Genomic DNA, 144,179 nt, shown 5'->3' on the forward strand with positions numbered 1-144,179 from the left:
CAAATATCTTAAGTGTGTGTGTGTTTATATATATGTTCCACACATATACCACAAAACAAATTTATAACGTATATACACACAAGCACAAACACAAATGTACAGACATACATGCACAAATATCAGATAAAAATCAAATTAGAATGCAACTTGCTCAGCAATGGATAAATAAAATAAATAAAATATGATTACGCATAATACGTTCTAGTAAAACTAATAAACAATCCTCTATGTTCTACTTCCTCGCCAATATACACATAAACCATACCAGGTGTTATTTAGATGATGTGAGGCAAATCTGAAACTGCCTGCTGATTCTACTTTCTTTTTAATTGCACCTAGCCGCAATTTTGAAAGTGTCAGACTGTTGTCTTTTGCTGCAGTGTGACAACCAGCATGCCTGCTTTTCTAGGTACTGTAAATATGACATAATTAGAAGCTGCAGTCATATAGAGTGTATCGCTTACCTTTGAACATATCTGTTTGTAACTTGTTTGATGCTATCTTATCTATATACATTGACTTTATTTGTACATTTTATATATGATTGTATATTTTTGACTTTTTAATTAATTACATCCTGGTCTAGATCAAAAAAGGGCCATTAGAATGACTGTCATACCTTAGTAAGCAAATTCATATCAATCAATCAATAAATAAATAATACTTTGACAGCAGAATGATTTGAGCTGTGGCATCTGGCTTTGCATTTTGTGGTCTAGTGCTAAAGCAACATACCACTGCAAATGAGCTGTACGCCTCTGTCTGGAGGTATGAATTTGGGGGCAAGTTCAGACCTGAGCTGTGGCAGTTTAAAGAAAACGTCAGACTGAAGAAGACATACTACACACAAACACACACACACGCCCCTACACAAACACACCCAGACCTTCAACCACATACACACACACACACACACACACACACACACACACACACACACACACACACACACACACACACACACACACACACTCGCAAGACCACAAAGCACATACACAAACACACACACTCACAAAGAGTTTTCAATTAGACCAATAATCAGAGCTACGCGAGGTGTTCTAATTTCATCCTGCTCAGATTTTCCCACTGAGAACGGTAGGTGGAATGCAACTAATAGCCATCTGCATGTGCACACTTTCTTTTTAACTTGCACAGATCTTGTGCAGTATGGATGTCTGATAGTCTGGAATGGGGTTACTGTTTAAGTGTGATCAAACAACAGCTGAGGATAACTGCCATCATAAATCTATGCCTCAATTCACCCTTAGTATTGCCATTTTATTGACTATATACATATCAAATGCCTGATTCAGACCAAATAAAATAATAATAATGGTCACAGATGTATTTCAGCTTGTTTTACTCAAAAAACACTCCAACTCAGCCAATGCAAATCAATAACTGTTTAATTCTGCTTATGGACACAAATTATAGCCGCTTTATTGATTGTGTACACCTTAAATGTCTGACTGTAATTAAATAAATGAACAAATACATAATGAATGCAACCAGTAATGTATTTACACCTATTACCCTCAGGCATACTATGCACCCCCATGAGGTGTATACATATACATACACACACGCAAACATGCTTAATAATGAATGCGTATGCTTCAAGTATCTGATTGCAATCAAATGAAAGAATAAATAAATAATGTACACAGTAATATATTTCAAATTCATTTTTATTTTTTATTTATTTAGAATAATGATTAGAGACTTATATAATAGCCACAATTGTGTATTTCAATTCATTGCTATCAGTTACAAACAGTGTAACACATTGCAAACTGTTCGCTCACACAGCAACTGTGATCAAATAAATGACACAAAGTGCAAACCATTGCAACCTCACACTTACACAGTCACACATGTACAAACACAGACACATAAACACACAGACACACACTCACACAAAGATATGCCAGCCAGTTAGTGCCAGTTTGTTGCATATATTTTGGGTGCTTGTGATCAAATAAATACATAAAAAAGTCAATAAGTAAATAATGAGCATAGTAATGTATTTCAACTTCTCACTGTCAGATATATGCAGTACAATCCATTGCAAACCAACCTACTCATTAACACATGCGCACACACACACACACACACACACACACACACACACACACACACACACACACACACACACAGATAAGTCCACCACTTGCTGATACTTCATTGACTCTGCACACCTTAGCTGATTGTGAGTAAATAAATAATAACCATAATAATGTATTTCATATTGCTGGTGTCTGATGCATACTGTACAACCAATTGCAAATCTACCCCCTGCATGCACACACACATGCACACACACACACACACACACACACACACACACACACACACACACACACACACACACACACACACACACACACACATACAGATAAGTCCACCACTTGCTGATACTTCATTGACTCTGCACACCTTAGCTGATTGTGATTAAATAAATAATAACCATAATAATGTATTTCATATTGCTGGTGTCTGATGCATACTGTACAACCAATTGCAACTCTACCCCTGCATACACACACACACACACACACACACACACACACACACACACACACACACACACACACACACACACACACACGTCACTGATTACAGCCGCTTTGACACCTCAGATGTCTGATTGTAATCAAATAAATGAGATACACAGTGCAACCCATGCAACCCCTCACATGTGTCTACTACATAGAGTCATTTAACTACCCTTGTGTTCCTCAGATGTCTGATTGTGATCAAAATTAATGGATAAATAACTAATAAAAACAGAATGTGTTTTTGCTCAGTGGTGTCAGATGCACACAGTGCAGCCCAATGCAATGTGTGTTTGAGCATGTGCATACACAGACTCACACACACAAACACACACACACACACACACACACACACACACACACACACACACATACACACACAGAAATGTACCCACCAGTTACAACCACTTTACAACTTCAGTTTACTTCAGCTATGTGATTTGGATCAAATGAATAAATAAACAAATAGCCACAGCAATGTATTGAATGAATGCCTAAAATGTACATTGACAGAATTATGAAATAAAAAAATAATGTAACTCCATAGTAGTGACACCATTGGCAAGGATGCAAATAGAGATCTTAACAGACTAACAGACTGTTATTTACTTAAAACATTACTTCATAAAAAATGGTTTCCCCATATTGTGCTGCACCTTGCTTCCTCTAAGTAAAGAAATCTTTCACTTTTGATTCTCAGGCTGCATCTGGTACCACTTACCTGAGGTAGCCTGAACCAGTGAGAAGTAGCCACTTGCTGCTTTATTTTGCAGCCCTGCCAGACCCCAGTTAAACAATTCTTCCTTCCTAAATGGCAGTTGAATCTGTATTAAGGTGTAACCACCTTAATGTCTACTGGAGCTTACATATAGCAGAGTAAACCCATTTCTTTTTTTTTCTTTTTTTAACATAGATTGGAACTCCACATAGCTTAGTAATGTGCTTTACAGCATACACTCAGAGCTCTGGGACCCTGAAACTTTGCTGGGTGAACAAAATAATGGTTAACTGCCTGATGTGCAGTATAAACTTACCAAATTACTGCAGTATTCCAAAGGAAGAAAATCCCCATTGAAATGTTGCAGTATGTAACATTTATGTGCAAAGTCTGCACTGATGCCTATATAATATTTAAAATATATGAAACTCAGTACACTGTGTATTCCTCCCAATGTCCATGCTACTAGGGAAGACTGGCTTTCCTCAGTCTTTATTATTACGTTTTTCTCAGCAGGGCAATTTTCATACAGGTTATGGAGCATAGTTTTCCCCCAACAGTAAACCAGTAGGACATACTTTCAATCTCTTTATGATATGTGGCTGGAGTAGCCCCACATGCATCTCATCATTTCACTATTATGTCACTCATAATCACTATCATTCAGAGAAAACTCTAAACAAGTCTTATCTGCTCCCAGCAAGGAAGCTGAACTATCCCTTGAAAACGTTCTCTGGCCATACTTATTCAATATAAGAAGCATCAGCTACCCCAAAATCCATGGGTATGTAATTGGCATCAGCTCATTAGAACAGTGATGAAAACTCACCCCATGTATCCCAATACAAGCACCTCGTGGTTAGCACCGAAGCTTAGGTCTATATTAAGTCTATGATCTGTAATTCTACTACTTTCAGTAGTGTTAGGTTTGCTTCCTCAACCTGAAGTTGTCTATTTTATGAATCTGAGCAAGTCACTTAACCAAACAGTGCTCACATGTTGCCCCTGAAAAGTAACACTTGTGTCCAGTGGTCTTACCTTGTTAATGTTGTTGTTGTGTCTTTTGGCTTTTCCCGGTTAGGGGTCGCCACAGCGGAACTCTGGTCCACTAATGATTGGCAGTAGATTTTTACGTGCTGGCTTGCCAGGCCTAATGCACAACCTTCAATGAAGGAACGCCCATTCACGCATGTCGCCACACAGAAGATGCTCTAACTGAGAATCGAACGGGCAACGTCTAACTGTGAGGTGACAACGCTACCACAGCAAGACCACCGCAGTGGTCTTACCTTGTTAATAATTCAGAAAAAAAAATCAAGAGGTCAAACTCTCACCCTAATCTTAGGTAAGTGAAGGGGAAATTAGTCATTTTCTGTGAACCTCATTACTTACCTAAAGCCTTCAGCTTCTTACTTTCATGGCTTGTACAGGAGGCTTGGAGAATCTTTTCCATTTACCAGACCCTGAATAAAGAGGCCTTAGTAATTTGCATGTCCTATCATGCCTGTATTACTACACGATCCTGGTCTCACCCTGCTTTTAGTCTGGCCCCACTTCCTGGCCTCATCTGCCTATTATTTCCAATGCCAAGATTGGGAAAAGTATCTAAGACAATATTATCTGCTTCCCAAATCCCGTTGCTTCTTCTTCTTAATGTGCAAATCCTTCACCTGGTTGCCCATCTGATATACCTTCTTGCTATTCCCTGTTGTGAAATCCATGTTCTCCAGCCACACCATTATACCCCACAGTCCAAAAAATGCTGCTAAGACTCTTCTTTAGACTCAGAACTCATAGTCATTAAGTGCAAAAATAATGTTAGCATTGTTGGGTACATTGACATAATTTTCACCTTCTTCACATCCAACCATTTTTTTTAATTAAGAAAATGAATGCTGGTTATCTCGAATTGTGTTAAAACAATCATTAATTATTAATCACATCATATTTAGGTTTCTCTATATCTCATCAAATGCAAACCTGATGATGTGCCCTCTGGTCACATTTTCACTGATGTTGGACTCCTTTGGGAAATCCTTGCCACTGTGGTCCCTTTGTTTCCACAGATTCACATTTTCATCTCTTGGGTGTGAGTGCAAAGATAGTATATATGTAATTTTAATGGGTGAGAGGGTATTGCCCCCCTGCCACATGGGGGGATGCAAGGAGCTTACGTTTAATGTATTCATCAAACTGAATTCCCAACAATTTGTGCTTAATGAGTTGGTTCCTCACAATGTTGTAGCTCATTAAGTCATAGTAGACTGCTATATTTATTTTAAGTTATATTTTCATAGCTGTTTACAAGTATATCATTGTATTTCTTTGTTTACAGGCATGCCTCCATAAAGACTCTGGCTGACTATATTTGTAGACAACTGCAAGCTACGAGCAGTCATTGAATACCCAAATAACTTAGCCATCCTACAAGAAGGTTTGTCTCAAATAAATAACTGGTGCCAAAATCATGGACTTAAATTAAATGCCAAAAATGCGTATTGTATCCTTTGGGAAGTCATCTACCCCAGGAAACTACCACATTGACAATACACCCCTAAGAGTTGACCCAGTCATTTGGGATTTGGGAACTTATGTGGACAGTGACCTAACGTTTCACCAACATGTGTCTATTTTTGTAAGAAAGTCCATCTATATTGCATAGCTTAAAAACAAAAGGATTGTGTCTAGATCTAAGGATGGCATTGTCCCCATCTACTCAACTGTCATTACTCAAATCATTGAATATAATGCCTCCTTTGGCATGTATCTCTCCAGACAAATGCACAACTGGAACTCCCACAGAGGTACCTTACTAAAAGTATACAAGGTCTAAAGAATATGTCCTACATGGACTGACTCAAAATCTTGTCTTTATACTTAGTATCCTACAGACTGCTAAGAGTTGGCCTGTGTCTGGCATACAAGGCATCTTCCAACCTATTACTGATGAATTTACTGCATATCAGCAAGTCAAATGGCATCAAAAATACTTGGTCTAAGAATCTAAACCTCTTTGGCAACATCAATAGAACAGCTTGGAGGGACAGGTATATCTTACAGAGGATGCTGCTACTGTGAAACAGACTCCCCATCTAGGTCTATTTCATAGGATTGAAATTTCGGAACATTGATCCTCTGATCATCAAAGACCAGAGGATTGAAGTTCCAAATTATTGAACCTATAGAAAAAAATGTAAAACGTGCAAAAGTCTGATTTCACATTTTTGCAGCGGGGCAAAACCCTCTGCACCCCCCCCACACCCTCTGCTACTTAAATATACCATCTCTGAGATCACACTACAGTGAAGAGAATGGAAAAGTTCCCATTCTGCACTGTACAACGATCTCCATTTACAAGGTCTGATAATTAAGAACTTCAGTCCTCTGGTCTGCGATGATCAGAGGTTCAATGTTCAGGAATTTTGATCATATGAAGGAGATCCGCCCATACACATAAAACAAAGTTCATCCCGTCCATATTCTAATGCAACTTAGATCTATGGATGGGAAACAGAAAAGTCACCCCCGGAAATGCCCCGCTGGACTACTAATGGTCAGAGGCAGCACCTAAAGGCTTTATCCCATGCATGGGTCCCTTCAGATTATATATGGTACAATCTCAGTTATTCTCATTAGGAGTAATATATACTTATCAACCATGGTATGGGTAAGGCCAATCCATAATCAATTGGGATAGGTTATTTCAAGGACAAAAAGGTAAATTGGCTTGGGTTAGAATGGCCCACAAGGCCATTTACCTGTGAATCTATAAGGTATCAACTTTATTGAAACTGATTAATAAAACTATTGCTTTACATGACCTAGTCTTATTTATATATATATATATATATATATATATATATATATATATATATATATATATATATATATATATACACACACACACACACACACACACACACACACACACACACACACACACACTTATATATATACATACATATACATATACATACAAATATTTCAAGCACTAGCATTAATGCCCTTCTAGGTTGCCAATATACAAAAACACTTATTCCCATATTAAGTGTCCAGACTGTTCTTAAAAATATCTAAACTAGTACTTGCTTTAATGTAATTTGGAAGTCTGTTCCATGCATCAGCTACTCCGTCACAGTACTAATTCGTACACTTCTCATTCCTATAGAATCTTTTTTAATTTCTCCAAGTCTTTTTTTGGTTTCTAATACCATGACGGGAATGGACCCCATTCCTAAGTCAAAGTACGATTAAAGTTCATGAAAATAGTATTGTTTCAATCTTTTGATATCAGGCAGAAGTGCTCTTCATAGCATCCACAGTGTGCGCAGTAATGACTCCTCCTGCAATTTGTATGGAGTTACATGTATTGGTAAAATATCTAAATATGATTGTAGATTCTTTTTCATTAGACCCGTTGCTCATAATACTATTGGAACTGTCTGGGTATCTTTCTTCAACTTTGCTCTTGTTTCTGTCTGCAAATCCTGATATTCTATGATAGACACTGTAGTCACTGAGCATAGTGATTTCGATGATCAGTACTACTTTTATCTTCTTTCCATGGACCACTATATCTGGTTTTCTCACATCTATCTTTTGAACTGTTGGTAATGGGTGATCCCATGTGATGTAGACTTCATCATTTTCTATGATACTTTGTGGCTCATGTTTCCAGTGTTTTTCAGCCACTTCAATACCATAATGTTTTCACAATCCCCAGTGCAGCCATCTTGCCACATTATTATGGCTTTCAATATACAGTCCTTCTGCCATTATTATGACATAACCAGAAATTTAGTGTGCAACCTGCATTTTTCTGTTTCTCCCACATGTTTGGTGGACTTTGTAAACCAACAAGTACATTGCCCACTATCTTGGACAGCCATTATTAACCTTTCATCTTTTGGTTTGAATTTGCCTCTCCTTAACCATTCCTGCATTCGATCCTCATCAACATGACGTTCTATCAGGAGTTTTCTATACTTGAACTATATTTATGCATTCTCCACATTTCTTGCCTTCTAATCTGATCCTTCACCTTATATTCTTTCTTCCTTTTATTTTTGCCGCATTCAGTTGCTCCCTGATTTTCATCTACTTCTGGTTTGAATTCCATTCCCTCTTGATGCAGATATGCTTCTGCTAAACTAAGCAGGGAAGTCATCTTACACTTACTCTCCTCACGTTTCAAAACTTTCACTACTTTTGGGTCTTGTGAATACAGCACATATGTATGCAGTTCCATGATTGCAGATATACAATTGAAAACAATTTTGAGGAGGCCCATACCTCCTTCAGAACGGGGAATATATAATCTTGGTATCCACTGATTTTTATAAATCATTTGATGAGCATGAAGCATCCTTCTTGTTTTCCTATCTTATCTATCCAACACCTTTTGGGGCCAGTCAGTCACTCCAAAACTTTAAGTTAGGACAGGAAGAGCAAATTGGTTTACAGCTTAAATTTTGTTTGTAGATGTCAACACTGTTTTCTGGATTAATTTAAGTCTTTTAAAATATACCTTACTAAGTTTTATTCACATTTGTTCATATTTTATTGTTGATCCTTCATCAGTTCCCAAATATTTGTACACTCCCTCTTGCTCATGTTCTTTTATATAACATTCTTGTCCCAAACTGATGTTTTCTTGGTGCTGCAACTTTCCTGCTTTAAAGGTTGTTTTTGCAAATTTATCAAGACCAAATGAGATTCTTATATCATCTGAAAAAGTTTTGACTACTTGCAGTTGTGCTTTTAGTTCCTCATCTGTTGAGCTATACAGTTTTTAATCATAAACAAAGAGAAAATGAGAAGTCTTTGCACTTTGTTGCTTTCTGGGAGCCAAATTATAGTCATGACCTAATCTGTTAAGCAGAGAGCTTAATGGGTTAATGGCAAGGCAAAAGAGCAATGGTGATAGAGAATCACACTGGAATATCCCCTTTGGATGTTTATCCTGGAATAATAATTGGTCCTTTATCATGGCTTAACTGTAAAGTGTTTTGCCACTGTTTCATGGTCACTGTGATGCAATTTATCAGTGTAGGATGTATCTTATACATTTTAAAATCACTCTTTTATTAACAAATGTGGGATACCATCAAATGCTTTTTTGTAGTCAATCCATGCCATACTTAGATTCTTCCCCTTTTTACAGTTTTCCACTATGGCTTTATTTAGCAACAGATGATTCTTTTTTCCATATGACTTTCTTTTATTATCCTTTTGTTCTATTGCCATAATTGAGTTTTCTTCTTAATGACTATAAACTCTGTCAGCATCAGTTCTGGTGTACAGTTTATATGTCATTGGAAGGCAAATTATTGGTCTATAATATGTAGGATAACTTGCAGGTTCACTCTTAAGTAGGAGCATTGTTTTTCTGTTGTTAACCAAGCTGATGTCTGTTAGGGGTGTACATATGAATAGTTCTTACTCATGGCTAAATCTTTGTGCAAAGATGTTAATACTTTCAGCCAGACATTAGTACTGCATCTGGGCCTGGGGTTTTCAAGTAGAGGCTTTTCTTAACTTTTTTTTTAAATCTCTCTGGCAGTTACTTCAACCCACTTCATATCCTGCGCCTTTAAACTTCTTCTTCTTTCTTTTACTACTTCTATCCATTTATCATCTTTGTTATGTTCCACAGGATCGTCATAAATACTTCTCTAAAATGCATCTATTTCTTCTTTTTTATATGGTCTTTCAATTCCTTTTTGCCTTCTTTCCCAATTCTCTATAAAACATTTTTGGGGTCATCAATAAATTGCTTATTTTATACTTTTCCTTTATATTTATCTGCATATCATCTAAGTTTTTCTACCTGTGCTGAGATTTTTAGGTTGTTATTTGTGACATTGCATGATAGATCCTGATCTATTCTAATACTGTGTTTTGCTTTTATCACATCTATCTTTCTCAATATTTTTATTGATTTGTTCCCTCTTCTATACTCTTCTAACAGTGACATTTCTTGCCCTAATTGCTTTATAGTTTTCTCTGTTTGATGCTTCCAGAATGGTATTCGATTTTTCCTCTTCCTTTCCCTTAATACCCTGTGTTCTTGTGGTAGAGCTTTATCTATTATTAATTTAGCTGCACAGTAATATATCCTATTTACTTCTGTTATGTCACACAAATCTCTATGGACAGTCCTAAGTACTGTGTTCATTTGTTTTATCAAACTTCTGACTTTTTGAGTTTTATTGACTTTCTGCATCTATTTCTTTCATTGATCTTAACACGTCTATCTCTATTAAATCAAGAAACTCTTCTCTTAGCTCATTTTCTTCTAAACTGAGGGGACATTTTTTATTCTCCATTTCCTGTGAGTATTTTATAGAAAGTTCTATAGCATCGTCCTGTGGCACATACTCTTTAATTTCACTGTCTGTCATCCATTACTCTGTCATATGGGAACTCAATGGCCTACCACTCCTCAACATTGACTGCATCAGAGTTGCCACAGTTTCCTGTTCCTTCCCTTGCTCCCCAGCTTCAACTGAACATTTATACTGGTTTCCTGTGGAAGGCTGCAAAATATCTTCATATAGCAACTGAGCTATTGCTTCCCATTCCACTGGTTTCCCCTTAATTTAGATGTCCATTGCTCTATCCTGCTGTGATGCTTTCTGAATTAGATTTTCTACACTGAATCCTTCACATGGCAGGTGCTCCATAACCTCAGTTTTTATTTCTTTAACTTCTCCATTACTAATCTCCTTTCCTACTTTTCCTCTTCGTCTTCTTATTTTTTGTATTGTAAAGTTTTTCATATCCAGATTTCTTTGCCTGTATTTTTCTTCAAATATCTTTGGTGATGCTGTTTTTGTATTTATTCATTTTGCTTTCTCCTTTGAATAAATATTACACCATGTTAAATCTGTTTTTCTTTCCTATGTACATATTTCTTCTTCAGATGTCTCCATTCCATCATACTGTGCTGTAACCTGTATTAGACCTTCTACACAAAACCGTTCACTTTGCAAGCATTCCTTAACTTCAGTTTCTTTTTTTTAACTTCTACTTTACTAATCTTTTCTACAGTGCCTCTTTGTGAAATTATTTTTTTTGTGAAATTTTCCATATCTGGATGCCTTTGCCTGTATTTCTCCTTGAATATCTTTGGGGCTACCATTTTGTATTAATTAATTTGGCTTTCGACTTTGCATAAATATTGCACCATATCAAATTTCGCTTTCTTTCCCATGTCCATAATTCTTTTTTATACTTTTCAAAAAATATTATAGAATGTTTTACATAGGTTGTATGATGATTCTCTAGTAATTTTTGATAACCCCAAACATTCCCAGAGGTAGTTGTCTCAATACCCTGATTACCTGAATAAGATCTCCTCTTAGATATCTATAAGAGACACTGTACAAATTTAGATATTTTCGTCTTTCATAATAACTTACATTTTCACATCTGTGGATGCCCTTGATGTATTTCTGCTGTACTCTTTCCAGTTTATTCATGCTTGTTTTCTAATAGGGTTTCCATATTGTTATTCCATACTCAAGTTTGGGTCTATTGTAACTAATAAACAATGACTACATCAATTTTGATTTCCTAAACTTCATAAATCTTTTTATGTAACCTATAGTTCTATAACTATCATTAACCAATTGGTTGATGTTTTTAGAAAAACTCATAACTGGATCTATCCATATACCCAGGTCCTTAAATGAGTCTACAATTTCAATCATTGTGTGCTACATTAAATATTCACCTTTCAATTTATGTCTTCCAAATCTCATATGCTTATTTTTTGATGTATTTGTCAGCATATTATTCTCCTGTACCCAAATGGTCAATTTAGTTAAGTTATTTTGAAAACATGCCTTATCTGTAACACATGTAATCAGTTCACCCAATTGTCTGCGTATAGACTGCAGAACACCTCAGATGAAAAAGTTAGGGCTGAACGATGCAATCTAAACAAGTAAGGGCCTAGGAGAGAGCCCTGTGGGCCACTCTTACTGTACCCAAGCATTTCACCTCTCCAGTTGCTGTTTGATACCTGTTATGTCCTACTTGTAAGCCATGCAGCTATCCATCTTATCAAGTGTACATCAATACCTAGTTGTTCTAATTTTTTGATCAGTGTTTTCTGTATGACCATGTCAATTGCTGAAGTTACATCTATATAAATTAAATCACAGCACAATTTTTCATTCATAGCTGCTGTAGACATTATTCTATTGCTATAGACCATCATGTTACAGGTGGTAATAGATCTATTTTCAATATATGCATGCTGATATATGGTTTCAAGTCCCAACCTATCCAATTCTGACAATAACTTATCCAATATTACCTTTGCAATTATTTTTCCACAACATGAAAATAGACTTGAGTCTATATGACTCAGGGTTTGTCCTACTCCCCTTTCCCTTAAAGACAGGTTTAATAAGTGCATGTCTCCAATCTTGAAAAATCTCTCCATATTTATATGACCTAGTGAATAATAGATATAATGGTACCATGTGCTCTTTCTGAAGTTTTTTCAGGTCATTGTTACTAATTCTGTCTCCTCCCTGTGCTTTGTTTGTATCCAGTTTGTGCAGTTCTTTTTTCAATATAATCTAATTTGATTTCAGTATCTGAGGTTACCTGGATGTCATTACGACAACTTAGCACCCCTTTTGTGAAGCCAAACTATTTTGTATAAGATTTTATAAATATATCTTTAATCTGCTGTGTCTGAGAATACATTTTAGAATCTGCACACAGTTTATCAATTTGTATGTCTTTACTGCTTCCACATCTTATGTATCTATAAAAAGGTTTCCTATTATTCTCAATATCTTTATATAAATTTTCTTCAAATTTTTCTTGATCTTGTCTCATACTATGCTTAATCTGTTTGTCCAGCTTGTTTATTTCAATTTTTGAAGTTGTAGTTTGACCTCTCTTCCATTTCTTATAGTTTTTGTCTCTCACCTTATTCAGCTGTCTTGTTCTTACGGAAATATATCCCCTGACATTGTATGTCTAGATCCTGATGTTAAACATTTTTTTTTTTGCACACAAACAATTTCTCTTTCAAAACTTTTCATATTCTATTAGCAGTTGTTCCTCTGAATACCTCATGCCAATTAGTTTTATATAGTGACTGTTTTGCTTTCATATAATCTGTAATTAACCTTCTGTGCATTGGTTTAGATTTCAGTTTGGGAGAATTATCTAGCAACAAATTAGCCTTTATAACCCCATGATCACTGCACATCAATGGTGGTAAAACTTGACTTGAAGTAACAGAAATGTCTTTATGAATACAAACTATGGGCCAGATTCATTAAGGCTTGCATGGAGTCTAAGAGTAGAGCAAGACTCCAGCAAGCCAACATGTCTGCCGAGCGATCCAGGAACAGCCGGCAGGGGCATGCAAGAGAGCTCCTAAAACGACTCTTGCACGGACAGGGTTAGTTTATGCAAGTTACTTCAGTTTCTGCTGAAAGCTATGCAAACGAGGTAAATTTGCGATCCAGGAAACACTAAATTGTCCGAGCAAGATTAGTGTTATTTGTACAAATGTACTCGGTTGGCAACTGAGTACCATTCTACAAATAGCAAAACGGAGCTATGACAGCTCCAAATAAAGGATACATCCAGTTGAGGAAGCATGCCAATGGCTAACTATATGGCCATTGGCATTTTTATCCATTGCAAAATAATAAAAAAATAATTTTTTTTCCTCGATCTCCGATGTTTAAGCATAGCACAGCACTACGCAAACGTGTGGCGCTCTAAAAATCCTAAAAACAAAAAAATAAAAGCCACAAATAGGTATTTTATTCAAAATATTCATCTGCCATGCAGGTGAATGGCAGGCTGAAGACAACATGGCTGCTGAGTAGTGGTTGCTAAGGGGGGAAGCTCAGTCTGAGAGATGTAACCAAGCATTAGTAGGCAATCCTATGCAAATGAGTATAAGGATAGTGAATCCCAAATTTCCCTGCCATGTGAACCATGTCCCTAGAGTGTAAGAGTAGGATTAGGGGAGTAACAGAGAAGAAGATAGGTGACATCATGAGGAAGTATGTATCAAAAAGACTGTAAGCTTATTGGAGCAGAGTGGCATGTGTTTGCTATGAGGTACTCAGGACTGGAAGAGGCCTGTCTACAGTTGTCTAAACTGAAACCCAGAAACTGAAGGTGTATGCTGTGGCTATCACTGAAGTTTCTTGCAAAGCTGCTTACACTGTGTGCGAGTGTGCACATGCCTGTAAACCGGTCTAAGCCTGTGTGCGCGTGTGGGGATTTCACAGGCATCAGCATCCAGGGTACTGCACCAGTTCCTGAATGCCATGTCAGCACATGTCGGTGATCATGTATATTTTCCCAATTCCCATGAGGTATTGGCCAGCAACATGTGTCTCTTCCATCAAATAGCGGAATACCCTGAGGTAGTGGGTGCAATTGACTGCATGCACATACACATCAAAGCACCAGCCGGTGAGCGGGGTAGGGCCTACATCAACCGCAAGGGCTTCCACTCCATCAACTGCCAGGTCGTGTGCAATGCCCAGGGCATAATACTGAATGTGTGTGCTGGTTGCCCTGGAAGCCACCACGATTCCCATATCTGGCATCTGTCACAGCTGTACCAGACATCTGCCAACGGGGACATCCCTGACGGTCACTTAATGGGGGATGCTGGATATGCACTGGAGCCGTGGCTGATGACACCCATCAGAAATGCACACACACCTGAACAAGAACACCATAATGAGGCACACGCACAAACATGAAATGTAATAGAGTGTGTGTTTGGGATGCTCAAGTCATGGTTCCATTGCCTGGACACATCTGGTGGAGCCTTGCAGTACTCACCAACTACATGTACCCAAATTGCCATGGTATGTGTCATGCTACACAATATGATCCTGCGAAAACAGCTGCAGCAGGAACAGCATGGGGCAGGGCCAAACAGCCCCCCACCATTGCCAAGGCCTGAACAAGCACAGTGTGACTCGGAGGAGGAACAACCTGAGCCTGCCCCAGTAGGCAGAAGGAGGCGTGCCCAGTATGCCTTGGCCTTGGCAAAGAGGCAATGCATAGCACATACACTGGCTCAGTAGGAACCCTGGAAATGATACCTCCCTCTGACTCACACATAAATTAACAGGGATGCCTAACTTGACACTACCTGTTTCCAAACATGTATAGGGAGTGTAGTATGTGCATCCGACATAGGCCGCCCTGCAGCACCACCTGAGGCATGATTGCCATGTTTTAAGCAATATAAAGCAGTGCTAAGCAGCTTTTACCAATATCTAGTATATGTAAACAAAATTGCTCGTGCCAACTAGCGCAATGTCGGGCAATGTTGGGCAAGGTTGGCCAAAGTTGAGTAAAGTCAGTTAAACATGCTCATATCTGCATTACTGTTCCTTAAGCAGTCTGGTCTGCCCAGCATGGCAATAAAAAGCAATGACAGGGTTTGAACCCAGGATACTGTGCACTATAGTCACAGTACTGAACTACTAAGCCATGATAACATTTCAGTGGCACAGATACAGCAGGACAATTGTATACTAATGCAAACACAAAGAAATGCAGTATCATGCCCCTAAAGAGGCAAAAGGGTAACCTCCCCCACATGCCTATGCAGACCGAGAACATCAGGCTAGGAGGTGTGAGGTGTGTTGTGTAGGCTATGAAGTCACAGTGTAATATACGCGACATTGGATGCCAACATCTGTAGTACAGTAGTATGCCTCAAGCCACTATGATAGGCAACAGTACAGACTGAAATGGTGTCCTGTACATAGCAGTGCAGGCATAGCAAATGTGTATAAGTGTCAGGTGAAACCCACATCCTATGTACACCCACAGTAACAATCAGGTGTGCCCCCGGGTAGAAATGTACAAAGAATAGCTGTTCCCCCTGTATGTAGAAATGTTGGTAAGTCTATGCAAAGTGTCGCATGGAAGCCCTGCAGGCACATCATGATCCCTGTTGATCTATGACACAAAGGTGAGCCCTGCTGTAAAAATACAACTTGATTTTTCATACATATATAGTATAAGTGTCTATACTGGGCGTGCTCACACACGCCAACAAATGTAGTGGATTCCATTCAGCATCACACTGAAAGGTCATACTGGGCATGCTCACACAGGCTAAATACGGATGTGATAATTAGGGATCTATGGACAAATGTGGATAGTCATCTCTACTTCCAGAAACACATTCACAAAGTGGTTGGAAAATCATGCTATGTGTTCACACAAACTGCCAAAGTCTGTGCATGTAGGTCAAAGGAGGTTCCCACTACTCAGCAGTCATCAGACCTGTCAGAGAGTACCACAACACACTTGTGATGAATCCGACTAGGCACATTCAGCAGCTAGAAAGACCAATGAAGTACCTTAACAAGAGGATTACTGGCCTCAAATAATCGCCCCATGCAACAAGGCTGAATGTAACCCAATCTGTACTCTGTGGCATACTGTCTACTCAGGAGATCTCTGCCCAACAGACAGGTTCATGTCATAGTTACACTCATATTTCTTCTGAGTTACAGCTCAATGGCAGTAAATGTACAGAGCCAACTGATATTGCCAACATCCTGGCAGATAGGATCACTGTTAACTGTACCCCCCTCTCACCCATGAAAGAGCACATCTCTATAATAAAAAGTAAAATGTTTGGCGTTCGTCGAAAACAACAGAACTAAAAGAACCTTTATATGCCACGCCAAACGCTATGCGGTCATGAGATGCCGATAATTCCAAGCCAGTTCTTGTCTGAAAAACGATGTCTGCAATCCGTATGGTGTAAAATCCAAGATTTAATAAAAGACCAAATAATAACAAACAACAAGTTAAGCGCTTTCACCCTTTCCAACCACGGACTTCATCAGAACTAATATTTACTTAAGAAACAGTTGCAATTTAAATAGCTTCATTGGCGCCAAAAACATAACCATATTTAAAGCTACAGAGCCTAAATAAATGACACCGTACATATCAAAGACATTCTGTCATTTTGACCACTAAAAGCATCCTAACGTATGATAAATATCTAAAATATGTTAGGTACTCAAAAATGAATATACAATTGCTAATTAAGCATATTTAACAAAGGTTTTATAGAAATAAAATCATTGAGACCTGGGGGGGGGGGGTAGACGCATCTGTAAACAGTTGCCACCATAGTTCCTTATAAGATAACACACCTTTGTAATTTCCCCCTCTCGGGTCTATCTTAATATTATCCAAAATAGCAAATGTAAAATGATGATTATCCCCATACGGATTGCAGACATCGTTTTTCAGACAAGAACTGGCTTGGAATTATCAGCATCTCATGACTGCATAGCATTTGGCATGGCATCTAAAGGTTCTTTCACATCTCTATAATGGAAGACTGCAAAGTTGCTGTCATCATGGCTGCACAGGTAATAAACACTCTCCAAAGCCAGTATCACAGCAGCCATGGGACCAGATAACTTTCCAGGCTGTGTAGTATCTACTTCCCTGAAGTAAACATTAACATGGCAGGTCTGTGGCCGATGAATTTTCCAGAGGACTGCAAACCAGGAGCCATAATGGTAAACACAAAAGATGTGGACATCCTACAAAAGGGCCTCACTGGGACAGATGGCTGTTGTCAAAGCCATGGGCTCTAGCTCAATGCCAAAAGGTGCATTGTCATCCCCTATGTTAAAAACTCTGTAGCCAAGAACTACAACAGAGGTGGTAGTATACTTCACACTGAAAGTGTGACAAGAGACCTTGGGTCACAGGTGGACAGTGGATACAACTGTGATAATCACATTCCCACAGTAGTCAGGAAACCCTCCCATGTGTCACACCTCATCACAAAATGCATCTCATGCAGAATAGAAGAGGACAATGTTCCCCTCCATTCATCACTCACTAGAACTATAATAGAATACAACGCCACTGTTGCTATGTACCTCACAAGACAACTACAACAACTGGAAAGCCAGCAGCAATACCACACAAAGAGCATTAGCAGCCTGAAATACATGCCATACACAGACCATCTCAAAATGCTCCATACATACTCTCTTGCATATCGCCTACTCAGAGGTGTTCACTGCCTAACATACAAAGCTATGTCAAACACAGAGCTGTTGGATATGGTCCACGTAAAACACTCACAATCCCTCTGACCTTTGGACCCAAAACCACGAGTTCAATACAAAAGGAAGGGGTGTACCCATTTACCCTATGGATACCTACACCTTCAGGTTAGTGGCACAGCATGAGGTCTTGGAGACCATGCAAGTGCAACTAACATTGGCCAAAGCTGCCCATCAGATTGTAGCCTGCTACAGATCATGTACCTTGTCTCAGAAACCTCACTCAGTATTCTGGAGAACAGTGGAAAGTTTAAAGGTCCTATCAAACACCATTATATGAGGAGATTACAGCTACCCAAACAGTGAGTGGTGGAATCACTCATGTACAACGTCCTTCGCCCAATGTTTCCTAGAGTTTAAAAATCCTAACACCCTGGAACAGCTGGTCACCATGCCCACTAGAGGTGACAACATACTGGACATGATCATCACCAACATGGGGTACCAGTGTTCCACTACAGAGATAAACCCCTCGCTGATAATATCAGATCATGAAGTAATCATACTGGACATCCACATCCACCCCCCCCCCCCCATACCCAGTCAATGAAACCACTGTGAAGACATTTGCAAAAGCAAACTGCACACTTCCCAAGACCAAAGTGGAGCGTCCCAAAGCCCTCTTGCTATAGGATAATGGTATACAATCCGCAGAATCATTTACAAGTGCATCCTATGAGCATCTACAGGGATGCATAGAATGAGACATCACAAATAAAACCAAGATGTACTCCTCCAAAAATAGGACAACAAGCAGGTGTTTGTTGTCCATAAATAAGCTAGACAAGAGAAGGAGGAAACGAACACATGATAGATCCAACTTCACTAAAGGAAAGGCATCACTGATCATTATCAGGAAGAAACAATGATCACTCATAAAATAATCCAAGGACAGTTTCTAAAGGCAAACAGCCAAGGAATGTAAGAATAACAACCACATAGCCTTCGGTAGCTATACCAGACATGTAGGTGTCGACTTCCAAATATGCTGTCAGCTACTGAAAAAGGAAAGAAGTACACTGAACCAACTTTCATTGCCCACATCCAGGGGGACAAGTTCAGTGTAAACACCCCCTCATCACCCCCAAAAGGGCCTGTGTCCATCACAGAAAGATGCAGAGCCCCAGATGTCATGGACATGCACGTAAAGACAGCCCTCACCAAAGCTGAGAACACAGCATCAATGTGACTGGATGGTGTCTCAGGCTGCGTCATACACTAGGCCCATGAGGAACTGGACCCTCACTCACATTCACTGTCCAGACGCAAGCGTACCACAGGCTATGTACCCAAAGAATAGCATACACAAACAGTCATCCAGCTCCAGAAAGTGGGTGCCACAACAGAACATGGACACCATTGCCCAATATGTCTACTCAGCCTGGTCTACAGTGCTATTGAGCAAATTGCCATGGAACCCATAAACAGAGACATTGGAGACCTCCAGACACTGGACTCTCCACAACTTTGCCTTGTTAAAGTCAGATCCTGGCTCCTAAACCTAGTTACTTATTTCAAACAGTTACCAAGGACATAGATGGAGGTGAAAGTAGTCCACACAGCCCAGAAAAGTCAATGCCAAGCAGGAACAGGACCCGGAACTTGCCAAAAATGAGGCTAAGATGATAATAGATCCAGTCTTTATTAGTCTTTATTAGACTAAAAACAGTGAGTAAAAACAATAAAAGGCAATGAAACAAGCAGTGAAACAAGCACTTCCGCTCGGTCAATACCGAGCTTCTTCAAAGTAAAAAATTAATGTGCTCAAATACCAGGTCTTAAACAGGTAATCATCCATCACATGACCTTGTTAATTCATTCCACATTAATTCAAAACCACAATCTATTGTAAAAGAAACCATGTTGACAATCGAACTACCCAGATCATGTGCATAATGTGAAACACATAGTAACCACTAAAACTGTGGACCAATATTAAAATACTATTACAATACTTCATGTAGTTAAATCAACTAATGCGTTATCTAACTTTAAAAATATGTTATGTACCCTGCATATAGAACTTAATTCTATAAGTTAAACAAAAAAATAATAAAAATAAAAAAAATAAATTATACACCATAAATAATCCTGATAATACATTTTGGGCAAACCCAACTGTCGTCTAGGGTTTTAATACAGACCTACACTTAAAAATCAACTTTAAAGTCGAGCCATTCTTAACTTCAAAACGCTGTTAATATTGATGTTCTCGTTTAAACCAGTGGATCTCCCAGCATCTAATCTGAGTTGCCAGAAAAGTTCTCGGTACTCTAACCTGGCTTCCCAGTTACCGCCCCTTATATCTGGTAATACCTGCTCCAGAACTATAAATTTCAATTCCATGTTACTACAGACTTGTAGATGTTTATAAAAGGCATTATTTTCTTTGCCTTTAGAAACCTCATAAAGATGTTCAGAAATCCTCCTCCTAAGTGGTCTTTCAGTTTTTCCCACGTAAAAACTAGAACAGTGCGTGCAAAGTCCCAAATAAACCACCCCTTTGGAACCACAATTAAAATATTTGTCAGAATTAAATCTAAAATTCCTAGAGGGGATGGAAATTGTGTTGTTATTAATCATAGCACTACACTGTTTACAGGTCCCACATTTGTGAGTACCAGATCTAGTAGTGTCTGTTGCTACCCTCAGATGTTGTTTCCTCTCAAACAATTCCTTAAGATTGGCATCCCTTTTCCTGACAAAACAAGGACGATCTTGAATAAATTGTTTCAATTCATCATGCAAAATCAGAATGGGCCAGTGCTTCAAAATGATATCCTCCACTTCCCAAGAAGTGGTTGAATAGGTGTGGATAAAGTTGTTTTTGGAATCTAAATGATTCAATCCACTATCTTGATGACAGGTGACATGTCCAGTTCCTAATAAAGGAAAATATTTAGGCTCCCTATTTTCTATGACCTCTTGCGTCAAACTATCAATTAAACTTAAGGGGTACCCTTTTTCTAAGAACAAACCTTTCAAAGTGTGGACCTCCTTCATAAAGCCTTCAAGAGAACTGAACATTCTAGATGCTCTGATGAGTTGACCCTTGACTATGGCTTTGTTCTGGTAAAAGGGGTGTTCACTATCAAAGTGTAAATAGGAATTGGAGTATGTGGCCTTTCTAAATAATTTGGATTGAAATCTAAGGTTAACAGGATCCTTAAAAAGGGTCACATCCAAATAATTTAGTTCATCATGACTGATTCTATGAGTGAACCTCAAAAATTCTGTACTGGAGTTGATGTAATTTACAAACTCCTCAAAATTTTCTTCGGTCCCCTCCCACAACAAACAGATGTCATCAAGGTACCTCCTGTAATGCACTATGTGCTTAGTCCATTGGCTTGCAAAAATAAAATTCTGTTCCCAATGGTGTAATACAATGTTAGCATAAAGTGAAGCACATGGGGCACCCATCGCGACCCCTTTCTTTTGCCTATAGAATTCACCATTAAAATAAATAAAGTTGTTCTCTAATCCAATTTCCATAAAGTCCAGTACTAAGTTAACCATTCTACTGTCCAACCCCGATTCTGTTACCAATCTCTCTCCAAACCATTCCAAACCTGTTTGATGAGGAATACTGGGAAAAAGCTCAACTATATCTATGGTAGCCATAAGCAAGTCTGGTCTAAACAATCGTTGGTCAATTCCCTTAAGAAAATCCCAAGAGTCTTTGCAAATGTGATCAAGTGAGGATAAAAATTTTTTTAAACTAAAATCAATAAACTTTGCAAGGGGTTCAGTAATACTACCTGCACCAGCAACAATAGGCCTGAATTTAATAGGATTAATACTTTTGTGCGTTTTGGGGATCCCAAAAATCACTGGAGTTCTCGGTCTATCCACGTGCAAGTAATTATATAAACGTTCATTAATAGCCCCTTGCAAAAGATGATCAAATAAAAGAAAATTAATTTTAGCGTAAGCAATGTTCATTTCATTTTTAGAAACAAGCTCGTATTGGTCCGTGTCCTGTAACATGCTGTGCAGCTAAGCATCATAATCTACCATGTACATTAGTACTACCCCCCCTCCCTTGTCTGGTTTCATTACCCTACACCCTTCTTGCTTAAGGAAGTCAGTTAATTGTGTCTCCCTGCTGTTCAAATTAGTGGATTGTGTGTTCGGCTTCAAACATGCCAAATTCCTAATATCCTTCTCCACTAGTTCCTCGAAGACCTTAAGGGAGGGGTGGGAGGGCAGGTTAAATGTGCTGGGTCTTACTAACCCCTGATTCAAATTAGGCTGTCCTTTGAAAAATAAAGTCAGATTTAATTGTCTTATAAACAATTTTAAATCAATCAATGTATTAGTCAAATTGAAAGAATGTGAAGGAACAAAATGACACACAGCCCACCTGGACCTCACAAAGGACTTTCCACACCATTCCCCACTCTGTCATCATGGACAAGCGTACCAGCTGGAACATTAACAGCTATGTTACAGGATGGGTGGCCAGGTGGCTCACAGATCAAACACACATGTTCAGAGTTGCTCGTGTCATGTCCAACTCTAAGCCAGTCACAAATGGCATCGCACAGGTCATGGTCCTGGGACCCCACCTGTTCAGTAGATATTGCTCAGAGGTACAGGCAAGCATGGGAGGTGTATGGCTGAATAGGTCTGCAGATGAATGGTAACTGTGGTCCATAATCAACTGCAGGGCTAACACAGACATCCTCCAGAAGTTTCTTACAGAGACAGATACCTGGTGTCAAAACAATGGCCTCAAGCTGAATGCCAAAGAATGCATAGTCATCCCCTTTGGGTACACCAAAGTGCACACAAATTACCACATAGGTGGTAATCCAGTATGTATGGAGAAAGTCATTATGGCTCTGGGGACACAGGTAGATAGTACACATCCCTTTGATGATGACATGGCCAAAGTGTGTAGACATTCCTTCAATGTAGCCCACCTAATGTCACCTAATGTAACCCACTTTGTATAGTCCGATGATGTCACCATCCTACAAATAAACCCATGGAAAGGATAACTCACAGTAATGTGTATAGCGCGGCGTGTAAATGCGCACCTCTGTAGTATCATAAAGTAGTTAGGTAGTGGTTTGAATCCTGCACTTGATAAGTTTGTGTGTGGTCTCCTTGGGAAGGAGCAAACATTTTGGAGAGTAGTAAAACACCTTAAAAGTGGTAAACTAATCTCTGTCAAGTCTGATTATGTCACCATCCTACAAATATACCTGTGGAAAAGTGAACCCCCAGTGATGTGTATAGCGCGTCGTGTTAATGCGTACTTCTCTAGTATCATGAAGTAGTTAGGTAGGGGTTTGAATCCTGCACTTGACAAGTGTATGTGTTTGTGTGTGGTCTCCTTGGGAAAGAGCAACCTTTTAGGAGGGTCATAAAACACCTTAAAAGTCATAAACCAATCTTTGTCAAGTCTGATGATGTCACCATCCTACAAATATACCTGTGGAAAAGATTTCTCCCACTAATGTGTATAGTGCGTCGTGTTAATGTGTACTCCTCTAGTATCATGAAGTAGTTAGGTAGGGGTTTGAATCCTGCACTTGGTGAGTGTGTATGCTCTATGTGTGTGACAGTGTTGGTCAATGTGTTGGGGGTTTTGCTTTTACTACCATATAACTTATCAGTAGGCATTGCACATGTGAGGTAGCTATGAGGCAAATACATATACGTACATGTTACCTCAAGTATTGCATGTGTGGGAACCTTGTTTTATCCACGTACACAGTTGGCATCTTTGCCAAACTGTGCTGCTGCTTCACAGACCTTAGGTCACATCTGTATGCTTGTGACAAGGCCAGCCACTGCAGTGATGCCTGGCCTAGGTCATCCGTGTCACACACACTCATTACGGTTTCTATTGAATTGTGTGTGTGAGGGTTTATGGCCGAGGTATATGTCAGACCTGTTCAAACGCAGCAGAGTCTGTCAATGATGACTATGCATTATAGGTGTACAACAACCTTTGTGGACATGCATGCAGACCCCTGATTGCTTATGTGATCCACCGAGGGATTCCAAAATACCTTAGGGAATGTGATTACCAAAGGAGAGATGACGTAACACTAGGTTGCATGTACACATCGGTACCTGTTCATGATGTTGGTGGCTACTACCTATGTGGTACTGTGGGGATACTATGTTCCGTAAAGGTGGATGACTATGCTTAGTTTCGCCTATAGCTTTACAGCATGGGTTTGACAACAGGTATCTGTCTGTATGATACCCTTGTGGAGGATGTGTGTCACCTGGAGAATGCAGTATAGGCCACAGTATCCATTAGCACACATGGACAGACATATCCCTACTGTGATTGCTTGTACCTAAGAGAGCCATATGCCAAACAGGAGTGGTCTCAGTAATGGGTGCAGCTGAATACCACTGGTTACTGGCATAGTATAGTACCTGAAGGATCCAAATGTTGCTGTGTGTCCTACATTTGTGTGTCAGTTGTCAGGACATCAGCTAACAATTGGTTATAGTCAGGCTGTTACAGTCATGTATACTACCAGAATGCAAAACAATGACAGATAGTAACAGTATCACCCACAGCACAGTGTCAAACCATGTCATACACACATGTGTAGTCAGGTTCCAAAATGTGTATAGTACAATGCATACTGGCCACCAATAGAAACTATGGAGTGTTACTGTGTAATACAGAGCATGTCACCCTGCCCATGTGTCCACTACGCACGTGCATGCAGACAGTGCACCTCCACCATTTCCGCAACTGTACACCTGCAAATATGTGCTACACACATCCCGCACATACTGTCCACTCTCTAACACATGCTGCCAATACTGCACTCATCAGCCAGGTGGCACATGGGCGGACAATATGCAATTGGAACTAACACTGGTGCAAACAACACTACAGTGACAATCATAGCTTTAATGCATCATGCCTGCTCAGCTACATCTTCAAGCATATCATTACACTCTACTGCTGACAACATGCTAACATTGCTATACTGCTATAAAGGCACCCTGTGCATCAGCACCATGGTAGCCTGTTCCTGCATCGATGTTACAGATGACAGGAGGTGGCACAGGTTTCATCATATGCACAGGGTGTGTTGTTGGTCTGCCAGAGGCCTACAGTGAGCCATCCAATCGACATGTATGTGTGTGTGTGTGTGTGTGTGTGTGTGTGTGTGTGTGGGGCAAGAATAATGGTATGGGCCAATGTTGATGTAATGTGTGTGGGTATGTGTTAGCCCTAGGTGTCTGGATTATGTGTGTGTGTGTCTGCATGCACACAGTTCCACCATGTGACTGCCACATACGGGTACTTGTGGGACAGCCACAGACTGTACCTGCGAGGCTTTACAGATCACCGTCTCTGGCCACGGATATGGTACCTGTGCCTGGCAGGGGTGCTACTGACACTATCAGGTACCAAGCCAGACTGGGTACTATACCCAGAGGTTGATGGATGTACACTGGACCCAGGTCCCTGCTGGAACTGTCCAGAGCCATGTACATGTGGTCTTCTAGGATGTTCTATGGACAGCCCACCCCCAACATTGCTGGGGCTGGTACTGGCACTACGGGAGCGGCTGTTACTTGAGGGATGTCCACTGCGACTGCCAGCTGCTGATGTTGCTGGCATATGTCCACGTCGATGACTCAACTGTCCCACACTGTCCTGACACATGGACATGACATTGCGGAGGACATCTAATGTCTTTCCCCAAGTCTATCGGTGACCTCAGTGTAATTGCGGATGGCACCAGCTAGGTCACGGATACTGTCTACTACGGCGGTGTTATGTGCCCTCTGTGCCCTCAGTCCCTGTCTGGTTTACCATTCCATACGTGCCTGTGCCTCCATGACAGCCTGGAACATGCGTGAGGTTGTTAGATCTGTGGCACATCTGCCAGTGGCATGATGGGCAGCAATGCTCTGACGAGAACCCCTGGACATCTGCCTATGTGGTACCCTTCCAGACATCTGGATATGGCTGCTCTATTGGGATGCATGTGCCATGGATACCACACTGTCCTGGCCAATGCCGGCTGTACGCTGTCCCTCTGCTAAGGGCATTGGTGATGGATGTATTGGCAGTATGACTGTGTGCATGGATGGGGTGGACACTTGTGTAGTGTTGATTGGTGGCCCAACGATAGACCCTGGAAAACATGCCTGTGCCTCAACACACCTATCATCATTGTCACTATCATGCTCAGTGACATCAGTTTCCCTGCTGCATTGAACCAGCCCAGTATCAGCACCTGTGAGAGGGAGGCAGGGAACACACTTTACGACCTGTACATGATGTCAGCACACATGCACACATGCACGCATGCACACATGCACACTTGAACACATGCACACATGCACACATGCACACAGGAACACATGAACACATGCACACACACACACACACACACACACACACACACACACACACACACACACACACCACCAGCAATCATGAACATACTCAATAGCGTGTGATGTTGGGGTAGAGTATCACAAGCCAAACATTTATATCAAACGTGACAGCATGCAGGATGTGTGTTGCTCAACAGCATGCAGTGTGAGTGTAGACAGCCCTTGCTAATAACAGTATACATGGCCTTGATGCATGTGTGTTTTGTTCAGTGAATGTCCTCACCCTGGAACGCAATGTGTACATGGACACAACATTGCTGTGCAGGTGTTAAAAGCCCTGCAATGTCCTGTGCACCATCAGTCACAGGTATACATACCATGGCTGGATGTGTATCAGTGTGTCACATAGATATCCATTTCTGATTAGAGCATCTGTGTCTTTAGCAGATAATTGTGGACACAGGTGTAGCACATGCATGCTATGTATACACACAGGATGAGTGGTGCATGTATACCTGATGGAATACCATTGCCCAACATAGCCATTGCACAGTGGTTATGGTGAGTGTAGGCCATATTGTGGACATGCCAGTGCCAGCCATGACATGGCATGCTACCACACAACTGTGACATGAAACATCATACATACACAATGTGTGTCATGTGACCTATACACCCCATAGCATTACAAGACATATGTGTGTCACATTCTACAAATGGTGATTGCTATGCATATTGTGCATAGGTGCATATGTCTGCACACACACAACATTGAGGTGCATAGCAATTCATGATATGTGTAGTACTGTGGCCACTGTAACTGGATGGGGTGTAGTACCATGAGCCATCATCATGCAGCATCATGTGGTCACTCATGGCTACTAATGTGTGCCAGACCAGCACATAGCATGCTGTACCTGAACTGCAGTGCCATGGCTACATTCACCATTTCATGGCCAGTTGTTACATGGGATTGTGAGGTGCCCAATAGGGGGCATTGCCTAACATGAATGTGTTATATGTTGAAGAGTGTTGCACAGCCACATGTGATGCATCTACCCCTCAGGTATATTATGTGTGCTGTGTGGATGAGGTTTGGGATACTGTAGTGTGACCTTAAAGTGGGTGTCCGAATACGCCATGTGTAGCATGTTAACGTGTACTACGTATGACAAAGGTGTGTATGTTGTGTGCATGTGTATCGACCCTGCCTATCCATTGTCCATGACAGTGTTGCCACAATTGTGTGAGATGCTCTGCGTATTGTATGTGTTTTAGGCAGCTACCCACATTACTAGGATGCGCATAGTCTCACAGCAAACATGCACAGCATGCATTATGCATTGGTGTGTTACATGTACATGTCCTACACCTTACCTATGACATGCACCTTTAATTAGCAATATTAAAGGTATAACACACTCACCGGCATGGCTCTGCTGCCTTGCTGTCACACCAGAGGGACCTACAAGGATATCAGACACTTTGTCAGTGGCAACAACTGTGGCATTGCCACTGTGTGTTTGCATTTTTACAGTAGTACAACGGTTGACAGTCACAGGCCTACAGATTCTATTCCTAATAATTAGTATTGCAAAATAGTAGGCACCACATCATCTAACTACACAGTACACATCTCAAATAAGCATGCTCTACTAATAGAGGTAACAGTATTCTACAGCTATGCCATGTTACCTGCATGCTCCATGTCAGCTTGCTGGGTGGCTCCAGCCTCCATGATGATACATGTTACTTGTTGTGGTTGTTGTTAGCCAGGAGCCACCTGGCTCAGGAGCAGCTCCTCCACTCTGGTGAGGGGGGGATGGATGGCTACACCCCCACCTGTAGCAAGCTGTTGTCTGCGGATGTCAGATGCATGCTGCCGGACATGTCTAATTAAATCACTGCAGTGATGGCGTACCTGGTCATATGTCCGGTTATTAATGCCTATGTCATTTACTCTATGGAAAAGATCTTGCCACAGCGCAAACCGCTCATGCTGGTCCTCGCTGGTTCTGGAGAACAGCAGAGCATAGTGCTACACCAGGCTCACTGTGATGGCTTCCTCCTCTGCCATGCTATATGCAGGGTTACGATGGTGGGACATTAACCTGGAAGACAATGAAACAAAATGTGTGAGCAAGTCATGTGGCACACGTAACATTCTAAAGTACAGATATCAATTAACTGCCATATATGGCAACCTATTGGCTGTCAGAAGATACACACTTTCAATACCACATATCAGTTCTCAACCCACAGATGCCTGACAGTGCCTGGCACACTCGATATATCAAACCATGTTTTGCACCGCAACAAAGTTAAAACAGTATGTAAGACTATACAACAGTACATGGCACACTTTATGTGACACAATGCACCACCTAGCCACAGGAGGTATATATCATGCTAATGCATCATGAAATATGTAATCCATTGCAATGATTGTAAAGTCTACTGACAGTATTACCAGTATACCACACTAGTCATTGATGGCAGACCCCCTGCCTAACATATCTGCACATTCATTAATATAGGTGGCATACTGCTGTACTAGACTATGCATGTTGCTAGATATGCAGTTACATCCTGTAACACACACATGACCGAGGCCATGGTACAGGCATACCCACACACACAGCAGACATACATAACAGACACAAAGGTATGGCAACCCAGGTGACCTTTACCTGTGTACCGTACAGTACTGTGTGTCAGTAGTTACGAGACCTTATGCCTGAGGTATGTAATCTGTGAGGACTACAGGGAAAACACATAACAGTGGTTCCAATAAATGTGCACGTACACCATACTGTGCTATTTAGGCGTACAGCTTCAGGTAGTACTACAGTTCATGCTGGAGTTGGATTCACCAGCAGTAACACCCAATAAGCATACATGTACTGTTTTAGCCTACAATGGGACACCCCAGTCGACAACAAGGACAGACCGTATGGCATACTGCTTTTTCTGCCTAGCAATTGCATACACATCTTTTGCTGGGATCACAGCTAGGACACACAAAACCATGACAGAAACAGTTTCCCACTAAGCTATCACACATATACTGAACTCTGACACATTCACCAACACATTCACCATCACACTCAGTCAACCTTACATATCGATTATTGCAACAAGTACATGTGGGTGTGTATCACTTCATAGGTAGGTAAGAGGCTATTAGCCCTAGGGCCTATAGGACTCTAGCCATATGCTACCCTGGCCTCTGACACACAGGTAATTACATTTCATGTCGCTCTGTCAAGCAGAGACACTAAGGTGATTGCCTGGGTGTATTCACTATCTCCCATGCAATCTCCAGGATTATTTATGACGACTGATAATTAGGAGCTTTGTTTGCTATGGATAGTTGGTTTGTTCCAGAGTATGGGATGTCTCTGAGATAGGAATCTATCCCTCCAGCATGTGCTGTTTATTGTGGTCAAAGGGTTTGGGTCCCTAGAGCGTGTAGCTTGTACAGATTGTGATCTGTTTACGTGGAGCATGTCCAACAGATCTGGGTTTGACATAGCTTAGTATGTCAGTCAGAGGTCACCTCTGGGTAGGCGGTATGCGACACAGTCTATTTGTGGGTTTGTGGGACGGTCTGCATAGGGCATCTGTTTGACGCCATTATTACTCTTTGTGAGGTATGTCTGTATCCTTTCCACTTGCTGTAGATGTCTTGTGAGGTACATACCACATTGGGCATTGCACTCTATACTGGGTTTTATGTATGTTGAGTAGAGGGGAACATTGACCTATTTTTCCCTGGATAACACACCTTTTGTGATGACATGTGCCATGTAGACGGATTACATGACTAGTGTGGCACTGTGACTATCGGAGGGGACACTACTGTCCAACTGTGTCCCATGGTCTCTTATCACACCTTCAGTGTTAAGTAGACTACCACCTATGTGGTAGTTCATGGGTACTGAGTCTTTGCAAGTAGGGATGCCAAAGCAGTGTCAACATTGAGCTTGAGTCCATGGCTTTGTCACCAGGCATCTGTTGCAGTAATTATGACCCTGTCTCTCTCTCTCTCTCTCTCTATATATATATATATATATATATATATATATATATATATATATATATATATATACACACACACACACATACATATGAACATCCATTGGTGTACATATAGATATACATATAGGCACATGTACAGTCCACCTGTCATGGTGGGAATATCAAGTATGGAAAGGTTGTGAGGTATACAGTTATGTCATAACATTGCACAGTGTTGTGCGGAATGCATTGAAGGTGTTCTCAGCCCATGTAGCTTTAGCAGGCCTCACTGGCTGCAACACTGCAAACATGACGAATAATACCCACAGGGTTTAACCACCACATGTCATACACCAGCACTGTATGCTGTCTGGTCTGCCACACACTACAACCTACATAGAAATATGCCCATAACAACCTTCAACAACATATATATATATATATATATATATATATATATATATCCACCTTTCACAAACAGTAGCAGTATGTCCCTTGCTCCATGCACATGTACACATGCTAATATATCTGACATGGATGGATCTCTCCATATGTGTGTGCCATACACACACAAGGACCACACTGTTGTAAGTACATGTACCTCATGGCTGACCTGTTGGGCCTTGCTGCAACATGAACAGGTGTCACATGTGAGCACACAGTAATATTGGAGGGTGTATACATAGCTGCTAATGCTGAATTAGCATACTAGCCTGGTACAGCTGTTGACAATGGTAAGCTACACTTTAATATGACTATCATGCATTTGTTACTCTGTCACATCCATGTTTGCATAATCATATGGGCTACTACCCCAAACAGACATTGCACACACTACTGTACAGAACACAGATAACATGGATCAGATGTTTGACATTTAATGCTGAACTACATATATCACCGTCACATCCCACTGCACACAGCTACACACTAATTTCCCCATGTCAGTAGTTATGCAGGCCATCTGTGCATCGATACGTACTGCTGCCACATATGGATGATTCAAACTATGTACAGTACTCTTCATAAACATCTACTACATTCCAGTAAATACATAGCTGTTACATACCTTTCCTTTGTATGTGTTCGTATTCATTGTCATATCTCCTGGTATATTAGTTTTGCATTATAGGTTTTCCTTGCAATATACCTTTTGATGTTCAGGATATTTCTTTTTCAATAGATTATTATTTCACAATATATTTCTTTTCAATATATTTATTATTTCAATATATATTTTTTTCTAAATATTGTCTTTCAAAATATATTTTTTCAATATATATTTTTTTATTTTTGTCTATATATTTTTCTTTCAATGTTTTTTTCAAGATATTTTTTGCAATATTTGTTTTCAATATACTTTCTTTTCAATATTTTTTTCAATATAATTTCTTTTGTCAGTTAATTAATTTGTTTTCAATATATATATATATATATATATATATATATATATATATATATATATTTTCTTTACATTACATCACTTCTTCTTTTTCTCTCTCTCTCTCTCTCTCCCTCTGTACCTGCAATGGAATGATTGCATGTGTGGACAGCAAGTACAGACTGCTTTTATAGGTATCTGCACATGTGCATGTAATGGACTCTGTACCAATTGGTGGCCACCATTTGGCAATTGCATGCAGCCTGCTGTGTGGTACTTGCAGTACTCACTGTCATAGCAACCCAGTGCTATAAATTGCTAGGTCAGGTAGGCGTAGCCCTTTCAGAATTCCAAAGTGGGGACCATGCTTCTTGCTGTGGACACCGTTGTGTAAGTCAGAAGGTTGGTATACTTCTTCTAACTGTTGCTAAGGGTTTAGACAGTTGTTTGTATGTTGTACTCAGACCTGAATGCTGCCACTTCCAGTACACAGTTGACAGTGTAGAATTGTACTCATCCCTAGAAATGCTAACACAAGTTATGTGGGAGTATGGAGATTCTTTACAACTTCTACAATTAGCTGCCATACATATGTAGTTAATGAGATGTTTTCATTTGGCACATGAACTGTTTGTGAACTGCTATACTGTCAATATTAATGTACTCACTTCTGCACAGTTGGTGCTTTTTTATTGTTGACATTAGCACAGGATGCTCATGAAAACTGGACAATTTCAGTACTGAGTATGCCTACCTACATCCTTGCTGGACCCTGAACACACAGGTATTTTGTACGTTTGGGTGGGGATTGTCCTGCTATGATGCTGTGTGGGGGTTGTAAAGTGCTGCTGTAACATTATTTACTGCTAGAATGTCTGGTTCTGTTATCACAGTCATGTAATGCAATTCCACTACAGCTGCTGGTAAAGTTCCACAGAACAGGTTTTGTGTTATGGCATTCCTATCTTTCCTTTACATTCACACATTCTGATGCATGATATATATATTTCAGCAACATCCTGCTGTATATCTACTGTGGCCTAGTGGTACTTCATGCAGTCTAGTGTGTCCAAGGTCTGGGGTTCGAGACTGACAGTGGTGTTTTATTTTGCTGCTGAGCAGAACAAGGCCCCTCATATGCAGGGTGACTAAGGCACTTTTAAGCAGTTGTAAGCGGATTTGCATGGGTTTGTGCAATGCTTAGATCTACTTAGCTAAGTGCACACATGCGCACACTCGCTCAAACCCGCTTACTACTGCTTAAAGTTGCTTACTCCTGCTAACCCCCGCGCTCATTTCTATGAAAGAAAAGAAAATGGGGAGATAGGAAAGTGGTGAAAAAGGGACACAAAGAGGGAAACACAATAGGGAAGACAGCTCGGGATGTGCAGGACGGGTGTAGGGAAGGTCCATAGCTGCCCATTTCTTTAATAGCAACAGCTGTGCATATACTAGTAATTTGGAGGGAATTTTGAAACCTTCCACCCCTGAGAGAGGGGTGAGGACAACAAAGTATGTTGTACTGCCAATTGAATTTCAGTTTCTGTGTCCAGGGGACATTTGTGCAAAATGGGCAGCTATGTATGGGGTGTAATTTTTTTGTTGGAGCAGATTGCCCTTTTTTTTTTTTCAGGTGAGAGTGGAATGTGGGGTAGGGGAAGTAGGTATGTTTTGGGAGGTAGGTTGGGGAGGTAAACAGACAAGACAAGATGCATACAGGGGTGGAATATGACACATGGGGTGGGTGAACACAATTGACTGGGTAGGATGTTTGGAAATCGCAAGCCCATGGGCCCACAGATGGTAACAGTGGAACTGAGACCCCACCCATGGGCAGTCACCACTGCATCTTCACAGTCCGGAGGTTGGCTGTGCTGGGGGCTGTGTAGGAGGGGCAGGCTCACCCATGAGTCACGCCACTCTTGCCTCGAGCTGGCATAGGGGATCAGTGACTGAACGCTGGATCTCCCTACGCACCACAGCCCGGACCATTCGGAGGGTGACAGGTGGCCCTCCTCTGGCCATGCTTGCATGGGGGGGTGAGCCCCATCCCCTGCAGCGCTTCCACCTGAAGGTGGCACAGGGCCAATGGAGGAGGAGGTCCCAGGCTGGGCACCGGACCTGCTGGTGCCAGGTGCCATCGCCAGCTGAGGTGGGACAGGTGGGTCCGCTGGGACCGGCCTTCCCATACGTTCTGTGTTTAGGTGAATTTAATGACAATATAGCCAACAGCATTCCAAATTAGTTGTAACAGCATGCAGTAATATTCCCATTAACCCAACACACCAGAGTTCCAACAGTTGAACAGCAAGCATAACACATGCATATATTGAATGACAGTGGACATTCCAACAGCATGCAGGAATGAATGGTGGCAACAGGCCACCAAGATTGTGGTGTTTGAACAGGGCACATGCATCAAAGTTATGCATATATTTATAGACCAATAGGACATATGTCCCAACAAATGTTTTGAGATAACACCTACCCATTGAGGTGTGGAATTGCATTGTTTATGCACATACAGCAGGGTGTAAAAAGATACCTCCATTAACAACTTATATGAACTTTTAGTTTACACTACATTCCTATTGACTGCAGGTATATATCCCCTACATGTATTATTACACTAGGCAATGTCCATTACATTGTGGGATGTGTTTTGTTAGTTCCTTATGTACCTGACCTGGATCTGTTATACAAACTGTCCAGGATACAGATGTTACTGCTACGTATTTATATATTTTATTTACATTCATATGTCTACTTATCTGGATGTGTTCAGGTGACATTATCAGTTATATTTTAACAGCCCTCTACATTTCTAGAATCACACTGACATTTCCGGTGCACACAATTACAAGCTATTCATGTGCCAGATTTACCTATACATGCCAGCCTTGTAACTACAGTTGAGGACTGTATATATGCTTAAGAGATACTGGCACTCCCTTTGTACTCTTTCTATGGGCCTACCCAAGTGTGGGTTGACAGCGCTTAATACAACACTACTATTTCTATACTACAAGAGTACATGAACATTTCAAAGAAAGTGACACGGACACTACAGGTGTTATACCTTTATTAATTACATTACACACTTTTCTAGTGGCTCTCTCATTTATTTGTTATTACAGTGCATGCAGACATCTTATTCAGGATGTATTATACCTTCATTTATGGTTTACAACACTCTTTTTCTGGCTCTCTCACTTATTCTATATAACAATACATGCAGAGAAATAATTCAGGACTTATACCTTTATTAATGGGTTACAACACTCTTTTTCAGGCTCTCTCACTTATTTTACATAACAGTTCATGCAGAGAGGTTATTCAAGCCTTATTATACCTTTATTATTGGGCTGAGACACTTTTAGTCAGGCTCTCTCTCTTATTTTATATAACAGTACATGCAGAAAAATTACTAACCTGCCTGGTGGTGCAGCCTTACAAGCCTATCTGCATAGGCTTGCTGATTCGCAGCATGGACACCTGCAGCTGTGAAGTAAATGAAGTGATATTGAGACATATACCTATCCACACTATCGACAACACTAGCAATTTTTACATACTTCAGTCCATGGCTACCTACTCAGTAGTGGGGCATTTTGCATCCCACAGACCTCCTGTACCCATTGGTTCAGTTGGTCCTGCTTGCGTCTCTTCAGGTCTGCATGGTGATGTCTAACCTGCTCACCAGTCCGAGGGACACCTGTGGCACTGGTGAGTGCATGTGCGAGACGGTTCCAGGCCTCCGCTTTGTATTTCGTGCCCTTGAACTGGCCCTGCAGGAGTCTAGCATCATGATGATGGACGAGGAGCCAAACCATCACTTTTGACTCCTCAATGCGCCACCATTGCGCTTGGAAGCGAGAGCCCTCTCCGACATCAGCCATTGCTGCCTGCAGATGGGTGCTGCAACCAGTTATGGTGAGTATTCCCACCTATGGAGCTTAAATATGCCTCATTTCACACATTTGTGATTGGCTGGATTTGAAAGTTCTCAGTTGAGTGCACACTTGCTTAGCACTGGGTAAACTTTGATTCATATGTATATATGTGTTGACAGTCCATGAACATCAAATGCTGTCATGGCTTAGTGGATTAGTACTGTGATTATGGTGCACATTATCCCGGGTTCGAGACCTGTCATTGCTTTTTTATTTTACTACTGGCCTGACCGGTAGGGGATGTGGCTGGGTTTAGCCAACTTTGCTCAATTTTGCCCAATGTTGCTCTACGTTTACCAACGTTGCCTGACGTTGCGCTACTTAGCGCGGTGCGCAGCTTCGCGCAAACATGTCTTGTTTGCACTAGTTGGCACGATGCGCAGCTCCACACAAAGCTATTGCGCTAGTTAAACCAGTGCTTAGCTATGGGCAATTGTTCTTAAATGTGCTTACTATTGGTAAAGGTTGCTTAGCAGTGCTTCACATTGCTTAAGATATATTTATGCATTCATTAGTATGCATGACCGTTTCATTTTCTTATATATATTTAAAATATCGTTCACTACTACATGGGCCATTTCGATGCATTTTAATAAAATTTAAAAGGTAAATGTCAGGAATTCTTTTTATGCAGAGATTTCCTACAGAAAATGGAAAGGGGAGGGGTGGGACTCGAACCGGGAATGCCTCCTCTTTGTGCGTTGGCTCTACCACTATGCTATTGTTATTTGGCTTAATTTGCATATAAGTGGTTTATTATCCTCTTTGATGTCTACACTGCTAACTGTAGCTAAGCAATGGGCATACCCACGCACACACGCGCAAATACGGGCAGCTATATCGGGAATACTAAAAAAAAAATTGTTTTACATTTTATTTCAGTTGTACAGGGCTTTTCAGTGTGGGGGAGTGTAGTGTTGGGGGTATACACATTTGAGCTGACTCACTCATATCTGCTGACATTTGCAGATTTAGGCACTTGCATGGTCATGGATATTTGGACTGCTCGGCAGTCTGACACACCCCCTGCACTCCTACATGCTTCATGTTAGCCAGGGAGTTGAGTCAGCACACCCTCATGCATATGCATGACACGCTGACATCATACTCTTAGACGGCAGTCTCTGAGTAGGGCTTCGTTCATCCTACACGGAGGATTACTGAATCCCCCCCTATGTCTAGTATGTTCAGTCCCCTGGTAGTTTTTTTACAATTTGAAACAACTGTTGTTCCTGAATATATGCTGTGAATTATTTCCTTACTAATGTTGTTGAAATAAGAATAATCCATGCCTGGGTCTGGGTAATGCTGGATTTACCTACGGTTGGTGTGGTTTGGATATGAGGGCGAAGCCCGAGTGGCCAAACAAAGACAACCGTGGCTAAATCCAGCATTACCCACACCCAGAAGTGGGTTATTGCTATTATACAATGACATTATTTAAGAAAAAAAATACTTTTCTTAAATAATGGCATTGTATAATGCCTCTGTGCTGCCCTTCCCCAGCTGTCCAGTATCCTGTAGCAGTTCTGATGTACTGCGCATGCATATGCTTACGCAGTACATCAGAGCTGTGTGTAGAGGAAGAAACGGAGAAAGGAAGATCTCCGTTGCTTTTTTAAAGTTGTTTTGCCAGCCATGTTAAATGAGTTTAACATAGCGAGATATCTTTAAAAAAAGCAATGGAGAAAGGAAGATCCCCATTCCCTATTTTGAAGCTGTCTCGCTATGTTAAATGAGCTTAACATAGCGAGACAGCTTTAAAAAAAAGCAACAGAGAAAGGAAGATCTCCGTTGCTTATTTTTAAGATATCTTGCTGTGTTAAACTCATTTAACATAGCGAGATTACAGCAAAAAAGCTCTTCCATTCTCCGTTGCTGCCTAACACAAAAAAAAAAGCAAAGACTTATACTAATGGAAAAAGTCCGGGTGACCGGACCTTTTTCCATTAGTATAAGTCTGATTTACAATGAGCACACTGACCAATCAACGTGCATGTTTTGGAATATTAAAGGGGGGCCATTGTATAATCAATATTATTCCATTCCCCAGCTAATATTATTCTTTCTTCCTGTGTTTCATGTAAGAAATGTATTAATTCATCTAGGTCATCTGTACTTGACTTTGGTGGTCTGTGCACTCCAATAATTGTTATATGTTCCAGAGTTGCCTTTATTGCCACAGTTACACAGTCTATAGTATTGTTGTTATCACTGAACATGCAATAATCACAAGTCCCGTGATTATCTTTAATCCCTATCATAACACCTCCACATGATTTTTTGTTAGACTGTCTGTTACAGTAAAACATTTATACCCTGACAGAACTGTTTTCCAGTCATTGTTCTTTAACCATGTTTCACAAACAATAACAACATCAATCTTGTGGGACTGTAACAAATGTTTCAATTAAAACAAAATGTTATTTTAATGCCCCTAGCATTAACAGCCATCTGAGATGCATCAAATGTTGCTATCTGTGAACTGTTAAATTTTTGACCTAGCAAAAATCCTGCCTTGTGTTTGTTAAATATTGCAAAACATGTACTGTAAAAATTCTCTTCCCTGATCTTCACAAATGCATACCATCCTGTCTGAACACATGTGCCCAAAACTGGGCTAGTCCATTTCTTAAAACAGAATATTTTTCCATGTACGGTATTTACCCCCAAAAATCTTTTCATTCACGGTAACCTGACTATCCTTTCTGTGGGAGATTTGTGAAAAGCATGTCCTAACACCAGTACAAGTACAAACTGTACTATCTAAGAGGGCTGTCAGTTCCCTACCAGCAGTCAGAAAGTCCTTGCAGATGAGATCATTTGTGCCAACATTAATAAAAACAGATTCGTACTTCCTTACATTAAGGTGTTCCATGGCTTGTCTCACATTTTCTGTTTTTGCTCCACGCAAGCATAACACTATTCAATGTTCATTATCTTTTCTGCAAATATAAGTATCAGTTCCTCTAATAATCGAATCTCCAATTACAGGAATATCTTTACTGACTAGATCTGAAAAATCTTCAACTTCTAATACACTAATATCTGCTCAATCAATTGTTACAAAGGATAGATCTTCATCACCATGAGTCTTATTAATCCCACTGTTTTCATTGCATGTTAAATTCTCATCCGGCTGGCATTGTAAAGCCACAGCTTGAGCCATGTAGTCAACATCTGCCTTTCTCTTTTTTCTTACAGTAATGTTCTTCAGTCCTTCCATGTTCAGTTTTGATTTCTTCCTTTTCACCTGCCCCTTGCCTCTTTTTTCTACCTTCTCTTTTGGAAAAATGATTGCTTTTTCTGCACACTGAAGGTTTTCTGATAGAAAATATTATCATTCCCTGTAACCTGTGTGTTACATAACAAAACAGTGTCCTTTTTAGTATGCATTTTCCTTACTCTACAGACATTTTTATTAATCAGTTTCTTTTTCTTCCTTGTTATTTGTTGTGAACTTCTTCCTTTCTTTCTTTTTTTGTTTCCTTCTAAACACTCTGCATCCTCAGACTGCTGAATACTTGCATTCAGAATTCCAAAGTTGTCAGGGGCATTGTCTTGTTTCATAGGGGTTGAATTATCTTTACATACAATAGATACATCATTTCCTAAATGTGTTCTATTTGCTCTTTGCTTAACATTATTTATTTCACCAGTCCAGTCATTAATATATGAAACAACAGTTCTCCAAGCTGTGCCAATTGCACAAGTACAATCATCATCAGTAAGTCTAGATTTACTTCTAACAATAGTAAGCAAATCATCCAACTTTGACACGGGGAACACAGATCACCCATGTTAGCAGCTGTTACCTTTAAGTATGCATAGTATTTATTATCCTGTAAAAGATATCTGTATGTTAGCAAATCATTAATTGCATACTCATTTAAGGAATCCATATTCAGCTTCAAATGAATAAAATATTATAAAAGAAAAGAATAATTAAAATCAGTAAGCATAGAATTCAAAGAGAACTTAAATCAACTTCTGTGACAAAAATCACATAAGCAATATACAACTAAAAACTAAAGTAAGCACAGTAAACTTGTTCTGACCATACAAGTTCTGCAAGCCAGACAAAAGCTGTAATTCCATTACGGCCCATAGCTTCTGCACTTCTTTTTAAGAGTAAAGATCAATAAATCGCAAACCAAGGTAGGATTGTTTACATATGCTAACAAACATTTTTGTACCGTAGCACGGCTGTCCTCAGGCTGTTAACATTAGGAACATAAGAACACAGGAACAACACTGGACTCAAAATCACAGGGACTATAAGAAGCCTAACTGAATACACCTTTAAGTAAATATGCTTAAAAGTTGTTGCCACTCTTTATGACTATTTAATAGTGCCCACATTCAAATAAAGTAGGGCAGTACCTTGTATAAATGTATGTCTATCCATTTAATCATTAAGACTAGGCTTAAAGGCAGATAAAATATTATTTCTCTTCACCTGCAGTGGTAATTTATTCTATAGGCAGGGAATACATGGAGTTATGAACCTATCTCTCCAGTAATTCTTGTTTATTTGTTGCTGTAAATTTATGTCCCTAGTACAGGTGTTTATAGGGCTACTAATTTTGTGAAGAAATGGGAGTTCAAATTGAATTGTGTCTTTCACAGCTTAAAAAGTGAGACATGGGTCACCTTGGTGTAGCTGAACAGCTACTAAATATAAGGAGAGCTAGCTTAATCTATTAAGATAATAGAATGAATTAAAGCCTTTTAGGTAATGGTCATACCATTCTAGTTTAAGGATCTTTAGGGCCCTAGACACATCATGGATCCTGGCAATGGACAATCAGCTTACAGTCACTCTCTTCTTGTCTACTCTGGTGATTGTGGATTCTGCATGCCTAACTATAGAGTCATGTGAGTAAGACGATTCTCTGCATTGCAGTACACTTAGTGGTCCTTTTGGGCTTAAGCCTGCTTTTTGGTGACTCTGGGTGATCTATGCAGAGTTACAGTACAGAGTAGTGGAATAGGAATAGTTGTTGCCTGGTATGCTGAAGGCTGAAATATTTTATAATGTGCTCTAGTAGGCATTGGCAAATGTTTCTTTATAGCCTCAGCATAAGTTATAGGCTTAGTGGTGTGTTGTGAGTGATATAATGTTGTGGATGTATAATGCTTATTGATAGTGGACTGATGCAAGAGGTTTGACTTCATGTTTCTTAAATATGTACATCTTTCGCACGATATATTATCAATTGCTATACTCAGTGAAAGTCAATAAGAATAATGTAGCTGGCTACACTGCCTTGGAACACCTATTACCATCAATCTGTCCACATATGGGGTGATTGTTGAACCATGTTGCTAGAGGGAAGAAGGCTAGAGCTGGTTATAGTACTCAGGGGTTGAGAGATACCACTGTAGAAGATCCTGAAGATGTTATGGATGAAGTTTTTAGGATGGTTCTTTGAAGTTAGATGAGGTGATGGCTAATCTAGCAGCACTTTGTGGAAAGACAGAATTTGGTTTGCCAAGAATGATAAAAAGAGTTTTAAGGCTTTCCAGTAATTGCTAAGTCTTCAGGAAGGTGAGAATATATTGTCCCTATATTCCTTCACTTACTAGAAGCTCAGCAAAAGCACTAATCTCAAGCTGATTCCAAAGAAGAGGTTTGCAAGCTACCATTGATTGGTAATCTTGCCCAGAAGTTTGTGTTTTAAAATTAGGATGGAAGAAAATGGATTAATAGTCTAGGTATTGCAATGCACACTAAACGGGGGAAGATATGAAAGACAGTCCAAGGGGAGTGGCCTTCTAGTTTGAGCTTCTAGTGCTCACTAGTATGAGCAGATAAGATTAGACTAGAAAGAGCTACCAAAGTCAATTGTACAGAAAGAGTGGGTTACTCAAGAGCCACAGAGTATAATAGCATATGAAGTGCAAAAAAGAGGTACTAGAAATGAGACAAACATCAGGGGTCGCTATGGGGGCTGCATGTGCCCCAGGTTTTGCCAATATTGTCCTAACATAATGGGAGTTGTCCACAGTTTTCCCATCTGGAGGCTTCAAATTTTGTAAATTTTATGGGAGATATCTGGATGACATCCTGATTTTTTGGGATGTTAATTTAGATCAGCTAATGGAGTTTTTTTCACTTCCTCAATTCTAGTACCTCTTTTTTGTACTTCGCGATGGAGATAAATTTAGACACTATTAACTATTTGGGCATCCAGATCGGCAAAGATAAGGAGTCTAAGAATTTTATATCCACTATATACAGGAAACCCATATACTTTAACACCCTTTTACACTTTGAAAGTGGACACCCTTTACACCAAAAAAGATCTCTTATTAAGGGACAAGGGGTACGGCTGGCCTATATGGTCAGTGACTTGAACACCTTTTATAAACAAAGGGATGTGATACAGGGTATGTTATTGAAAAGGGGGCATCCAGAGGAGTTTGTTACCCCTACTTTAGAGGAGGTTACATTGAAGAGAAGATCTGGTCACATTCACCCACTGTTAGGCTTAGGTGCAGATAAAGAGACAGGAGTACCAGGTACTAACACTACTGGGTGTAATGAGAACAACAGAGCCACATATAAAAATGCATTGGTCCTGACCTATCATCCCCAGTTTTCATTTATTAAAGGCATTTTGATAAGAAATTATTTTAAGAAATGGCAAACAAGTGGGTAGTAAGTTAGGGGACAGACCCATGGTGGTATATAAAAAGGACACCTGTATAAAGAATGTATTGGAACAGAAAAAAGAAAGTTGGAAAATGCGGACACTGTTCTCAATGCAGATACATTTTGGAAGGAAACAGAGTCAGCATTCCCCAATATGGTATAGTCAGACACAATCATAAATGTAACTGTGGGACCAAGAATATGGCGTATATTGCTTTGCGCCAAGGATGTCACAGATATTATATAGGAAAAACTAAGAACGTCTTTAGGTCACATATATATCAACATACATATGACATCAATAAAGGCAACATCAATAACACTCTTGTTAAACATCTTAATAATTTTCCAGACCATAGATTTAAGTTTACAGTACTTGAACATGTTGAAACTGATGAGAGAGGTGGCCTGGTGAGTTGTTCCTTGAGTACAAGGAACTAATGTGGCTACTTATAGTCAATGCCACTAGTTACCCAGGAGTAAATGAGGTCATATCCATTGCAAGCTACCTCAAGCTTAAGGCAGATTTCCATGTTTAATTTTATATATGTTGCAATTTGCATTTTCATTTTCACATACACACATAGATTTATGTTGTTTTTTGAAGAATGGACTTTTTATGGGGTCAATTATTTACATGTTTATATACACATTTTTGAATTTTAATGGCAAGTTTTTATAGTGACTGTATGATTATGTATAGAGTGTCATTGCTTTAAAATGTTCAATCTTTTAACTAATTGCATGATTGTTTAACAAGCAGATAAGTTAGCCTGGCTATATAAGGAGTTCATTTGCATAAGATGTTATTCTGAAAAAGTCAAGAGTAATTTGTTAACAAAATCGCTTAGTAAACATTCCAGCTTGGTTGCTACTTCCATGTGTTCCTTTCATTCATTTTATATTTTTAAACAGGCTATATTTTTATTCAAATAAAGAACTTTTTTTATTGAAGTTAACATGTTATTGTGTTATATCTGATTTTTTAAATTAAAGGACAGTTTAAAATCTAAAAGATTTAATACATTTCTATGCTTTACAGACAGCTTTGTCCTGTGTTAAAATATATAATCTTTTTTAGAAACATTTTGTCTAAGAGTGGTATTAATTACATGTTTAGTTAAGACAAAATTCATTCAGGTGTCTTAATATTATCATATAATCTTTAGGTAAGCTAAAGTAGAGCCTTAAGAAATCAAGTGAATTTAAATTATTTTCTAATAATTCCCATAATGATCTATCTTTCAGTTAAGAGTAGTCCTTTAAGTTTCACATTCTAATGTATAATTTAAGTCTTAGATTGACATTCATTGGTTGAAGAAGGAGAAATATATTTTCTAATTTTATTTTTAGTTAAATTCCAAAAAGCAGAACTTAGTCCTATAAAGTTTTACTTATTTTTAAATCTTTTAAACTTGTGTGGAATAGAAAATGTAATGCCAATTAATTAGGTTTTACTTGGAATATAAGATAATTTTTCCATATTTTCAAACAACCTGGATTCCATAATTTGTCCAATTCTTTATAAAGATTAATTTCAAATAATCTGATTGAATTTATAATGTCACAATAAAGAGAAAAAATCTGGGAGCAGCAATCCACCACATTTCTTGTGCGTAGTTAATTTAGAATAACTTATTCTTATAGATTTTAGGAATCCACATGACTTTACTTAATCCTGATGTATAAACAAATAAGATAGATTATCTGAAATATTGAGGACATGAAAAAGAAGATTTGGGAAATATATTTGTTATAATTGTAGACATACTGGAAATAAGAGAAAAATTTATAGATTTCAATCTAGAAACATTTGTTTATATATTTTGTAGTTTTTTTAAATAAATTCAATTGGAAATTTATATTCTTGACTTGTGACATCTGTATACCTAGATATTTTAAAAAGGAAGTTATTTTAATTTGCCTTAATGGTGAAAGATGAACATATTGATGATTTGAAGCAAGGGGGAAATATTAGTTTTGTTTAAATTAAATCTGTAATTAGAAGCTAACAGAAGCAATCATGTAGCTTTTATTTTCCTAGGTAAATCATAATTTAAGTATATATTTAACAAATCATTTGCATAAGCAGTTGGGGTAACTGTATATTGCCGATAGTGGGAAATTTAATGTAATAATTTTTAATTAAGTATTAAAAATAAAGGTTCACTGTATCCATTAATAATATATGGGGATAAAGGGCAACCTTGTCTGACTCCTTGAGATATACAGATTGGTTTCAATGTTAATTTATATATAAAGAATCATGTGGAAAGTTTGTGATATAATAATGAAAGAAATTTAGGAAAATTGTGGGAAAGTCAGACATAGTTAAAACTTGCAGTCAGAATTTATTCCTGACCAGTCAAAAGCTTTAGAAGCATTTGACATCAACACAAAGAGTTGATCATTAAAGTTAGTTTTAAGTGTTTAATTTAATGGTTTGATCACTGATTTGTTTTGATTTAATTAAACCTAAGTGATATACGGAAATAATATCTGTGAGTATTTTCTTTAATCTGTTACCCATAAAATAAGCAAGGACAATAAATGTAAATATCTTGATTAATTAGAGTTATAGGTATATAATTATTGGGGTCTGTAGGGGTAACATTTTATTTTAGTATTAACATTGTTTTAGACATGTTTAAATATACATTTGAAAAGACATGTTTATGATATTTAAAAAATATAACATTTAATATTTTTGTCAATATAAGAGAAACTTCAGCTGGGCCTGGTGCTTTACCTTATTTTGCATGATGATAGAGTCTATAACTTCAGACAAAGGCATTGGGGGAAATTTAATAAAGCCTGCACTTTTTTTGTGTGTGTAGGCATCACACCGATCCGCTAACATGGCCACAACCACTTTTAGGTTAATTAAGAGCTGCTGAGCGGTGCGCAGAACACAGAAAATTCCATGGCATGAAAATCACCTCATAAGCAGGTGAATCACATGCAAATGAGACAGGTAGAGTGATCCCGCAAGCAGATAGGCAGCTCTACAGACCCTCATGTGGGTGTCTGTAGTGTACACAGAAAAATTATATTTACAGGACTGTAGGCAGACAAAAGGGGTTGTAAAACTGTAGGTAGATAGACAGAAATGGCATAGCACACACAGATATGAGCAAAACTATCATCTGTGTGTTCTAAAAGTTACAGTAAATATGTTAAAATATTTTTTTTAATAATCTTGGCATGTTTGCATGGTGTGCTGCAGTGAGCAAACATGCCTTATTAAAAAAAGTGGAAAAATCAAATATTAATATTATGAGACAGAAATGTATTACAGGACCCTGCATGCAGTATCTACAATGGTGCATTGGTGCTGTTGCTAACTTGGAAGGGCTTGGAAGCATGTGGTATCCAGGTTGTGAGAATGGATCCCTATGTAAATGAGGTAGAGTTACTGAATAGCATAATGGGGTAATCATGTCTACAGATCCCCTCCATGTAGGCAGAGAACCATGCTGGTGTCCACAGAGGAGATAGCTGACATCAGGAGAGGGTGTGTCTACTAACTTCTGAGCTGATTGGAGCATAGCTACTCCTGTTTGTGAGGTGCACCGCTATGCTGAATGTGCAAGTCTGAAGGGGGGTGTGCACTGACTGCTAACCATTGTTTACCCATGGGGCACGCATTTGCACAGTGTGCCACAGTGCTCCGATTATCTAAAAGGCCAATGATGTATTAATTATTGCTGATCCTTGCTTAACTTAAACCAGGGCCATTAAATTTTGTCAGTGATATATTAGGCAGGTGCAATGCATCACAGGTACCCAATCATGCAGGCAACACCTACAGTAGAGCAATATAAAGTATGCATACACCCTACAATCTTTTTCCCCATACTCTGCACTGTTGGAGTACAGACTTGGGAATTTTAACTGAAAGAATGATAGGGGCTGCTGCATGTCTGCTACATTTGTATGTGTTAGATGATGAAGTGAATGCGCTGCTTCTGACAATAGGCCTTGGCAGAGAAGGAGAAGAATTTTCAGGCCCAGGGTAACCTTCCAGGAGCTACATGAGCTGGAGATTGTAGAGTGCTACAGGGTGTATAGGGACATACTACAAGAACTCTCTGAGCTCTGCCGCCCTCAACTCAGACCCAGAGCCAACAGAGGGGCACCCATCCCAGTGGAAGCAAAGATATGAGTAGTCCTTAGGATAATAGCCACTGGTACCTTCCAAAAACAATCTGGGTACATGATGGGGGTCTCACAGGTATCAGCATCCAGGGGGCTCCACCATTTCCTGGATGCCATGCTATCACATGCCAGTGAGCACATATATTTTCCCATCACCCCTGAGGTGAGGGCTAGCAATATGAAACACTTCTACTGTGCAGCAAACTACCCTGAGATACTGGGTGCCATATATTGCACTCATGTACACATCAAGGCACCACCCGGTGAGGAGGTTAGAATCTATATCAACCATAAGGGGTACCACTCCATCAACTGTCAGGTTGTGTGCAATACTCAGGGCATTATCATGAATGTGTGTGCTGGCAGCACTGGCAGCAATCATGATTCCCATATCTGGCATGCATCACAGCTGTACCAGATGTTTGCTAGGGGGGACATCCCACATGGCCTTTTACCGGAAAATGCTGGCTACGCACTGGAACTGTAGATGATGACATCCATCAGAAATGCACACATACCCTTGGAGGAATGCCATAATGAGGCACATGTACAAACTAGGAACATCATGGAGTGTGTGTTTGGGTTGCTAAAGTCACGGTTCCGGTACCTCAATATATCTGGTGGAGCCCTGCATTACTCTTCAGCCACATGTGCACATATGTTCACAGTATGTGCCATGCTACACAATATGATCCTGCTGCAGCAGGATCAGCATAAGGAAGGGATACACAGCCCCTCACCAGTGCCTAGGTCACAACAGCCATACTCACAGGAGGATTCGAGAAGGAACCCCCTGATGATGTCCCCTGTAGGGAGACATAGGTGTGTCCAGTACATCCTTTTATTGGCTGAGACAACTTACACACATTCACTGACAACCTAGGGGCCCCAGGGACTTATACCTTACTCCTGCTCACATACCTATATTAAAATAGCTGATGCCAGGCAACCCACACAACCTGTACCTACCCGTGCATTGGCTGTGTACCACTTGCATCACACAGAGTCAGCCCTAAACTACAGTTCTGTCAACTGCTGCATTCTCAAGGTAAGTCTCTAACCTACACACTAATTGTAAGGATTACGATAATATGGTATCATGTATGGATCTGCTACATTTAAGCAAGGAAATATAGCAGGCTGTTTGGTCAGAGTTAACATCCACATGGGACAACTGATACCCAGTCCAATAGTGTGCGTTCCTTAATTTTCATTAGGCCTCAAGACTGGAATATTCATGGCATCAGGCAAGGAAGATGTTAAAGAGTGGGCACATATAATATTTGGACTACTGTCTACCCAAGCTGATTATGTGTTGTTGTTCCCCCGCTGCCAGCACTGCAGTGTACCTATATAACCACTTTAACAGAAAATCAGCTGTGGTATATCAGTGGACCAGGCAATCTCAGGGCTGTAACATAGATAGCACATTGTATGTCTCTCTTCATGCTGGATAACAATGTACATATGTTTGCTGTTGATTGTGTGATGGATGACCCCTCTCTGTCTAGTGACCTGTGTGGCTCAGTGGACTAGGTAAGCTAGCATGGGCGATGGCATTGATGATTCTAATCTGGAGTTGCTGACATCTTTTGCATATGAGGTAGTAGTATGTTGGTGTTTTCACAGAATGTCATACCTCCCAACCTCTTAGTGCAAGAAATCTAGACAAAGCCAAAAAGATTGGGAGGACAAAAGCCCAAACATAGGGACAGAGTTTAACTATTGGTCACATAAACCTATACAGTTGCTGGAATTAAAGGTGTTGCAGTAGTACATATTTTCTGATGGATATAAAGTCTGACACACACTTGTTTGACTGTAGTTAGTAGAATGTATTGATGGCAACATTCAATAAAGAAATACCAATGTTTGTGATGCTAAGTGCTCGAAAGTACCTCCAGCCAGCCAAATGGATAAATTCCACAGTTTATTAAGCAGACCACACAAAAAAATATAAACGCTCTTCCAACACAAATAACAATTGCGTCTCACTATGTGGGACTTCATCAGATACTAGGAAGTTGTGCTAATGACATTTAAATATCTTAATTCCTTTGCAATTGAAGTAATTTACCAATAAAAGTTGATCTTTCACAATTTAAAATACCCAATCGGCTTCACTTACTCATGAATATTCATGAGTATTTCATACATTATTCAAGATCTTCTTAGTGTTGCAAATCTCCGTTCCAAAACATAACTTTTTATATATGTATATAATATGTATTATATGAAAAGGAGATTACATAACAATGAGCTTCCACACTAACATTTCTACCCTTGAATATTTGTACCTATTCTTATAATAAATAAATGCATACATAAAATACATACAATACATAAAATACATAAAAAAAATCCTTAAAATACATAATTTTAATAGCTTCCTTATTGCCTATTCAAGTGTGTAAATATAAAAATATATATTTATATATAAATAAATAAATATTTAAATATATAAATAAATAAATATAAAGTGTATATAGTATATGTAAATCTTGTATATAGTATAAAAACCTTGTGTGTGACATAAAAACTATTATCAATTTGGATTTAAGGGACGCTTAGGGAATATTTAGTAAGATTCAATAAATCTAATTAAAAATTTCTTTATAAATAATAAAAAATAAATTTCTCCCTCTTCTTGGTGAATCAAAAGTCTACTACCCTCTAGTGTTAAAAACTGGAATTTGTTAACTTAAATTTTATTTGATTTTAACCTTAAAATAGCTCCTATGGATATATGATCATTTAATCCTGGGCTTTTACTAGCATCTAAATGTACCTGCCACCATAGCTCCCTACTTTCTAATATATCCTTCCATGGGCCTCCCCTGGGGTCAATCTGAATCTGTTCTAATACAAAAAACAAGTAGGTTGCTCCCAAACAATTTTTAGTGTGTTTGTAAAGTGCGTTAGTTTCTCTTTCTTTTTTGATGTCATAGGTGTGTTCATAGACCCTCTTTTTTAAGGGTCTCTCTGTCTTTCCAATATAGAAAGATTGACATATCTGGCAGGTCGCTAAATATACTACTCTCTGTGTATCACAGTTATAATAACTGTAACTTTTTATTGATTTATTTCTACTCTCCAAGTACATTTCTTTCTTATTTGTTATGAAAATGCACTGAGCGCACCTACCACACTTAAAGGTTCCTACTGTCTGGTCAGATTTTGTTCTCTTTGTCTTACATGTTCTTTCTAACATATTCCTAATATTGGGTGGATTTTTGTAAACAATTTTAGGTACTATCTTCCTGACTTCCTCAATGTCAGTGTAGGTTAAAAATTTTTTCCATTCTCTACTAATTATTCCCCCTACATTTTTATTGGAGGAATTATATTCTAGTATCAATCTTCTTTGATAATTTTCACCTTCATTATCTATTTTTCCTATATTTTCTACTTTTTCATTTCCTATAACATTAGTGGTAGTTCGTTCTATACCTTTAATAGGGTGGAATCTTCCACTTCTACCTATCTCAATTTCTTTCCTTATGTTTCTTATAAACTCAATAGGATAACCTTTTTCCAAAAACATATTTTCCATTCTATCACATTCTGTGCAAAAATCCTCTTGTCGACTCGTCATTCTGGACCCCCTCACAAATTGTCCTTTTAAGATATTTTTCTTACTGTGAAAAGGGTGTGCACTTTGGAAGTGTAGAAAGGAATTAACGTCGGTTGATTTCCTATATACTTTTGTTTCAAAACTACTTTTGCATTTATAAATCTCCACATCTAAGTAATTAAGCACATTTTTGTTTGTAGTATAAGTAAATTTCAAAAAACTTGTGGTAGTATCTAAATACTCCATGAATTCTTGGAAGTCTTTTTCGCCCCCTATCCAGAACATAACTATATCATCCAAAAACCTATGATATAATACCCATTTGTCTTTATATTTGGAATTTGTGATATATTTTTCCTCCCATCTGGATAGTACTAAATTACGTATGGTGCTCCCATTGAGACTCCAGATTTTTGTTTATAATATTCACCATTAAAAATTAAATAATTATTTTTCAAAATCACATCCATAAAGTTGACAGTGGCTATTTTTTCTTCATGTGTCATGATATTATCTAAAAAAATACTTTCTTCAAATAATTTCATTCCTTCTTTGTGTGGAATACAAGAGAACAAATCAACAATATCTATAGTAATGAAGGTGATATCTTCCTTATATACTTTAGGTGTTATTTCTCTTAGAAAATCCCAGGAATCTTTTAATATAGTATTATTGTTGACCCATATATGCTTTGCTTTTGTATCGACATATTTAGCTAATGGGACAGTCATCGCTCCCGCTGCTGACACTATGGGTCTTAATGGGGGATTTTCCTGATTTTTGTGTATTTTGGGTATGCCGAAAATTGTGGCCACCCTTGGTTTTTTCACCTTTAAATAATTAACAGTTTTAATATCAATAACTTTTTCTAGGTGTAAATCATGAATTATTAATTCAATTTTCTTATGTGCCATCTCAACCTCCTGTTTTGAAGCTACACAATATTTGTCTTCATTATTTAGAATGGCACGCATTTTTGCTTCATATAAAATTTTATCCATTATTACTATCCCACCCCCTTTATCAGGTTTCATAATTCTCACTGTTTTGTCCTCTGTAATTTCTTTTAATAATTCTTTCTCGTCCTTTGATAGATTCTGGTGAAAATAAGTTCTTTTCCTAGTATGATTCTTTCTTATTTCTTTTTCCAAAACCATTTCAAAGTTCTTAATTTGTGGTAAAAGAGGGGGGTTGTATGTTGATTTCCTAGTCAATTCTATGGTTTCTTTATTTTCTTTGTTCTCTTTATTAAATCCTGCTCTGGAAGCCAAAATAGTTAAATTAATTTTCCTTAAAAAAAGTTTCATGTCTATAATAGTACTAGCTGTATCTCCTTTCTTAGATGGGATATATTTTAACCCTTTACTTAATAAATTAAAATGTTTTTTGTCAAGAGTATAATTACTAAAATTGTATATTGAAAATCCTTCAAAACTATTTTTAACATTTTCTCTATAAGTGTCATTGTTCTCTGTCATATTTTTGGTGTTATCATTATCAAAATTATAATTTAAATCAAAGTCAACAACTAAATCAAAATTAGAATCCAGTCCTACGTCATGACTAGACTCTAAGTAAAGATCAGAAATTTGCTCTTGGCCAATATCATAGTGGGTGAGGGTATCTAATACCTGAATCTCCCTCTTCCCCCCCCCCCCCCACATCTGAAAATTCCCTCTCCTATCATTTCCTTGCTCAAAGAAAAATTCTTGATCTTTATTTCCTAATGGTGGAAATTCCATGTCATATAGATGTTCCTCAAATATGTCTCTATTATAATTCCTATTGTCGTCCCTTTTGTTTTTGATTTTATTGTTATTATTGTTCTTACTTCCATTATAATAATTATTATGTATAGGCTTAGGATAACTCATATCGTTTGCATATTCATACATGTCCCTATTCAATTTGTTACATTTACGCTGTATAATTTCATCACATTTCAAGTCAATATCACTTCTAATTTTAAAATATTTCTCTTTTTCTTCATTAATACTAAAAATCATATCACTTTTAATACATACATCGATTTCTCCAATTTCCTTATCTAAAAGTTTTAATTTTCTTTCATTCTCATCAATAATGTGTTGCACAACTTCCAACCCACATTTATTAAAAGTTTTCAACAAACTTTCATAAAAAACTGTCCCCATTTGCACATTATTGGGGTATTTACATATACGAAGTCCCTTTGGGACTATTTCCTTTTTAATGCATTCTTTTAAATAAGCGTTTTCAATGGTGCACGTTCTGTATTGTAACATTAGTTTATAAAGTTTGTCTAATTTCACACTATAAGTGTCACCATCCGCAACACTTTTTCTCATATTGTCAATACTATGAAAATTAAAGTTCTTCTGAAGCCACTCGTTGGTGGTTGAAACATTAATAACAGTACCTGTTGTGGGTTTAGGTCTAGCTCCTAGGTCCTTGTATGCCGTTCCTCTTTGAGAAGGACCACTTCTTACTTCCCCAAAAATGTTCGGTGTATTACGAGGATCAAAATCTGAATCCTGGAGATTTCCTGGGTCGCCGGCGTCCTCATGTTCACCTATAAGCTCCCTTTTCCTTTTATGTTGCTGCTGGACTAACCCTTCGGTTCCTTGTGGCTTGTCCTCGTTTCTTAAATGAATAAGGTTCGAACAAATTGGTGTAAGTAAGTTGACAAGTTCTGTGAGCTGACCTATTAACTTCCTGGTCAAACCAAGTTCTTCCTGCCCGTCTGGATTCATACTAAATATACGGCAGGCAGCTACCCGGTGTACTCAGAGCACTCACTGCAATCCAACTAGTAACCGTAGTAGTGCAAAAGCATCCACAGCGAAACAACCAAGAAATACCAATGTTTGTGATGCTAAGTGCTCGAAAGTACCTCCAGCCAGCCAAATGGATAAATTCCACAGTTTATTAAGCAGACCACACAAAAAAATATAAACGCTCTTCCAACACAAATAACAATTGCGTTTTCGTCTCACTATGTGGGACTTCATCAGATACTAGGAAGTTGTGCTAATGACATTTAAATATCTTAATTCCTTTGCAATTGAAGTAATTTACCAATAAAAGTTGATCTTTCACAATTTGAAATACCCAATCAGCATTCAATAAAGCACCAGAAGACGACAAATGTGTGAGGAACAGACCAAACATATGAGGCAAAACTCTGGACATTCTGTGAAAATCAGGACAGTTGAGAGGTATGCTGACTGTCAGCCTGCTGGTGATGTAACATTACCAACCTCAGTCATATATTTAGTACAGCAGACAGCTGGGGGATGCTGTAGATATTTTGAGTGAAGTGCAGTACTGCAGAAACAGGGCTGATGTTAATGTCTGTAACATACAAAATCCTGGACTGGAATACAGGTAGGTGTGGCCTGAAGTCACATTATAAGTACTGGCAGTCCCACTGGGCATGCCCATGCACTTTGTAAAATGAACACAATTCTGTTGGCCCTTCATTGAAATTACCTGTTATGTATAAATGTCTATTACATACAGACATATACATATACATATCCATCTGTCAGTATCTCTCCGTCACATGCATAGTATATCTATTTCTATGTAGTGTCAAATAGATATATAATGATATATATATATATATATATATATATATATATATATATATATATATATATATATATATATATATATATATATATATATATATATATATATATATATATATATATATAAATGATACATAGACTCCCCCCATATATTTACAGAACACATATACATATCATACACAAACAAAGCTACATTTATATATACATCCTTGTTATATACAGAAATATGTATGTGAATGTCTGCATTGCCTGACGTACCCTAATAATGGTGAGTAAACTGCACTATCACACAGCCATAATGTTGCTCAAAGGATCAAAACTAAGGGTGCAACAGTACTTAACCCACTTTCCTACAGACCTCTATGCCTGCTGGATGTCACCACATAGACAGACACAGGTGAGCAGGTGGTGTAATGTATAATGGTGTCAATGCACCTATGGACAGGGCACATTGTCCATGCCCACAGTGTCACCTATCTAACTGCAAGCAACCACATATGGCTGTATTGGTAACTGTACACACATAGCTAGGATAACATCAGTTATATCACTGCTAGGATGCTAGATGCAGATAACAGTATGAACCAATATCACTCTGCAGGCCACAGATGCTGTTCAACACAAGGCTAGTTTGTGTAATGCACAAGTACTGTGCCTGCAATCCCATAAACAGCAGACTTAACCTGTGGTGCATGCAATAAGTACTGCGATCTATAGTGTATAAGCTGAGATAAGTAGGAGTTCTAATCTCATTGTAGCCCACTTGGTGTGTGTGTGTGTGTGTGTGTGTGTGTGTGTGTGTGTGTGTGTGTGTGTGTGTGTGTGTGTGTGTGTGTGTGTGTGTGTGTACCTCTACAAAACAACTGCCAATCTCTCATGGGCTATCCACCTGCAGTTTTTATGTACTTTTTGGCCCTGTAATTTGCTGCTGGTTTCCACACTGCTCTATTCTACAAGGCCTGATGATGTCAGCCATGCTAAGGCTGCCAGCTGAGAGTGTAGTATTAGATGTGAGCTGTGGGGCATGCAATAAACACTGTGATCTATAATGTGTAAGACTTGATAGGTAGGGCTTCTAATCTCACTCTGCCCAACATGGTGCTTGTGTATATCCATATAGCATACATATGATAACCTTTGTAAAGTAGACATAGTTAGGGTTTTGCATCATTTTATTTGTAGCAGGTGATGTGGCCTCACTAATGACTGACCACAACAAGGCTTGCTGATATCAACAAGCATTATATGTTCTAAACTGATAGTACTAGCAGACATGAGTTGTGTTGCATGCATTGGGTATTGTGATCTGTAGTGTGTACCAGTACATAGGTAAGTGTTCTAATCTACATACAGCCAACTTCCAGTATGAGTGTGCCTTGGCTTGCCCTGTATGTAGTGAGTGGAAATGGTGCTTGCCTGAATGTGGCTATGTCTGTGTGTGAGGTGGTTACAACAGTATACATCATATTATGGAGCCATAGGACATGTGAACTTAAACAGCATACTGGCCATACAGCCCTCACAATCAGAGACATCTATACACCCCTCAGTACAGAACCAGCACATATTGCCCCAGTCCAAGAGGGACTCAGACAGACACCGTGTGTTGAGATGATGGCCATCCAGCCAATTAAACAGCATGTTCTGAGGTGCACTGAGGTACTCTTTATACCATTAGGCAGGGTCTGTTTTAAGGGTGTGTTTATGTCTGCTAGACAAATGTCTCCCACAAGCATGTAGTACTGTCACATAGTAGGTTAATGTCCTTACAGTGAGTCATCCATCTACTATGCTTCCTACAAATAGGCAACATATGCACTCTAACGAGGTCACACCTTGCTGTGTAGCAGACCTTATCACAAATTATGAATGCATGCGTACGCTGTCTTCTGCCATTGTCCTTGGTAGACTGTCATACAGATGTAAACCTATGGAGCCATGCATGCATACTGCTGCACTTTGCTGAAGTCATATTTCTGCTGTGCTGACATGCCATGTTGTGCTACTTCACTGCTGCCATGTGTCCACAGGTCATCCCTAGACTCCTGGAACAGAAACAAACACAGATCTGTGACATACCTGCCATTGTGTAACAATACCACCAGTACAGTATCGTACAACATAAGGTCCACAAAAGTATGTTGTGTACTCATGACACATGCCAGCATACAATGTATGTTGGTGACCACTACATGTGGAATGGCAAAACAATACTGCATTACACAAGTACATGTCAAGTAATATAGTCACCCTGTGCATCTGACACATAGCTTCATTCCACTGCATCAATGGGAAGGATGCCAAGGATGTGGCACAGGTATCATCGCTTGCACAAGGTGATGTGTGGGGGTGCTGGAGGCCTGGGCTGGCTCAAATGGTTGACAATATGTGTGTGAGTCAGGAAGGGGAGTGGGTTAGATGGACCATGGAGAGATCCCATGTGTGTCTATAAGTCACCTGCATGTGACAGTGGTGTTTGAGCATGTGCATGTACACAGCCAAGCTCAGCTCTAGCCCTACACATGTGTATGTTAGATAGCTTTGGACTGTAAGTGGTAGACTTGACAGTTCAGCATCTCTGGCTCTGAACACTGGAATTGGCTCTGCCAGGAGTTGCACTGGCACCACCATGCCCAAGGTCAGACGTGGTGCTAGTACCTGATGGAGACTGCTGTCTGCTGGGACTGTATCCCACACAGAACTTCACAGATGCCCATGGCCTGCGATGTGGTGTGGACAGCACACCCCTCTGTAGTGCTGGATGTACTGTCACTATGGGAGCGTAACTGTGCATGGCAGTGGGAACTCTCAGCAGAGGGTGTTGCTGACTTACATCCATGGGTGTGATGCCCAACTCCAACCAGATGTTCAGCACAGACAGTGTATGGCCCAAGACAGACATGGTCTCATGCCACTGTCTGTCCATTGCAGTGAACCGATCCAGGGTGTCCCCAATGTGGTGGAGGCAGTCACAGATATCAGACTGTGCTGCATCCATAACCCTATGCATATACATCTGGTGTTCTGTTCAGAACCTGCCTGTGCCTCCATGATGGCACAAAACATGTGCCGAGTGACCTATAATGTGACACCTGCAACAGGTGGTGGATGGACAGCAGTCCTCCTATGAGCACCCCTGTCAATCCACCTGTGTGGGACCTCACCAACTATCTAGCTGTGGCCAGTGTCTACACTCGATGAAGCCATAGTTGCCACACTGGCCTGTTTGATGTGTCCACCCTTTGACTGTCCAATATTTGAGGCCTGTGGGGACTGGGTATGTGTGGGTATACTGACTGTGTGCAGTGACAATGGGAGCAGAAGGCAAATGTCAACCTCTGGGACAGATTCAACCTCCAATAACTCCACCTGTGCCTCACTGTGGTCACTATCATCATCAGAGTCCAAGGACACACTGACATCAGGTTGTGTGAGAGAGAGACCCCAACCCACCCCCAGTCACCTGTGAAAACCAAGAAAAAAAAGTACATTACTACCTGCACTTTTATGTATGGAAAATACATGAAGAGTCATAATAATGAGGATCCTCACCTGCATTACCAGTCTCACATCTTCTCATCTCTGCTGTCATACACAACAGACATCCTCACAACAAAATACACATTCAACTCAAGGCCTTTATAACAAGCACATCAGGTACATCACATGACACTTGACCAGTACAATGTACCTTTTAGGTATGCAGTTTGACACTATACCTGAAAAACAACACATAAAACCCAGTACACCTATCTTAAATATATACAAATACAAGTTTCAGTGCCTAAGGTATGTGCCATCCACCTTTCGGTTTTTACAAGGCATGTCAGATTAATTGTGTCATGTACACTAGGAGGCTTATTCTGAACTATAACTGCAAAACTGTTTCTGCTCATTCAACTACAGTCCTGTGATTACCTACTCTAAGAAATGTCGGTAACTGTTTCAGACTGGAACATACAAACATTCTACTCTGGTTACACACAAGTGTTCATGGGGAATTATCCTGGCCCTTAACCTTAATAATAATATATATTATAAAGAGGTGGGGGAGGGTAGGATATGGGGGAAGGGCAGAAGAGCAGAGTGAGAAAAGTGAATGAAGCGGGAAGAATCCCCCCAGATGGTTTACCACCATACACAATCAGTGAGGTACAATGTTCATGGACACAAAGACAAGGTGACAGAACTCTAAAAACTTGACTCGAGTCACATCATCTAATTTTATAGTTATGGGCTTTTCAATGTCTTTTCCGGGGATCTATTACACTGATAAGAATAAAATATGCTGAAGTGTTATGTAGCTTCACCTTCAGCAGTAAAAGGCCTGTGAGTGTGAGTAAGTGGGGGTGGGGATACCCTTCCAGCAGATTCAACTCTACAAAAAGAACACACTAGTGCATGACTTAACAAATTAAATTATTAGTTTGAATCTTGAAATTGTCTTATATAGATTTAACTCAGTGTATTTTTTCTTTGTGAACTTTTGCAACTGCCAGTGAAATTCAGCTGTGCAAGTTCTTCAGGTAGTGGGATATGATAACTTTTGTAGCAGCAGTAGTCAGACTTACTATGTGCTTGTTTCACTGGTAGAGAGAGAGAAAGTTTATAAGGATTTCTTGATGGTTGAACTAGATAGGTATAGTACTATTTGTCTATACTCATCCACATTAAGTAACATTTGGCAAACAAGAGTAGTGCACTATATTTCATAGTTGTGCATTTCACCTTTGTTGCCTTTAAACATGACAATAAGAAAGCTTACAGGAGATATTTGTAGGTATGCAAGTTTGTGATTATTAAAAAACAAAAATGGTGGCTTCCACAGTATAGGAGAGAAAGAAAAATAAACTAACAAGAGACATACCTCTCAACCTGGAAACATCAAAAATCTGGACAAGGCCCATGAAAAATAGGTACAAATCTGTACGCTGATTAACATAACATTTGCATACATAATTATGTAACCTCGCCCACCCCAATGGGATTGTGGGATACCAACTTTCAAATGCAAATTGAAAAACAGATGCCTGTGTGGCCAGGGGTGCAAAACCTTTGCAAAGAATAGCTCAGACATAAGTCAACCTCAGGCTAGCAGCTCTTGGTTATGGTGGGCACCTTGTTTTGTACAGGTTGCTCAAGCATTATGCATCTTCTTGAAGTAGAGCTTTTGAAAATACTTTAGTAGAAGAAAGTGCTTATCTTTTCACTTTAGTTGTTCAATAGAGTTTTATTTTAGTTGACCTGATTTGTGTTTTTATTTAGTTGTATTAATTAGTGATGTAGTCATGTCATTTTTTAGGATAAAACTAATTACAAAATAATACTAATCACTAAAAATGATGTGCAACATGCCTGTGTAAGAGGCAGTTTTAGATTAATCATTGGTACCATGAATTGATGTGCTGAAAGGAGCTAAAAGGGCAATTAAATTATGTTTGCACATGCAGCTAAATCTGTGAGTAATGTGCAGGCATCAGTAAATATAAAATATGGACCCCACCACTTTTTCTTTGCTACTTTTTTTTTTTTACCTCATCCTGAAATTCTGTTTTTGAAAGGCAAGCATAACACAAATAGGCCTGGAGGTGACAAGATGTTCACAAATACTTTTTAAACACTTTAAAAATACTTTTTTTAAATGCTGATGTCATGACTTTCTTGGTTGTGCCTGTTTTGCTTGCTCCTAGTCTGCTTGAGTTGAAGCTTGATGTAAAGTCAGTTCCCCAAAACTTTCCTTTGTGGCACAGGCACTCCATTAATGGCAGCTGCACAACAGTGATAGATCCTGCAGCAGTGTCAGTACTAGTGATAAACTGATGGCTACTAATACTGCCTCTCTAATAAAAGCTGAAAAATAGCTACAGAAAATGCATGTATCTGGATTTTGATAACATAACAAAATATTCAAGTGCTTCAAAGTTCAACTGATCAGCAGCTGTTTATATTGCCTAGTGCATTATCATTTTACTGGATGGCAGAATTAAAATATAACTTTAGGCAGAAAGCCCAAATTGTGAACCAGTCATACAGTGCTGAGTGTTAAGCCCTGATCATGTGTCTTCAGCTGGTACATTGTACACCCTAGCCTAAGTTACCAGGTATTACTGAAAATAATGAGCTTGCATGATTAGGGCAGCACCGCATAACTATCAAATTGCTTCACTGTTTCGCCTTCTTCTCCCTTGGTAATACAGCATGTAAACAAACAGCTACCAAGCCTTAAGAAATACTTAAGAAAAAACACTTCATATGTAATACCCATGGTTGCGACAGCAAGTGCAACGCATTACAAGTGCACAACTGTACAGAAAACCAGTTATAAAATAAACACCTAGCTTTACATTTTTCGGACAAAACGCGATAAAACCCACTATTACAATTAACAATACAGCCCTTTTGAACTCCAAGCAGGTACTACAGAAATTGATTAACCTTCACGAGTAGGACGGGAAAATAATAGGTATGTGCTCTAATATAATATATACTTCTTTATTAATAAAAAGGGGACAAAAACATATATTGGCACTTAACTTGAGATATATAGAGAGATGTGAAGCTATCTTAAAAAAAAAAATAAATAAAAATCACATTTCTTCTTAACATACATTTCACCAACTTCTGTAGTACTACTTTATGGGAATTCAAATGACTTTTTAAATTAAGTTTGTCATATGAGTAAACACCATTGCCCTCTTCTCTGTCTCAACCTCTTGTTTGACTGCTACAGTCAAGTGCAACTCAGTGTTGGACTTTCACAAATTCTTGCTTATATTTCTTGCGGCTTACCATGTTCCTTCCTTACTGCCTTCTCCCATTCCACTCTCCCTCTCCCTCTCTTTCTTTGTTATACACACACACCCACCCTTTCTGAACATAACATTATTTCAGCTTACTCACCAACCCCCCGTTCGAGCCTTGCTGCGAGACCTTCTAAATAAAATCCTTGCCGAAAATAACATCTTTGCTAAAAATGAAGTGAGACCTAAATAACAATAAAGCCTTGTCAAAAATGAAGCCTTCTAACCAAAAGTAAATCCAGCTGATTTGTTCCCACTCGCAAAAGCATTTGAACCAGCCAGAAACCCGGAAATATGTGCGCGGTGAGCTCCATTCCGACTGACTAGTAGCCCTGACAAGCTGACATCATCGTGCACGCGATGACATCAGCTAAAGCGTGAAAAATAAAAAAAAGTGAAAAAATAAAAACTAAAGAAACAAAAATCGGAAATGAAGGGGTGCCACTCGGGAATGGTGGCACCACATTATTTGGACTCCAAATCTCGGTAAAAACCAAGTAATTCGGGACAGTTGGGAGGTATGACAAGAGATATGTGTTTGAATGCAAATATGGGATTATTGTAATGTAGGTTTACAGATGTTAGAGAAACAGGTAGTACACCTATCTTAGTTCACACTGCTACACAACATACGGTCTGTAAATCTGCTCTTTAAGCACTTAGAAAAGGCAGCCAGCTTAAGTGTGTAGCATGTATAAAAAAAAAAAAAGAAGCAACCCTAGTAATGAAAAAAACTCTTCACAAATAGAAACTCTTATATATTAACAACTGCCTAGAATATCCAGTAACTATGCTGTTCATGGAAACATAAAATAAGGTATTACAATAGAAGCCTTCAGTAGGAGGGAGTAGAAATATATATTTTCATAACAAATATATGCACTACAGATTAGCAGGGAGAAAACAAAATAAAACACTTAGCCATATAGCAACAGACTTACTAGAATGCAACTGCAGTACAAACAGAAAAAATGATTGTTTTACAGTAGGATTCAGCAAACTAACAGCCATTAGCAACTTGTTAATATAATTGCTGCACATTAACAGCAGAAAGACAACACTTAGCTGCTACTACTGAAACCTAGAGTAAAAAGTCAGTAGATACATTCTAATATATTTACTACACATTAACAGCAAAAGACACAACACTTAGCCAGAATTCCAGAATTAAACACAATGAAATCTTAGTTGTATTTTTGCAGATTATATCCCTGAAAACACTGATAAGAAATACTCTACAGGTGTGTAGTGTCAGGTTTGAGCACAGTGACTACAATTCTCATATAGCTGATGTAGGACATACATAGCTCTCAAGCTGTTAGCATGAGTCAGTATGGACCAAGCAATAACAAATGCAGGTACACCACTACACAGAACAATTTCACATAATGTGGACTTATATAACTACCCAGGTCTTCTGTAAACAGATTTGGTAATACATTGCATTCCAAGTAATTTATCTGCTAATCATATGACAGATGGATTAGGCAGTTTTAATTACATCACATGAAATTGTGACACTTGAGAGGCATGAATGTGTACAGTAAGTAAACTCGACAGCCATCATGCCTTAGTTGGTAGGCATGGGAGTAGAACCCAATGGCTGTGACTGCAAGGGGACATCTGCAAATAATGTAATAATTGCAGCAACATACTACAGGCATGGAAAGGATACATCCATACTGGGATTACACAGCTTTATTTATGACTTAGCAATGCTGATGAACACATTCTTGGTATTGATGTTAAAATTCTGTGAAATCGAAACACAATATCTGCTCATAATATGGGTTACCACACCAGTATAGTTGTTGTATTCTTCGTGAGAGAGAAAATGTGAACATTATGTGACTGAAAATTTAGTGCTACATTCCACTGGATTCAAACCCAGGAGTGTTTGTGGCAAATGTACTGCATACAAAGCATTTAGCAGACTGAGCTACTAAAACACTGCTGACTATTGAGTGACTGATAGTTGCCTGAAGATCACCTCGAACTATACTATGCTTGAGCACTACAAGTTACAGGACATTCCTCTGGTATCCTAGTACTGCTATAGTGCTATACTAGATAGCAGTGACAGTAGAACACACATGCATGGAATACAGCCATACTGCAGAAATTAAAAAAGCTGTATTTTAGAATCAACAATGCTACTGAACACATTTTATTGTTATTGGTTTGAAATATCCATGAAGTCCACACACAATATCTGCACGTGAACTAGGCTACCTCACTTATATACCTTTATTACCTGATGTCTGAGGAAGAAAGAGCATTATGTGACTGATATTGGCCTGGAAACAGCCTTGGACAGAACTATGAGTTAAGCAATACAGTTTGCAGGCCATTAGATTTGCTGGCTGCAGGTATTACAGTGTTTCACTTGACTGTAGCAACCTTAGCATAGACAATCAATACATACAGCTCTACTGCAATGGTTTTGACAACACAATCCTGCTGAACAATATTTTGCTTACTGTTATTGGCACTATTATTTTATTGAAATACAGTTCTTATTGTTCACTTATTGTACTACAGCTCTACAGCTCTAATTGCCTATTTATTGCACTATAGCTCTACTTGGCCATTTATTGCACTACACTTTTTCTTGTTTATACTTTATTGCAGTATATGCTTTACTCTTTCTTGCTTATTGCACCACAGTTGGCATACTAAATCCGTACTTACCTTGCTCATGTCACAACTTGGCCGGACACCTCGGCATGGGACAAGACATTGCAAGCCCTCTCAGCTGCAGCTGTTGGGAGAGAAAAACATCATTATGCATACCAGTTTTGCAGACATTCAGCTTGCATTTTGGTTAGACAGAGGAAGACATGCTTGCATATTTGTGGGACATTCCCATCATGAACTTCCTGGACCCAGGTGTCCAGGATTCCCCTCTTTCTGCTTTTCAGGTCATCATAATGGTGAAGACACTGCTCACCAGTGTGGGCAATACCAGTAACACTGGTGAGTTCCCTGGCCAAATTGTCCTAGGCCTCCACCTTATACTCTGAGCCCTGGAATCTGCCCTATATCAGCCGGAGTCCATGTTTTTTAACAAGGAGCCTGACAATGACACTGGACTCCTGAATGCCCCACCTCTGTTCCTGAAAGCACACACCTTTGCCAACACCACCAGCCATACCAACAGTTGATTGAATTCCAAAGACTGTTGCAGAATCCCCACCTATTGGGCTTAATATAGGCTGTTTGTCTGCCCTTACATGTCATTCAACAACATTAAAAAAAGAGCCGCTTCACTTAGCGCGCAAACCAACTAAGGAAAACCAAGAAGCATGAAAACTCGCAGAACCATGGTTTTAGCAAGGCTTAGCACCACACAAACATTGGTAGCCATTAGCATGTTTAGGCACTGCTCAGCATGAATGAGCAGTGCTTAGCAAAGTGCAGCAGTGCCAAAATTCACAATAGCTTAATAAAATTAAGGAAAAATATTACATTCATTTACAGTCATATTCTACCTGCTTTGGACTCAAACCCAGGACCTATTACACATAAGACTGTAACTCTATCCATGTAGCTAGTTGCATGTTATAAAAGCTAGTATACCTTCGCATATACAGCTAGGCTACCTATTAGCATTGCTAAGGACTGCGCCATGCCATGCAAACATGCTTAAACACATTTATAAGTAAATAATTAATTACATCTGGTTTCTATTTTTAGATGTCTGGCAAGTGTCGGTTATGTATGTATGAGTTCCACTCGGCTGTGCTGCACGCTATACCGCGCCACACAAATGTAAATTTAACATAAAAATAAATAAATAAATAAAAATGTAATTATGATAATGAATTACAACCGGTTTCTATTTTTCGATGTCTGATGGGTGTCAGCTGTCTATATGTGAGCATAGCTTGGCATTGCTGCGCTCTGCGCTGCACTGTGCAAACAGGCAGCAAAAAAACAAACAAAAAAATAATTACAAAACATAACAGATCATTAAAATGACATATTATACAGCTGACACGCTTTACAACATTACAACAGTGGCGGGGAGCATTGCATGGAGCCTCACACTCATCTGCAGCTACGGGTAGCTGCTACACCTATACCTACACTGATTCAATATCCATGTACTTTGGCTGTCCCTTGGCAGTGTGCCATCATTATTATGCATGGCATGCTTTTGAGGGAGAACCATGGCCTCGTACATGGATGCATTCCATGTAGGCTCTACACTGTGCCTACAAGGATTTTATTAAATCCTGGGAATTGTCTTCTTTTGCACTGATTTATTGTTTTCAGTTAAAAAAGGGAATTTAATACTTTGTAAGAAATTACTGAGATCTTCTTCATTTGCATTATTATTATTATTATTGTCATTATTATAAACATTAAAATAATATTGTTCAAAACCATGAGATATGCTGTTTTAAGGAATATATTATATGCTTGTTTCTAACTTCATGTATTGTGGGAGTGGGTTTTTGAAAGTTAATAAGATTGGCAAGCAATTTAACAGGCCATTGTGGCCATTCCAAATAAATGGTTAAATTTTTTGTCTCAAGCTATGAGAGAAATGACGTATAAAATATTAATTATTTTTGCAAGTAATTTATGTTGCAGATTCAATAAAGCCTACATGAGCTGTTAAAACTGTGTGCTTCGTGGTGCAATGTACATATGATGGCCACAATTTTGTATTCAGTAAGACACTTTACACATTGTGTAGGCCTGCACAAACATGGCAAACATCATGGCATGCTAATTACAGCATATGCAGCTTCTTTGTACGCTAATCAACTAATCCAAGATGGAGGAGCAATTCAACAAGCTATAAAACAACGGTGTTGACTCAGTGCTGGTTTTCCTTGTGAATTCCAAAATCTATTGGAATACAATGATGGAAACTAGGCTACATGGAAAGAATGGTATGGTCTGCTGTTGCTTTTATTCTTCTGTATGTTCAGCAGGCCCATGTCTATGCTGCCATCGATGATGATAAACCACAACCAAGAAGGAGAAGGGGTTTTAGACCCCCATTTAACTTTTCATAATCTGAATGAGATGGAAACTATAGAGTGCTACAGGGTGGGTAGGGGCACACTACAGGAACTCTGCAACTACTGTTGACCTCAGCTGAGATCAAGAGCAAACCAAGGGGAACCAATACCACCAGAAACTAAGGTATGTGTAACACACTAGAATTTTAGTTACAGGAACTTTTCAGAGACCAACAGGGGGCATGCTGGGGTTACCACAGGTATCAGCATTTAGGATCCTACATCATTTCCTAAATGCTATACTGCAGCATGCTAGTGAGTACATATATTTTGCCCATATAGCTGAAGACAGAGCCAGAACTATGCAGGAGTTCTACCCTGTAGAAAATATCCTGAAGTCCTGTGTGCCATAGAATGTATGCATGTAGAAATTAAAGCACCACCCGGGGAACTGGGAAAGGTGTACATAAATAGAAAGGGCTACAACTTTATGAACTGTCAGCGCATGTGTAATCCTAAGGGAATCATTCTGAATATGTGTGGTGGCAACCCAGGCAGTTACTATGACTTACACATCTGGCACAACTATCAACTGTATTAGATGTTTACTTGGGGGTATCCCAAAGGGTCATTTACTGGGGATGTAGGTTATGCACTGGAGCCATGGCTGAAGATGTCCATCAGAAATGCACACACACCAACTGAAGAATGCTATAATGAGGCAAACGCTCAAACAAAGAATATCAAAGAGTGTGTGTCTGAGCTACTGAAGTTGCAGTTCCATTGCCTAGATACATTTGGGGAGTGCTGCAGTACATTCCCCTTCATGTGCTGAAATATTCACTACCTGTTCCATGCTGCACAAGAGCATCCTGAGAAAACAGCTTTAACAGGAACTGCAAAGGGAAGGGACACACATCCCACCACCACTGGCAAGAGCACAACAACCACATGCACGTGAAGATTCAGGGGAGGAACCAGCAGCAGTTGTGGGCAGAGGCAGACATAGACATGCACAATATGACCTCACACTGGCCAAGAAGCAAAGGACAGCACACAAACTCACCACCTAAGGGGCTAAAGCCTTCATCTTACGCACATACATACAGCGACATGGATGCCAGGCAACACTCACAACCTTTACCAACCCATGTAACATCTTTGTACTCCTAGCATCAAACAGAGTCAGCCCTGAACTAAAACTGTAGCAACTGCTGGATTTACAAGGTAAGTGTTGAACCTGGAATATTAAAAAAATGTAATAATACAATTAATGGCATAATAATACAAATGAATGGCATATCCTTGCATACTGTTACTTAGTAACGTAATTAAGTAAAAGGTGGTTGATTTTTACAGCAATTACATCAAGATGTGACAGCAATGAGTTATGTGAATACATGTGTCCTCTATCAAGTAATAGGCCTTACATCTAAAATGAACAGGTTTTGACAGAATGTCCACCTTTTGGCCTCAAATGTTTGTAATGGAAAATCATTAAAGATTGAAGTTAGAAATTAATGACACACATTTCAGTTTCAAACTTCATATCCCTCAGAACAAACATAAAAATAGTAATGCAAAACCTGTTATTCCACCAACTGTCTAAGTTTGTAAAACCACAATGTTTAAATAATCTCACTACTGTCGGGCCTTTGTGACACTTTAATGTATGGCTTGGTCCAGCTTTGCTGGTCTCACAGTTTGGCAGGGAGGAATACATTACAAAAACTTGTAAGAAAGCAGTACAATTTGCAAAACAGCATCACAAAAACAGATGTACTAAGCACTAAGTCAGCTATGTACCCTGAGAATCAGACAAAATATGTATGTGTCCCTGTATCCAAAATATTGAAAACAAGGTGATAGCACAGTTATCATCATTTGCACAGGGTGTTGTATGTGTGTATGTGGGGGGTGCAGGAGGTCTAGGCTTACACAAAAGGTAGTGAATGTTGTTAGATTTTATGAATATAAATCTGAAATTAATTATGTTGTAAATATGCTGAAAGAAAAGGCTTGCTTAAATGCAGAAACAAAGTTTAAGTAATATGTGATCAGCAGTCATACTAAATGACCATGGCTTGGAAAAGGAATCTGCTGAATGGACATTTTTCCCTTAAAGAACAATGGCATGTTATTCTGCATGGAAAAACAGGATAACAGATGTTTTTTATACAAAGATCCAAATAAAATACAGGATGTTCACACTGTCAGAAAAGCTGATCTCTGACAATGTGTTTTCTCAAAAATATGTTTTTCTTCATAAAAAACAGGATATGCTTATCAGCATTGACATAAGAACACATGTTTCTATACACAGATTCAAATAGAATACAGGACAATGTGTTTCCTCAAAAATATGTTTTTCTACATGGATATCAGGACACTGTTACAGGATATTCACACTGTCAGAAAAGCTGGTCTCTTACAAGACATTGTTAAACAAGGAAGTTTAGTATTGTTTCTACAGGATAAGCAATTCTCCAAAATATGTTTAAAAAGAGTATATAAAGAGCTGTATAAATCCAGTTGTTTAGGGATATGGTAGGAACACATTTGGTGTTCTGAGGTAAATGTTATATCTCTCACATCATCTGTACTATATGAGAAGTAAAGTTGGAACAGTACTTTTAAGCTGCAACGTTTGTCCAGTTTTATTTATTATAAAAGTTATTGGTTACTGCTCTTAAAGACAAGTGCTGCAAAGTATATTCTCTCATCAGTGTATATTCTGCAAGTTTCTGTATGCAACAGACTGTGAATGCAAATATAATCAGACTTTGAATTTTAGCAAGAATCCATCCAGGCAAGAAGCAAGAAGCAAGTAAGAGCCATATAATATTTTTTCAATGGCGAGCGAGGCAGCTGAGTGACCAGCATCATATAATTTTTCAATGGCAAGCTAGTCTGCATTTGAACCTACAATCTGCATTCAAATACAGGAGGAGTGATGGTAAGACCTGCAGAGGGTCACTTCAGTTAAATTGCAGTAACTAACATTTGTACGTATGTGTCAATTCTGAACAGAAGTATTCCAGTTTATGCAGCTTGCAGTAGTAAAGTTTTTTAGACGTCTACATCCGGAGTGAGACAGAAGTTCCAGTCGCAGTGCCATAATTTCACTAAAGAAAAGGGGGATATCCACTAGCCCATCAGTCCACTGCCTGTTGTGCTTTCCCAGCTTCTCAAGTGACTTTGAAAAATTTCCAGCCATCTGCAACAACAGCCTGATCACCTGTTTTCTTGCTCACTGGTAAGACTTTTTCTACGTCACATTTTTAGTATGGTTGCTATTCGACAGTTTTGGATATTAAACAGTCTTGGATATTAGATTAGACAGTATGGATATTTTCATGCATAATTTAAGCAAATGTAAAAAAATGCTATGTTGGTATACACAGCACATTAGTAAATGTAAAACCTTATTAGGGCTGGTTGATAGTAAGGCATTATGCAAATGTATTACAATATTTGACTGGTATCTCAAAGAAAACCATGTGAAATATGACAAATGTTTATTGTGTGCTTCAACAAAACTGCATTTTGTGTATTATGTCATAAAAAATATTGCATCATATTGAAAGAAATAGACTGTAAAGACAGATCTGAAGAATTAACTAAGGGTAAAGTGTTTCCATTACATTCTGATGTTGAACAGTTATGTCCTGTCACCACATGTGAGTCAAATCAGTTACTGATAGAACCCCTAGTACATTTTGTTACAAAGGAATGTAGTAAACTTCTAAACGACAGACATAATGAGTTCAGGAAGCTTAGACAAGTTATACATACATCTTTTCAAAAGTGCATAGGAGTTTCAAATTCAGCAGAACAGCTTACTAAAGAATGTCAGAAAGACCATACAACATTCCAGGAAATTCTTCAAAAGCAGTTGCAGAATAAAGGAAATAAATTAGCTGAACTGACAGAGACAGGGAATTTCCTGCATACACAGTTAATCTGTGCAAAAGAAATATATTTTATAATATGTTTATGTTTTGAAAATGGTTAAACATACATGGTAGGATGGTAGGATCTGATGTCTGGACAAATCATTCTTAAATGTTTTACTTTCATTCAGTTAAAGCAAGACATCTATCAGTACTACAGTAAAATAAAGCATATGAATGCCATTCATTAGCATAGTCAAAAGGTAAACAAAACTGTTCTAGTGTATAAAATTAAATAAAAATAGATGAATGAAGATTTAAAGTCACAAGACATGACATGCTTGTATAAAGATATACATATACAAGACAGCCATGCATGTATGTTCTTTTCATCTAGAGTACATCTGTTACAATACACAAGAATAACAGGCAGACAACAGCAAATATAAATAATATAAATATAAATGTGTTGGTTAAACTAATATCTATTTTGTTTTTTACAATTTGTTTATAATTATATAGTAACACCAAACAGTTAAAGTTCTGAATTTTAAAAAGAAAATCACAGATGGTATTATTCAAACAGTTTTTGTAAAATTAATGGCAGGACAGTTCAATAGTTAAATAAATAAATAATAAAAAATACTGAAATACATGTAAGGTAATTGTAAAATGATGTCTATTTATGTTGTATAAATGCATAGTTATGCAAATCACAATCACATTAAAGGAAAAATGCCAAAATAATTAACTATAGTTTACAGAGTATGAAATGTGAGCTCAGACCTTCCTAGACTGGATGAATAGTTACAGGAAATGCTGGAAAGATAAGATAAACAACAAGACTGATTGCCAGATAAGTAGCTTGAGTTTTTCTAAAGCATCATTGTTATTAAAACATAATTGTTAAAATGTTTACAAGCAACACTATTTGGTAATTGTCATAAAATGCCACAATTGTGCATAGATGTCACTGATAATCTGTTTGCAAGTAAATGTTAAAAGGACAAAAAAACTCAGTTGTATCAAGTACAGCCAGCAAATGGGCTATAGTATATATACAGTTCAAATCAATTGTGCAGGAGAATGTAAATGCCTACTAGTGGTAGTAAACAGCAAAAGCTTTATAAAAAATTATAAATGTATAACCATAGTGTTAGGCTAACATACATTCTATTTTCACAGCATAGGGCAGGTAAACAGTGCTGAAGTACTACAGGGGGAGGGGTACTTTCTCAGTTTTACACTGACTGTATAAGAGGGAGGGGCACTTTCTCAGTTTTACACTGACTGTATAAACAGACTGTGACAAGGGTCTGAAATAAAAAAAAAAAAGATATTTTACAAGTTGTTAATAGCTATCATAATGGTTATTATTGTATTGTTTAGTATTAAATTGTATTTGCAACCTGTTAAACTGTAAAGCTATACAAGAGATAGTTTAAAAAACAAGAGATGATTTAAAATTGCTTTATTAAAGCTATACAGGAGAGAATAAAGATATGCAAAATGCATAAATGTTTCTATGTTTTTGGCAAAGCAATGTTGGTATAAAAAAACATCAATGTTTAATAATTGTTGAGTATGTAGTTTAAAATAACAGGATCAATTCCACTAGATATTTCTAAAGAGACAAACATTTTCCAAGATTTTGCTTAATATTAATGTTATTAAATTTGTAAGATTAGACTAAATGTACTTTATAGTCATTGTATGTACAAATGCAGAAGAATTCAGTACAAATGAGATTAATGTCTAGTAATAAATATGTGTGAAAACCATATTTAATAAAAAATGGGTCCAGGGTACCTACTAGATTGAAATGCATGAATAGCAAACAGTCTGTGTAAATACATACTGTACAGGATACATTGTAATAAGTTCAAAAGTAATTTGTCAAGTTGTAATATCATTGGTTTTACCACAGGAAAATAATTGCTTTCAAATATTTATTATGTAAGCCCGGTTCAGTACTTTACCAAGATGTTAATGGGCAGTTCAAAGACTTGACCACAATGTTATGGTTAAAATGACATTGAAATTGTGTGTTTTCAGTAGTGTATAAATGCTTGCAGTAGCACATGGTTACTGTCTCTCATAGTTAATTCAACAGCTGCAAAGAGTTAATGAAACAGTTCTAAGTCATAAATTAAATTCTGTGATTGCAAAAGAATAAATTGATCATGTTAAAAAAAATAATAATAATAATAATAACATTAAAGCAGACACAGCTCATAACTGATAAAATATTTTCACAGAATGGTCTGCAAAAGAAAAAGTTGTTAAATACATTCAGTTTTGGTAGTAATACTTTAATATCATTGTATTAACTATGTAAAATTGCATTTTGATTTGTTGTATCAAACTAAAGGTTTGTTTCTTGTGTTTTCTATATAAAATGTTTTGAGTATGTTTAAAAACAGAGGGAATTGTTAGATTTTATGAATATAAATCTGAAATTAATTATGTTGTAAATATGCTGAAAGAAAAGGCTTGCTTAAATGCAGAAACAAAGTTTAAGTAATATGTGATCAGCAGTCATACTAAATGACCATGGCTTGGAAAAGGAATCTGCTGAATGGACATTTTTCCTTTAAAGAACAATGGCATGTTATTCTGCATGGAAAAACAGGATAACAGATGTTTTTTATACAAAGATCCAAATAAAATACAGGATGTTCACACTGTCAGAAAAGCTGATCTCTGACAATGTGTTTTCTCAAAAATATGTTTTTCTTCATAAAAAACAGGATATGCTTATCAGCATTGACATAAGAACACATGTTTCTATACACAGATTCAAATAGAATACAGGACAATGTGTTTCCTCAAAAATATGTTTTTCTACATGGATATCAGGACACTGTTACAGGATATTCACACTGTCAGAAAAGCTGGTCTCTTACAAGACATTGTTAAACAAGGAAGTTTAGTATTGTTTCTACAGGATAAGCAATTCTCCAAAATATGTTTAAAAAGAGTATATAAAGAGCTGTATAAATCCAGTTGTTTAGGGATATGGTAGGAACACATTTGGTGTTCTGAGGTAAATGTTATATCTCTCACATCATCTGTACTATATGAGAAGTAAAGTTGGAACAGTACTTTTAAGCTGCAACGTTTGTCCAGTTTTATTTATTATAAAAGTTATTGGTTACTGCTCTTAAAGACAAGTGCTGCAAAGTATATTCTCTCATCAGTGTATATTCTGCAAGTTTCTGTATGCAACAGACTGTGAATGCAAATATAATCAGACTTTGAATTTTAGCAAGAATCCATCCAGGCAAGAAGCAAGAAGCAAGTAAGAGCCATATAATATTTTTTCAAATGTGTGTGAATAAGTAAGAGAAACAGGTAGACATTTGAATAAAGTATCAAATGGCCACTGAGCCAGAATGAGATTTAAGACTAATGAATGACCCATTATTATGTGTGTGTGTCTGTTATGGCACTCCAGTGAAATTGGTATTTGACTATGCAAGAACACAGTCACGCACTCTGCTACCTCTACATCCTGGAATGTCTGACAGGTGTGAGCTGTGCATTGTACAGGTGACAGTTCATTGTCATTGCCCCAGACCCCGAGAACTGTCTCAGCCAGGAGTTACACTGGCATGTCTACACCCATGATCAGATCCTCTTTCTGCTACCTGAACATGACTGATGTCTGCTGGATGAGTATGCCCAGGACCATGACCCCATGGTCTGCCATATCTGGGTGTGGACACCTCAACCACTGATGGAGCAATGGAAGTAGTGCCACTATGGGAGTGTGATCAGGCATGTCCACATTGGCTAACATCAGATGATGTGGCTGACCTATGCCCACATGGATGCCATACCCCTCACAGACACCACCTGTTCCAATGTGTCATTCATCCAATCCATTGAATCGGCAACATGGCAGAAGCAGTCATGCATGTCAGCCTGTGCTACATATAAAAACCTAAGAATTTCCTCAGATGCCCTATTGTAATTTGCCTGTGGCTCCATGATGGAACAAAAAATACATTGAGTGGCACAAAAAGACACATCTGGATCAGGTGGAGGATGGACAGCAGGCCTCCTCCAATCAATCCAAGCAATGCTCCTGTGTGGCACCTCATCCACACTTTGGCTATGGCCAGAGTCAACAGGCAATGAAGACACAGTAGCCACACTACCCTGACCAATGTCTCACTCTCTGCCTGTGCAGTATCTGAGGGCTCAGTGGAATGGGTTTTTGCATAGGCCTACTGGCTGTGTCCGATGGGATTACAGAGGGTGGCTTAATGTCAACCTCAGTATCAGATTCAATCTCTGCACCCACCAACTATGCCTGTGTTTGGTCACCATCATCATCAGAGTCTGCTGATACTTTGACGTTAGTTGGTAAGAGTCCTTTACTTCTACTGTCAGGATCACCTGCGATAATAAACAACAAACACAGGAAAGAAATGAATAGCCACACTAGTACAGTTCAATATATGTGAACAAACTAACACTGGTGCCACTATTGCAGATGGTACATGAATGCACACAGTCTGACACCCACCTCACACATATGGATAAATGAATATTTCTGTCAAATGCTCATTAGTACTGAAATAAAAATATTTGACTTACCATGTGCAGAAGACTCCACACATGCTAGGGGAAGATGGTCCTAGAAGAAGTTAAGCAAAATGTAAGGACACCATCATCACAATAACAATAACACAGGGAGAAAATGTTGACCTTTATATGTCCATTAACAAGCCATTTAACTGAAACTTGCATGACATGTCCATCTCAAGCCCATGTGTAATGAAGAAGAATTTGTTGTTAACTGTATCAATCTATAACTAGTTCCTTTCCCCAAAAATTAAACCAACTTGAGTATCGCTTTCATTATTTCGCTATACAAAAAATATTTAAAAATTGACATAGGTGAACCTATCTGGATACTCCTCCTGGGACATATGTGTCCTACCTGCAAACAGTATTACCAACATCAATCACATGCTGTTGTGCACTTTCCACTGATCTCTCTAGATTCCTGACAGTGAACAGGAACTCTTCATCTGGTGTCAGTGGTGGCTCTGTAGCCGGCCCCCTGGTAGCCAGCTTTCCATGGGCCACTGCAGCTGCTTCCCTCTGGTATATAATCATGTCAGTGGCCCTATGACACACTTGATCATATGTTCTGCTGCATCCCCCAACAGCATTCACATCGTTCACAATCTGGTTCCAAATTTGCATTCTTCCAGACATATCCCCACATCCTGTCCCAGGCACAAAGGCACCATGTTACCAAAATGCTTGGACAATGACATCATTTTCATGAACACTGAATGGGTGGTTGCGGGGAATGGAAGTTTAGGTGACATAGTACTAGGTGGCATAAATCACAAAAGAAGGATACTACATGTAAATATCACATAAATAAAAGTCCTACTTAGATATAACATATATTATTAGTTTTTCAATATTACCCACTAGAGAAAAAAAACTTTCAAGTTATTCAAATATAAAAAAGGGTTATTTGGTAGTAACATATCACAGTCACACATGAACAAAGGTTTGATTCCAAGCAAGGTATAGCAATAACAAAGTAAACCTCTGTAAAAACATTTGGTTGTGGCAACATAGAGAAGGAACTTGGATCCCCCACCCCACAACAACAGGTAAATGGCATTTCTGTACCAAGTAAATGGCATGTCGAGTGGTATATTACTGACGTCCTCTCCAGTTCAGCTGGTTAATCTGGGAATCCTGAGACAATGTTACAGTTGTCTCATGTACACAGACAACCCTCTCCTCCTCCCAACAAACACAAACACATGTGAGAGATGCAACTATATAGCCAAACTGGAGGCTGAACTCTCTCAACACCGGACTAGCAAGACCAGACAGGAGGAGAAGGTAACCACACACACAACAAACCCAGTCTCACATAAACCAACCACAACTGCAAACTAAACACATAATAACACAAAGACATACTCAGAGGCTCTAATAAAAAACTTACCAAAACAACAGAGGCTCCCAAAGCAGACATCCAAGAAAACACCACCTCAAAACACTGCACATGCAACACATAGTACACAAAGTCAGTGTGCCAAACAATCACAGCCCTTAAGGCGAAACACCATGCCTGATACACTAGTAATAGGTGACTCTATAGTCAGACACATTGACTTCCTGCTTACCAGGCTGAACAAAGAGAGGGTAATGGTGAGCTGCCTGTCAGGAGCTAGGATCCGCCACATAACACAAGCACTCAGATCACTCCAAAGCAAGTACAAATATGACTCCGTCATTGTCCATGCCGGCGTGAATGACCTGAGACGTACCTCCTCGGACTACATGAAAAGAGACATAGAGGAGCTCTCTGATTATGTAGCCCAAGCCGGTATGACCCTGCCCCTGAGCAGCATCTTGCCCTCACCAAGAATGATGCCACAATACAAAGACAAGATGATCAGCTTTAATAATTGGCTCAATTACTGGTATCATTCTAGGGGGATCCAATGTCTGTCTGCTTGGGATGACATGCTGGACAAGCCACACTGCTTCGCAAGGGATGGCTTGCACCTGTCACCACTGGGCTTCTGGATATTGGCTAAGGCTCTTGCCACCCCATAGTGCCTTTTTTAGGCAAGGCTCAAAAGACAAACCCACTACCTTAGAAAAAAATAAAGGAAAAAAAAACTAAGGGTAATGCTGCTCAACGCCAGAAGTCTAAATCTCAAGATGCAGGCTCTCGAAGCACTCCTCAGTATGGAAAGCATCGATGTCTGTGCAGTAACTGAGACCTGGTTCAAGGCTCCTGAGAGCACCCCAGCCCTACCAGGTTATACCTCGTATCAAGCATTTCGGCCCCAAAACCTGGGCCGAACCACAAAAGGAGGGGGAGTGTCCATATTCATTAAAGACACCCACACCTCCAGGTTAGTGGCAACGCATGAAGCATCGGAGACCATCCATGTGCAACTAACCGTAGGCAAAACTGCTATACAACTTGTAGCATGCTACAGACCACCCTCTCAATCTCAGGAACTCCATTCAGCCTTCCTGAAGACACTGGAGGATATGAATGTCTCACCAAATACCATCATATTGGGAGACTTCAACTACCCAAACATAGACTGGGTGCATTATTCAAGCCCCAAGACCCTAGCCCAAAGTTTCCTGGAATTCATCAACTCAAATGCGATGGAACAACTAGTCACCTCCCCCACAAGGGGAAATAATATACTTGACCTGATCATCACAAACATGGGGACAAAATGCTCAACACCGGAAGTATACCCCTCACTAGTGAGATCAGACCACAAACTAATAACCCTAGATATTCATATCCCACCTCCACCCCCAGCACAAAAGACCACAGTGAGAAACTTCTCAAAAGCCAACTTTACACTCCTTAGGACTGACATGGTATCATTCAAGCCCCCTGGGCCAGTGGAAACCACATCCCACACTGCTGAATCCTTCACAAATGCTTTCTACGGGCATCTCCAAGAATGCATGGATCATGCAATCCCAAGTAAAACCAAGACCCTTTCCACCAAAGGCAGGCATCCTATCTGGTGGACCCCAGCCATAAACAAACTTTATAACTGGAGAAGGAAGCTACTGCAAGACAGAGCAAAATCCCATAAAGGGAAGGCATCTCTGATCAGCACTAGAAAAAAACTACGTTCACTCATAAAATCATCAAAGGCCAACTTCGAGAGAAAAATCGCTAAGGACACTAAAGATAACCACAAGGCCTTCTTCAGTTATGTTAGAAACCTGGGCAGAAACCCTCAGATATGCTCAGAGTTAGTTCATAACAGCAAAAAATACACTGAACCCACAGATATTGCCAACATACTGGCAGACAGGTTCAGTGCAAATTTCTCCCCTCCCTCTCCCCCAAAAGGCTAAATAATTATCTCAGCTGAATGCAACCTCCCTGACATCTCAGATGTCCAGGTGAGAGCTGCTCTCAGCAAAGCTAAAAATACAGCATCCATGGGACCTGACGGTGTCCCGGGTTGCGTGCTACGTGAACTCCTAGAGGAGCTAAACCCGCACATAAGAACGCTGTTTAATCTTAGCCTTGCTACAGGATACATCCCTGAACACTGGCGTACAGCTACAGTGGTCCCACTCCACAAAGGTGGCACCTCTACAGACCCTGGAAACTACCGCCCCATAAGCTTGACCAGCCTGGTCTGCAAAGCTATGGAAAGGATCATTATGGAACTCATAAACAAAGACATCGGGGACCTACAGACAAGTGACCCTACCCAGTTTGGCTTTGTAAAGGCAGATCCTGTCTTTTAAACCTGGTGGACTTTTGAAACAGTCACTAGAGCCATCGATGAAGGCAAAGCAGTTCATACAGCCTACCTGGATCTGGCAAAAGCCTTCGACACAATACCCACTCAGGCATCATAGACAAGCTCAACAGCTTAAATGTAAACCCGTTTGTCACAAGATGGGTTGCAAACTGGCTAAAGGACAGAACCCACAAAGTCAGAATAGCTGGAGCTATGTCAGACTCTAAGCCAGTCCCAAGTGGAGTCCCACAGGGCTCTGTCTTCGGACCCCTCTTGTTCGGCATTTATTTCTCAGATGTGCAGGCAAACATAGGGGGGTTGTGGCTGACAAAGTTTGCAGATGACTGCAAACTAGGTGCCATAGTCGATACACCAGCTGACACATGCATCCTCCAGAAGGGCCTCACAGAAACAGATGACTGGTGCCAGAGTCGTGGCCTTAAACTAAATGCCAAAAAATGTATAGTCATCCCCTTTGGAAAAAACAAAGTACCCACAAATTACCACATAGGTGGTAATCCATTAATCTGGAAAAAGTAATCAGAGACCTGGGGACCCAAGTTGACAGTGACCTCTCATTTGACACCCACGTCGCCAAAGTGGTTAGAAAGACCTTCTACCTTGCCCACCTTATCATGAAGGGATTCACATCCAGATCAAAGGATGTCATTGTACGCTTATATTCCTCCCTTATCAGGCCTATGATTGAGTACAATGCCCCATTTGGTATGTACCTCACCTGGCACCTGCAACAGCTGGAGATACCCCAAAAGTACCTTACCAAGAGGATCAAGGGTCTCCAGCATATGTCATATGCTGCCAGACTGAAAAAGCTCCAGCTCTATTCAGTAGCATACCACCTGCTCAGAGGTGATCTGTGCCTTACGTACAAGGCCATGTCCAATTCAGAATAAATGGACATGCTCCACCTCAAAAATCCAAATCCAACAGTGCTACGAGAGCTAAAGAACTAAACCTCAGCACAAATATGAACAGGACATGCTGGAGGACCAGATTCAGACCCAGAGGCTTCCCGCACTCTGGAACAGGATACCTGTCCATGTTAGGCAGAGCCCCTCACTGACTCTCTTCAAGAGAAATCTGGACGAATGGATGGGTGATCGTAGATTTACCCCGGGGGTCATCTCTGTGTCATTGCTAGATAGAGGCACAGTAAACTAAATTTAATTTAATTTGTACACTTTTGTATCATTACATGGGGTGGCGAAAGCCACATACACTTTGGCTAGGCTTATAAATGCCCTAGGGCAGATAGCCTAGTACTATACTATGAAACTATGAAACTAAAAGAATGAAACATCAGTCTATTGTTTTAAGTTTCCAAAAAAAATGTGTACACATTTATAATATAACATTAATTTTTATGCAATTGCCAGTCACTTCTACCTGTGACCAGCACTCCCCTAGAGCTGTCTATGGGCCATCCTAGAAGACTAACATTCCTGTGACATTGACAATATAGGACATTTACATTTCGCTGAAATAATAGAAGAATGTAAAAAGAAACAATTTTAACATTAACACTTGATATAAAAGTTAAATAAGGCTGTACATCTGAGAATGTAAAATGCACTGACAAAAATGCCTATGCCATCAGGAAACTTCTAAGAAGAGCATACAGATAAAAGTAACATTTTATAACATCTAAATTCAAAACATTGAGACCATAACATTGAAAACCCAAAACATCTAAAACCCATAACATCGAATTTTATAACATTGAAAATGTATAATATTGAATAGTGTATCATCAAACGTGTACATGTTATAGTTTAATCTGTTATTCTTGTGGTATCACTATAAAATGTTCTAGTTTTTATTTATATAATTATTATTTATATAGTGTAGGAATATATACTATTTATATAGTGTTTATTTTGCCACTCTGTATGTGTTTTTTAGGCCATACAGGTAAGCGATATAGACATTATGTGTACATTCTTTATGGTGATCGTGATACAGTGGGGTTAGGAAATTAACTTTTTCCCACTGTAGTGCAATCTTGGAGTTAATATATTTAATTTACAGGGGGTGTGGGGGTCAGATCCCCACACACGGGGGGGGGTGCAGGGGGGTTTGCCCCCCTGCAGACACATAGTAAAATGTGTGTTTATTAGTTTGGTGTTATAGGTGGAGGGGATGTTATTTTTCATTTGATTTGTAGTGTTTGATGTTGTGATACTAAGTTTTGATGTTCTGAGTTTTTGATGTTATGGGTTTTAAATGTTTTGGGTTTTTGATGTTATGGTCTCAGTGTTTTGAATTTAGATGTTATGAGTTTTAGATGTATATTTATATATATATATATATATATATATATATATATATATATATATATATATATATATATATATATATATATATATATATATATATATATAAAGAGCTTTTCCTAGTGACATGTGAGCATATCCAATATATAACTGAAAAATGCAATGATATTTTACCAAGAACAGAAGCCTTCTGTGCAGATAATTCCAAATTAATAGCAATCTTCTTCTGTGTTATCCACATACGTCTCCTCACCTTCAGGTTCCCTAGCTACATGGTCATCTTTTTATAGTGTAGTTGCAGGCCTGTGAACACAGTGAAGATGTAATTGAGGTATGAACTCATTAGAATTGCTGAATCCCAAATTCTTAGCTCCATGTATCAGATATAAACATAGTGCAGATACTCCATCAGTGTTTGTTGCTAATTGATTGCAACTGTGAATGATTACTGGTATAGAGAAGGAAAACAGGTCAGCAATTCAAACTTCCTTACCTCCACTGTGCATGTCAGACAAGTTAAACTTACAATGTGTTGAAGTAATTGTGTAAGTAGGGAGCACACATTTCACAGTTTCTGTTCAGTAACATCCAACCTCCTCTGCAATTGTCAAAAACTGTATATTATTACCATTTAATATTCTCAAACATTTTAAAGAGAATGCTACAAAATGCCTTATAGTCTGCATGTGTCAGATTACTGATCAGATAAGAGAAGAATGAACACCATACAGCGACAGGACAGGCCTGCATTTCTATAAACAATAGTGATAAATGGTTGTGTAATCACTCATTCCACTACATCTGAAATTATTACATGTAGCTACATCTCAAAGTGTACAAGTGCCACATGTCTTGTTAATACTGTAGATTTTGGACTTGCTTGTATGAACAATGATTTTCATTCTTTGCTGCAAAGCTGTTTCTTGGCAAACAGGGATAAGACACCCTTACTGTGTTTTGAAGGTTCATTGGTGTGAGAGTTCAAACAGATATGTGTAAAAATCGTTCATGTGTATCAAGTGTACTAATACATATTTTATAGTGTTGTTTATTGCATAGATTTTGCTTCTTTTTTTTAATGCCAGTATTTGTGTGGTGCACAGCATAGTGCAAACACAGGAAATGAATAAACACAATAAATGTCACATAATGTACTTCTTTCATAACCAAAACATCAACTACTCCTGTGAATCACCTGTGTGTGTAGGACATCTTCTAAACACATTGATCCACACAGCATGTACTATATGTAGATCATGGTTCAAGTCCCACCCTTGCCTTTTAAGGAAGAAACTTAATCAATACTGTTCACAAGGATAAAACAAGATTAGCTTTGCTTGCCTTGTTTGTGCGACCCTTACTGTTGTGCAAACCTGAACTAATGGCCCACACAAGAAGCAGACAGAACACCTGCAGTCAGGATGCAGACATTCTTGAATTCAAAAAGGATACATTTTTGGATCTTTTGCTTTCTATCGTGCATGATTGCTTAGCGAGGTTATGTGGTGGTTAGCAATCGGCCCGGCACATGCAGGTCTAGAACACCTACAGAGAGGAAGCAGACAGTAGACAATTTCAAAATGGATGCAGTCTATCAAGTATGTTGGGCAGCATGCAAACACGCTAAGCATCATTGTGCAGTGGTTAACACACAGAAGTTAATAATGGATAGGAAAATATACAAGTATATAAGTGTAAATTCCAAATATTTTTACTGTTGTTTCATTTCACTTTATATTAAATATCACATAAAAAATGTACTCACAATTATAAAAAACAATAAGTGTGTATAGCAGTGGAGCTCATATGAATTATATGCATGACTGAGGGTATACTGACTACTATGTTTCTGTAATTATAATTGTACTATCTGGTATTGTATGGCCTTCAAACTTTAATAAGACTCATACACACATGACTGTATAAAGAAGGACCTTCATGGTCACACACATACATGGTTAACCCCTCAATATGTCACATGTATTTATATATAATTAATGAGTATGTCTCAGAAACACTTCCTCTGTGGCAAGGATGGAAAATTGCCATTGTGGAAGAAAATGATTTGTCTCTTATGCATAGGTTAATTCCACATTGTAAAAATCAATTTGATCAGTGTATAAAGCCAAACTAAAAATGTCTCAGGGCATGAAATGTATGCCCCCAGTTCCTTTCTGCAAAGTTAAATCACCTAACCATTCCAGCAGCAAACAACCCTCAAATTAATACAAGTTTCACATTAACCTTCCCATTTCAAAAACTGCTTTCCTCTCTGTTTGGCATTGTTGCCTTCCACTTAATGTCATTCACACACATTGGCATCATTATTCAGGTTTGCACACTACCAGTAAATGTGGTCACACGCATTGGTGGGAAACCATTCTTAGCTATTTCCGCTCTCCCTGATTGGACATGTCTGGTGGTAGAAGGGAAGGTGCACAATTTAGAGTGCAGAGATGTGGTGTTGAGCAGTGCAGAATCTTCAATGGACTGCTTGCAAAGTGCTACAGCCAAAGACGTTTTGCAGGGGCATTATACTGGCTCTGACTACAAGTCTGAGGGTTGGAATAGTCTGGCCAAGGCTGTTTCAAGTGCAACTGACATTCCAAGCACTGAAGAACAGTGTAGGCATCACTTTAATAACCTGAAAAGGTGCAAGAGGGATACACTCAGCCAGTGGCTGGATGGGTTCAGGACTGCTGACATCCTACAGTTGTGTAAGTAGACTGATAAAGAGAATTCATAGTAAATAGAAAGCTGCATGTAGGCAAGACTGGTGTGCATAATGTTCTTCCCTTGATCTATTCTCTTTATTCCACTGTTAATGCAGAGATTACAGTGAATAGAGAGGCCTATGCTGAGTATGTAGAGAGACTGAGGAAAGCAAGGGGTATATATTCAGCTCAATGTAAGTACATTTTAGCCTCTAAATTTATTTATTTTCTATACAGTTGTAACAAAGTAAGCATGCATATCCTAACAGTAAAAAGAAGCATGTCAACTCTAAGAATCAAGTCTAAGACTATAGTCAGACATTGTGGGTTCAAATACCACAAATAAGTATAAAATAGTAAAACCCTTTAAAAATATTACATAATGTAATTTCTACATAGTTGGCATAGTGACACACTGACCCCATGTGCAGAAATAGGAAAATGGGTTGAGGATTGATGGATGACATAAATGCCCTGCTATTAGGTTAATCTGTATAACTGGATGGAGCATATAAGCAATATATGCAGATTGCAAGGATTACTTTGAGCAATCTTAATTATAGTTTGCACTTGTTAAGAAATATACTTAAATGTAGAAATTCAGATAAAATACTTTATAATTATGGTAATACATTGTATGTCACATATGATGGTATTAATTTTATCTCTTTTTTATTTAACTTCAACCCTTATCTCTTTTTTATTTCTATGTGATTCTTTGTCATCCATCTCTGGCAAATCACCAAATGCTTTACAGCACATGGAGGTAGGCCAACCCTAGTGGATCAGCCTGCCCCCACTCCACTGTCTTCAGCACAGATGACCAGCACATCTGGTATCCAACCTGGAAGTACTGCCTCTGCTGCCCCTGCACTATGTGTGCTATCAGGTACCACTATCCTGGCAGTAAGTGTGGTGGTACCCTCCAGGAGTACTGGCGGAGTTGGGATTTTATCACCTACCAGGAGATTACAAGGTTGGTGTGTATGGTCATGCTCAGCACCATTGGTGCCACCTATGCTTGATGGAGAGGCTGCTCTCACTTATGGTCCATACGAGAGGATGTAAAGCTCATCAATAGGCAGTGTAGTAAGGGGACAGTGATGACAGTCCTGCAGCTGAGGACCAGATTTTCACTGTCTCCATGTTTGATGGGCATGGGCATATGTGGTCCCCTCCCTAACCCCAATCATGATGTCCCCCAATATGTCATATCCCTCACCATCCCTGTATCTTGTCTTGTTTGTTCTATTTGTTTGCATCTGCTTCCTCACCTACCCAACTTACCTGACCAAAAGATACCTACATCCCTTACCCAACATTCCTCTCTTACTGAAGTAAGAAAAAAATGGGGACCTGTCCCACAAAAAATATCACTCCATACATAGCTCTCTGCAATGCACACTAGTCTTCTTACCACACTTGATTCTGTCCAATTGGCTGTACAACATCATTGCATTGTTGTCATCCCTCTTTGTTGAGGTGACAGTCCAAATTCAGCCAATACTCGATCCATATTCATTTTATACCATTGAAGAAGTGGATAGCTATGGTTCTTTCCTACCTCCCAACTGCACATTCCTATATTGCTTTCACTTTGTTCTTCCCCCTGCTTGTCTCCCATTTCACCACTTTCCTATCTACCCCATTTTAACATCTTTAATCTGGTCAAAAAATAGAATCACACACACAACACACATAAGTAAAAAAAGCAATGCAGCCCTTCACTTTTTATCCTCTGTGTTTGCATGGAGTTTGGCATCATGCACTAATGCCAAGTGACAATGGCTGCCTCTTCAGTGGTGCAGTTACTTCCTCGCAAAGCTGCTTAAACATTCTGCAATAAGGTAACACACAGTGAATGTAGAGTACAGAATTATTTTATTACATTATAAATATTTATTTAAAACTATTACAAACACCTGGATTTGAACCCTATTTCATGTGGTCTCCAAAAGAAATGTATCAATGCATTTACCTCTGCTGCCACAGAACCAGCTAAGCAGCAGATGTATTTCATACACTCAGTACTCAGCACTCTCATAATTTTAACAATGAGGCTCATGTTTGATTGTCGCTTAGCTACTCACAAACAAGGATAGCAGCATAAATGTGTATCTTGCAAGCTCAAACACTTTGACATCAATCACACAAACCAGCTGCTCAGTGTTGTGCTGTGGAAGGTGCACAATAGCATGTATTACTTATGTTTACTGGCCATTTAATCTTCATCCTGTGAAAGTACATGTAAAAACACAAAGAGAGAGCACATTTTAAGGAAAGAACACATATTTACACTGCAACAATCTGTTACCTCCACCAATGCACTTCAAACTTGATATTTCAGTATTTGTTCATAAACATGCTCCCAAACGTTCCATTAGAATGAAGTCTAACCCAGCCCCATGGCTTTCTAATGAAACTAGGAATCAAATTCTACTTAGGAACAAAGTCTGGACTAAATGGAGAACCTATAGAAATAGCTCTGATCACCTATATTTTAGGCAGCTTAGAAACAACACAAAAAAGGCTATACTTACAGATAAAACAACTACTATTGTAAACTTCAGCAAACTCATCAAAATAATCCCCAACAGTTCTGGTCTTGCATTAATAAGCTCCTTTCCCAAGGAAACTCCCGAACACCCACCCCACTTGATGCAGATCCAAATACTCCCCATCTAACTGCCAATACCTTCAACTCTTTCTTCACTGACACTATATAATCTCTAGCTACTCAACTTATCTCAGAAAACTCCAGCATTCCCATCAACTTACCACACTCTTTCTTGAAATTCAAACTACAACCCATCTCTACTTCTCTCATCTATAAACTTATTCTAAAACTTAAGCCATGTACTCCATCTGCTGACCAACTTCCTTCCCAATTTCTCCAAAAAGCAGCTAAGGAAACTGCTTACCCTATATCTATCCTTATAAATAGGACAATCCAAGAAGGAACCATCCCAGATATTTGGAAAATCTCCCACATTATCTCCTTACATAAAGGTGGGAACTCTAATGATTACTCTAACTATCGGCCAATTGCTCTCTTATCACCCCTAGCAAAAATTATGGAAAAAGGCATTCACAAACAACTTCTATGCCATCTAAAACACAACCTAATAGCACACTGTCAACATGGCTTTAGACCATCACATTGTACCACTACTGCCCTTCTATCCTTCACAGATACCATCAATAGAAACCGTGACAAAAACCTCCTCTCATCTGCACTCTTCATTGATCTCTCTAAAGCTTTCGACATGGTTAACCATACCCTCTTAATCAATATTCTGGAATCTCTTTCCTTTGATTCTCTGGCCTCAGCAATAGACAACAAGCAGTCCTCTGGGAAAATCAAGTCTCAGCATTTTTACCTGTTACCATTGGGGTCCCTCAGGGCTCTATTCTTGGACCACTTCTCTTCTCCTTATTTATTAATGATCTCCATGTAGCAATTCCACAAGCCACCTGTATTCAATATGCAGATGACTCTACACTAATATGCTCATCAACCTCTCCATCTGAACTATATTCTCTTACTCAAGATGTTTTCAAAACTGTAGAAACATGGTTTACCAAACGCTGTCTCCTTCTTAATGCTAAAAAAACAAAACTCCTTCTCTTTACACCCACTACTAGGTCTTCCCCCTTAGACTTTTCAATCTCTTCAAATAATGGTACTGTTATTCTCCCTGACACTACCACTAAACTTCTAGGAATAACCATTGATAATAATCTCTCATTTGATTACCATATAAACAATACCATTAAAACAGTAAACAGAAAAATAGGCTCCTTATACAGAATAAAACCCTTTTTAACTTCATCAGTCAGAGCCAAGATTGCTCACTCCCATCTAATCTCAACCCTCCTATATGCTTCACCTATATTTACCAACCTTAAGAAAACCAACCTTAACAAATTAGCAACCTCCTATAATAACATTGCTAGATTCGCTACTGGCAATCCCTTCAGAACCCATCACTGTTCAAATCTTAGACAACTAAATTGGCTTGAATTCCAAAACCATCTGATTATCCCCCAACTCACAATTGCCCACAAGATATTTTACCAACCCAATAATACCTCTATACTCTCAAAACTCATAGTCCCATATAATAATCTGAACTCCCTACGTTCTTCTAGCAAACTTCTTGCCAGCTTAACAAAGTCTAATAATGCAGCTGGTGACTCTGTTTACCAACACAGCAGGAAAACACTGGAACCTACTACCCACTGAACTAACTCTAACTACATCCTTGCCACTCTTTAAACAAAAACTTATTAAACACCTCCAAATGCACTGGCTATGCCCTTGTAGTAACCCTGACTAACCATCCTCTTCACCCCTCTTTCTTCCTCTTCTTGCCATACTTCCAAACTTCTACATGCTTTTGATTTGTAAATAAGACTGACTCTTTTTAAACTCTAATCAAATTAGTGTTTAAATAATTCTATCTCATATGATCTATTGTACATAACTCTTACTATTCTGTTTTTGAGCTGTCTTAAGCTATATTCTGCTCACTGTACTGTTTCTCAAGTGTTTTTATCTATTGTACATAACTCTTACTGTATTATATCTGTTCCAGCTCTCTTAAACTTTACTCTGTTTTACTGTAACTTTTCTCAAGTATTTTTATCTCAAGAATGTATTAACTATCTGTTTTTATTTTGTTTTTTTAATCCTTTTTCACCATGTAACAATATTTTATACTTTGTATATCTGTGTGGAGCTTTTATCCCCGGGCCTCTACTGAAAATGGAAATATATCCAGCTAGACTAGCCTGGTCAACAAATGTAAAATAAAATAAAATAAATATATCAACTATACTACAGAAATAAATACCACAGGCTTTCTTATATATCACACACATCTTTATAAATTACAATACACATTCAGATTTTCCAATATTTGCAGTAATGTGGACAGCTGTTTGAAAATAGTTTACAAATCTGTCTTTTTTAAGGTATACCTGCACATTGAAAACACAACAGCAAATGCCACACTTTGCACACTCATCAATGTGGTAACATGTATATCTTTAGTATCTTGATAGTTGTACATGGCTAGCTATCCATTTCAGACAGGCCTCCCAACATCTTCTATCTGATATTTAGTGATGATCTCATCCACTGTAAATGGTCCTGCAGCCTTGCAAAAGTCAAACTTGTGCCATACAGCTTGGATTAAGTGCTGAGTTTTCTAATCTGTGTACTTAGTAAGGTAGGGTTTCTAATCTCACTGCAGTCAACTGGTGGGTGTCTGTTTAATTAGAAGAGTATAACTGTGTATCCTGCAGTCATCACTATAATGCCATGGAGTAACAATATTTTGACAGTTGGACATGTGTACACATACATTTCATCCAGGCCTCCCAAAATCTTCTTTCCAACATCCAGTGATGATGTCATCCATTATAAATTGTCCTGCAGTCTTGTAAAAGTCAGACTTGTGCCTTGGTGCTTGCCTTAAGTATTGAGTTCTTCAGTCTGTGTACTTAGGTAGGGGTTCTGTTCTCACTGCAGTCAACTGGTGTGTGTGTGTGTGTGTGTGTGTGTGTGTGTGTGTGTGTGTGTGTGTGTGTGTGTGTGTGTGGTGTGTATACTTGCTTGACATTAGAGAGGGCATTGTAAATCCTCATGTGGGGTACTGCTATTGCCATCTTCCACTCACCAGTATTGTGTGACACTCTCCAAGTCAGACTTCTGCTATGGAACTTATATTAAATACAGAGGTTTATAATCAGTATACTTAGGTATGGGATCTGATCTCATTGGTGTGTGTACACTTGCTTGACATTAGAGAGAGAGCATTTTACACCAGCATGTAGGATACTGCTATTACCATCTTCTTCTCATCAGACTCTGCTGATGTCATCAGCAATAAAGTATTCTCAGACACTATAAAAGCTACGATTGTGCTCTGGCAGTTGTGTTAAGAACCGTGCTTTATAAATAGGTAGTTTTAGAATGATATGTGAGTCCAGAGCTATTTCCAACACCCCTTAAAACATCTTGTTGTAGCATACAGTGATTATGCCATCCTGTGTAACATGCATTCTGACAGTATTCAAGATAAACCTGTGCTGTGGCACTAACATACTGTGTTTTAAATCTACTTTAACTACACATATAAGTGTTCTAATCTGACAGCAAGCTACTTATATGTTTATACATGCCACTATCACTTATGACACAATTTTACACAGGTATGTGACTCCACATCAATGCCCTACAGTGCTCGCAACATGTTCTCCACAGCATCCAGTTATGCTGTCATACTCCATATACTGCAGCGTAACAGAGTTACAGTCAGACATCTGTGGTATTGCTACCTTGACATTGCATGGCATTCATACTCCATGTCTACACAAGTGTAATGTTCATATTAGGCCCAGTGTACTGCTGTGTATTTCATTAATGGTACATTATAGTCATTATGTGATTTTTGTAATAGCTCTTCATTTTACTACCACTTGGGGTAGCATTCACATTGCCCCACACATCCTCCTTTGTTCTCTGGCCACATGACATCCTTCTTGCAGAGGAGTGCAGCATGTCCTCATGTCAAATATACATACACAGATCATGAAGCAGAGTACTTCCATGAGCCTATGCAAGACAGCCCCAGAACACTGCATGTGTGATTGCTAATTCTGTCATGGTGTGGTGCACGTCACATATGGAGAGTGGCAGAATTTAATGTAATCCAACAAATATACACATATGCTCGATAGTCTTATTATTTTCCATAACATACATACAGGCATTTTTACTTTCATTTTATAATAATGGCTAGGATTTCATGTGATGTTGGCCATCAGACTAATAATGTACTATGACCTTATGATCACTCGATATGTCGATGTTGCTGCCATTGACATATGCTATATTAAGGTGTGGATGTACAGTATGACTACAAGAGGGTATTACGATCTGTGATGTGAGCTAATGTACTGATGACCATTGCTGCCATTATATTACATGCTCCTTCTATACCAGCTGTAGTAATATGCCCCCTGAGAACTGTTGACAGAGGTTCATAGTTTCACAGGAAGTTACTAGGCAAGCAGTTCTACAGCCCTTACAAGCCTAGCCATGTTCATAACAAGTAGCACCAATTGTCCTTATTAGGTGGATATAATTCATAGAGCAAGTTGACGGTCAACATCGACTACCCCTGTCCATGAGATACATGGGTACCACTCCCAGGGTGAATTTGTGGTCTCCCATCCATTTGTGTATGTTGTGCTTGAATAGAGTCAGTGAGGAGCTCTGCTTCACATGAATTGGAAGTTTAATCCAGAGGAGCAGCAGTCTCTGGGAGATATACCTGTCTCTCAAGCATGTTCTGTTAATGTCACAGGCTAGGTGAAGATCCATAGAGCAACTGACTCTTGTACCATTAGATTTACAGGTGTGCAGTATTTCCATCAGAGCACGGTTAGACCCTGCCCTGTAGGCCAGGCACAAGTCACCTCTCAGAAGCCAATATGATACAGAGTACAGTGACAGGGCTTTCAGTCTATCCACGTACATCATGGCATGGTTTGTAGACCCTGTATTTTCTTATTGAGAAACCCCTGTGGTCTCTCTCCAGCTGCTGCACATGTCTGGTGAGATACATGCAAAAATGAGCATTGTACTCTATTAATGTTCTGCTGAGGGTCAAGTACAGTGGTTTTATAACATCATCAGTCCTGGATGTGATGCTTTTACTTATGAGGTACATGTCATAGAAAGCTTTCTTACCACGGTGGAAACTTTTTGGTCGAAGTTCAGATTGCTGTCTTCCTGTGTTCCCAGGTCTCAACCACTGGGTTATAGCTGGGTGGGGGGTTATCAATACTGTAATTAGCAGGGAATTCCTCTTTGCCAAAGGCAATAATAATGACACTTTTTGCATTTAGTTGTAGACCGTGGCTTTGGCACTAATCATTTGTTTCTGTTAGCCCTTCCTATAATTTGCTAATATCTTTGGTGGACTCAATGATTGTACCCAATTTACAAGCATCAGCAAACTTGATAAGCCAAAGGCCATCTATTATAGCCTAAAGGTCTAATAAATAGATTCCAAATAGTAAAGTCCCCAGCACTGATCCTTGTGGTACCCCACTAGTGGCAGCTCTACTGGCAGCAATTGAGTCACCAACTTTGACACTGTGTGTTCTGTCAGTGAAACAATTGACTATCCATCTAGTGACCTAAAGGTTAATCCCCAGCTGGGAGAGTTTCTCATTAATAACAGAGTGGGGCATTGTGTCAAATGCCTTGGCCAGGTCAAGATAAGTGGTATGCATTGTTTTACCTTCATACAGGTCTTTGGTGACTTTCTCAAAGAAGTCTACTTGGTTTAATAAGCGTGATCTACCCTTATCAAAGCCAAATTGGTTTGGGTCTAGAGTTTGAAGGTCACCTATATCCATTCTGATAATGTCCATGATGATTCTTTTCATGGTCTTGCAGAAGAGACTGGTTGGACTTATGAGTCTATAGTTTCCAGGGTTGGTTGATAGACCCCCCTTTGTGCAAGGGGATTACTGTTGTTGTTTTCCACTCTGCTGGAACTAAGGCAGTTCTCAGGTTATTGTTAAAGAGGACACTAAGTTGGTCTGCTAGGTCCTGTATTAAATTGTTTAATAAGCAACCTAGGATGTTTTCTGGGACCACTGAAGGCATGTTTGTAGCCTTGGAGAGCACAGATATGACCTGATCTCTAGCAATACTTGACAGAGGACTGTTGTCAGGTATGCTTTGGGGTATAGCCCTTGGGTCCAGGGGATGAAGTTTTCACCAAATCTGTCAGCTAGCAGGTTGGCAATTTCCTCCAGTGCAGCTTCTTGTTTAGACTCCTAGCATTAATCAGCAGAGCCCTGAGTTTGCCTCCAGTGGATTTTTTTACGTCTGAATTTTTGTTGCTTTGACATTGTCTAAAAAGAGTGCTATGGGGATGCAAGCACCTTTGTCAGCATCCGACAGCCTACAGGACACAGGTGCAGACTATCTCTGGCAAAGCAACATGGTCTGTCAACCATCTCATTCCATGCTGAGAGATACAGGATACCTTGGATTGACACCAGAAGCTAAGCCAATTGTTTCTATCAGTCTTCTTGTTTATATTGTGGCATCATCCTAGATGATGGTACATTCTACATATACATTCACTGTGCAGTCTGTACTATATCATGTTGATATGTGATTAGTATCAATTCTAGAACTGTCTTCATTGACGTGCCATTGTCTGCTGTACATTGCTATGTTTCTCCTGTCCCCTTTCCCTGTGTTCTTTCCTACAAGTCATCTGTGCGTCCCTTTTCAATGCACACACTTCTCCTGTTTATTTATAATGTAGTATATGCACCCTTTGGTTTGATTCTTGGCTGGGGTGCTTTCTGTGCAGAGTCTGCATGTCCTCCCTGCATTTGTGTGGGTTTCCTCTGGGTGCTCTGGTTTCCTCCCGCATTACGAAGACATGCATTTGGAGTGTTTCTCCTCAGGCCTCCACTGAAAATTGTCTCGTTCCAAGTTGGACTTTCCCAGTAAACAAATATTAAATAAATATATAAATAAATAAAATAAATAAATATAATGTGTTGGAAATATATGCCTTGCTGTATTAATAACCCTGGTAATCATTGTGGCATTTCATGTAAACATGCTGACCTAGTTTGCCTGTAGGTAAACAGGTTTACATGTCTGCTGCTGTCCGTGTTACTTTATACACTTTCCTGGCTGGCAACATAGGTGCTAGCCACAAAACTGCATTGTTTATGTTTAAACACGGTGTGCATGTAATTAGCACTGCTTTTACCATGCAGGCATGTAAACTCCATGTAGGCTTTGCGGTAGGCCTACATGGAATTTATTAAATACAAAGGGAAACCTTTTTCTACCTGTTCATTATATTTTCTACTATATTTGCTTCTCAGATCTTGCAAGATTGTTTTTATTTCATCCTCTTTTTTGTTATATAGCTTCTTATAGTAAGAGGCTTACTAATTAGAATATTTCTAATATGTGTTTTACTTGATTTATGTCATAACTCTGAAAATTCATAACACTGAAAATCATAACACTGAACATATTTTTGCAGGGGGCACAACCCCCCCTACACCCCTAGACCCTCCATGTGGGGGGACCTTGACCCCCCCAGCCCCTTACTTATATGTAGTAACTCCATGATTAAGAACTGTGAAGAAAAGAAAAAAAAACATCCTATACAGTGTTTAAGAGCAAATACAGACATCTACAGATCTGGGGGTGGGGGGGGAGTAAAACATGATGCTGACTATCGCAATTCACATACATTGTGCTAATCACTTCCCTAATAACTTCTAAGATAAGAAATAACACCATTTCAAATATTGTACACAGTTCTATACAGTTCGACACTTTTCAGTGTTATGAGTTCTTAGTGAAATGGATTTGACCTTATGGATTTCAGTGTTATGAATTTTCGGTGTTAAGATGGTGACCCGTTTTGATGGCTGGCCAGTATATATCAGGTTTTATATCTGTGCTCTGCACTGAATCATAACATTCATTTAACAACACATTTATTTTCTTTACCATTTCTTCTTTTTCTAACAAAGCTAGATTGAAAGGGATTCATAAAGATTAACATGGGGTGTACACCATGTATACACAGCAATGTAACGTTTCTGTATTCCCTGTGATAGTGCTTTTGCTATCTATTCATTCTGTAAAGTTACTGAAAGTGCACATATAGTGTACACCTTGTGGTAACCTTTTGGAATCCTCCCCTTAAATGTCTAATAACTTGACCATAAGGGTGTAAATGATATACCATCCCAGTTTATGATTATTGAGATTTTTGGAATGATCTGAGAAAGCTCTAAGAATAACAAAAACATGGATTCATATCGAGCCATAGAAGGTAATTTCAGTGAATGAAAGCAAACAAAATCCATTTGCTAAAACCACCTTCGATGAACAACTCACAGACTTTGTTTTTTCTGGGGGTAAACCCCCTGCACTCCCCCATGAAGAGAATGCCACCTACACAACCAGACTTTTATATATCAGCTCAGAGGTCACAAAACAGTGCAGTAAATAATTAACTCCACTGTCAGCAAAGGTCATTTCTGTGAACAGCACTCACTGTTTTTGTGTTCACTGAAACTATGTTTAGTAAGATGATGTGCTCCTGGAAAACGTCTGTGCATGACCATGATTTAAAATATGACGTAAACTAAGTGAATTTATTTTTAATGTCACATTTGAACAGCTATTTTCTTAATAAATTGCAAATGGACCTGACATGTCATATTCAGTGCATAATTCTAAGATAGCTGTAGTCATATTTCTATCACAAGTTCTAAGTCTGAGTTTGAGTTGAGTTACTCAAGGGCTCTAACATCATATTCTAGTCACCCGTTATAATTATATAATTATTTTTGTATTTATTCAACAAGTTATAAATTTGAGATGTAAAATATAATTGATTAAATCAAGGTGTATAAACATTTAACATAAGGGCCAGTTTATCTAAATGATGTGTCTGGCAAATTATGTAACACCAGTGAAAAGTGGCATCAAAATGTATTTCCACTATTTATCTTGAAATACCTTTTTATTATAATAGCAACCCCAGCTTTCTTTCTCCTAATTCCCACAGCAACTTTATGTATGATCCATCTCTTGTTACATGTTTACCATTGTGAATTCAATATATATATGTTTCTTGTACAAAGTGAGTTGTGCAAAATTTCCTTTTTGTGAACCTTGTCTACCTCTAACATTTGTCATGATATAATATCAAAAACAAAATCCATACCAACATCAAGTAAGTAAACAGTCTAGTAAATGATCCTAAGTTATTATAGCTATTTTTGTTGAGTTAAAACAGATTATATATAAAAATTCATATTATGAGAATGTAGACCGAGAACTATGTAAAACCTTTATCAATATACAAATAAAATAAATAAATTCCCCTCCTTTAACTATGGACCTAATCCCTATCCACTTGTTTGAAGAGGAAAATAGTTTGAGTGTTACAAGAAGCATCACTAATGTTAACAAGCCAATATAAAAAGCTATAATACCTACAGCTATTACTTCCAAGATGATGGCATAATGCCACAAGCCTGAAATAAAATACTAACTCTAGCTTCAGTCCTTAAACTCATCCATAAAACTATTACTGCTTATAGTGTAATGTTTGAATTAAATGCTGAGTAATTATATGTCACCATCACAGTTATTAGCATGAAATTAACCATTAAATACAACTATCATGTTGCAGAAATATATAATGCTCACTCTGAGTGAAATAAAATGGTTTGAGCACTTACTCTGTCAGCAATAAAGTATTAGTTTGAAGGAATAACAGAGTGGATTTCAGATTTTTTCTTGTTTTTATTTTCTTTTCAAAGTCTAGTGCTGGGTGTGTGTCCATTCTATTTTTATTTTTATATAATAGAAACTTTTACAATTTATAAATATATATGAACATATATAACTTCATTTTTTGGATTTGCATTAGTCATGTATTGTTTAAATGCTTTGAAATAAGATAAATGTTTAAAGAAATAACTCTATAAAGAAAATTAGAGAATGGCACTTGAATAAAATCATTTTAACATAAGCACCAAAACCCACATGTTAGCCACTTAACTTCCTGCTTTAGCAGTCATAGGACAATAAACTATGTCCACAAGTCACTGGGAACCCATCCAAGCAAAACAGCTCAAAGAAAACCTAGTGTTATTATCTCACTGGTAAAGCTTTTTAAACTTTAAAGGTAAAGAGCGTCTTAAAAATATGTTTAGCTAATAATTTGAAACTGAATAAATATTTATCTCCATTGTGAGTCAAGAAAAGCATAGGTGGGTATGCCATTTTACATTTATTTATTTTATCTTATTAAATCTATCAAAGAAGAGCTAACTTTTGTCTATCAATTTTTACTCTTAACGGAAGATTTTGGATAAAAGTTAATTTGTTACTATTCCAAGTAAAATTACTATTATTCCAGGCTACTTTGAGGTTCTTAGCCACATGTTGATAATTATGGATTTTCATGTATACTGGTCTCTGTATACCTTCTTGGTATTTCCTAATTCCTCCTTGGGCCTTGACAATTGTTATGTTTTTGGCTTTAGTTTAATTTCCAAGAAGTTTAAATAAAATCTCTTGGATGTTATCAGTCAATGTTGTGGAGTTGTATTTTTCTGGGATGCTCCTTAGAATTATACTGTTGAGACAACTTCTGGCTTTTAAGTCTAAAAGTTTCTCCTTTTTCCATTGCACTGTCTTGCTCCATCATATTGATTTTATTCTCACAGTCTGAAATTTGAGGGTCAGTAAGATCAATACTTTTACAAATCCTGGAAATCTTTTCATTTATGTCCGATAATTGATTTGATATTTGTTGCAATGGTTGTAAAGTTAATTTCAGATCATTAGTTGCAAATGTAGTTTCTAATTTAGTTTTTAATATATTTAATTTTTCTCTTCAACAGCTGATTTAAGTTGTTTTGATGTTATCTCTTTCTCTGTTGATAGAATTGAAGAGTGTGTTACATTGGTTGTTAAAATGTCCATTGAGTCAACTTCTTGTGACACTTTAGTTGTTGCTTCACACATTTAAAAATAATCAGTTACAAATGAATATTGTTGCTGATTTTATCTTCACTTAACTTTCTTAGTTCTTTCAGCTGTACTGCTCAGGAGAGTCTCTGCTTGGACAGTGGACAACACAAACCAGGAATAATATTTAATAAATATTCAGTGTTTTCATTTGTCACATCTATTATGAACTTCATCTGAATATTAGAGAGCTACCAATAATTTAAGTAGAGCAAACCACTACCATATGCTTTTTGGTGGTTAACAAGCTAATTATTCCTGCTATAAATTTTCAGGATATTGAAAACTCACAAGAATAAATTAGATCCTCAGTTTCTTCCTACTGTGTCACTGGAGGATCGAAAACTGAGCCTCTGGTCAATTTGATGATAAATTAAAACCCTTTTTTGAGGAAAAAGAATATGTCCTTAAAACTCTTATCACTGTTTAAAAAGAAAAAACACAAGCTGGTGTTGATAAAAATGTGTGGTTTGTAGCAAATATCATGAATTTTTTTCTAATGATTCTGTACCAGTTTGGTTTGGACTGGTTCCATGGAACTATGGTTATAGGGACATCTTTCCTACAAAAAAAGGAGTAAAATTGAGTGTGGATTTAATGAATATGATTTTGTCTTCCAAATGTGTTTATTTTTTCAAACAGGAGTATTATAAACAAGTGATGGGGTAATTTGGGGCTACATTTGACCCTATTTTTGTGAGCCTAATAATGCAACATTTGGAACAGTTATATGTGAAAAGTAGTCATTTATGGGGTTATGTTTTAATGTGTTTTAGCTGTTTGGATAATATTTTAATATTTTGGAAATGAAATAGTACCCTAACTAAATTGTTGATTATTTTAAAAATTTACAAAAAAACTTACTTCCATGAACACTTGGATAATTGCAATTTTACTGTGGGAACCATGGTGGCCAAATGCTTCCTTTCCTGGAGTAAAATTTCAGTGATTGACTGTTCATGAAAGTACGTTTTCGGCAAAGTCGTATCATCCTTTTCAGTTTTGAGTAAGTGAAAATTCGATCATGTAAAGGGGATCCATGTATATAAATATATATATATATATATATATATATATATATATATATATATAGAGAGAGAGAGAGAGAGAGAGAGAGAGATATGAGCCAACTTTCTCAAATGGCTTTCTATATTTTATTAGTTTTCACCCCATATGGCAGAAGAAAAACTCGGTCAATCATCAATTTTTGACAGGTTGTCTAGACTCATTTCTGATGCTGTTTTTTTTTTTTTGGAAGCTGATATACTTTCTGATTTTCCAAAAATGGCAATAGACCAAAAAAAAAAAATAAAACAACACTCCAGAGTGGAAACAAATAACATATAGAGAGTATAAAATAACAAGACTCGATTCCAGACTCAAACCTTTAATGATAAACATTTTCATTTAGTAATGACTAAACTTCTTCAGAAGTCTGATTTTCATCTACTTCTGGTTTGATTTCCATTACTGCTTGATGCCGATATGATTCTGCTAAACTAAGCAGGGAAGTCATCTTAGACTTATTCTCCTCATGTTTCATTAAACTTACCTGGGGATTCAATAAACTCCATACAGGCTTCGCGTGAAGCCTACAAGGAGTTTACATGTTTGCATGGTGAGCAGCAGAGCTATTTGTACAGTCGTGCCACACACCTCGTTTAAACATAAACAAGCATGGTTTCATAGCTAGCAACAGTGTTGCCAACCAGGAAACCATGTAAAGCAACATTGACAGCAGCAGACATGTAGACCTGTTTACCTATGGGCAAACAAGGTCTACTCCATTGTGCAGAATTCCACAATGAATACCAGAGTTAATAATATAGCAATGTATGCAGAATTCCACAATGAATACTAGAGTTAATAATATAGCAATATATATAGCGCAAACACAGAGTATTTTGGAATCCAATTTCAGGTATACTGAGCAAAAGTTATATAAATGATCCGTAAAGGTACATGGACTGTCATTTAAAATAAACAGTCAGGGGAAATGTGTGTATTGAATAGGGGCACAAATATGAAGTGTAGGAATGAACACAGGGAAAGAGGGCAGGTAAAACATCTTGATGTACAGCAGATGAGGGCATGCAAATAAAAACAGATGTAGTAGGAACACCAATCACATATCGACATGGTACAGTACGGACTGCAGAGTGAAAATGTGTATTATGTAACTGTCACACAAGGTGACATAACAATGGAGAAGATGTCTTTGTGATATAAGTATCCTGACATGAACAATGGAGAGGACATCCATCAGAGATGTTATATACAATAGGTGTTAGGTGCAAATTATGAAGCTGTGCAAAATGAGTTGCCTGAATATGACTGCAATGTCAGCAGAGGTCTCGACCAAGTGGGACACATGGTTACAGGTTCATGAACAACAGTAAACAGAAGCATGCACAATCATGGACAATATCAGAATAATACCACCAGTAATCCCATGTCTCTGACATAACATATGTGATTGCGAGTGATCATTGATTGTTCTCCTTGAACACACTTGTACAACTATTATGAGATGTCAGCACTCTATGAGGGTAATCAAGCATACTGTCCTGACACTGTAACATCTACTGGAGGTTTTAAGAGGGACACTGCTATACCTGTATGTGACATTATGATCAAGCCAGGCTAGTTGACAGGTGTGCATGGCATATATATGTCATAATTCACACTGTCATGAATGTAACCTATGCCGTCAATGTTGTCAAACAGCTATGTATGTACTGTGTGCATCACTGGAACAGGTATCACACATGCATCTGGTATAACACCTTAATGGGGGATCAGCACCATCAGACAGTGATGTTTATGCAACAAGAAGAATACCTAAGTATGGCCAATGAGATGTGTGAGACTTCACTGTGGCAAAGGTGGTACACTTGAATTATGCATATTTGGAAGATGTGTAGTGAGGTGCATGAAGAAGGGAGCATTGTACTCAGTTATTGGTGTGATGAAGGTTGTGAACAATGGAAGTATTATGGTCTTTGATTTGGATGTCTTGCATATATTCAGGAGTTGTGTTACGTACAAGGGGGTAGGCACCACTGTGAACACATGCAGATGGATGTTCCACATACTGTATACCTCCTTACATAGATCATGTACCACTTGGTCTGCTCAAAGGGGTGTGATGTCTACATTATCATTGGGTTGTGTATTTTGTTTTCATAGTGCACCTGTCTGGACTATATGAAAAGACACATGATTGAACTGTCAGATTGTGTCCCAGGCAGGTATGACCCTAGTCCTAACCAGCATTTTACCTTCACACAGGATGATGCCACAATATAACAATATTTATGGACTTCAACAATTGGCTTAGCTTCTGATATCAATCCAGGGGGATCCAGTATCTTTCAACCTAGGCTTATATGGTCAACAAGCCATGCTGCTTTGCCAGAAATGCTCTGAACATGTGTCTTCTAGTCTGTCAGATACTGGCAAAGGGGCTTGCCTCTCCCATAGTGCCTTTGTTAGGCAATGTGAAAGCAACAATAGTTATGATATAACAACATTCAATGGAGGCAAACTCAAAGTTCTGTTGCTTAATGCTAGGAGTCTAAACATGCAGCTGCACTGGAGGAAATGACCAACCTGCTAGCCAACAGATTTAGAGCAAACATCAAGCCCCTGGCCCCACCAGACATATCCAAAAGCATACCTGCCTAGTATCTCTACACATCAGGTCATATCTGCACTTTCCAAGGCTAAAAACCTCAATGGTACCAGATAACATCCCAGGTTGCTTACTAAGCAATCTAAAACAGGACATAGAGGACCAAATTAGCATGTTCATTAACCATAGCCTCAGAACTACCTTTGTTTCCACAGAGGGGAAAACAGCAGCAGTAATCCCCTTGAACAAAGGGGGCCATCAACCAACCCTAGGAACTATAGACCTATAAGTCTAACAAGTCTCATCTGCAAGGCCATGGAAAAAATCATCATGGACCCTATCAACAAGGACATAGGTGACCTTCAAAATCTAGACCCAAAGCAATTTGGCTTTGTTAAGAGAAGATTGTGCTTATTAAACCTGGTAGACCTCTTTGAGACAATCACCAAAGCTGTGGATGAAGGTAAGACAGTACAAATGGCCTATCTTGATCTGGCCAAGGGTTTTAACACAATCCTGCACTCAGGTAACACCGAGAAACTCTCCCAGATGGAAATTAATCCTTAGATCACTAGGTGTTTAGCCTAATTGGCTCATCAACAGAGCATATACTATCAAAGTTGGTGACTCATCCTCTGCCAGTAGAGTCGTTACCATTTGCATACCACAAATATCTGTGCTGGGATCTTTTCTGTTCAGAATCTATTTCTCCTAAGTCCAGGCTAAAGTATACGGCCTTTGGCTTACCGAGTTTGCTGATGTTTGCAAATTGTGTGCAATCATTGAGTCCACCAATGATGTAAACATATCACAGGAGGGGCTTATATAGACAAATAATTTGTGCCAAAACCACATAGTCTGAAAATAAATGCAAAAAGTGACATTATTTTTGCTTTTTTCAAAGTGGAATTCCCTGCTAATTATAGCATTAACAACATCACCTCTAAGCTCAGACCCAGTGGTGCAAGACCTGGGAACACAGGTAGATAGCAATCTGAACTCTGACCACCAAGTTTCCACACTTGCAGGGAAAGCCTTCTACATCTTGCACCTCATATGTCATAGTATTCAAGTCTGAGTATGTTATAAGAGCACTGTACTCAACCCTCATCAGAACACTAATAGAGTACAATGCTCCCTTTTGCATGTAGCTCACCAGACAACTGCAGCAGCTGGAAAGATCACACAGACTTCTCAATAAAAAATACAGGGCCTCCAAACCCTGATGTAATTGGATAGAATGAAAGACCTGTCACTGTACTCTGTATTGTATTGGATGAATTGACTTGTGCCTGGCTTACAGACCAGTCTCTGACCCTGCCCTGATGGAAATGCTGCACATCTGCAAATCTAATGGCACAAGAGTCACTCACTCCAAGGATCTTAACCTAGCCTATGACATTAACAGAACATGTTTGAGAGACAGCTATAGCTGATGACATCAGCAGATTCTGCTGAAAGGAAGATCATAATAGCAGTGTCTGACATGATTGTGTAAAATACTCCCTGTAATATCAAGCAAGTGCACAAACACACAGACACACGCCAGTTGTCTGCAGTGAGACTAGAACCCTACCTATCTAAGTAACCCAAATGAAGACTGCTACATTTAACACAAGTGCCACAGTACAAGTCTGACTTGAAAAGTGTTGGACAACATTTTATAAGTGATGACATCAGCAGTGTGTGGTGAGAAGAAGATGGTAATAGCAGTGTCTCACTTGCTTGTGTAAAATGCTCTTACTAATGTCAAGCAAGTGCACAAACACACACCGGAGTTGATGGGAGTGAGATTAGAACACCTAAGTACACAGACTAGATAACTCAGTACTTTACACAAGTGCCACAGCATAAGAATGACTTTTATAATGCTGCATGAAAACTTACAGTGGAAGTCATTATCACTGGATGTTTGACAGAAGATGTTAGGAGGCCTGCATAAAGTGGATGTGTAGACATGTCTAACTGTGAAAATATGGGTACTCCCTGGGATTGTAGTGTTGAATTCAGGATACACAATTATGCTCTTCTGACTGGATAGACACAGAAACACACACCATTTGACTGCAGTGAGAACAGAACTCCCACCATTCTAAGTACACTGACTAGAGAACTCAGTACTTTACACATGCACTATAGTACAAGTCTGACTTATCCAATGCTGCAGGCTTTATAGTGGATGACATCATCACTGGATGCTTGAAAGAAGATGTTGGGAGGCCTGTCTGAAATGGATAGCTAGCCAAGTACAACTGTCAAAATATTAAGGTTCTACATGTTACCAGAATGATGAGTGTGCAATCTGTAGTATTTGCTGTTGTGTTTCCAATATGCAGGTATACTTTAAGAGGTACTATATATACTATATGCAAACAGCTGTCCACATTGCTAAAACTATTGCAAAATCTGAATGTGTATTGTCATTATAAATATGTGCATGGTACATAAGATGACATTTATTATTTATTTCTGTAGTGTAGTTGATATATTTGTGAACAAGTACCGAGAGACCAAGTTTTCAGTGGATGGGGGAGGTAAAAGATGGCTGCAGTGTATATACGTGTTCTTTTCTTAAAAAAGTGTCTTCCCCTTGTTTGTGATTTTACATGTACGTTCATGGGATGAAAACTACATGGACAATAAATGTAAGACATACATGCTAATGTAAACGTTCAATAACTCACAGCCGAGCAACTGGTTTGTGTGATCAATGTCAAAGTGTTTGCACCTGCAAGATACACATTTATACTGCTTTCCCTGTTTGTGAGTTGCTGAGCAAACAATAGCCTCATTGATAAAATAATGAGAGTTCTGAGTACTGAATCTATGAAACACAACTACTGCTTAGCTGACTCCTTGGGAGCAAGGATAAATGCGTTGCCATATTTATTTTATAGCCCAGATTATATAAGGTTCAAATACAGGTATATCTAATAGTTTTAAATGCATATTTATACTGCAATGACATAATTCTTTATTCTACATTCACTGTGTGTTACCTTAGTGCAGCGTGTTTAAGCAGCATAGTGCAGAGAGCTGTTCACTGTCTCTCTGAATTGGTGCATAATGCCATACTACACACAAACACAAAGAGAGACCAAAAAGTGAAGTGCTACATGTTTTTTTTTTACTTATGTGTGCTGTGTGTAATTCTATGTTTTTTGACCAGATTAAATGTGTTAAAATAGGGTAGATAGGAAAGTGATGAACTGGGGGCAACAGGGGGAAGAACAAAGGGAAAGCAATATAGGAATATGCAGGAGGGAGGTGAGGAATTCTTCAATAGTGTAAAATGAAAATATGGACAGAATATTAGTTGAATTTGGACTGTCACCTCAACAAAGAGGGGGGTGACAACAATGCATTTATGTTGTATAGCCAATTGGGCCAAATCAAGTATGTCAAGAAAACACGTGTATGAAGTTGAGAGCTATGTATGGGACAATATTTTTTTTGTGGCACAGGTGTATATGTTTTTCTTACCTCAGTAAGAGCGTAATGTTGGGTTTGGGATGTACGTATTTCTGTGTCAGGTAAGTAGGGTAGGTTAGGAAGCAGATGCAAACAAACAGGACAAACAAGACAAGTCAGAGAGACAGTGAGGGACACAGCATGTTTGGAGACACCATGATTGGGGTTAAGGGGGTACAACAGATGCCCATTCCCATTAAACATGGAGATAGTGAGATAGTGAGAATATAGTCCACACCCACAGGACTGTCATCACTGTCCCCTTACTCCACTGGCTGTTGCAGTGCTAGACATCTTCTCCTATAGACCATAGGGAAGAGCAGCCTCTCCATCCAGCATAGGCATGCACAAATGGTGCTGTGAATGAATAAAAATAATGAAAGTACCGAACCACCACGACAAAATAATTTATTGAACAAATAAATGAAAACAGTAAGCGCTTTCGCAATGCATACATCACTTCATCAGACTGGTGAATAAAAAAGCAGAAACTATTTAAAAAACAAATACAACCAATCAGCTGTTGAGTCTAAAGTCAGTGACAGGAAATTATCAATTTTTAAAAATTATTCACCAGTCTGATGAAGCGATGTGTGCATCATGAAAGCGCTTACTGTTTTAATTTATTTGTTCACTAAATTATTTTGTTGTGGTGGTTCGGTACTTTCATTATTTTTATTCATTCACAGTTTGTTTATTGGAACCGAACTCTCTGCTACGTTTTGCTACCAGTAGTGCTGCGCCTGACCTTATGTACCAACCCTGGTATCTCCTGGTGAGGTGATAAAATCCCCAGCTCCACTTGTACTCCTTGAAGGTACCACAGCACCAGTTGCCAGGGTAGTTCTATCTGAGGGTGCAGGTAATGCAGGAGCAGAAGAGGCAATACTGCCAAGTTGGGTCCCAGATGTGCTGGGCTTCTGTGATGGAGCCGTTGGAGTGGGGGCAGGCTGAGCCACTGGGGTTGGGCTACCTCCCTCAGCTGTAAAGCATTTTGTGATTTGTCAGAGATGGATGACATGGAAAATTTTGACAACACACAGAAAAAAAATGAGTTAAAGGTTGGGGTGAGAGGAAAAAAAAACAGATAAAATTAGTACCATCACACATGATATACAATCCATTATCACTATAATAAAAGTATTTTATTTGATCTTTTACATTTAAGTATACTTCTTAACAACTACAAACTACAATTCCCATTTTTCCTCTGTAGTTTGCTCCTACTTTTATCTAAATATCTCAATTTCAGTTGTTTTATGTCTGTTACTATATTCACTACTTTGAAAATGGTTTAGATTCTGATTTTCATGTTCTAGTAACTGTTTTTCTGGCAGCCACCATAATTAGGCACAGAAAGGCCTTACCATGTCCAGGCAATTCTGATAACGTATCATATCTCACAAAAATGATCTCCCTTGTCACACCAATCCACCCACCCAGCATCTCTGACACTGCAGCCAGATTGCAACTAGGATTGCATCGGTGTGGTTTGTTTTCATTTATATAAATGTATGATTGCTTATGTCGTAAGTGATGGTTTAATAAATATGTTTCTTGTTTAAAAAAAGGGGCAGAAAATGAATAATGTATTTAATGTTGCTTAGTTTATATCATATGTAGCAAAATATGCAAAGTATAATGTTTGTTAATGTTAATTTGTTAATACAGATGGATTACTTTTGTATAAATGTAAATTTGCCTATGTCACAAGTGATAATTCAATAAAGGTGTTTAAAAAAAACAACTGCAAACTATAATTAAGGATTGCTCAAAGTAATCCTTTCAATGTGCAGATATTGCACATATGCTTTATGCAGTTATACAGATTAAGTTAACAGCATGGCATTTATGCCACTTGTGTAAAAAAATGTATGTAATATTTTTAAAACATTGTACAATTTTAGACTTCAACTAGTGGTATTTGAACTCACAGTGTCTGGCTACACTCTTGTCCTTGACTCCTACAGCTAGTTTGGGCTACAGACTGAAGCATGCATATTTGCTTTTACAGTTAGGATATTTATTTATTTATTTATTTATTTACATTTGTTTACTGGGAAAGTCTGACTTGGCCAGAAGCCCATTTTCCATGGAGGCCCGAGGAGAAAAGCTCCACAGAAATATAAGCAAGATACAATAATTAGTTAATGCAGTAGTATGCATACAGTAAGATGAAGAATGCACAGCATCTAGTTAGTCTATGAAAAGTAATATTCAATGCACATCATCAGGTTAGCCTATACAAAGTAGTATTCAATACATATCATCTCTTTAGTCCATACAAAGTAGTATTCAATACACATCATTGAGTTAGTCTATAGAAAGTAATATTTAATACACATCATCGAGTTAGTCTATACAATGTAATATTCTATACACATCATCTAGTTAGTCTATACAAAGTAATATTCAATACACATCATCTAGTTAGTCTATACAAAGTGATATTCAATACACATAATCTGTTTAGTCTATACAAAGTAGTATTCAATACACATCCTCTAGTTAGTCTATACAAAGTAATATTCAATGCACATCATCTAGTTAGTCTACACAAAGTAGTATTCAATACACATCGTCTAGTTAGCCTATAAAAAGTTTTTTGTGTCTTTCGGCTTTTCCCGGTTAGGGGTCACCACAGCGGAACTCAGGTCCACTAATGATTGGCAGTAGAGCTTTACGTGCTGGCTTGCCAGGCCTAACGCACAACCTTCAATGAAGGAACGCCTGTTCACGTATGTCGCCACACAGAAGATGCTCTAACTGAGAATCGAATGGGCAATGTCTAACTGCGAGGCGACAATGCTACCGCAGCACCACCACTGCAGTTAGTTAGCCTATACAAAGTATTATTCGATATACATCATCTAGTTAGTCTATACAAAGTATCTAGTTTGTCTATACAAAGTAGCATTCAATACAATTTTCTAGTAGATACAGGTTCAAAAAGAAAACACATGAGCATTTCAGTGAAGATCACTGTGTGAAAAATGAAATTAGCACTGTGCACATATTAAATAATAGTCATGAACAAATGCGATGTCCTTTATATATATTTTTGAGTAGTAATAAACACTGAGGAGAGGGAGAAGATGAAGTAAGGAGTGGACAGTTATAGATATCTTGCCAGTCAAGTTTGGTGCAGGAGCAATGCCAGTAATTGGATAGATGTTTAAACAGTAGTTGTTTGGAATTGGTAGATTCAGGTGTATTTTGGAGGGTGTGAGGGTAGAGAGGTCCATAATTTGGCTGTTTGATTTGCAAATAGGGCTTTACCATGAGTGTTGTTAGCTTTGTGTATTGTGAGAAAGTTTCTGTCTGCAGATGTTAGACTTTGTGGGCATGAGTAGGGCACAACAGATTCCTTGAGGGATGGGCAACTGTAAGGATGGAAGATGATAATGCGTGTGAATTTAAGTTGGCAGAAATAGAGAAGGTTAGGTAGCTCGAGCCAATTTAATTTATGTAGAGTAATACAATGGTGGGTTTGGTGGGGAAGGTTGGCTGCAAAGTGGGCTAGTTTGTTGTAGCATGTTTCCAATTTGGTTAGGTCTGATTTTTTTTTAAGTTGGTAAAGAGAGAGATAGCATATAGAGTGTAGAGAGGAGGAAGGTTCTGGATATGGCTAGTCTGGTATTGTCAGTGAGGAATGGCTTGCTTCTGTGCAGTGAGCCAAGTTTTATGTGAACTTTCTTAATTGTGGTGGCTGTGTTGGTCAGATCTGAGTTTGTTGTCGATTGTCACGCCAAGGAGTTTTGGATGACTGTGTTTTCTGAGAGAATGGTGAAAGGAGATGTGATCAGTGAATGTTTGCTACTGATAAATAGCATTAACTGTGTCTTTTTGGGGTTGCGGATTAGTGTGATTTACTTAGATATGTTTCTATATCATTAAAAGCTTGTTGGGTTACTGTTTGGAGGTCTGGTAAGGTATCTGCTGAGCAGATTAAAATTGAATCATCCGCATACTGAACAACTTTAGCATGTGATGTGGATGAGGCTAGATCATTGGAGAAGATGGTGAAAAGAAGGGGTCCTAGTATGGACCCTTGGGGGACACCGACTGAGACAGGCAGAAGTGATGAGAGCTCAGATTTCCACCATACTGCTTGCTGTCTGTCAGAAAGATAGCTTAGGAACCAGTAGAGGGAAGTCTTTGATAGGTTCAGTGAGACTAGAGTACTAAGGAGTTTCTGATGGAAGACAGTGTCACATGCTTTTGACATTCTAGTAAGATTGATGCTGCTTGCTGGTTTGAATTTCTCAGTTGGTATTGTGTTAGAAAATTAATTAGAACTGTGATGGTTCTGTGTTTTGGTCTGAAACCATGTTGGGAGGGAGGTATTGTAGTAATTGAGTGTGGATACCTTTTTCCAGAATTTTGACAGAGAGGGAAAGGATGGCTATGGGTCTGTAATTGTTTTATTCTGTTGAAGTTCCTCCTTTATGTAGAGGGGTGATATAGGAAATTTTCCATAATTTTGGGACATATTGTTCTGCTATAGACCTATTTACCAGAATGGAGATATGCAGAGCTATGGCATCAGCTGAAAGTTTAAGGTACTCATTGGGGAGTTGGTCAGCTGCTAAGGAAGAAGGTTTCAGTTTTTTCAGCATTGTTCTTATGGTGTTAGTTGGGACAGGTTTGAGGTCAAAAGAGTTGTTAGTTTCCACATTAGGTGGAAGAGACAGAGGGGTGGAATTGTTCCCTGTAACTAAGGAGAGGATGGTGTTTACAAAGTAGGTGTTGATTTTTGAGGCAATGCTCACGCTTTGGTCATTGGTTGTTGGTCCTAGGGTTGTAGCTTTACCTGGGTGGAGGAACGAGTTAATTGCTTGCCAGAACTTTGTGGGATTATTTTCATATTTGTTTTGCATAGATATATAATATGCTTTTTTGTCTAGTTTGAGTTGTTTTTTTTTTGTCTGATTGCAGAGCTGCTGGTATGCTAGCAGAGTTTTATTGTCTTTTGTTTTCTGGTATTGAAACCAGGTTTTGTCCCTTAGTTTTTGAAGTCCAATGGTCTCTTTTGATATCCATGGGAATCTTTTATTTTTAACATGACATGTACAAGTTGGTGCTAAGCTATTTAGAATAGCTAGAAATGTGTTATTGAAGTATGTTATGGCTTGGTCAAGTTGGAGATGATGGAGTGGTGTCCAGTTGCATTTATTGAAAATATCTAAAAACACTTAATTGGAGAAGTTTTTGGTATTTCATACGACTTTGTAAACTATGGTTCTGGGTAGGTTGAGCTGATGACGGATTAAGTAGGTAGGTCTATGGCCACTTAAATTATTTGGAAGGCATCTGGAGAGATAGCTGTGGGTGATACTGTTAATAAGTGACCAGTCTAAGATAGATTCCTTTTTGCTATGTTTATCTACTTGAGTGGGAAACTGGATTGTTTGGGAGAAACCATGTAGATTTATGAAGGTGGAGGGGTTATTACCAGTGCAAGTGTTCCAGTCTAAATTGAAGTCGCCTGTGATAATGGTTTCATGGGTGTAGGTTGAGGCTGTCCAGGCTATGAGTTCTTCAATGGCAGTGGGAGTATTGTTGGGAAATATGTAAGTGGCTATTATGGTAATATTTTTCTTTGGTTGATTCTGAGTCGTGTTACTAGGACTTCAAAGTTGTTACCATAAGGGTATTTGGTGGGTAGGTGGTCTATGCATAGGTTATCTTTGTAGAAGATTGAAAGCCCGTCATCCTTCTTCCTGACCCTGTCTAAACTGTGTATGCTATAACCTTATGGGAGTATATCTGGATCTCTTATATGGGGTTTTAGCCAAGTTTCTGTTGCTATAAGAATGTCTGGTATGTATTGTGCAATGACTGCATGAAAGTCTGCAATTTTGTTAACTAGGCTTCTAAGGTTCATATTAAAAATGCTTACTTTGCTACAACTGTATAGAAGGGAAACATTTAATTTAAAAGCTATAATGATACTTTTGTTGTGCTCCCTACATACCTCTTGCTTCCCTCTGTCTCTGTAGATGCTCAGCATGGGCTTCTATATTTACAGAAATCTCTGCATCAGCTGTGAAATGAAGAGAAGAGAACAGCAGAGCATTATGCATACCAGTCTTGCCTATATGCAGCTCTCTATACTTACACAGCTGTGGGATGTTACTAGTCCTGCACTCATCCAGCCATTGTTTCAGTCTATCTCTCTTGCACGTTTTCAGGTCATTAAAGTGATGTTGACACCATTCTCCAGTGTGTGGAATGCCTGCCACACTGGAGACAGCCTTGAGCAGACTATTCCACACCTCAGACATACTGGGAACTGGTATAGTCCCCCCTGAAAAAGCTTTTGACTGTGGCTCCTCAGCACCCCACCTCTGTGCCCTAAATTGGGCACCTTCCCTTCTACTAGCAGACATGATTAACCAGGGAGAACAGCAATAGCTAATAATGATTTCCTACCAATACCTGTTATCAGGTTTACTGGTAGTAAGCAAACCTGAACAATGATGGCAACCACATTTGCATAATGTTAAGTGGAGAGCAACAGTGATAAACAGAGAGAAAGCAGTTTTTGAAACTGGATGGTTAATCTAACACTTGGCCTTAGTTTGAGGGTTATTTGCTGCTGGAATTGTGAGGTAATTTCACTTAACAGAAATGTACTGGGGGCATACATTTCATGACCTAACACATTTTTGATTTGGCTTTATGCACTGATAAAAATGATTTTTACAATGTGGGGGTCAAACCTATGCATAAAATACCTGTATCACATTTATTGATAGTGAACAAACCCGAACAATGATGGCAAGCTTATTCTGCATGTTGCTATATGTATACTATTGTACTAGCTAATTATTGTATTTTGCTTATATTTCTATGGAGCTTTTATCCCCGGGCTTCCACTTAAAATGGGCTTCTGGCCCAGTTTGACTTTCCCAGTACACAAATGTAAATAAATAAATAAATTTATTTATTATTTATTTATTTTACATTTGTTGACCGGGCTATTCTATCTGGATATATGTCCATTTTCAGTAGAGGCCCGGGGAGAAAAGCTACAGTAATTATTACAAGGTTTAAGAAGGCGTTACAATAGAAGTTATAACAAATATAATGCTAACAGCAAACCAAATAGTACTTTTTTTTTCTTTTTTAGGAAATTGCAAATTACAATCTTAAAACCAAAAAATACATAAACTACAACCTACATGATGTGCATGTCACAATAATCATTACAATACAAAGAATCAAAACATAAATTTTATAAGAGGAATGCTAAAGTGTAATGAGAGGTAAAGAAAAGCTGAAAGGGGTGTAGGGAGAAAAAATAGGGAAGAAGAAAAGAAAAGAAAACAGAGTGAGTCTAGTTAGTACAAGGACATAGCCATTTTTATTGAGGTACCATTTAGAAGCATTTAAAAAGTGGGAGAGAAGTCTGGGATGAGATATCCGAGGGTTGTTTATTCCATATTTTCCAACAAAGTTGGAGAACAGGCAGTCCCATGTTGAGTTATAGGGTATAGTAGGGAAAAAATAGGGAAGAAGACAAGGATACCTAAAAATAAATAAAAGACAAAACATTTTCTTCCGCAACAGTGTTTTTCCATGTTTGCTACAGAAGAATTGCTTCTCAGACACAGTCATGAATTATATATAAATGCACATGACATGGGTAACTATGTATGTGTAACCTGACAAGGTCCTGGTTTATACATTCATGGATGTATGAGTCTTATTGAAGTCTGAAGGCCATCCAAGGCCAGATAGCACAGTTATAATTACAGAAACATGGCAGTCTGTACACCCTCATTCATACATATAATTCATATGAGCTCCACTACTATACATACCTATTGTTATTATTATTTATAATTATGTTTAACAATTTAAGTGACATTTAATATAAAATGAAATGTAACAACTGTAAAATAAATTGGGATTTCCTGTATTAGGACCCAGGACCATTTGTATTGCAGCCCTACTCTTACACCTGCTGCCATATGGACAGTTAAATTGCAGTTGTATATTTTCCCATTCATTATTAACTTCTGTCTGTTAACTGCATTGCACCTACACTCAGCATGTTTTTCATAATACTCAACATATCGGATAGAATGTATCCATTTTGAAATAGCTGACTGTATGCTTCCTCTCTGCAGTGTTCTGGACCTACAGGTATTAGTGAAGGTTGTTAACTGCCACTCAATGTCGTTAAGTGGTGTTGCATGATGAAAAGCAAAGTATTCTATAATGGGACTAATGAGGGATGAGTACAGTGGGACAAAAAACTCCTTATTTCTGGATGAAAAGCCCTTAGTGATTTTAGCTCTGTGAGTAGTTTTTATTAGGTGTCATCCTTAAAAGACAAATGTGGGACTTGAACCCTGATCTACAGATAGTATATGCTGTGTGGATCAACATGTTTAACAGACGTGCTAAGCAAACAAGTGATTCACAAGTGTAGTTGATGTATTGGTTATCAAAGAAGTACATTAAATGGCATTTATTGAGTTTATCTGTCTCCTGTGTTTGCGCTAAGCCACGCAGCATGAAAATAGTGGCAAAAGAAAAATCTATAAAATATATGTTAGTAAACATTAAAGATCTTTACAAAAGTATGGATCAGAACTCTTACACCAATGAACCTTCAATCCACAGTATGGGTGTTTTATTCCTCTTTGCGACAGAAACAGCTTTGCAGCAGGCAATGAAAATCAATGTGCATACAACCAACGTTATCCACAGTACTAACAAGACGTGTAACACATGTACAGTTCTGAGTTGCTTGTACATGTATTAATTTCAAATGTAGTGCAATGAGTGATTACACAACTATTAATGACTATTTGTTGCAGAAATGCAGGTCTGTCTTATCTCTATAAGTTGTTTATTCTTCTCTTATCTGAGCAGCAATCTGAGAGATGCAGTGTGTATAGCATTTCGTATCATTCTCCTTAAAATGTGTGAGAATATTAAATGGCAAAAATATACAGTTTTCAACAAATGCAGGGGACGTTGGATGTTACTGAATAGAAACTGTGAAATGTGTGCTGCTTACTTACATTTAAAACCTTAATACAATTACTTCTATACTTTGTAAGTCTAACCTTGCTGACACATCCACGGAATGTAAGGGAGTCTGAATTGCTGTTGTGTTTTCCTTCTCCGTACCAGTAATCATTCATAGTTGCAATTAATTAGCAACAAACACTGAGGTACTGCTTGTACTATGTTTACATCTGATACACAGAGCCAAGAATTTGGGATTCAGCAATTTTAATGAGTTCATACCTCATTTGTATCTTCACCATGCTCCCAGCCCGAAATCTACAGTATAAAAAGGGGACAGTGTGGCTAGGAAACTTGAATGTGAGGAAACTTGTTTATGTGGATAACACAGAAGAAGATTGCCATTACTTTGGATTTCTCTGCTCAGAAGACTACTGATCTTGATAAGGTATGACTGCATTTTTCAGTTATATACTGGATATGCTCACGTCACTTAGAAAAATATTTTATATATGCATTAGCAAATGCTACTTTTATCTGTATGCACTTCTTAGAAGTTTATTGATGGCATAGGCATTTTTGTCAGGGCATTCTACTTTCTCAGATGCACAGCCTTATTAACTTTTATCGCAAGTGTTAATGTTACAACTGTTTCTCTTTACACTCTTCTATTGTTATTTCAGTGAAATGTAACATGTTTTATATTGTCAATGATGCAGGGCTGTTAGCCTTCTAGGATGACTCATAGTCACCTCTACAGGAGTGCTGGCCATAGGTAGAGGTGACTGGCGCTCTGTGGTAAATGTGTACACATGTTTTTTGGGACAGTTTCTTTGATAGTACTTATAACAATTTGCTGATGTTTTATTCCTTTGTATGGTACCAAAATGTCATTTGCCTGTTGTTTTGGGGTTGGGGGAGCCTACTTCCATTTCTGCATTGGTACAAACAAAATTGTTTGTACAGAGGTTTGCTTTGCTATTGTTACTCCCATTGTTTTGGATCAAACCTTGCTTTGTTTGCAAGTGTGATATGTTACTACCACATAAATCCATTTTTATATTAGAAAATCTCGATTTTTTTCTTTGTTTCTCCAGTGGGTAATATTGAAAAATTAAATATGTGTTATAGCTAAGCAGGACTTTTATTTATGTGATATTTATGTGTAGTATCCTACTTTTGTGTTTTATGTCACCTAGGACTATGGCACCCAAGTGTCCCAATCTCTGCAAAACCCCTTTCAATGATCCTGAGAATTATGTAATTGTTCAAGCATTTAGACAACATGGTGCTTTTCTGCTTGAAAGAGGACTTGGGGATATGTCTGGATGAATGCACATTTGGTAGCAGATAGTGAATGATGCAAATGCTGTTGGGAGAAGCAGCAGGACATATTATCAGGTGAGCCATAGGGCCACTGACATGATTTCATCATCCCGAAGGACAGCAGCTGCATTGGCCCATGGACAGATGGCTACCGGGGGATGGTCTATTGCAGAGCCACCAATGACACCTAATGAGGAGTGCCTGTCCATTGTCAGGGATCCAGAGAGCTCAGTAGAAAGTGCACACCAGCATGTGATTGATGTTGGTGCTGCTGTTTTAGGAAGGACAAGTATGTCCCAGGAGGAACATCCAGGTAGGTTTACCTATGTCAATTGTTAAATATTTCTTGTATAGTAAAGTACTGACAGCAATATTTAAGTTTGTTTAACATTTTTTTTGGGGGGGGACTAGCTATAGATTGATACAGTTAATAATGAATTCTGGTTCATTACACATGGGCTTGGGGTGAATGTGTGATCCAAGTTACTGTTAAATGTATTGTTAATGGATATATAAAGGTCCAAACTTCTTTCACACTGTGCTATTGTTATTGTGATGATGGTACCCTTATATTTTGCTTAACTTCTTCCAGGACCATCCACCCTAGCAGGCGTGGAGTCATCTGCACATGATAAAGCAAACATTTTTATTTCAGTACTGATGAGCAGTTCACAGAAATATTTATTTTATCCGTATGTGTGATGTGGGTGTCAAGACTGTGCGTGCATTCCTGTATCATCTTTGATAGTGGTAGCAATGTTAGTTCATTAACATATATTTAACTGTAGTAGTATAGCTATTAATTTCTTTCCTGTGTTTGTTGCTTATTATCACAGGTGATCCTGACAGTGGAAGTGTAGGACTTTTACCACCTGATGTCAGTGTACTGGAAGACTCTGATGATAATGGTGGGCAAACGGGGGCACTGTCGGGGGTGCAGAGGTTGGCTCTGATACTGAGGTTGACATTCAGCCATCCCCTGTAATTCCATTGGACACATCCAGTATGCCTATGCAAACCCATTCCAGTGACCCCTCAGATATTGGACAGGTGGAGAGTGAGACACTTGAACAGGGTAGTGTGGTTACTTGGGCTTCAGTGCCTGTTGACTCTGGCCATAACCAAAGTGTGGGTGAGGTGTCATGCAGGAGGCTTGTTAGGGGTGCTCGGAGGAGGCCTGTTGTCCACCCTTCACCTGATCTAAGTGTGTCTTTCTGTGCCACTCGATGTATGTTTTGGCCATCTTGGATGCACAGGCACATTCCAATAGGGCCTAAGAGGAAATGCTTAGAGTTGTAGATGTGGCACAGGATGACTGCCTCTATTGTGTCGCCAATTCAATGGATCAGATGAATAGCACATTGGACTTGGCAGTGTCTGTGATGGAATGCTTGCTGGAAGGGGGAACGGCATCAACATGGACATAACTCAGCCACATCAGCTAATGTTAACCATTGTGGCCGTGCCCGACCACACTCCTGTAGTGGCACTACTTCCACTGCTCCATCAGTAGTCGAGATGTCCACTCCCAGAACTGGCAGGCCAGGGGATCATGGTCCTGGGTGTACTCATGAGGAGAGCTCATCCAGCAGATATCAGTCACATCCAGGTAGCAGCAGTACATCTGACGATGGGAATGGATGTGCCATTGCAACTCCTGGCAGAGACAATTCTTGTGGTCAGGTAGGACGATGATGAACATCCACCTATACAATGCACATCTCACACCTGTCCAACATACCAAGGTGTACAGCTAGCACAGAGCTTGACTGTGTTCTTGCAGACACTCACAGAGTAATCTCACCTGGAGTGCCCATACAGACACACACATAACAGTTTCATGGGTCAGATGTGAGGCTTAAAGTTCATTCTGTCTCAGTGGCTGTTTGATACTTTATCCAAATGTCTACCTGTTTGTCTTTCTTACTCACATGCACTGCTTTACATTTTGTGTCAGCCCAAGGCTTCCTGCCACCCCCCCATGCAACACTCTGTGCATATGATGATAACTGTGTCATATCCTTGTTTTCTATCTTTTGGATTCAGGGATAGATAAGTTTTGTATCTGATGCTCACGGTGCATTGCTGACTTAGTTCTTAGTTTATCTGTGTTTGTGATGCTGTTTTGCTATTAGTTGTACTGCTTTCTTACAGTTTTTTTTAATGTGTACATGCCTCCAACACTTTTACAGGAACAAAGCTGGGCCAAGTCATAAATAAAAGACAGAGGCTGAACAATAGGGAGACTTAAATAATTTGGTCTTGAAATTTAGACAGTTGATAGAATCAAACAGTTTTTGCATCACTATTTTTAAGATTTTTCTGAGGGATATGAAGTCTGAAACTGAAATGTGTGTCATTAATTTCTAACTTCTCTATTTAATGATTGCCAGTACAAAAGTATGAGTGCATTCTGTGACAATCAGTGATTTTGAGAGGTATGAATGTGTGAAATCTTTGATGCTTGATGCCTATTACTTGATGGAGGACACATGTATTCACATGCAAGTCACTGCTGTCACATGTTGAAATAATTGCTGTAAAAATCAGCCACGTTTTACTTACTTACATTAACAAATAACAACATGCAAAGATATGTCATTCATTTGTATTATTACACAATTCTGTTTTAACACTCCAAGTTCAACACTTACCTTGTGAATCTGGCAGTTGCTCCAATTTTGTTTCAGGGCTGACTATGTCTGATGCTAGGAGTACACAGCCATTATATGGGTAAGTAAAGGTTGCAAAAATTGCCTGGCATCAATATTACTGTATGTATGTGCATAGGATGAAGGTTTTAGACACTTATCTGGTGAGTGAGTGTGCTATGTGCTGCTTTTAGCCAATGACAAGGCATATTGAGCATGCGTACAACTCTCTACACCCAAAGCAACTGCTGGTTCCCCCTCTGACCTTTCAACTGCATGTGGCTGTGGTGACCTGGCCTGTAGTGGTGGGATGTGTGCCCCTTCCCCTTCTTGATCCTACTGAAGCTGTTTCCTCATGATGATTTTGAGAAGCATGGCACAGACAGTCAAGATTTCAGTACATGTACATAGACTGTATTGGCAGAGCTCCCCCAGATGTGTCTAGGTACTGGAACCCTGACTTCAGCAGCCCAAATACATGCTCTATGATATTTCTTCTTTGATTGTGTGCCTCATTATAGCATTCTTCTGTTGGTGTGTCTGCATTTCTGATGGGCGTCATCAACCACAGTTCTAGTGTATAACTTGCATCCACCAGTAATTGACCCTGTGGGATATCACCCTTAGTAAACATATCATACAGTTGGGAGTTGTGCCAGATATGTGAGTTATGATAGCAGTCTGGGTTGCCAACATACATATTCAAGATGATTTCCTTAGTGTTACACATAACGTGGCAATTAATAGTTTAGAAGCCCTTTCCATTTATTGGATTGGTTGATTAGCATCCATTTCAGCTGCTTATGTTATAATTAGCATGCCACAGTGTTTGCCATGTTTGTGTGGCACTACACGCCGTGTAGAGCTGCTTACTAAACCTAAAATGCTGCACTATCATGTGCACATTGTGGTCTTAAGAGATCATGCAGGCTTTATTGAATCCAGCCAGCCAAATTTAATTACATTTTATTTTTTAAGGATGGGCAATGCTTTTATGATTTTTTTTTTTTTTTGCACTTGATCTTCAAGAATTACTAAAATGCAATGATGATTTAATATTTATGGTTACTTTATTTTAATAATTATTATAATAAATGTAATTTTATAACAGTTTGAGTATATATAAATATATATCTTCTATGAATTATTTATTTGGTTTAAAATTCTTTTTTTTTTTTATTAACTTAACATATGCATTAGATTTTTTAAAAATATTTCATTACATTTAGTTCATTGAGATATTTTTTTTGATTGGCTATATTTTATCAGGTGGTAGCAGTTTTCTTTTATGAATTAAATTATTGGTAGCTTTTTCGTATTCTGACAAAGTTTGTAATACATATGATAAATAAAAGTGCTTGATATTTACTAAAGTACTATTTCTGGTTCATGTTGTCCAGTGGTGTTTTTTTTTCTTGCTTGTTTGTTTTAACTTGAGATTTATGTTGGTTTGGAATGTTATTTATGTCTTCGTAAAACAAATAATTGATTATGGAGGAATATTCCCGAGTTAATAATTTCTCCTATAACATATCTTATTGAGGCAGTTTGTATACATTTTACATACTAGTAAAAAGAAATCTAAGATGCACAGTTTATCTGTTTAATCCCTGACCACCATCCTAGAAACCGCAGTCTATCTCAGGCTGTAACTGCATAATGCTAAGTAGCACAGCAATACAGGTGAGAAACATCCAGATTTAACTGAATTATCTATGGAGTCCAAGTGCACAAGCAATGCCATACATTGCATGGGCCACTGCCAGTTTAATGTTATGTAAAATACTTAGCCATGCCTCTTTGGTTGTTCCTAGCAGTGCTGTTAAGGAGGTCCTAATGTTATGTGCAGCCTTGACAAAAAAGTGTTTCCAAATCAGATGATGATATCTGAAATTTCTAGAGCATAGTGGTTATACAAAGTGAAATATTTTTGGAAGTTCCCTAGTGGAAACAAATATTTGTTTGTTTAATCTGTGTGTTTATTTTATTTATTTATTTATTTATTTATTGACATTTGTTAACTGGGTTAGTCCAGCTGGGTTTTTGGTCCATTTTCAGTGGAGACCCGAGGAGAAAAGCTCCAAGTATAGATAGTTTACAAACTAAAATAAAATAACATTTACAGTAACAAATGATAAGAAACTGAGTTATACAATATCGTAAAAATAGCAAAGTATGCACACACATTGCAATTGAATCAGCCCTGTGTTGAACAGAGTTTAGATTATTTACATATTTACAAACATGAGTTCGATCCATCAGATATGATGTATACATCAGAAAGAGGTATCCTCCAGTACAGGGGTTGCTATTGTTGTGATGGGAAGTTACTGAGCTGAGGTAAATCAATAGTGGAGGGGGGTCAAGTTGGGGCTTTACAAGAACAGATTTTGGAGCTGAGTAAGTGGAGTTTGAGTTTTTCCTTAAAGTGGGCTGGGTGAATAGTGGAGCATATGCCTCTAAGAAGTTTGTTCCAAGTCTGGGCTATGGAATATTTATATATGAGTTTGCCTACTGCTTTCTTTGGTTGATAGGTATGTAGTAGTTACTGATTTGAGGTACGGAGAGTACGAGAAGGAGTGTAGGTAGAACTGAAGGAAAAAAGAGCAGGGCAAGATGATGGTTTGTAGAGAATAGAGTGCAACATTTGAAGTTGCGTTAGCAACAGTAAGTGGGGGAATTCCAGCCAGTTTAGGGAAGTAAGGACTAGACAGTGGTGTGTATTATATGGAAAGTTAGTGATGAATCTAGCAATCTTATGGCAAGTTTGTTGGAGTTTGTTTAAGGTTATGGTTTGAATGTTGGAGAACACTGGGGCAGCATAGAGAAAGGAGGGGAGAAGGAGAGCTTCAGCAAGGGAGAGTCTATCATTTGGAGTTAGGAATTTCTTGTTACGATATAGTAATCCTAATTTTTGGTTGGTCTTTTTTATACATTGGAGAAGGTACATATTAAATTTGAGTTCATCGTCAATGATGACTCCTAGAAGTTTAGAGTGAGTATCAGGTTTAATAACTGTGTTATTAGAGGAAGAGATAGAGAAGGAGGATTTGTGGTGGGAAAATGAGTGGGGGAGAAATAGTAAGAGTTTGGTCTTTTTAGGGTTGAGGATGAGTAGGTTATCAGTTAGTCACTGTTCAGTAGATAAAAAGGTTTGTTGAGTAAGAGTATGAAGCTCAGAGATGTTATCAGAAATGGAGATGAGGGTTGAATCATCACATATTGGATGAGGGAGGATAGTTTACAAGATGTGGGGAGGTCGTTGGTGAAGATATTGAATAGGAGGGGTCCCAGGATGGAGCCTTGTGGAACCCCTGTTGGGACAGGTAAGAATGGAGAAGAGGAAGAGAGCCATTTAACCGACTGCTGCCTACTAGATAAGTAACTTGAGAACCAGGTGAGGGTGGAGGATGATAGATTGAGACTAGCGAGTTTAGATAGTAATAGGGGAAGAGAGACTGTATCAAAGTCCTTTGAATGGTCTAAAAGAAACAAGAGATAAGTTTGTTGTTATCTAGGGCCTCAGCAATGGTTTGGGTAAAGGTTAAGAGGCCTGTAGTTGTGCTGTGTTTGGGACGGAAACTATGTTGTGTGGGTGTGAGAAGGGTGTATTGGAGTAGGTATTTAGGAAGTTGTGAATGAATGCTTTTCTTGAGGATTTTAGTGAGGGGGATAAGATAGCTATAGGACGGTAATTGGATGGGTCTGTGGAGTTGCCACCTTTGTGTAAGGGAATAGTGAAAAAGGATTTCCACAGGGTAGGTACAGTGGATTCCTGAATGAACCTGTTGATCAGAACAGACACTGGGAAAGCTATAGAGTCAGCAGCTAGTTTGAGGAAGACAGGAGGTAATTTATCAGTTGATGGGGAGCAGGGTTTGAGCTTTAGCAGAAGAGATCGGATGTAAGAAGTAGGAACATGTTGTAGGGAGAAAGGGTTGCAGTTAGATGGGTTGGGAGGGGTAGGTTGAGGAGTAGTATTTCCATTTGATGGATCATATTGATAAATTGTGTATTAAGTAGTGTAGCTGTTTCAAGGTTGGATGTATTTAGGTAGGGAGAGGGGTTTGAGGGGCAGCCAGGAGAAAGAATTTTATTTATGGTTGACTATAAATTCTGAGGGTTAGATTTGCTATTTAGTTGATCAGAGTTAAAGAAGGACTTTTTATCAAAATTAATTTGCTTCTTAGTTAGATTTCTGAGACGTTGATAGTTGTGAAGCAAGAGTAATTGCTTAGATTTGATCCAGGCATTCCATGCTTTATCTCTCTGGAGCATAAGAGATCTAGTGTCTTTGTAAAGCCAGGGAGCATAGTTAGATTTTATTCTAACCTTTCTAGAGGGATAAAGGGAGTTCAGGGTATTTAAGAAGATGTTATTGCAACTATTTACAGCATCATTTAAAGAAATTTGCTTCAGGAAAGACCAGTCAGTGGAAGACAGAATAGAGCTGAATTTGGTTACACTGAAGTCAGAAAGTTTACGGCAGTCTCTATATAGGCTAGGATCGGGAGGTTGGGTGGTGTATCTAAAGACAGAGGTGGGTAGATGGTCACTAAGGTAGCCTGGTAAAGTAGTGGGTTTTGATACAGGTTAGGGGAGTTGGTGAGTATCCAGTCAATTATAGAGCTAGATGTTGTGTTCTTATGCATTCGGGTGGGTGAATTTATTAGCTGATGAAACCATGCAGGTTTATACTGAATTGAGGGGAGCCAGTTCTGAGTTTATACAAGTCAAGGTTGACATCTGCTAAGATGAGGGTTTCATAGGGTATATTTAGGGTGAACCAGGAAAGAATTTTCTCAAGGGTGGGTAAGTTATTTCCTAGAGGGATATAGACAGAGGCAATAGCTAGTTTTTTGTGAGGGTTAAGATGGCAGCTTATAATAAGAAGTTTGGCGGGGTGAAAGTCAGGGATGGGTGTGGGGAAAGGTGAAAGGTTCAGGTTATTTGAGTGAAGGATGGCAACACCTCCCTCTTTTTTTAGGCAATTTGTCAGAGCGATAGATATTATAGCCTGGTGGGAGGATTTCATTGTTAGAGGTATGTGGCTTAAGCCAGGTTTCTGATAGGCAGAGTATGTGTGGGGTATGTGCAATCCAGGCATGTAACTCAGTGATTTTGTTGGTTAAGCTTTGAATATTTAGAGAGTATATGGAAGTGCTTGGATACAGTACAGTTTGGCATAATAGACTGAGGACTGTTGCAGGTAGTAGGAGAAGAGGGGGAGGTAGAGGATAGTGGAGATATGTGCCTAGGTAGACAGGGAGAGGGACCCGGGTTAGGATGTATGTCACCTGATGTAACTAAGTTTATGGTGGGTAAAGTTAGTAAAATGCTAGATAAGTGTAGCTTGTGTAGTTTGGATTTAATTTTTTGGGTTAGAGGGAATATTTCCAGTCTAGTAATTTTTCATAGGTAACAGTTGGGGAGACTGAATAGAGCTGGGGAGATATCAAAGAAATATGGTGTAAATAAGTACCTAAGGTATAAGAGGTAGGAGAGTATAGTAGTGGTGAAGGAAGGTGGGAATGGTATGAGGTTAGAGAACTTAGGAGAAAGAAGAGTGAGGAGGTAAGGATGAGGTATTGCATTTTATAGTGTAATTGGAGTAGGGGATGCATATGGTAGGAGGAGATAGAGAAGGAAGAGACATAGAAGTTAGGGAGGAGATAGAGAAGGAAGAGAGATAGAAGTTAGGGAGGAAGTTTTCAGTCAGTAATAGGTGGGAGAAGGGAATGGTGTGTACAGGAAATGATTTATTTGGTAGGTTGACAGGAAGTTGTTTTTTAGTGGACATTATGGGGAGGAAGGGGAGGGAGTGCATGGTATAAAGGAAATTGTAATGGGGTGGGTGAGAATGGGGGTAGGGTAGAGCAGTGAAGTGAGCCCGAGTGTAGGGAGGGTGAACAGAGAGGGGCTGCACCCACAGAGAAACACCTCAGGAAAAAAGAAAGAAAAAAACAATTTGTTTAAGCAGGTAAGTTTAACAATTGTGTGAGCAGGAGAGGGGCCAGCAGAAGCTCAGAGAAAGGGATTGACTAAGCAAATCTGTATGTATTGAGGTAAGGGAACCGGAATAAAGAAACTGGGGAAAGTCAGAAGGGGTAGGTAGGTGAAGTAGGAGTGTCTGATATTAATTTGCATTTGTATTTATGCTTGCTTACTATAGTAGTACACTTATAATAACAGACCATTTGCATGCACAGTTCAGTTGAAGAAATTCACAAAAAAATTCAGAACCAATTTATAAACACAAAATAATTACAGAAGGTATAAGATCCAGCAGACATTTTAAACAATTTATTATTAAGAGAGGAGAAAAGCAAATATGAATTAATTTTAGCAGCAAATATGAGTGGTAAGCAGCAAATGAGAACAGAGAAAGGAAGAAGTAGCAATGAAGCTGAGGGAGGGGTTAGGTGATATGTCCAGCCAGGATCAGATCCAGTGCAAGGTGGTAGCTGCTTAGCACCTGGTGCTGGCTCTGGGGGCCTCTAAATGTTACAAAAATAACAAAATAACTGCCTCATACCCACATCACTGTTCCACTGTCAGTGATTACTGCTTAGTTCCTGTAGCTCTTGAAGGGCTGTCAGCTCAGATGTGTGATTGGCTCAAATATAGACCCAATAACAGTGAGACTTACCATTCAAATGTATGATTGGCTGAAATGTAGACCCAATAACAGTGAGGCTTCTCAAAGTGAGTGTTTTCTATAAGTGATATTGGTTTTGGTTGTCTTTGATAAGTCAGTGTTTGTTTGTTTGTTTTTTGCATTTGATAATAGTTGGAGGTGGTTGGACAGTGTCTGATGAATTTTGCATGGGAATGGGATTTACTAGTTTACTATTTTAATGTTGCTGGCATTGTCTGTGTGTGTTCATGTATGTCTTATGTGTATGACTACCTTACCTGAGCGACCCTCCAAGCTGGCTACTTTACCTGATGGACCTTCATTCTGGTAAATCATTGAGATTAATAAGAGTCATTAGAGTTTTATAATGATGTCAGTCAAATTATATTATATGTTAACTAGTGCAGATAACTCATTATCACTGTCTGCTTTCAATGAATTGCCCAGGTTAACATAATAGGCAAATGGAAGTTGTAAGAGTAAAACTATGCACTTTTGACTATAGAAAGCAGTTTGCTACTCCTTTGCATTAACTGACAGACCTTCATTAGTGTCTTCATTCTCTGAAAAATCACAGAAGAATGCATTCAGTCAATTTAGTAAGAGTTTCATAGTTCTTAGTGTTAAGAAAATGCATATCTATTCAATACTTATGTCATTTTTTTAAGCAAATTAGAGTTACTTGGCACATAAGTCTCTAACCTGTTAACAAACAACATCCTGTAGTTGAAAGTACAGAGTTTGAACCCATCTTCTACCATTTCTTTACTGCGACTTTCAGTAAGTCACTCATACAATGCTTCTGGATTACTCCTGAAAAGAAGCACTTTGCCCAGTGGGTATACTAGTTAACAAACCAATAAAATAAAGTATCATTTGAAATTTATCTGCTTCTTGCCCTTCATTCCCAATTATTTTTGGCTTTGCCCAAATTTTTGGCAAAGAAGTTGAGATGGATTTGATTTGTTCCTTGTAACATGTGTGGCTTTCCTGCAAAACATTGTGGATTGCAGTCACTAAATGACAGGCATGTGACTTTCAGATGTTGTGTGCTTTAAAAAATGTTTGCAATCTAAAGCTTGTCATTCTAGCAAATTTCTAAATGCAAAAGAGAAATTTAAAATATGTTCCTTTTTGTCTCTGACTCTAGACCTTAAACAATTTGAAACCATGGGAGCATGATGTGTTGTACTGCAGAGTTTTCACAGCATTGAGCTGAAATACACTTCTCAGTTATTAATTATGTATTTGTTTGTTTATATGACTACAAGCAAATATCTTAATGTGTGTAGTCTTGCAAGATGCTGTAAATGATGGTCACATGTATGCATGTATGTGTGTGTATAAATACTTAGTCTCTGCATTTCAAAGTAGTTATGGTCTAAAGGAAGGAATTGGTTATACTAAATGGAAGCATCATCATACAAACCATGGTCTTTGGGTATGATTCTTGTTTTCTTTGTTTTGCTGACCAGAGACAGGGTGCTTATTATTTAGCTGTGAATACACTGATTAGCATGAGGTCTATGAGTCTAACATTAAAATATTATTTATAAATGTATTTTAAATACATTAATTGAAGGCACACAGATGTGAAATGCACTGTTTGAGCTACAAATGCTTGTCTTGTACAAATGCAGATGAATAAGGATATGAACTATTAATAAGCTACTTTCTGGAGAGCAGAGTTTTATTCCCTTAGGCATGATTTGGTTAGTTTGTGGGTTCTGTCCAGGTTACTTCACCAGATAGTGCTCCTAGGTTGCCCTGAAGTGAAGCAGATATGACCAGTGGAATATTGCAAGCTGCTAGGAATTGCCTGAGACATTTGTGTTTTGAATTCTTACATCCTTCAGATAGCCTCTGTTTATTGCTTCAGTATATTCTAGTTGACTATGAATTCCATCACATTGCTTGTAGTATAATGGGTGCCAGATACATTTTCAATGAATGAGTTTTTAAGGAAGAGAAGTTTACTTCTGTTCATGATATGACTGTTCATTGTGAGTGTTTTGTTTTGTTCTTCAAATGGTTTTCATTGTTTTTGCTGCAAATTTTTTAATGAAGGTTTTAAATTAAATCCAATGCACTGTGACCATTGAAAAGGTAAAGAACAAAATACTATGCACACAGACTGGTTTGAACAGTCTTTTATGGTAACTGGGGAGAGAGAAACAAGTAATGGGATATTAGTATCACTGTGCAGGGAGCCTGACTCATTGCCCTGCCAGGGGCTCATTTAACCATGATCTTACTCCAGGTCCAGTGTAAAAGCACTTGCAGTCAGAATTTGATGCGGTGTCTTTTGAGTTGTGCTGTTAAGTGGGGAAAGAGGAGATTTATTTTAGGTGAGAGGGAAAGGATTACCAGCGTATGGGTGTCCAAATTGAGAAGGAGCGGTTGGTGCACTGCAGTTAGGTTTGGAGGGTCTAGAATGAGAGAGTCCATTTTGAGATGTTGCAAAGGTTGTAGGAGGTGGTTTTAATATGGAATTTGGCATCAAGAGACAAGTAGGTATCTTGTTGAAGTAGTTTTAAAAGAAGAGACCCTAGAAGTGGTTCAGCCCTAAAGGTGAATGGGAGCCATCTAGCTTTGGGAAGGTTGTACAGTGATATTCCTGATGGGGGAGATGGTCATGAATGAGCAGATTTTCTTTTCACTGGAATGTAGAAGGGATGAGTTTTTTTTAGAGGCTGTAGCTGTGATGGAAAGCCAGTATTTGAATTGTACTAGGAGGACTCCTTTGTCTATTGCAGCTACAGCTGTTCACGTGAGGCAGTGGAAGATGTTTCCAGGACCAGAATAAAACAGTTTTGATTGTTTTTCCCGGTGTTTCAATGTGGTTATGAAAAGTAAGTATCTGCTCAAGTCATAAACCTAGGCATCTAAATGATGTGGTTGTTTCATCTGAGGTTTCATTGAGAGCACATTTGGTGTAGCTTTAAAAAATATACATGTAAAGTGAGTACCTTCATACTTCTGAAAACTGAAGTTTAGATTTTTTTCTTGTATTTTTCATGACCTAATGTAAGCATTGCATAACAGATGTCACATACATAATTTCCTCAGTATCTAATCATTGATATTTTAGTTAAAAGGCTCTATATGCAAAGAATAAAAATTAAGTCAACAAAACAACTAAATATTTAACCCAAAACATGGGCAAAGTATAATTGAAATCCATAGATTTTCAGAAAATGTGAAGTTGGGGACAATGTCTACCACCCATACCTATTTTTACAGACTTGTGATCTACTTTTCCCTCTGAAAAAATCCATATAAATGGGCTATTCATTCCATACCATATAATGACAAATCCCTGATAATATTCTGGATGATGCTTTTGGCTGGCAAAATACCTTTGCTGGCCTCTGCAATCAGCTATGTCCTGATGATATATATATATATATATATATATATATATATATATATATATATATATATATATATATATATATATATATATATATATATATATATATATATATATATATATATATATATATATATATATATATATATATATATATATATATATATATATATATATATATATACATACATTTTATACATTTGCTGTTTTCAAAAAATATTTGCTTGTGTCTATCAGCAACGTAGCAGATGCCAGAGCACTTTAAAGTGTGAAACAACATCATCAATATAACACAGTAATACATGTCGTAATAATTCTCTTCACACATTTTCACTTATTTCATCCAAGAGGCACAACTTTCAGAATTTATGTAGCCACATTTAAAAAAATAATTAACAGGGATTCAATAAAGAATACATGGTCATTTTTCACCGCACAAAGCTCCAAATATATTTAGATTCAGTGAACTCCATCTAGAGGCGCACAAACACTGTAACTTCCATGGAATGCTAATTACAGCATAAGTAGCTGAATTTTATACTAATGAAGTAAACCAACACTGTGGAGTGTTCAAAAAGCTGTAAAGCAACCGTGTAGATTCCGTGCTCTTGTTGCCCATGTATTCAAAAACTTTCCGAACACAGTCACGGAAAGGAATCTACATAGAAACAAGGGTAAGTAAAAGTTCTTAGATTTGTACTGAACTGAACTTTACATGCAACAGCAGACATATTATTACATTATTAGACAGGATGGATGCTACAAGAGTAGAGTAACAACAGCAACAATAATTTTTAAGTGTTATGACAAAAATGCAGCTTCATTCTCCCACCCCAAAATGAAGAATATACTCGTAAGTAATCTAGACAGCTGAAAGTGTAAACCCCATGAAACATACTATTCAAACTATCATGTAAGCATATGCAGTATGTAGCTGGTGGAATACAGTCAACTTTTATCCAAAACTGTATTTCTCTGTGCAGGTATATAGCAAAACAATACCCTCCCTTGTGTTTACAACAATGTGCTCCCCTTCACTTTCCCTGCCTACATGGTTAACAGCCATGTTGATTCAGGGCTATCAGCACGGTCAAGATGGAAATTAGGTCAAAACTCATTAGAATCAATGAATTGCAAAAAATAGTAAATGTGTTTGAATGTTCACTCCATAGAGGCATTTCGACAGTGTTTGTTTTTAATGGTTGTCAACAGTAAATGATGACATCAGGAGTGTGTGCCAGGTTGCACTTATATGTACATGTAGGTCTGTGAAGGGTGAAAGCGAATGTAAACAGTGCACAATGCAGAAGTTCTGTTTCATCCTCAGAATTTTTTGATGAAATGTGTTGTCTCTGTCCTCTTTAAGTATTGTTTTTATTTTTGTCATTGTTTGTATAATGCGGCTCTTAGCGCAATCACGGGAAATGGAGGAATGAATGGCAGGTTTCATTCTGCATGTCATGTAACTCTTCCTTTGCATGTGTAGGGCTAAAGTGTAGATGGTCCTGTGTTCTAGTTTAGGGTATGCAACCTTTCCTTCACTTTTTGTGCTCCATGTTTCTGCGATATCAGAGGAATGGAGGAAAGTAATATCAATTTTGCCTGTATTTACCTTATTTGCATGAAGGTGAAAGGAGTTACAAGGAGGTGCACAGAGGTGTGCATAGCGCACTAATGAACATGCAGTAGCTGTGTTTAAAAGATGCAAATGACAGTATAAGCAGATGAATGGCATTTTAATGAACCAATCCAACATGGTTGAGCTATTCAACAAGCTATAAAACATTCATCTAGCCTCCATTCTGTTTTTTCCTGAATACTTCAATACCATTGGAGTAAAGACAAGGAAGTTTTAACTGGTCATAATGCTAGGGTGCTACTGCACCTTTGCTCCAGGTATATGTGCTAAAGGCTGAAGCCAATGCTGCTGGTGCTGCTGACAGTAAGCCTAGACTGAAACGGAGAAGAGTGTTCAGACCCAGGGTAACATATCAGATACTACATGACCTGGAGATTGTAGAGTACTACAAGGTGGACAGGGACACATTACAAGAACTCTATGAGCTCTGCCACCCTCAATCTAGAGCCAGAGCCAACCGAGGGGAACTCATCCATGTGTTAACTAAGGTATGTGTAGCTCTTAGAATCTCAGCTATAGGTACTTTTCAAAGACCAACTGGGGACATGATGGGTATGTCACAGGCATCAGCATCGAGGATCCTCCACCATTTCCCCAGTGCTATACTCATACAAGCCAGTGAGCACATATGTTTTCCATGTACTTCTAAGGAGAGGGCCAGCAATATGCAGCAGTTCTACTGTGGTGTAGTGCATTGCCCTTAAGTACTGTACTGGGTGCCATAGATTCACATTAAGGCACCACCTGATGAGCAAGGTAGAATCTACATTAACTACAAGGGAAACCACTCCATCAACTGTCAAGTCATGTGTAATGCCCAGGGAATTATCTTGAATATGTGTGTAGGCAAACCTGGCAGTTATCATGACTCCCATATCTGGCACGCATCACAGCTGTACCAGATGTTTACTAGGGAGGACATCCCACAGGGCCATTTACTGGGGGATGCTGGCTATGCACTGGAACCATGGCTGATGACACCCATCAGGAGTGCACACACAGCCATGGAAGAAAGCCATAATGAGGCACATGCTCAAACCAGACAAATCATATTGCATGTGTTTGGGATGTTGAAGTTACTTTTCCGGTGCCTAGATAAATCTGTTAGAGCCTTGCAGTATAATCCATGTACCTATACACAAGTCTTCACAGTATGTGCTATGTTACACAATCTGATCCTGCAGAAACAGCTGCAGCAGGATCAGCAAGGGGAAGTGGCACACATCCCCTCATCAATGCCTAGGTCATCACAGCCACAGTCAGAAGAGGACTCAGAGGGAGAAACTACCAGCTTGCTGTGCCTGGAGGCAGACATAGACATGCTCAGTATGCTTTTGCTATAGCTAAGAGACAAAACAGCACATTTGCTGATCACTTAGGTGCCTAATACCTTTCTCCTTTTCACATACATATAGTAAAATTGATGCCAGACAAGTTGCAAAACCTTTCCCTTCCCATGTACTGGCTGTGTATTGCTTGCATCAGACAGAGTCAGCCCTTTAATAAAATTGTGTTAACTGCTGCATTTGCAGGGTAAGTCCTGAAACTAAACTGTATTCTTAAATAATATTATTATGGCAAATTCTTGTATTTTGTAACTTGGTACAGTAATCAAGTAAATAGTGGGTGGATTTGTACAAAAAGTACTTTAACATGTGACAGCAGAGACTTACTTGTCTTATAAATGTCCATTAGTAAGAAGTAGGCTTCGGGGGTCAAAGATTCACACAATCATACCTCTCAAGAATACTGATGATCACTGCATGGCCTCAGTTTATCACCATACTATTGTACTGGTAAATCATTAAATAAAGAAGTTAGAAAGTAATGATACACATTGCAGATTCTGACTTCACAACCCTTCCCAAGATCAAACAACAGGCAGGATACAGAACAAGGGCAGTAACAATAACATCATATTCTTGTTTATGTCATAGCAGTAATACCTTTAATCTCCCAGAAAAGAACAGGCTATGCTTGTTTGTGGCATAACAGTAACTGAGCTTTGTTGCCCACCACCAAAAGAACAGTGTACCCTTGTTCATGCTATTATAGTAACTCAGCTATGCTCCCCCCAAAAGAACAGTATATGCCTGTTTCTGCCAACCAACCTGGCCTTAATTTGCTGGCAACTGCATATCATATAACTCCCAGTTAATATCCTCACACATTTTAATGCCAATGATATGTTATGGCTTACACACTGCATGTTTCACACTACTGGTCAGGTAACTGATGAAGTACCAAGAAACACAGACATGTAAGACAGAGCTATATATTTGCAAGCAGAATCATAACAGGTTGTATGATCACTAACTGTACTACATCCAAATATAATAAAGAGAATTACATGTACAAATCACAGCTGATAGTTTGACAGCTGCAAAGCTTCTGTGGCATAGAGGAATAAGGTATCCATCCTGTTTTCTGAGGATGCATTGGTGTGAGAGTTCAAATCCTGAGCTATGTAGAAATATCTCATGCGTAATATCATGTTCTACTGTGTATGTCATGCATTGGTCTTTCTCATTTCACATATTTCTCCTTTTTTTCAATTCATATTCCTTTACTTTTACCAAATAACAAATATATTACAGGTTTTGCTGTGTTCATTTGGTTTATGCAAAGTATCGCATTGCAGAAACAGGACAAACCAGACCACCAAGGAAGCAGACAGCCACAAATGTAAACCGGATATACTGAATTAATGTTTTGGCCATCACAAATACCAGGACTGGAATACAAATAGAACTATCAGACAGTTGCAATGCGACTCGTATTTGTGCACTGCTTACCTGTGCACAGACAGGTGTATCTCGCATGTACACTTTGTTCACCATCATGCAAACCAGTTACTCGCTGTGCTATGGGACTATAAGTATATATATATATATATATATATATATATATATATATATATATATATATATATATATATATATATATATATATATATATATATATATATATATATATATACACACACACACACACACACACACACACACACACACACACACACACTTCATTAGTAGTGTTTATTCTCCATTTCCTTTGTCTGACATAAAACTACATATGGAAACATTACAAACCAAGGGCCTGTTCTGACTATACATCATATGTTTACAATACATTCATGTGTCCACCCCCCCACACCACCAAGCACTACAACACTAGGGTCTCAGTACTTTTTCCACATGTATATCAGCCACACTACAAAGTGTAATATATAATATTGTGTGCTCCATCATGGACAGGGCCAGTTGGTGGTGCTCAAAACCCCACTCTACTAAACTTAAACATCCAACCATGCTCAATAAGCGTACTTGTGTTGCTACACAGCTATGCTTCTAAACAGCATAGCTCTATTAGTGCTATTAGGCTACTAGCTTCATATAACACTATGAAGCCATGTGCCTAGTCAGGCCTCCCAAGCTGTTGTGCACCACAGGGCCTGCTGATATCATCTACTATAAGTGCACCTGCACTGTTGTATAAATTAGACTTGTGTTGTGGTATTTGCATTAATTACTGTGTTCTGTAGTCTGTGCATTTAGGTGGGAGTTTCTATGCACTTAGGTGGGAGTTCAGTTCTCACTGCAGTCGACTGTGTGTGTCTAGTCAGCAGAGTAAACATGGTATCATACAGTTATTTAACCAATTACATGGATTGCCAGGTTTGTGATAGTTGCTCATGCCTACACATTCATTTCATACAGGCCTGTCAACCTCTTGTCTCTCACATGGCCTGCTGATGTCATCTACAATAAGTTCACATGCACTCCTGTATAAATGCCATGGTGCTTGCATAAAGTACTGCATTCTGTAGTCTGTGTACTGAGATAGGTAGGGATTCTATTCTCATTGTAATTAACTGGGTGTGTATGTCAAGACAGCAGAGCAGATGTACGTATCCTACAGTTACTTCACCAATTACATGTGCACCACAGAGCCACTGATATAATCACATCTACAAGAAGGCAAGCAGCTGCAGTAGGCCATGACCTCTTGGCTTCAGGTGGAGGTCATCCTAGGAAACTACCAATGATCCCCAATGGGCAGTTCCTAGCAAACCTAAGGGACACAGACAACTCCCAGGACACTGCTGGATGTGGGAGCCAGCATTTTGGAGATACAAACCACATCCCAGAAGGAGATTTCAGGTAGGCCTTGTTATCTGGATAGTTTAATACTGTTGCATAGTTAAAGAATTTAAATGAATAAGTTAAATATGTGTCACATGTATTTAATTGATTGGCGGGGAATTGAAAATTGCTACAAGTATAAGCTTAGCTTGGAGTTGTTAGCCACATTCTTGTTTGAACATTTGTTTACTGCAGCTACAAAGGAGCTAATGCATTATCATCTATGTTACTATTGATTGCGATGTTGTTGCCCTTACTTCTTGCTTAACTTCTTTCAGGACTATCAGGTCTCCAGGAACATGTGCCTTCTGCAGTTAACAAGCCAGTTAGTTTGATGTCTGTACTAATGATCAATTTAAACAAATATTGTAGTGTGTGATATTGACCTCAGGTGTGTTGTGTGTATTGCTGGACTGACTGCAGTACTGGCAGTAGTGTTACTTTATTAGCATATATTGCAGTTTACTATCAAAACAAAGAATAACACTTCTTAGTTTGTTTAATACATTGAAAACTAACATTGGAAATTAATTTTGTTTACATCACAATGTTGAACTTCAGTTTTCTGATGTCTGCATTCAACATTATTTTTGAAATAGCTGTAGGTAACATCAAACACCCAGGCTACTCAGCTTAATGTGCGGTTAGACTTTCTACAACACACATTTTTACTGTTTTGCAAGCCCCCCTGCAACCCCACACTCCCTGCAAGTTATATATACCAACTCTGAGATCGTACTACAGTGAGGAAAGGAGTAAATTCCCTGATCCTCACAGTACCGCAATCTCCATTCACAGTGCCAAACTCATAATAACAAATCACAGTTTACATTCATTATTAGGGTTCATACTATTCCAGTTAGGGATTGTGTGACTTTGAAACTCTGCTTTCCTTGAACTGACGTTCGATCAAATGCATTTCCAGATTTTAATAGTAAACCTACAGTGGATATAAAAATGTACACACCCCTGTTAAAATGCCAGGTTTTTGTGATATAAAAAATGAGACCATAATAAATAATTTCAAAACTTTTCCCACCTTTAATGTGACCTATAACCTGTACAATTCAATTGAAAAACAAACAAATCTGTTAGGGGAAAAAATATAAAAAATAAAAAACATACAGTATGCTGTCTACATAAGTGTGCACACCCTTAAACTAATACTTTGTTGAAGCACTGTTTGCGTTAATTACAGTGTTCAATCTTCTTGGGTACACACCGGCCATCAATTAAAGAGACTCTGATTAACCTCAAATAAAGTTTAGCGGTTCTAGTAGGATTTTTCTGACATTTACTCAGTTGCCTGCTACAGCAAAAGCCATGGTTTGCAGAGAGCTTGCAAAGCATCAAAGGGATCTCATTGTTGAAAGGTATCAGTCAGGAGAAGGGTACAAAAAAAATTCCACAGCATTGGATATACTATGGAACACAGTGAAGACATCATCAAAAAGTGGAGAAAATATGGGACAACAGTGACATTGCAAAGAACTGGATGTCCCTCCAAACTTGATGAAAAGACAAGACACCAACTGGTCAGGGAGGCTGCCAAGAGACCTACAGCAACACTGAAGGAGCTGCAGGAATTTCTGGCAAGTACTGGTTGTGTACTACATGTGACAACAATCTGCCATATTCTCTATATGTCTGGCATATGGGGTAGGGTTGCAAGATGGAAGTGTTTTCTTACACAGAAAAACATCCAGGCCTGCCAAAATTTTACAACAATACATCAAGTCTCCCAAAAGCATGTGGGAAAACGTGTTATGGTGTGATGAGAACAAGGCTGAACATTTTGGCCACAATTCCAAAAGGTATGTTTGGTGCAAAAACAACACTTCACATCACCAAAATAATGATACTCCCACTTTGAAGTATGATGGTGGCAGTATCATGCTTTGGGATTGCTTTTCTCCAGCTGGAACTGGGGCTTTAGTCAAAGTGGAGGGAATTAGGAATAGTTCCAAATACCAGTCACTTTTGGCCCAAAGCCTTCAGGTGTCTGCTAGAAAGCTGAAAATGAAGAGGAATTTCCCCTTTCAGCATGACAATGACCCCAAGCATACATCCAAATCAACAAAAGAATGGCTTCACCAGAAGAAAATTAAAGTTTTGGAATGGCCCAGCCAGAGCCCAGACCTTAATCCAATAGAAAATCTGTGGGGTGACCTGAAGAGGGCTGTGCATAAGACATGCCCTCGCAATCTAACAGATTTGGAGCACTTTTGCTAGGAAGAGTAGGCAAATATTGTCAAGTCAATATGTGACATGCTGATAGACTCCTACCCAAGAAGACTTAATACTGTAATTAAATCAAAAGGTACTTTAAGAAAGCATTAGTTTAAGGGTGTGCACACTTATGCAACCAGATGAATGTACATTTTTTATTTTGCATATTTTTCCCTAACAGATTTATTTGTTTTTCAATTGAATTGTACAGATTATAGGTCACATTAAAGGTGGGAAACATTTTGAAATGATTTATTATAGTCTCATTTTTTATATCACAAAAAGCCTGACATTTTACCAGGGGTGTGCACACTTTTTACATCCACTGTATATTGCAGCACAGTAGTGCCGATATTAATGTATTCCTGTGTTTCTTGTTTTTTATTACAGGTGAGTCTAACAGTGTAAATGTGGGCCCTGTGCCACCTGATGTCAGTATCTCAGCAGACTCTGATGATGATGCAGGTGGCCAGCCTGAGGTACAGTCAGGGGGTGCCAAGTTTGAAACCGACACAGAGGATGACATACTGCCAATCCCTGCATTTACATTACAGACAACCAGTAGGCCTATGCCTAACCAGTCCACTGAGCCCACAGATATTGGACAGGTGAAGGGAGAGGACATTGATCAGGGAAGTGTGACTATTGCAGCTTCAGTGCCCGTTGAGTCTGACTGTAGCCAAAGTGTGGGCGAGGTGCCACGCAGGAGGATTGATAGGGGTGCTCAGAGGGTTCTGTCTGCTGTCCCTCCTCCACCTGGTGCAGGTGTCACTTCCAGTGCCTTTCTACATATCTTTAGGGCAATCATGGAGGAACAGGCACATACCCATAGGTGCTTCAGACAAATGGTAAGGGTGGATGTCGCTGAGGGTAACATGTGTGACTGCCTTCACCATGTTGCCAATTCACTGGATCGGATGAATGACACATTAGAACGAGGTGCATCTGTAATGGAACAAGCAGTGTCTGTGATGGAGCATCTGCTGGGAGAGGAGCATCATCCTCATGGGCATAAGTCAGCCACATCATCTGCTGATAGCCAACGTGGCCATGCCAGATCATGCTCCCATAGTGGCAGTACTTCAATTGCTCTGTCACTCAGTGTGCTGTCCACACACAGACATGGCAGACCATGAGGTCATTGTCCTGGGTATTCCCATGAAGGGATCTCATTCTGCAGACAGCAGTCATGTTCAGTTAGCACCACTGCAAATGAGCATGATCCTGGACATCAATGTGCAAGTGCAACTCCTGGCAGAGCCAGTTCCCATGGTTGTAGATGATGAACTGCCACCTCTACCATGCATGGCTCACACCTGTCCAACACACCACAATGTAGAGCTAGAACCTAGCTTGGCTGTGTTCATGCACACACTCACACACCAATTTCACTTGGAGGACCCCTAAAGACACACACATAACAGTCACTTATTTTTGTCTCACTGACCAATTTTTCCAAATGTCTGCTGCCTTCTCCTTCATACTTACACACACTCACCAACTTCTTGTGTCAACCTAGGCTTACTGCCCCTTCACACAACACCATGTGCAAGTTAAGATAACTGTGCGGGTTTATATTAGAACACCAAACATTTGAAATGTTGAGTGTTCTAATATCGAACCCTAGCAATCAAAAATGCAAAACATCGAACATTCGGAACAGCGAATGTTTTCCTAGGGAAAAAAATTGCTGTTCCAAAACACATACACACAGCACAAGCACACCAAACAAACAGCAATCCACACACATGCACCTAAATTCTTACACCTAACCCTGCACTAAACTATACATACACCACTAACTATCCACTTACCTTAACTCAATCCCTAACCCTAAGGTCTGTCACTATCGCACAGTCATCTCACCCGCACCTTAACCCTAACTCACCTAACCCGCCCTAACCCACACGTCCACACAATCGCACACTTACCTGACCCGCACCCTAACCCTAACTCACCTAACCCGCCCTAACCTACACGTCTACACAATCGCACACTTACCTGAACCCGACCCGTAACTTTCCACCACTGAAAATACCAAAGCAACAGAAACGGATAACCAAATTCTTTCCTTAGGAAAGAATTTGGTTTCCTGTTTCTTCGACGTTTCAAATGTTCGGTGTTCTAATATAGACCCAGCTGTGCCATATCCCTGTGTTCTACCTTTCTGATTCAGGGATACAAAATCTGTGTGTGATGCTCAGGGTGCATAGCTAACTTACTGCTTACTATATCTGCATTGGTGTTGTACAAATGTTCATTGTACTTGTGACTTATAGTACCCTTGGAAATCGACAGTTGATACCATATACATGTCAAACCTTTATAATCAATACTGTTGTAAGGGTTGTGAAGTTAGAAACTGCAATGTATATCATTACTTTGTAACCTCTCTCTGTAATGACCTCCACACAACACCTTGTGCAAGTGATGATAACTGTCCCATATCCATGTTTTCTATATTTTGGATTCAGGGATACAAAGGCTTTCTATCTGATGCACAGGGTGCATAGCTAACTTACTGCTTAGTATATTTGTATTTGTGGTGTTTAACAGGTCATTGTACATTTAACTTATATTGGCCTTGGAATATTCCGCAGTTGATAGCAGCAAAATGTGTTGCGAGGGCTGTGAAGTAAGAAACTGCAATGTGTATTATTACTTTCTGATATGTCTCTTTCAGGATTTTCAAGTCCAAACATATGGTGCACATCACAAGTCACACCATGATATTACGATCTTAGGATTGTATGACAGCACAACATTTTCTTTTACCTTTCCTTAGTGTTCTTCATTTAAAGTTCTTATTTGTTGCTACTGTTTGTGTTTGTGTTAGAGGGGGAACCACCAGCTGCTGTAGGTTTAGGTAGACATAGGAGTGCTAACTATACCCTTATACTGGCTAAGAAACAATGCATAGCACACTCACTCACTGTGTATGGGCCTAAAACCTTCCTCCTCCTCACATACGTATAGTAACATTTATGCCAGGCAACTGCTTGATCCCCATATCACCATTGTCCTATCTTCCCATTAATTTTGTATAAAGCAATACTGCATGATCTTCATTAATGTTATATAAAGCATTGTTGTGCTATGCCCATTTATTTTTCATAAAGCATTATTCCACGATGGTGCGCATCACTCACCATCACTAAACAATGGTAATATAAAAGCAGTTAACTCTACTACATACAGATGTATTTGGAACCAGTACCATCTTCCCCCAAAAAGAAATGTATCACTGCATTAAGTAAATTAATACCTGCAGCCAGAGAGTCAGTTAAGTAGCAGGTGTGTGCAACAGCAGTTAAGCCTGCCATCTGCCACTCAGACTTTAAAATCCACCTACTCCTCAACTGAGTCTGTGGCACCATCTGTTAATGCATTGATCCATTCCTTTTTGGGGTCTGATGGTACTGGGCTTGAATTGAGGTGTATGTACTTCCCACTCCTTTTCTTTAAAGCAAAATTGCACGGTGGTGTGCATTGTGCACCAGCACAAAGCAATGTGGAATGGCAGCAATATATGTAAATATAATTAAAAGTATTATAGAGACTTGAAAAAGTACTACCTATGCCTGTAACCAAACTCAGTAACATCTGCCTCCAACAGCAGTGCATTACCACATGCTGCCACAGAGTATGTTAATTAGTAGGTATATTTTGTAGAGACTCAACACAATTTGGTTGACTTTAGTAATGATGTACAAGTTTGCTCACTGCTTAATTATGTGCAATCCCGATGGCCACCGCACTATCGAAATCTATATAAAGTATCTGTGTTGTATTACTGGTATTTACTGTCCATTTCCTCGATATGTCATAAAAATACATGTGAAAACATTAACAACTAATTAACTGATGTACGTTTTGGGGCTAGATGGTACTGGTTTCGAATACAGCTTTATCTAACACTTGTAACTGCTTTTTGCCATTGCTGCGCATTGGTCCGCAATGCACACTATTGAGCAATAAGTCTTTAAAGAAAAGAAATGGGGAAGATAGGAAAGTGGTGAAATGGGAAGCAAGCAGGGTGAAGAACAAAGTGAAAGGAGTCCAGGAAGGTGCAAGAGGGTAGTAGGAAAGAACCATAACTATCCATTTCCTCCACAGTAAAAAATGTTCAGATGTGCAGAATATTAGCTGAATTTTGACTGTCACCTCCAGAGAGAGGGGTGACCACAACACAATCATGTTGTATAGCCAAATGGACAAAATCAAGTGTGTCAAGAAAACACATTTGCAAACTGGAGAGCTATGTATGAGATATTTTTTTGTGGGACAGGTGTCCATTTTTTCTGAGAGAGAGAGGAATGTTGGGGAAAGGATGTAAGTATGTCTGGGTCAGGTAGTTTGGGTAGATGAAGAAGCAATTACAGACAGGACATACAAGACAAAGGGATGGTGAAGGACACAGGAGGTGGGTGAACACCATGTTTGGGGTGAGGGTGGGGACTCAAGGACCCATGGACATCAAACTGGGTGATAGTGAGAATCAAATCATCACCCTCTGGAGTGTCATCACTGTCACCCACTGCACCACTAGCTACAGTGCCCAGTGACTGCATCTCCTGCTGGTATGTTATATGAGGATGGAGAGCAGGCACTCCATCTGATGTAGGCATGCACCAACAATGTGGTGCACAATCCTACACACTGACCCTGGCAGTTCATCACGAGTGATAAATGCACCACCTCTACCACTGCTCCCAGTTGGAAGCACTTGCCTATCCTCTGGGGCAGAACTACCTGATGGCCCATGTAGTGCAAAGGCAACAGAGGGGGTACTGCCTGGTTGCATCCTAGATGTGCTGGGCAGAGGTGCTCTAGCCAGTGGAGTGGGGGCAGAAGGATCCTGTAGGACAGGCCTACTCCAATGTGCTGTGGGGAAAAAAAAGAAAACATATTAAAAAAAAGAGAAGATAAGGGTTGGGCTGAGAGAAAAAAGAGGGATAATAGTAACTTCATATGTGACATACAAAGCATCTATACAATTATTTGACTCTCTTCTGTTACCTTTACTTTTAAAACTACAAACTCCTAACAAATGTATTTATTACCTTTAAGACTACACAGTTCATATGAGAGGCACACTATAGTACAGATTGCAGCAAGCAATCTTTGATGTGTGCATATATTGCACAAATGCATGTCCACATTATACTGATTACAGTTTGCAGTTTACAACAGGCCATTTGTGCTACTGGTGTGGAGGTCTGAAGTTACATTGCAATAACGATGGAAACTTAACAGTATTGTATATTTGGGAAGTGTGTTTTTTGAAACCACAACCTCGGACTACTCTCTAATACTGTACTGTTGTTTTGTCCTACAGACTAATGCAGTTACAGTTTCCTTTTACAGTTCAGAGATGTATGCTCACTGTTATTTGAGAATATGGAATTGTTGCTTTGTGCTACAGACTAAGGCATTAATACTTTCTTTTGCAGCTGTGATATGCATGTTGTATTTGATACAACTATATTAAATACCAAATAAGCTGTCTTCAGCTTTTAATGCTACAATAACAGTACTGTTCTGATGCATACATACCATGTGCTTCTTGCATCCTTGTCAATCTTGTGGCATGGGTCCTCACATTAAGAGCTGTCTCTGTGGCAGCTGTCAAAAAAAACAGAACAGAATACCATTATGAATACCAGTCTTGACTTCATTCAGTTTTTAACTCTTACAAGTAGCCACTGTAATTGATACTTATACATCTGTGGGGTGTCCCCAGTCTCAAATCCCCTGATTCAATGGTCTAGGGTATCCCTTGCCTCCTCCTGAGGTCATCAAAGTGGTGTTAACATTGTTCAGCAGTGAGGGGGGTACCTGTAGCATTGGCCAAAGCCCTGGTAACACTATTCCATGCTTCAGATTTGTACTCTGAGCCTGAATATTTCCTTTGCAGTAACTGGGACCCATAATGCTGAACTTGGAGTCCAACAAACACTTTGGACTCCTGGACACCCCACCTCTGTGCTCAAAAGCATTCTTACTCACCACAAACACCAGACATGCCTACCAGAGATCAAGCCCAATGTAAAATGAGGTTGTCTCACCAATTGCACTTTATATCCTGATATTTTGCCACCAATTCTAGGTATTGCATGCTTACTAGGTGTGCACACATTGTTTAAAAATGTGCAATGCTTACCATTGCACAAACACTGTGCTTGGCATCTCCACTTCCAGTGTTTGCACTACATGGCACATCATGCAAACAGTTGCCAAAAAAAATTTAAATGAAAATTAAAAAAAAAGGGAAAAACAAATGCTGTGCTGTCATACTACCCTTGGGCAGAATCTCTGCTATCTGTGTCATAGCTCTCAATCTTACATCTCCAAAATGAGGAAAAGTAGCCCTCATAATGTGGAACAAACAACCAATATATGGAAAACATACTAATTTTTATTTATTTATTTTATTTATTTTTTTATTTTATTTTACATTTGTTGACCGGGCTAGTCTAGCTGGATACATGTCCATTTTCAGTAGAGGCCCGGGGAGAAAAGCTCCAAAAGTAACATAAAAAGGCAAATACAGATCAACAAATACATAAAATACAGAGTTATAGCAGATCAAGTTCTAAAATTATACAAGCATATGCAAGTCATGACAGGACGTACTAAAGGTTACCATAAAAGTTTAGGAGAAGTATATATATATATATATATATATATATATATATATATATATATATATATATATATATATATTTACCATATATACACATGGTGTAGTCAGTGGTGATAACATAGGAAGTAGGCTACAAATAGGTGATGTACAGGAGATGGTCTAATATGCTGAATATATTAAAGTTTATTTGTGAAAAATGTTATTTTACTGATCTAGGAGTAAATAAGGAGAGCAGGAGTAAGAAAAAGTTTGAAAAGGAAGATTAATCAGAGTGAATGCAGGCTGATGGCTTACTAACATCCTAAAGTAATGTGGAACGTCATGGAACATGAACTGTTTAAGACCCAAAATGAGGTACACGAGAAGTATAGTGACATTTTACACAAATTTGTGCAACAGAGCTGTTTTGAGTTACACATATTGTTATCCGTGTTCACTTGCAAGCTTTCGCGGCCTGCAGCCATAAACAGAAATTTTATACACATTCACATAAGAGGTTTTGTGGCCAGCAAGACTGCCTTGAGCCATGAAGCATTGCTTATGCATGCTGAGCCACATTAATATGTATGACAAGATGAGCAATATTGTGACTATGGTAACACTCCGTGTAGGCTCTATGCAAAGCCTACACAGAGTTTATTGAATCCTGGAATAAGATTTTTTCATGGTGTTAAGCTATAGGTACTTTTAATACCTGTAAACATACTGAGTATTTCCTGAGTGGGTATTCTAAATGTAGTAAGCATCTCAAAAGCCAGGCAGTTGTAAAATTGGAGCAAGCATATATATTTTAGAATGTAGGCAGGCTTCAGATTCATCATTTAGTAATAGTTATGTTGATATATCCAGGAAGGAAGATATTTGTCAATGAATACAAAGACAATGATGACTTACTTTGTTTAGACTGCCATAGCAAGAATTTCTTAATGCCTGTTATTTTTTAAGGCTGAAGAGCATGTTATACGTTGCAATCACCTCAGTGAAACTGAACTTCAGGAGCATGTTGTAGCCCAGGCAGGCATGACCCTAGCCCTGAGTAGCATTCTGTTGCCCAGAATGATACCACAGTACAAGGACAAAATGATTGACTTCAACAATTGGCTAAGCTTCTGGTGTCATTCTAAGGGGATCCAGTATCTGTCTGCTTGGGATGACATGGCTGACAGACCACGATGCTTTGCCACAGATGGCCTGCACCTGTCGCCCCTGGGATTCCGGATACTGGCTAAGGCTCTTGCTGTCTCTATAGTGCCTTTTTTAGGCAAGGTTCAAATAACAAATTCACCACCATAACAGGAACAGGCAAGAAAAACTAAAGGTAATGCTACTCAATGCTAGAAGTCTAAATGTCAAAATGCACTCACTCAAGGCACTCCTTAAAATGGAGAACATCGATATCTGTGCAGTGACTGAGACCTGGTTCAAGGCTCCAGAGAGCACCCCTGAACAACAAGGCTATAACTCATACCACACTTTTCTGCCATGTAACTTGGACCAAAACACCAAAGGCTGAGGTGTGTCCCTATTCATTAAGGATATCCACACCTCCAGGCTAGTGCATCCGAGGTTATCCAAGTCTAACTAACTCTGGGCAAAACTGCAATCCAAATTGTAGCTTGCTACAGATCCCCCACCATGCCCCAGGATTCCCACTCCTCTTTTCTTGATGTACTGGAAAATATTAGGGTTCAACCAAGCACCCTAATAATGGGCGACTTCAACTACCCCACCATTAACTGGGAAAACTACTTGTGTACCAACTCCTTAGCTCAACGCTTTCTGGAATTCATAAACTCCAATGCCCTCAATCAACTTATCCACACCCCCACCAAGGGCAACCATATCCTAGACCTAGTCATTACCAACATGAGTGACTGGTCTTCCAGAGCTGAAGTCGACTCCTCGTTGGTCCGATCCGACCATAAGCTAATCACCCTTGATATCCACATCCCGCCCCCACCCTCAATTAAGGAAACAATGGTAAAAAATTTCTCCAAAGCCAACTTCATGCTTCTTAAGACAGAAGTGGTGAACTTCATGACACCCATGCAGATAGACAATACAGTTACAACTGCTGAATCCTACACAAATTCACTCTATAAGCACTTACATGAGTGCATGGATCATGCTATCCCAAACAGAACCAAGACGCTATCCTCCAAAAAAGGAAGCCAATCTGGTGGTCCCCTGCCATAAACAAACTGTAAAACAGAAGGAAGAAACTGTTGCAAAAGGGAGTAAAATCCCATGAGTGGAGGAGCTCCCTGGTCAGCCTCAGTAAGAAGCTGAGATCCCTTATACCATCCTCCAAAGCTAGCTATGAAAACAAAATTGCCACTGATTCTAAGGACAGTTACAAAGCATTCCATAGCTATGTCAAGAATCTCGATGGCAGCACCCAGATCTGCTCTGAGTTACAGCACAATGGCATGAAAATTGCAGAACCAACTGATATTGCCAACATCCTGGCAGATAGGTTCAGTGCTAACTTTACCCCCCCCCCACCCCCTAAAGGGCTCATATCTGTACAGGAAGAATGCAGAGACCATGTAATCACAACTACATAGGTAAAAGCTGCACTCTTTACAGCCAAAAACACAGCATCCATGGGACCGGGCAACATCCCAGGCTGCGTTTTACATGAACTTCAGAACAAACTGGCTCCCCACTTAAGCATCATGTTCAATAATAGCTTCACATCAGGCTTTGTGCCTACTGAATGGTGCACAGCAACAGTTATCCCACTCCACAAAGGGGGAGCCACAACTGATCCCGGGAACTATCAATCTAT

The sequence above is a fragment of the Protopterus annectens genome, chromosome 1.part2 (genome assembly GCF_019279795.1).
Source record: "Protopterus annectens isolate FY-2018-M chromosome 1.part2, PAN1.0, whole genome shotgun sequence".
Lineage (NCBI taxonomy): Eukaryota > Metazoa > Chordata > Ceratodontiformes > Protopteridae > Protopterus > Protopterus annectens.